The 139823-nt window shown below is 37.1% G+C and overlaps 3 protein-coding genes across 7 annotated transcripts in view; 2 read left to right on the forward strand and 1 right to left on the reverse strand.

Moving 5' to 3' along the window:
- The first annotated feature begins 33093 nt into the window (after positions 1 to 33093).
- LOC306644727 (ubiquitin-conjugating enzyme E2 E3-like) lies at positions 33094 to 34248 on the forward strand. The gene is given in 2 exon segments (XM_079111957.1): positions 33094 to 33567; positions 33569 to 34248. Coding segments are annotated over 2 exon segments (624 nt in total). The 5' UTR covers positions 33094 to 33225; the 3' UTR covers positions 33851 to 34248.
- A 31972-nt stretch (positions 34249 to 66220) lies between these two features.
- On the reverse strand, positions 66221 to 121640 carry PLGRKT (plasminogen receptor with a C-terminal lysine). Of its 2 annotated transcripts, XM_079113864.1 has the most exons (6): positions 121533 to 121551; positions 120430 to 120552; positions 117872 to 117958; positions 73512 to 73642; positions 72639 to 72748; positions 66221 to 66619 (listed from the first exon to the last, which is right to left on the reverse strand). In XM_079113864.1, exons 3-6 carry the CDS (start codon positions 117950 to 117952, stop codon positions 66498 to 66500), a joined length of 444 nt encoding a protein of 147 aa, XP_078969990.1. In that variant the 5' UTR covers positions 117953 to 117958; positions 120430 to 120552; positions 121533 to 121551; the 3' UTR covers positions 66221 to 66497. The 2 variants fall into 2 exon arrangements, with proteins under 2 accessions (XP_078969990.1, XP_078969989.1); XM_079113863.1 differs by lacking the exon at positions 120430 to 120552 and having other exon boundaries at positions 121533 to 121640.
- A 12933-nt stretch (positions 121641 to 134573) lies between these two features.
- CD274 (CD274 molecule) overlaps positions 134574 to 139823 on the forward strand; it is a 16298-nt gene continuing 11048 nt past the window's right edge. The window contains exons 1-4 of one of the 4 annotated variants that reach the window (XM_079113951.1): positions 134574 to 134759; positions 136175 to 136246; positions 138087 to 138152; positions 138974 to 139315. In XM_079113951.1, the coding sequence (XP_078970077.1) occupies positions 138101 to 138152; positions 138974 to 139315 (394 nt within the window). In that variant the 5' untranslated portion in view covers positions 134574 to 134759; positions 136175 to 136246; positions 138087 to 138100. Of the gene's footprint in view, positions 134811 to 135919; positions 136247 to 138086; positions 138153 to 138973; positions 139316 to 139823 lie in introns of those variants that run through there. The other 3 variants (XM_079113953.1, XM_079113950.1, XM_079113952.1) reach the window with 3 other exon arrangements.

Below are 139823 nucleotides of genomic sequence, written 5' to 3' on the forward strand. Positions count from 1 at the left end.
AGAGGACACGGACACAACCCCAAATAAATACAATTTTCTCATACTAGACAAAGGGGCCAAAAATATGCAATGGAGAAAAGGTAGCGTCTTCAACAAATGGTGCTGGGAAAACTGGAAAACCATATGCAACAGAATGAAATTAAACCCCTATCTCTCACCCTGCACAAAACTCAACTCACAATGGTTCAAGGACCTCGGAATCAAACCAGAGACCCTGCATCTTATAGAAGAAAAAGTAGGTCCAAACCTTCAACTTGTTGGCTTAGGAGCAGACTTACTTAACAGGACTCCCATAGCCCAAGAAATAAAAGCAAGAATCAACAACTGGGATAGATTCAAACTAAAAAGCTTTTTCTCAGCAAAGGAAACTATCAGTAATGTGAAGAGAGAGCCTACAGAGTGGGAGAATATCTTTGCCACTCATACTTCAGATAGAGCGCTAATATTCTGAATCTATAGAGAAGTCAAAAAACTCTACACCAAGAATACAAATAATCCAATCAACAAATGGGCTTAGGAAATGAACAGACACTTCACAGAAGAAGCTGTACAAGCAATCAACAGATATATGAAAAAATGTTCAACATCTCTAGTAATAAGAGAAATGCAAATCAAAACTACCCTAAGATTTCACCTCACCCCTATTAGAATGGCAATTATCAAGAACATAAGCAACAATAGGTGTTGGCGAGGATGTGGGGAAAAAGGTACACTCATACATTGCTGGTGGGGCTGCAAACTAGTACAGCCACTCTGGAAAGCAGTATGGAGATTCCTCAGAAAGCTTGGAATGGAACCACCATTTGACCCAGCTATCCCACTCCTTGGCCTATACCCAAAGGACTTAAAATCAGCATACTACAGAGATACAGCCACATCAATGTTCATAGCTGCTCAATTCACAATAGCCAGATTGTGGAACCAACCCAGATGCCCTTCAGTTGATGAATGGATAAAGAAACTGTGGCATATATATACAATGGAATATTACTCCGCCATAAGGAATGACAAAATTATGGCATTTGCAGGCAAATGGATGAAATTGGAGGATATCATGCTAAGTGAGATAAGCCAATCTCAAAAAACTAAAGGACAAATGATCTTGCTGATAAGCGGATGAGGACATTTGGGGGGGGGGGATAGGAGGGGTTAGTGTTAAGGTTAGGGTTAGGTTTAGGGTTAGGGATAAGGAGGGTGGTAAGAATGGAGGAAGAAAGGAATGTATAGAGGGAAAAGAGGGGTGGGAGGGGAGAGGGGAAGGGAAAAAAATAACAGAATGAATCAAACAACATTGCCCTATGTAAATTTATGATTTTTAATTAAAATAAAAAAAAGACTTAACCCATAGTCACATTTCTTAAAATGATGCACAATTAACACAGTCTTGCTGTAACAATATTATGGGAAAAGCCAGGTAGTACAAGAAAGGAGTGAGTACAGAGACTGAAGTTTATATCAAAAGAGTTTTCTTTTTTATTGCACATTTATTCTACATATTTACTATGTTTCACTTTTATTTAACACTGTAATAAACACTATCCCTTAAAATAAAAAAAAAAACATTATATTAATACAAAAGTCAACATGCTATCTAGACCAATTTGCTTATCTACTCTCTTGGCAGATTGGCCTCTCCTGGGTCAGGTATTATCACACAGTCTCTGCCGTCAATTTGGGGGAATTAGGTGGTAACAAAAAAAAAAAAAAAAAATGAAGTTAAAAATAAATCCCTTTTAATGATGCTACTTGAAACCTCTAGGAAAGTTTGCAATATAAGTGTCCAAGTCTACTCCTTCCTCACCCACTATACTACCACACTAGACTACTCCCTCCACTACCTCTCATTTTCTTCTAAATAAAAAGTGGGCAGTTTGGTCCAGGAAATCCAAAAAACAAGGTTTAAAAACACCAAGAAAGTAACACCTTATTGGACAGTGGACTTTTCCAGGGCTGCTCATTATGCTCTGGTACAACAGAGATTTTGAAGGCTTCCTGATTAGCCTGGTGGGATACCAAGCACAGTGTCTCTGGAAAGCATGGCTAGAGAGTATGTCAGTCTCCCAAAGTGCTACTGTAATCACCCCAACCCCATGCTTTTTAGTGCTAAATAATAAGCCAAAAATTAAAGTGTCATTCACTTCTGTTGACACTTTGTAGTCCTGCCATATCCAGCCACATCTGTCAGGAAAAACATTTTCCAGTCTCTCTGACTTTTCTGTTTCCTTTGTTTTTTTTGGTGTTTTTTTTTTTTTTTTGTTTGTTTGTTTGTTTTGTTTGTTTGTTTGTTTGTTTTTTGGTCCTGGGGTTGAATCCAAGGCCATGCACATGCATGCTAAGCACATACTCTAACTCTGATCTTCAACTTCTCCCTGCCAATCTGTCTTTGCAGCTCAAGCAAAGATGTAAAAATGCATTTGGGAGTTGCCAGGTGCTGCTTAAGAGCTCTAGCATTTCCCTACTTCTATGTGTGGTAGTGAATATCCTTTCCTCCACTGTTTCCTTAAGATTTAGTGTTAAAGCGAGGAGCAGATGCTACCTAGGCTCTGTCCCCCTACAGGTGATGGAGACAAAGTGACACTTTATGGTCTGCAATAACAAGCACAGTCCTCTTTTCCAGAGTAGTGAAAGGGAAGGAGGACCCAGTCACTGAACTAACTTCATTTTGACTCCATGTTGTCCTAGTGACTATTTTTCCCTCTCCTGAGTTCTCCTGATCACTCTCTTCTAGAGTCATGTTGAATTCCAGGGACAAAATGTCTAATAAACATCTTGTGACATAAGTCAAAACTGTCCAAAAATAACAGCAACTTTCTTGTGATTACAAGGCCCCACGTGACAAGACTCCTGACAAACCCTGAGATAATGATGAACAAGACCACACCTAACAAAGATCACACCTAACAAAGATCACCTGCTTTGGTAGCTCTGCAAACCATCCAGCTATGCAAACCCCAACCATTTTCCTCAATCCACTTTCTCAAAGTTATTGTCATCCCCTTGAACTTATGGTTTAGATCTTATGGTCCCCCTTATCATCACAGTGTAGCTATTCTGGTTCAAATTTCTTTTCTTTTTTCCGCCATTACTTTTCCATTTACTTTTGTTTTAAGGCAAGTGGCAAGACCTGATTTATTGAATCCCCAGAGTCAATCCTCTAGTCTATGACTTAGTTACAAAGGTCTTGCTCAGCAAAGAAGCTGCTCTCCACAGTGGACCAGGGAACCAGGGCATAACTGGAAATCTTCCCAGAGGAGCAGTCCTCAGTCACTCACCCAGCTGTGTTGCTGCTAGCTCTTAAGGCTTGGACTTAGCCATTCCAGACTTGTAGGCATCACCACTAATAGGAAATAAACAGATGTGAACAGGGGGAACATGAGGTTAAGGGGATAATTCTATAAACTGGGCCTACTGGGCTAATCCCACATGCTTTTTTTTTAAAAAAAGCAGTTTACCTGCAGCCCTACCTGGCTTAAATCAATAGAATGTTACATTTCTAAGCAATAAACCTGCTATCTACAGACATGAAATGCTACTTCTTGACAATAAGCACTGCACAGTTTATCCTGAAGAAGAGCATCCGATGAGACTTTAATGACCCTTAGATAGACCAGATTACAGAATTCAGGAGGACATGAAAATTAGAACTTATCAGTATGGGCCAAAGTGACCTGCCCAGAATGTTCAGAGAGCCATTCATCACCTCTTCACTGCTAAAAGCATCACTACCTAGGGGGTCTCAAGTTGCCCAAAAAGTACCAAATCCCTTGGGAACTCTAAGCAATGAATAAATGTCAAAGTCTCCACACGGCCAAAGGGCAAGGGGATGGAAAGAAACAGAAGGTGGAGGAAAAGGTCTTTGCTTTTAAGAAGTATCATCTAGTCCTCTGGTTTTCAGCTCAGCATTTGATTTGCATGGCTAGTCCATGGTGTCCCAGAACAGGGGCTAGACAACACTCAAGAGAGGTCTTTTAGACAGATCACCAGCCTAAAAGTCTTCCATCAATTACCAACTCTCCTCATCCAACAAAGGGAGATGTTCTAGGTGCGACCCTGCCTGTACATCATTCCAGAGGTGGTCTTTGCTAACGTACCTCTCAAATGCTTCAGTGTTCCTGACACAGCCTAAGCAAATATAGTGAAAGAGAATTCCAAAAGCATAGGCATCCATAGAATTATCATACTTCCCTTTCCACCTTCCCTAACAAAGTACACCATTTCCTATGCACTCAAGTTTGAAACTTCAGAGTCATCTTTCTTCCTCTAAATTGATCTCAAATCTGTCACATATTTGGTTGAATTGCTCCATCCATACCAACCTAAACCTGGAGATAATCATAAGCTCCTTGTGTTGTTTTTTTCCAGTGTAAATCCCCTCTATTGATTGCTGCTAAGGTAATAGTCCATAAACATTTTCTTTGCATCTGTCCCTTCTGAAAAGCTCCTTACATTATGTACAGTCAAACTGCTCTACAAGAATTTCAAACTCAACAAATTTATCACCAACCTAGTTTTCCGCTATTTCCCAAAAGACTTTCTTTCCAGTTTTTAGTATTTCTCCTCTGCAATTTTCCTAGTATTTTACCTTTTCCAGCCCCAAATGAATTTCTCTTTCATGGCATATGGTTAGAATCTGGAGACAAAGAGACCTCAATTCAAATCTTAGGTCCATTCCTTTCCTGCTCGATGTTTGGGGTGGGTTACTTTGTCAATCTGTTCTTAACTTTATCCACGAAATAGGCATTACAATGAATCAACATCATCACAGAATTGTTGTCAGGATCAAATAAAATATATACAAATATGACCTCACTGACTACCTCAAACTTCGTAAATATAAGGTTTCCTTCCACCTACCAATTTTTGCAAATCTGACTCATCTTACCTAAAATCTCACTTCTCACACTAAACCTTCAAACACTTCAACCTTCCTTTATCCCTTCACTGAACACCAACATACAGACCTGACTTAGCATTAAATCATGTGCTGCCTTATATTGTTTCCAAATTACTTTACCTCTCTCAATGTATCCCTTTGTTTAATTGTAAGTTCTTTAATGACAGAGGACAACGTAAATAACATGAGAGTCGCTCAATCAATTCTTTATGATCAAATAAATGTATGATTATGTCAATTATGGCACAATAACCCAAAGAGACATCCAAGTACATGGTGACTCTTACTGTACTTTTTTTTCTCACTTTGCCTCTTTATCTTTCCCCTACCTGCCTTAGGTTCCCCTGTTCTGGTTTCTTTCTCTAACCATGACCTTCTACCCACATCTCTAGACATTTCAGTGTAACAGGACTGGACATAGGTGACTATTTTGTTTTATTCATGCTGCTGGGATCAATACCAGGGCCTTGTGCATGATTGGCAAGTGCGCTACCACTTAACTATATCCCAAGACTGTTTTTTAGAATCACTTATCAGGAATAGAGAAGATGATGGATTAGAGGAATTCTGCATTCCTAGTTGCTCCATGGCTTGGAACTCAAGCATCAGGAATACACTTCTCAGTGAGTTAGGAGAAAGAGGTATTTCACTAAAATCCAATACTGGTCAGTCATGCTGTCTTAGAGACTCAAGAATTTGGGTACATTGAATAAAGAAAGAGTCCGTTGGATCCAAGCCAATTTGGCAGCAGCTGTGGTAGAGGTGCTGGTTTGCCACAGGTGGGAGGAAGAACACAAAAAGCAGCATGACAGACAGATTTGGTATGGAGAAACCTGAGATCACAAAGCAGCTGAACTCAGCTGATCCTGAGGATGTGCCATGCACTGGTGTTTGAAAAGTGCTCTGTGTTCCTCAACTGGCCACAGAAAGCTGAGACAGCAGCCATCTTGAGGCACCCACACTGTAGCTTGCTCTGCAAGAGCTGGGAAATCATGGCAAATATTTCCATGCCTCCCCAGTGAGGACCTACTGTGTGCCCTAGGGTATAACTAGCAGAATTTGAGTTAAATAGGGGGAAAAAAGAACTGTACCTGGGGCCAGGAGGAGATTAATATCAGAAAAATAAAGGGGAACCCAATTTACTTTTCTTTTGCAATTGGTCACTTACTTCTCCAGCTAAAGTGGGTCATGAATTTGAACAGGGTGATTTGAATACACTCAGCATCTTATCACTGGGAAGGACGCTTTGGGTGGGTAGCAGATTGTGTGAAGGATTGTGTCCTCTGCTCTTTGAGTAGAATTCTTCAGAGGTTCTGGAGATCCAGACTCTCAATAGAGATCAGTATCTTCCTGGCCCTAGGGATTTGTTGATCTAATCTCTGTAGACCAGACACCATCCAACAAAGCCTTTAGGGACTCATTAGAATGAAGACCTGGTCACTGGAACTTCACTCACTAGACTCTGCAGCAGGCCCACCCTAGGAGTGCAATCTGGTCTAAGAAGACAGAACTCCAGTTGATAGTACTACCCACTCCATTCTACCTTATACTGGTGAGAAAGGAAGTTAAGAGCTATTTCAACAAGCTTCAGTTTTAGGCCACTACTATTGGAAGCTCAGCGAGTAACAAAAAGAGGCAGGGGTTAACAACCCATCCATTGTGCGCTCTCTCTCTCTCTCTCTCTCTCTCTCTCTCTCTCTCTCTCTCTCTCTCTCTCTCTCTCTCTCTCTCTCCAATGTGTGGCTCAATTAGAAATGGAAGGAAGAACAACGGAGCATAGGCAGTGAACATTGAGTTTGATTGACTATTTTAACCACCTTAGTGGATACGATTCCCTCATTTTTAGTGAGAATGTTTTCCCTTTTCTTTGTACTTGAATGCGTGGTTTTGGACGAGCATTCCATCTAAGTTGGCCTTGGTCCTAACTCAGTGTTGTGTTGGTCTTTATGGGCTGTGGGCTTAGAGTATGACACAGCTAGATGGTTTTGGTAATCATAGGTGTGACATAGGAGCCTATAGCTGGTCCATCCACAGTGACTTTGCTCAGGGAAGAGCCCAATTATGCACTGACATGCTGGTAACTGTGGTAGAAAGGCATCTGGGCCTACCCTGGCCCCAGGGAAAGGAGTGTGGGGACAGACTACTCTTTCTAGGTGCTCACTTGTTTCTTTCTGAATAATATACCAACAGTATGTACGGGACAAACCCAGGGTTGTATTGTCCTCCAGCACTGAAACAATGAACAACACATTAACAGCACACTCCAGGCAAAGCTGTGCACCACCTAGTGCTGAAATAGTGGAAGTTACTATAGCATCACAGAAAATAAGAAGCTTGCTTACTATTTCTGGAAAGATAGGAAAAATAATGCAAAAGATTAAAGAGTTTATTCAAAGACATAATGAAAGAAAACTTCACAAACCTATAGAGAGGTGTAAGTATCCAGAAAAAGAAAGGTCAAAGTTAAAAAAAAAAAAAAAGTTTTGCAAGACTGCAGCAGAGAAGAAACAAATAATAATAGGGGTGTCTCAGTTCACTTGACAGTAGACTTCTCAGCAGGAAACTTACAGGGCAGGAAAGAGTGATTTGAGATTTTTCTCTAGTATTTTTGTTTTATATTGGTGCATTATAGTTGTACATAATGTTAGGATTTGTTGTTACATATTAGTACATGCACACAATATAACAATGCAATTCAGGCAATATTTTTCCCCAGTGCTTTCCTGCTTCCTCCTCTCTTCCACTCCCTGGTCTATTCCTCTATTCTAATGATCTCACTTTTGCTTTAAATGTAATCACTCCCCACCTTTCTTTTTTATTTTCCTCTCTGACTTTCACATATGAGAGAAAAGATATGACCCTTGGCCTTCTTACTTTGATTTATTTCACTTAACACAATGTTCTCAAGTTCTAGACATTTTCCTACAAATGGCATAATCTCATTGTTCTTTGTGACTGAATAAAACTCCATTGTGTATATATACTGTTTTTTCTTTATCCGTTCATCTATTGGTGGACACCTAGACTGGTTCCATAGTTTGGTTTTTGTGAATTTTACTGCTATAAACATGGGTATGCATATATCACTATAGTATGACGGATTTAATTCTTTAGGATAAATACCTGAGAGTGATATAGCTGAATATAATTATTCATATATGTATTCATATATATCTTCACATAAATCTTCATATATTTCTTCATCTGTATCTTCATATATATCAACATGTATATCTTCACATATATATTTTCATGTATACTATCTTGTTATATAATTTCATATCTATCTTCATATATATATATATTCTTAAAGGCCTAGTTATTTTTAGCAACCTCCATAGTAATTTCCATTATATTATGGACCCAGCAGGTGTACTTGGACCTATAATTAATAATCCCACCAACAATGTAAAAGGGTTCTTTTTCTCCACGTATTCTCCATTATTTATTATTGTTTGCAGTATTGATGGCTGCCATTCTGATTGGTGTGAGATGAAACCTCAATGTAATTTTGATTTGTATTTCCCTAATTGCTAATGATGTTGAATATTTTTTCATATCTTTGTTGGCTGTTTGTACTTCTCTTAGAAGTGTCTATTTTATTGCCCCATTTATTAATTGGGTTATTTGGGGTTCAGGTGTTAAGTGCTTTGAGTTGTTTTAATACATTCTAGGTATTAATATTTTGTAGAATATTGGCTAACAAAAATTTTGTGTAGATTCTCTCTTGACATTCCTAATTGTTTCCTTCACTGTGCAGAAGCTTTTTAATTTGATGTTATTCTATTTATTAACTCCTGGCATTATTTCCCGAGCTTTAGGGATCCTGTTGAGAAAGTTGTTGCCTGTGCCTATATGCTGGAGTGTTGACTGTCCATTTTCTTCAGAGTTGCATAGTTTTGGGTCTAATTCCTAGGACTTTGATCCATCATGAGTTGAGCTTCATTCCATTTTTGTGCAGGGTGAGAGATAAGAGTGTAGTAGTTTCATTCTTCTGCATATGGATACCCTGTTTTAACAGTCCATTTGTTTAAAAGGCAGTGTTTTATTCAATGTATGATTTTGGCACATTTGTCTAGGATCATGAGTGTAGATGTGTGGGTTTATCTATGTGTCTTCTATTCTGTACTTTTGGTCTATGTGTCTGTTTTATGCTGATACAATGCAGATTTTGCAACTATAGCAAGTATAATTTGAAGTCAGGTATTGTGATGTCTTTAGCATTACATTTTTTGTTTTGTTTTGTTTTCTTGCGGTGCTGGGGTTGAACCCAGAGCCTTGTGCTTGTGAGGCAAGCACTCTACCAATTGAACTATATCCCAGCCCCACTAGCATTACTTTTTTGACTTACAGTTGCTTTGGTTATTCTGGGTGTTTTGTTTTTCCAAATGAATTTTAGAACTGTTTTTTCCAGTTCCATGAAGATTGTCATTGGTATTTAATGGAGATTGCATTGAATCTGCATATTGCTTTTGGCAGTGTAGCCATTTTAACAATATTTATTATATCTATCCATGAGCATAGGAGGTCTTTCTATCTTCTGATATCTTCAAGTTTTTTCTTCAATGTTCTGTAGTTCTCATTGTAGAGGTCTTTCACCTCCTTGGCTAGATTCAGTCCTAAGTATTATTTTATGAGGTAGTTTTGAATAGGATTATTCTGCTGATATTTCTCAGCAGATTCATTGTTGGTATATATGAAATGCTTGATTTTTGTACATTGATTTGGTAACTGGTACTTTGCTGAATTTGGTCTAGCAGTCTTCTGTGAAGCTGTTTGGATCCTCTAAGTATAGAATCATATCATCAGTGATAATTTGAATTCTTCCTCTCCTATTTTTATCCCTTTTATTGTCCTTCTTTTGCTTAATTGGTCCATCTAGAATTTCTAGCACTATATTAAATAAGAGTGGTGAGAGTGTACATCCAGGATGCTTTCAGTCTTTTTCCATTTACTGTGAGTTTGGCTTTGAGATTTTTATATGTAGTCTTTATGACGTTGAGGTAGGCTTCTTATATAACTATTTTCTTCAGTTCTTCTATTAGGAATGTGTCCCAAGTTTTGTCAAAGGTTCTCACTGCATTTATTGAGATGACTAATTATTTTTGTCCTTAATTTTATTTATGTGATGAATTACATTTCCTGATTAGTGTATGTTAAACTATCCTTGCGTCTCTGGGATAAAACCAACTTGGTCATGATATATAATAATCTTACTATGTTATTGAATATGATTTCATTAACTAGTATTCAACTAGTATTTCATTAAGGATTTAAGCATCTAGGTTCATCAGGGATATTGGGCTATAGTTTTCTTTCCTTGATGTGTTCTTACCTGGTTTTGGTATTAGTATGATACTGGCTTCATAGAATGAATTTCTATTTAACTCTTGGCATTATTTCCTGAGCTTTAGGGATCCTATATCTCTTTCTATTTTCATAGAATAATTTGAGGAACATTGGCATTAGTTCTTCTTTAAGTATCTAGTAGAATTCAGTTGAGAATTCTTCTGATCCTGGACTTTTATTTGTTGGAAGGCTTTCTATTAATGGTTCTTTCTCATTGTAAGATGGTCTGTTTAGGTTTTCTATGATCTCTTGATTCAATTTTGGCAGATTGTATGTGTCTAGAAATGTATCCATTTCCTCTAGGTTTTCCATTTTATTGAGGTATAAATTTTCAATATAGTCCTGAATCATCTGCTGGGTTTCTGTGATATCTGTGTTGATTTCTCCTTTTTCACCCTAGTTCTATTATATGAGTCTCCTCTCTTTTTCTTTTGGTTAGTTTGGCTAAGGGATTATCGATCTTCTTTATCTTTGCAAAGAACCAATTCTTTGTTTCACTAATCGCTTCTAATTTTTTATTCTCTATTTTATTGATATTGATTCTGATCTTACTTAATTACTTGTACTGATTTTGGAATTGGTTTGTTCTTCCTTTTTCAAGGGCCTTGAGATGCAGCATTAGATTGTTATTTGGTTTCTTTCTGATTTTCTTATGTAGATATTGATAGTTATAAACTGTCCTCTTAGTACTACCTTCATAGTGTCCCAAAGGTTCTGGTATATTGTATCACTTTGAGTCTAAGAGTTGTTAAATTTCTCCCCTGATTTCTTATATCACTCATTCATCATTCAAAAGTGTATCATTCAATCTTCACATGGTTATATAGTTTCTGTAGGTTTTTGGCATGTTGATTTCTAACAATTCCATTATGATCTGATAAGGTACAAGAAATTATATCAATTCATTTTTATAATTGCTGAGTTGCTTTGTGGCTTAAAATATGATCTATTTCAAAGAAGGTTCCCAGAGCAGCTGAGAAGAAAGGATATTCAGGTGTCATTGAATGAAATATTATGTAGATGACTATTAAGTCCATTTGGTTTATAATGTTTTCTAGATCCAAAGGGTCTTTATTGAGTTTATGTCTGAATGACCTATCTAATGATAGGAAAGGTAGGTTGAAATCATCCCATATTATTGAAATGTGTTCTATCTGAGGCTTCAATTTGTGTACTATCTCTTGTATGTGATTAGTTTCACTCAAGCTTGGGGCATAAATATGTAGTATTATCATATCTTCTTCCTGGAACATTCCCTTTACTAGTATAAATTACCTTCATTGTCTCTTCTAAATTATTTTCCTTTTAATTCTGCTTTTTCATATATGTGAGTATCTACTCTTTCCTGTTTCAACTTCATTTGCATGGAATATCAATTTCAAAATTTTACTTTTATTCTGTTGCTATCTTTGCCTATAAGGTGAGTCCCCTATAAACAACATATAGTTTGTCTTGTTTTTGAATCCATTCTGTCAGCATGTCTTTTAATTGGAGAGTTGAGGCCATTTATCTTTAGTGTTATTATATAGAGATGCTTAACTCCTGCTTTTTAAATTTGTTTCTGTTTAAATTGTTTCATTTCTTATTTGCTTAGCTACTCTTCAAATGAGATTTCTACATTTGTAAACTATGTGTTTTTATTCTCCTGTGGTGTATTTCTTTAAGAAAGTTCTGTTGTGCCTGCTTAGTACTTGAAACACATCATTGGAGCCCTCCTGGCTTGTAGCATTTGTGTAGAAAGGAGAAGTAATTCTGGTTTGCCTCTAAATGTGAACTGGTGATTTTCTCTTGGGGCTTTTAAAATTCTATTCTAGTTCTGTATGTTAGGCATTTTAATTATAATGTGACAAGGAGTTCTTTTTTGTGTGTGTGTGTGTCATATTGAAGATTTTTCTTTTTTTTTTTTAATTTTTCTTTTTTTAATTGTAAACAGATGGGATACATGTTGTTTCTCTGTTTGTACATGGCATAAAGGCATACAAGGAGTTCTTTTTTGATCTTATCCATTTGAGATTTGAGTTCTCCTCCATCTTGATGTCCAGCTCATTCTCAAGGTTTGGGGAATTTTCTGTTATTATTTCCCTTAAGAGGTTACCTATTCCATTGGCCTGCATCTCACAACCCTCCTCAATTCCTATAATTCTTAAATTTGGTCTCTTATTGTTATACCAGTGTTCTTATATGTTCATATTATGGTTACTTATTTTTTCTTTTATACTGTCTGAATGTTCAAACTGAAAACTTTGCCCTCTAGCTCTGAGCTTCTGTTTTCAGCATGGACCACAATGTTAGAAAGAATTTCAACTGAACATTTTATATGATTTGTATCTTCTAGTTTCAACATTTTTGTTTGGGTCTTTTCCTAAAACTCTATTTACTTATATAAATTCTTATTTTTATCCTGTATGGACTTCCCTAATTCATTAAGTTGTTTTCTATGGTCTGTTGGAATTCATTGGTCAATTTTATAATCATTCTTTTGGCTTCTTTATCTGGTATTTCTTCCATTTCTAAATCTTTGAGGTGAGTTACTGGTGAATTATAAACTTCAGGAAGTGTCCAGTTACTTTGGTTTTTCATATTTCTTGTCTTCCTGTGTTGGGTTTTATGCATCTGCTGGGATGGATATTTCTTCTACTCCTATGTGTGGGCCTTTTTAGGGCAGAGCTTTCACTTGCACTGAAAAACATCCTAGAATGATCTAGATTGAGACCCACTCATAGTTGTTGTATCCAAAGCCTTCATGTTTATTCTGTTTCTGTTGTAGCAGTGAATGTCCATGAGTGGTATCTGAGGGTCTAATCCCTAGCCATTCCTACTTAAAACTTGGTTATTAGTTTGCATTCTTATCTCTTTTATTATTTGCATTCTTTGTTTTCTATTCTAGTCTATTCCTAAGGGATATCTTGAATGTCATTAATTTGTGAGTGAATCAAGGTGTGCTGTGTTTTGGCTGAATTTAGTGCAGTAGAAAAGTCTCTACCATAGGAACCTGGAATGTTCCTATATGGTCCCAGCAATTTACAGGACAATGAGAAACAAACAATAGCAACAACAAATGCAAACAATATACAGCATTAAAATGAGTACCCATTGCTGCTATGACAGCTCCAACATTAATCACCACAAAAACAGAAATATTGAGGCCAGCATGTGGCAACAGCAAAAACAATAAATAAGCATGTACTAGTTCTGGCTTTAAAGTAAACAGCAGGTTTCTCCTATGTCATTCACAGCAGTAATAATTGTGATGCGATGAGTGATGGAAGTAGAAGTTATATAAACCAGCGAGTTCTAAAAGATGGTATAAACACAGTAAGAGAAATTAAAATGTGATAGGAAGGTAGAAGAGAGTTTACAGTGTACAAATATGAGCAGAGAGAATCAGAGGACAGGTAGTATATGATCTACAAGGAAAGAAGAGAAAAAAATAGGAAAAATCAAGTAAAAGAGAGTGAAAGCGAGAACAAGAGAAACATACGAAAACACACCAAAAAAAAAAAAAATAAAGGAAGAAATCAAAAATTAAAAACTCAAAGATACATACGTATGCATGTCCATGAACCAATTAGCACAGCAAGAACACCAAAACACAAACAAACAAAAAAAAAAACAAAGGGGAAAAGATTCCTAATGAAAAAATGAAGTCATTTTCTCTACTGTGGTGGTCAAGATGGTCAGCAAAAAGGAATATTTACTGTCTATACCCAACTCTCCTTCTTTGCATTTCTAACTGGGCTATGTACTGAGAGAAACAGAAAGACAGGGCGTGGACCAGAGGTTGATAACATCTTCCTTCTTTTGTGTTATTCACTGAGCTGCCGGTAGGGGTGGCCTAAGATTGAAGTTTGTGAAATAACTCTCAACTTGCCTTCTTAGCGTAGGTTGGAACAGGTAGTATGGCCAAAAGGAGTTTTGTCTGTACAGACCAGATCAATGCACTCCTAGGGGAAGACTGTTACGGAGTTTTATAAGGGGAGTCCCAGTGGCTGTGGCTTATGTCTACTAAGGCCCTAGAGGCTTTGTTTGGTGGTTTCTGCTCTGGAGAGATTAGATCAACAAATCCTAGGGCTAGGAAGATACTGATCTCTTTTGAGAGCCTGGATCTCTGGAGACTCCCAGGAATTCTACTTGTGGGGCAGGGGAGCCAGTCCTCTACACTCTATTACCCACAAACACAACCTTCCACGGCTCAATCCCTGAGTGTATTCACAGCTGCCTGTTCAGATTCTCCACTCTCTTCCCCTGGACATTGGTGCTGCCAGACTCAAAGAAAAAGCTATGTTAGGCTCTCCTTCATTTTTCTGACTTGACTCCCCCTGGGTACAATTTTCTCTGTACTTCTTTCATTGACAGGTCAATGGGTACACCCTAGGCCACATGATAGGTGCTTGCCAGGGCAGTACCATCTCTGACCTTCACAACAGCAGTTATAGAGTGGCCACCTCAAGATGGCTCCCATTTCAACTCTCAGCTTGCCAGTTGAGAAATACAGAGCACTTTTCAAACACCAGATTGCAGTGTCACGTCTGGATCAGATAAGTTCAAGCTGCTTTCCTGATCTTAGGTTCTTACATATGAAACCAAATAATTATGTTTCTTTCTGTGTTCTCTCTCCCCTGTGTGGTAGTCTAGTGCTACTGCTGCTGCTGCCACTGGCTTAGATCCAGAGTCCTTCCTTCTTTGTTCAGTTCACCTGAATTTCTGAGTCTCTAAGACACTCTGCCCAAAATTGAATTTAATAAAATCCGTCTTTCACCCACCTCACTTTGAAATAGTAGTTGTACTGCTTAAATTCCAAGCCATGGAGCAATTAGGAATGCAACCTTCCTCTAATTTGCCATCTTCAAATCTTAGAAACTTTCATAGAAGTGAAGGAAAAAAATCTGTCAACCAAGAGAATTGTATCCAGCAAAGTTATCCTTGAGAATGGAAGAGATGACAAAGACATTCCCAAACAACAACAAAAGGAAAGGCTGAGAGAGTATGCATTTATCAGACCTGTTCCACAGGAAATGCTAAAACAAGTTCTTCAAATGGAAAGAAAAAGATGTTAAAAGTAAGAAAACATAGGAAGGTATAAAACTCACTGGCAAGAGTGATTATACAAACTTAAAATTCTGTAATATTACAAGTTGTTCTTTAGTATGAAGACCAAAAATAGAATTAAAAATAATAATTACATTAATATTGTAAGCCATAGACTATGTAGAAAGATGTAAAATGGGATAGCAAAACTTTTAAATGCAGGAAGGAATGGAACACAATGAGAATTTTCTTCATGTTTTTTTCTTTATCCATTTTTTTGTTTCCATTCTTACTTTAATGATTACTTAATTTATGTTAAGTTGCTATTATCTCAAAATAGCTCCTTATAATCAACTGATGTTTTTTTAAACCTCATGATAATCACAAAGCAATAATATACCATAGGAAATCAAAATATAATAAGCAAGGAATCAAAACACTATTAGAATCATTTGTTTACTCAGCAAGGAATATTGCAAGAAGAGAAAGAAAAGGGAGAAAGAAACAAACAAACTATGGCAAAACTAGAAAAAAAGTTATAAAATGGCTTTAATAAGGCATTACCTATAAACATAATCTGAAGGTAGATAGCCTAAATTCTCCAATTAAAAGACATAAAGTAACTGAATGGACAAAATAACAACACCCAACTCTATGTTGCTCACAAGAAACTTGTTTCATATCTAGAACACATAAAGACTAAAGGCAAAGTAATGAAATTATATCCCATGCAAATGGAAACCAAAAGAAAATTGGAATAACCATACTTATGTTATAAAATAGACTTTAATATAAATGCAGTAAAGAGAGACAAAAAGGTCATGATATAATTACAAAGGGATCAATTCAATAAGAGGAAATAACAATTCTAAATCTCTACACCTCTACTATTTAAGTACACAAATACATAAAACAAGTATTAATAGGACTAATGGGAGAGAGCAATCTAATGAATCATAGTTGGAGACTTTAACATGCTACTTTTTGATACAGACAAATCATCCAGGCAGAAAATCAACAATGAAATAGCCCTAGAGCAAATGTACCTAACAGATATCTACAAAACATTCCATCTAACAGTGGCATTCCTTCAACATATAGAACATTCTCCAGAGTAGATCATGTGATGGACCACGAAACACATTTGAACAAACTTAAGAAAACTGAAATCATATTGATTATCTTTTTATCACATGTAATAAAAACAAATCAGTAATGTGAACATTTGTGGAAAATATAAAAATATATGGAAATTAAACAACTTATTTGTGAACAAACAATGGGTAGATGGTGAAATCAAGAAGGAAATTTTAAAATTTCAAAATAAGTGAAAATGGAACACAACAGACCAAAATCAGTGGGATAAAGCAAAAGAAGGACTGAGAGGGAAGTTTATAACAACCAATGACCATAACAAATATTAAAACAATCTCAAATAAACAATTTGTCACTACATCTCAAACAAATAAAAAAACAAAGAAAAACTAAACAAAAAATTAGTAGAATGAAAGAAATTATAAAGATCAGAGGAAAAATAAGTGAAGACTAAAAATAGTACAAAAGATCAATGAAATAAAGAGCTCATTGTACAAAAAGAAAAACCAAATTGCAGACCCTTAGATAGACTAAGAATAGGAGAGAGAAGTCTCAAATAATTATTCACTATTATTTAATAGAAATGGATGTTTTTCTTTTTGACTTTAGCATAAAGTTTTAAATTTTTTATATGTGAATACTTCTTGTATTACATAAGTAAATTATTTTACTATAAATATAGTTGTAGATAAGAAACAATTGAACAAAGTACCAAGAATTATTTGTTCAGGCAAATAATTGGACAGAGTGACAAACCTCTCATATACTTGGATTCTCAGAAGATAAAAGTTAGGCCTCAATTCAAGAGCCATAGATTCTATTTAGACACACATCCTATATCTTGACTATTGATACATGAAAGCCAAATGGATCTTGGAGCACCTCTAAGCAGACCATAACATAGAGAGAAAGAAGGGGAGAAGAGTACACATTCCCTGAGTACTCACTTGCACCAGACACTTTCCATAGACAGTCTTAAATGTGCCTTTACACTGTCTAGTCAAGTGTCCATTTTTCCATTTCAGATAGAAAGGACACATGTTGAAAATGCTCATATGCTTCTTCAGTGCAACAGTGGCGGGTTGTGCATGATATGGGCTTGTCCTTCTGTGAAGACATGTAAGGAGCTTTCAAGTTTTCTTTCCCCTTCTCAGTACAAAATAAGGACTGAGGACCTGAAAAACCAACAACTCTTTAGATTCATCAGAGAATTGAAGTCCAGGAAAAGATAGCTCCTTCAAGTTGGAAAGACAGGAGGATACAGTGGATCTCAGAATACTGGAACAAGAGCCCAGGGACAAAAACATGTGGCTAGAGCCAGCCCAGGGCAGGAAAACTTAAACTTCAGCTGTTACTAAGTGTAACAGCTAAAACCATAAAACTTTAGAGGAACTTTAGAAAGAAACACAGGGGGAAAGCTTTCTGATGTTGAATTTGGTAATGACTTTTGGAAAGACATCAAAAATCCCAGGAGACAGAAAAATCAGATAAATTTGACATCCCAGAAGACAGAAAAAAATAGATAAATTTGACTACATGATCCTGAAAACCATTTGAGCGTTAAAAGACACACAATCAAGAGAGGTAAAATGCAAACCCCAAAATGGAGGAAAGTAGCTGAAAATTACATACCAGACCAAGTACTAACATTAAGAATGCACTCAAAACTACTTATCAACAACATAAAAAAAAAAAAAACCTCAAAAATAGCCAAGTGATTTGAACCGGAATTACTCCAAAGAATGTGACCAGTAAGCACATGAAAACAGGATCAGTAGGGAAATGCAAAATAAATAAATAAATAATAAGTAAATAAAGCAGGAGAGTGATATCATTAAGATGTGAAATATTTCTCCAGTCTCACTAGCACTCCCCACAGAATCAAATTATCAAATGCCCACAGGCAATATCTTTGTTGATGTCCCAGAACTCAGACATGAGGCCAAGACCTCTGTTTAAATAGCAGAATTGACCAAAAAAAAAAAAAAAAAAAAAAAAAAAAAGAAAAGTTTGACTTATAAGAGGAATTGTTTCTTTTAAACTGCATGCCCCTCCCACAAGATGGCAAAGTTCCACACTTGACAGAATCCTCTGGGTCTATGGTTTCTACCTTCCAAAAAGAAAGCTAGATAATGACTTCCAGCTCCCCATAATTCTGGGACCCTTTTGAGTGGGGGTTCACTCCTGGCTCATTCCATAGGGAAACCCTGGAAGTACTGACAGGGCTACACTGCCTGTGATCAGTTAGAAGCAAAGAGCAGAGGCGGGGTTCTTGGTGACTACCATACAGATCTAGGTGGTTGCTCTGCCTTTTAGTTAATGGAAGTTCAACACCAGTAACATCAGTCAATAACCTAATGGTGCATGAAGTATGGTTCATAAATCTGCCAGGTCAAAGTCCCTAGGCAGCTTTCCAGGTAGGTTCAGAATTCTCCTTAAGCCTTCCCTAGGCAGGGAGACAAGTAGAGATCAACATTAACCTGTAGGGGATGCAACTGACCATTTTGAAACCCAGGGGTTGAGAAGTTATTAAACTAATCCTTGGTACTCTCATAAAACTTACCCCAGGCCAAAATATAAGTTCCATTCTGTGTTTGCACATAGAGGGAGCCTGCCCAACCCCAGTAGCTGAGTGGTGAATTTTCAAGCCTCAGCACACTGTTAAAGCTTACCCTGGTGCTCAACTCAAGCCTAGATCTGGAGATATCCATGGAGTATAACATCTGACCCTGGCCACACTGTGGGTTGAAAAAGGACCCCACAGATTTCACACAGCACTTCTCAACTATAGAGCCCAAACATTAGTATTGCCCAGTTAGGGAAGACACATGTAACACTATACAATGAGAGATGATTGAGATTATCACAAAGACCAGTAAGTAGCTCTGCCTGTCCAGAGTCCAGTCAGTGATATCTCCAGACTGCAGGGTAGAACTGCAGGGTAGAACTGTCACTGACAAAAACATCTTCAAAGGCCAGAAGAAATGACCATCTCATCAATGCAATGGCACCAACAGAAGGATTAGGAAAAATCAGGGAAATATGGCATCAATATGGAAACCAACAAAGCTCCAATAATGGACCTGTAAGAAATAGAGATCTATAAATTATGGACAATGGATTCAGAATAATCCTTCAAAAGAATTTAGGTACAACAAAAAGATTATGGATAGAGAGTTAAATGAAAATTGGAAAATAATAAAATATATCATCCTCTTCTCTGCTGACCTGTAGGGTTTCTGCTGAGGAACCTGCTGAAGCCATAATGGAGTTCCCTTGAATGTGATGTTTTCTTCTCGCTTGCAACTTTCAGTTTTCCTTCTTTGTCTTTGTTGGTAATTTGATCATGGAATCTCTGGTGAACTGCTGTGTGGTTAAATTTCATTGGCGATCTCTTGGCTCAATTCACTTGGATGTTGTTTTTCAACAGATTTGTGGTTTTTTCAGTTATTATTTTCTTAAAATTTTTTTGGTAGTTCCCCACCCTAGCCTCCTGGAACTCCAGTTATACAAAATATTTACATGTGCTTGATAATGTCTTATAATTTAATTATTTTTCATTCTTTTTTTGTGTGTGTTTTTGTTTCTTAGGTAGGATAATTTCAGATGTCTAATGTATGAACCCACTGATTCTTTCTTCTACTTGTTCCAGTCTGCTGTTTAAGCTTGCTATTGAATTTTTCTTTTTGGATATTACTTTATCACCAAGACTTCTTTTTTATTGTTTCTATTTCTTTGTCAAACTTCTCATTTTGTTCATGATATATTCAGTGTGCTGAAAGAAATAAACAAACAAAACACTGCAACCCAAGAAACTTTTACCCAGCAAAGCTGTCCTTCAAAAATGAGAAAGTGTAAAAGCTTCCCCAGAAAAACAAAAACTAAGAGAATTCATCATCACTGGGAATGCTTTATAATAATTGATAAAGGAGGATATTTAAACTGAAGTAAAAGGCTGCTAGTTAATAACACAAATCACATGAAAGAAAAGAATCCTTAAAGATATGTCATAATAGTCATATTCAGAAATCTTTCATGATGTAAGTGTAGTGTTCATTGCAATGTTGTCAAATTATGAAGGTTAAAAGACTGTTTACTCAGCTTTTTTGCTGCTGTGACTAAAAGAACCAACCAGCACAATTATGGAGATGGAAAAGTTTATTAGAGAGCTCACAATCTCAGAGGTCTTAGTCCATAGAAGGCTGGTTCCATTCCTTGGGGCTCCAGGTGAGGCAGAACATACTGGCAGAAGAGTGTGGCAGAAGGAAGCAGTTCTCATAGTGATCAGAAAGCAGAAAGACTCCACTCTTCAGTTACAAATATACACCCTAAAGCCACACCCCCAATGAATCACTTCCTCCAGCCACACCCCACCTTCCTCCAGTTACCTCTTAGCTTTTGGGGATCACCACATCTAAACCATAACAAAGAAAAAACTATAAAAAACAGGAACAGCTAAACTAAATTGTTACAGGATACAAATTAGAAAAATTATAAATTTTCATATAAAATCATAAAAATTTGGGGGATGGCAATGAAGATACAGAATTGTATGTGTAAAGTATTTATTAGTTTAAATTGGTTTATTAAAAGGATAATATGTTTTATGTAAAATTTGTGGTAACTATAAACATACGGTAGTTGCACAAAATATAAGGATTTAAAGCATATTACCACAGAAAGCTATTGAGTATAAACAGAAAGCTCAGAGTATAAACCTGAGAAAAGAATAAACTTATGACCTATAAAACATTCAAAGAATAAATTTAAAAATGACAGTATCATGGCCTTACCTACCAATGACCTTGAATGGAAATGTGTTAAAATCTTCAATAAAAAAAATTATAGCATCAGAAGAGATTTAAAAATTAAAAAATCAAGACCCAACCATATGCTTCTACAAAAACCCTAAAACACTTGAAAATAAGTCTTAAGTATAGGAAGACTAAAATTTTATTACATATAGGTTTGATTTCCAGTGGAAACTATAAATCAATAATAGTTGACATTTCGGAAAACATGCAAATGTATGCAAATTAAGCCACATTCTTCCAAATAACTAAAGGGTCAAAAAGGATATTAAAATAAAAAAGATACTAGAGCCAAGTGAAAATGGAAACATAATATGTCAAAATTATGGGATGCAGTAAAAGTATTTCCAAGAGTCATTTATAGCAGCAATAAACACATACATTATAAATGAAGGACATTCTCTAACATTATTTTCCAAGTAACTAGGAAGAAACCTAAGCTGAAAGTGAGCAGAATAAGGAAAAATAAGTATCATAGCTGCAATAAAGAAATAGAGGCTAGAAAACTATAGAAAATTTTTTTAAAAACTAAGAATTGAGGTTTTAAAAAGATAAATAAAGTTGACAAGGCTTCAGTTAAAATAACAGGTGAGAGAAGAAGAGTTACATAAATAAAATCAGGAATGAAAGAAGAGATATTACCACTAGTACCACAGAAATACAAAAGTTCATAAGAGACTACTATGAAGAATTATATATCAACAGATTGAATAATCTATAAGAAATGGACAAATTCCTAGATATATACAATCTACCAAGACTTAATGATGAAGACATAGAAAACATGAATCAAGAAAACATTTAAAGAACTAATGCCAGTCCTTCTCAAACTCAGACAGAAAAATAAAATGGAGGGAGTACTTCCAAACTCTTTGGATGAGGCCAGGATTATTCTGATCCCAAAGCCAGACATGGACATTACAAGAAAATAAAATTATGGGCCACTATTCCTGGTGAACACAAATGCAAAAATCTTCAACAAAATAGTAGCAACTGAAATTCAACATACTTTAGAAGAATTTATCATCATGATCAAGTGGCATCTATCCCCGGGATGCAAGGATATTTGAGCATACACTCATAGTTAAATGTGATATACTGCATTAACAGAATGAAGGATAAAAATCACAGTTATCCCAATACATGTGGCAAATCATTTAAGAGAATTCAACATCCTTTCAAGATACAAACTGTCATCTAATTAGGTATGGAGGTGCTAAGCCTCAATGCAATGAAAGCTGTGCATGACAAACCCATAGCTGAAATTATTCTCAATGTCGAAAATTTGAAAGCTTTTTCAAGAGCAACCTAAGGATGTCCACTCGCATCATTTCTATTCAACATGGTATTGGAAGTCCTCTCCAGAACACTTATGAAAAAGGAAGAAATAAAAGTCACCCTGCCAGGAATGGAAAGGTGAAATTGTGCTGATATGCCAGCTATGCCAGCTATAGAAAACCCTAAGAAAATCAAAAACAAAAAGAAAGAAAGACAGCTGGTAGAAGTGATGAACCAATTCAGTAAAGCTGGAGGACAGAAATGCAAAATACAAAATCAGTACCATTTCTATATACTAATAAGGAGCTCTCTGGAAAGAAAATCTGAAAACGAATTCTATAGTAGCAAGAAAAGTAAAGTGCTTAGGTGTACATGTAACTAAGAAGGAACCACCCGCTGAAATAAAGCACTGATGAAATTGAAGAAAATACAGATCAATGGAAAGACAAGCCATCTTCACAGATTGGAAGAATTAATGCCATACAAATATCTATTTATGCAAATCAAAACTGTGCTGAGATTTGTCTCACTCCAGTCCAAATGGCAGCCATGAAGAACACAAATGATAATAAATTCTGGAGAGTTTATGGAGAAAAAGGAACACTGTAACATTGTTGGTAGGATTGTAACTAGTACAATCCGTACAGAGGTTATTCCAAAACCTAGGCATGGAACCACTATATGACCCATCTATATCACTTCTCAGTATGGTAAAGAACTAAGACCAACATACCATAGCAATACCTCAACACCCAGTGTTTCAGCAGCACAAAGCAGAACTAGGGAACCAGCATTGGTGTTCTTCAATGGATAAATGGATAAAGAAAACGTGATATATATACAGAGTGGAGTTTTATTCGGTCATAAAGAGTGAAATTACTCTTTCACAAATCACATACAAAACATTCTAAAAAGAAACTGCACCATGATCAAGTGGGTTTTGTCCCACAGATGCAGAGCTGGTTCAATATATGGAAATCAATAAATGTAATACATCATGTAAACAGACTTAAATACAAGAACCAAATGATTATCTCAATAGATGCAGAAAAAGCATTTGACAAAATACAGCATCCATTCATGTTCAAAACACTAGAAAAACTAAGGATAGAAGGAACATACCTCAATATTGTAAAAGCCATAGAGGTCAAACCCAAGGCCAACAGCATTCTAAACAGAGAAAATTGAAAGCCTATTTTCACCACTTTAATTCAACCTAGTCCTTGAAAATCTAGCCAAAGTAATTAGGTAAAAGAAAGAAATTAAAGGGATATGAATAGAAAAAAAGAAGAGCTCAAAGTATCCCCACTTTCTGACAACAAAATTCTATATTTAGAAAACCCAAAAAACTCCACCAGTAAACTTCTAGAACTTATACATGAATTCAGAATAGTAGCAGGATGCAAAATTAACACCCATAAATTAATTGCATTCCTATACTCCAATAATGAAAAGCTGAAAGAGAAATTAGGAAAGCCATCCTATTCATAATTGCTTCAAAAAAATAAAGTACATAGAAATCAATCTAAGAAAATAGGTGAAGGTTCACTACAATGAAAACTACAGAACACCGAAGAAAGAAATTGAAGAAGTCCTTAAATGATAGAAAGATCACCCATGTTCTTGGATAGGCAGAATTAATATTATCAAATAGCCATAACACCAAAAGTGCTATACAGATTCAATGCAATTTCCATCAAAATTCCATTGATGTTCTTCATAGAAATAAAAGAAGTTGTCATGATATTTGAAAAAATAAGAAGCCCAGAATAACTAAAGCAATCCTTAGTGAGAAAAGTGAATCAGGGAACATCACAATACCAGACTTAAAATTATACTGGAGAGTTATAGTATCAAAAACAGCATGGTATCGGCACCAAAATAGGCAAGAAGATCAATGGAACAATGTAGGGAACATTCCTCAAACTTATTTGACAGCAGTTGCTGAAACCATGTTTAAATAAACCTACAAGTCTGGGCAGAGAGACTGAGGAAATGGTAGACTTGCCATGGACTGTATGTAAGCTTTTGGTTACTGAGGCTGAGCTAAGAGCTGAGGGGAAGCCTTGCTCAGCAGGCATCACAGCAAGCTGTGATATGAGTTTGCCCACGCTGCCTCGCCTCATGCTGTGTGCTGGAGCTTGCCCTACCCCCAGTCCTTTGTCTCAGACTTGTTGCCTGACAGAATCACTTAGGGATACTTGGTTTGTTTACATTAGTATGATGTATAGCTTGCCTGTAGGTTAGTTCTCTTATGTTTTAACAAGCATCTTAACCTGATTGGATAATGTGCCTATATATGTCCTGCACGGTCATAAGTAAAATTAGATCTGTGCTTTCCAAGCCTGGTCTCTGATGTCTGTTTACTGGGAGGCATCATTTGTCCTCACTCCAGTGGGCCCCCCATCTCCAATAACAAAAGAACAAAATAGAAGACACAGAGACAAACCCACATAAATACAGTTACCTCACACTAGATAAAGGTACCAACACTCACACACACACATGGGAAAGATAGCCTCTTCAAATGGTACTGGGAAAATTGGAGATCCATATGGAATAGAATGATATTTAACCACTATCTCTCACTTTGCACCAAAATCATGTCTAAGTGGATCAAAGACCTGGAATCAGATCAGAAACCCTGAGAATACTAAAAGAAAATGTAGGCCCAGCAGTTAAAAATATAGGCTTAGGAACAGACTTTCTTAAAAAGACTCCTAAAGCACAAAAAATAAAATTTAAAAATCAATAAATGGAATGGTATCACAAAACTTCTTCACAACAAAAGAAACAATCAAGAGTATAAAAAGAAAGATTAAAGAATGGGAGAAAATCTTTGTCACCTGCACCTCAGACAGAGTGTTAATTTCCAGGATATACAAAGAACTCAAAAAACTTAACACACACACCAAAAAAACCCCAAATAACCCAATTGGCAAATGGGCAAAGGCACTGAACAGACCCTTTTCAAAAGAAGAAATATGAATGATCAACATACATATGAGAAAATGTTCACTATCACCAGCAATTAGAGAAATGCACATTAAAACTACACTGAAATTTCATCTCACTCCAGTCACAATGGCACCTGTCAAGAATACAAGTAACAACAAATGTTGGTGAGGATGTGAGGAAAAGGGAACACTCCTACATTGTTGGTGGGACTGCAAATTGGTGCAACCACTATGGAAATCAGTATGGAGATTCCTCAAAAAACTAGGAATGGGACAATTATTTGACACAATTATCATCCTGCTCCTCAGCATGCATCCAAAGAATTTTTAAATCAGCATACTACAGTGACACAGCATATCAATGTTTATAGCAGTACAATTCACAATAGCTAAGTTATGGAACCAACCTAGATTCCCATCAACAAATGAATGGATGGATGAAGAAATTGTGGTGTATATGCAAAATGGAATATTACTCAGCCATAAAGCAGAATGACCTCATGAAATTTCCCAGTAAATGGATGGATCTGGAGACTATCATGCTAAGTGAAATAAGCCAATCCCCAAATAACCAAAGGTTAAATGTTTTCACTGATATGTGGAAGCTAAGCCACAATAAAGGTGGGGAGTGGAAAATGAGAAGTGCAGTAGATTAGACAAAGGGGAACATAGGGAATGATGGGAGGATAAGAATAGGAAAGACAGCAGAATGAATCTAACATAATTTTCCTATGTACACATATGAAAATACCTAGATGAATCCCACCATCACATCCACCAACAATTTGGGGTCCTAATACAATACATTCCATGCTTGTATAATTTTATCAAAGTGGATTCTGCTGTCATGTATAACTAAGAACCAATAAAAGAATAGGAAAAAAAAAAGCAGAACTTCTTAGGAAATCAAAATAATCCACATTAGCCACTAAATTTCTTTTCTTCTAAAATAATGTTATTATTAATCTCTAAATAATTTTAAAATAGCTTTATGGCTATCAAATACTTTGCAGTAATAATCATAATTTTATTTATAATTGAATTTTCCACCAATTAGCAAACAGAAGAGATAACTCTGCCTTCTAGAATAAAACAATAGGGAAATGAAATTTGTTGCTATATACACAAAGCTGAACTTTTTAAACTAAGACATTACTCTCAAATTGTAGCTACATCATTTCATTGCTATATATAATAATTTAATTTTACTAATTTACCTTCTGGAAGAAAGCTAAAGTATCCTATGGAGGAACATAAAAACTAGTACCAATATAATCATTTTAGGATATCTTCATTCAAAAACTTCCTGTGGAGATGGACACCAGAGACCACACCCTCCCACCCCACCCCCTGCCACAGACAGACCTCAGCATGGTCCTGAGAGCACAGCCACCATCATTGGCAGAGAGGGTCCCTTCCTGAGATATGTACAGGAGACTGGAGGCCCTTTGACAGGTACCTCTATTTACTCACTTATATCCTACACCCGTTCCCATCCTCTTCATTCACCACTAGAAATACTGTAAATAATAATCAAACTCATCCTGTTACAATAATGTTAAAGTCTTTATAAGGGCTATCTGGTTCAGGGCTGCATTTTGTTTGTATTGGGTGCTACTAATATTGATCTTCCCCTCAAAGAAGAGGTACTGGAAACCTGCAGGGTCACAATAAGCCTGCAGGGGGGAAACTTCAACCTCAGATCTTCAGTGCTAGAGGAGAATATACAGAAACAATATGAAAAAAACAGGGGAAGAAAGTGACCCTAAAAAAACCAAGATTCTATTTTGATAGAATCCAATGACAGCATGGCAGTAGAAATGACAGAGAAAGAGTTTGAATCTAGATAATTAAAATGATCCATGAAGCAAAAGATGAAATAAGAGAGCAAATGCAGACAATGCATGATCACTCCAATAAACAGTTAAAGGAGCAAAGGCAGGAAGAAAAAGAACACTTCAATGAAGAGAGATTCTGAAAAAAAAAAAAAGCAGAAATACTTGAAATAAAAGAAACAATAAAACAAATTAATAATTCGATAGAAAGCATCACCAACAGAATAGGTTCGTGGAAGATAGAATCTCAGAGAATGAAGACAAAATATTTAATCACAAAAATAAAGTTGAACAAACTGCGAAGATGGTAAGAAATCATGAACAGAACCTCCACAAATTATGGGATACCATGAATAGACCAAATTTAAGAACTATTAGGATTGAGGAAGGCACAAAGATACAAAACAAAGGCATGAACAATCTGTTCAATGAAATAATATTGGAATATTTCCCAAACCTGAAAAATGAAATGGAAAATCAAATACAAGAGGCTTACAGAACACCAGGTGCACGAAATTACAACAGATCCACACCAGGTCACATTATAATGAAAATACCTCACATACAAAATAAAGATAGGATTTTAAAGACCGCAGGAGAAAAGCATCAGATTACAAAAAGGGGAAACCAATACAGATATCAACAGATTTCTCAGCCCAGACCCTAAAAGCAAGAAGGGCCTAGAACAATATATTTCAAGCTCTGAAAGAACATGGATGCCAACCAAGAATCCTATACACAGCAAAACTAAACTTCAGATTTGATGATGAAATAGAATCTTTCCATGATAAACAAAAGTTAAAAGAATCTACAAATAGAAAGCCTACCCTACAGAACATTCTCAGCAAAATTCTCCTTTCATGAGGAGGAAGTGAACAACAACAATACAAGTCAGCAAAGGGAGGAACTACCCTAAAGGAAAAGCCAATCGAAGGAGAAACCAAATCAAGTTAAAAACCAAAAATAAGCCAAAATGACCAGGAATACAAATCATATCACAATAATAACCCTGAATGTCAATGGCCTAAATTCAATAATCAAAAGACATAGACTGGCAGATTGGATTAAAAAAAAGGACCCAACAATATGGTGCCTTCAAGAGACTCATCTCATAGAAAAAGACATCCATAGACTAAAGGTGAAAGGATGGGGAAAAACATACCATGCACATGGACTCAGTAAAAAAGCAGGGGTCGCCATCCTCATATCAGATAAAGTGGACTTCAAACCTAAGTTAGTCAGAAGGGATAAAGAAGGACATTTCATACTGCTCCAGAGAACCATAAACCAGCAAATCAACGATTTTAAATATTTATGCCCCAAACAATGGAGCTTCTATGTGCATCAAACAAACCCCTCTTAATTTTAAGAATCAAATAGACCAAAACACAACAATACTCAGGGACTTTAACATACTGCTCTCAACACTGGATACATCCTCCAAACCAAAACTGAATAAAGAAACTATAGAACTAAATAATACAATCAATGACATAGACTTAATGGACATATACAGAGTATTTCATCCATCAACAAGCAAATACCCTTTCTTCTCAACAGCCATGGATCCTTCTCCAAAATAGACCATATGCTATGCCACAAAAAGTCATTAGTAAAAACAAAAAAATAGAGACACTACCTTGTATCCTATCAGACCATAATGGAATACCATTAGAAATCAACAATAAAATAACAAACAAAAACTACTCATACACCTGGAGACTAAATAGTATGCTATTGCATGATGCAGTAATAACAGAGGACATCAGGGAATAAATTAAAAAAAAATTCTTAGAGGTAAACAAGAACAACACAATATATCAAAATCTCTGGGACACTCTGAAAGCAGTACTAAGAGGAAAGTTCATTGCATTGAGCTCATACATTAAAAAAATAAAAAGTCAACAACTAAGTGACTTAACATTATATCTCAAAGCCATAGAAAAAGAATAGATCAACACCAAAAATAGTAGAATACAGGAAATAATTAAAATCAGAGCTGAAATCAATAAAATTGAAACAAGAGAAACAATTAAAAAAATTGACAAAACGAAATTTTGGTTCTTTGAAAAAGTAAACAAAATTGATAAGCCCCCAGCCACACTAACAAAGAGAATGAGAGAAAACTCAAATTACTAAAATTTGTGATCAAAAAGCAAAGATCACGACAGACACCATTGAAATACATAACATAATTAGAAGCAACTTTGAAAATCTAAACTACAACAAAACAGAAAATATCGAAGACATTGACAAATTTTTAGAGACATATGATCCTCCCAAGCTGAATTGGGAAGACGTACACAATTGAAACAGATTAATATCAAGCACTGAAATAGAAGAAACCATCAAAAGTCTACCAACCAAGAAAATCCCAGGACCAGATGGATTCTCAGCCAAATTCTACAAGACCTTTAAAGAAGAACTAATACCAATACTCAAAGTATTCCAGGAAACAAAAAAGGAGGGAACCCTTCCAAACTCATTCTATGAAGGTAGTATCACTCTGACACCAAAACCAAAAAAAAAAAAAAGACACATCAAGGAAAGAAAATTTTAGAGTGAAATCTCTGATGAATATAGACACAATCCTTAACAAAATTCTGGCAAATCAAATATAAAAACATATTAAGAAGATTGTGCACCATGATCAAGTGGGGTTTATCCCAGGTATGCAAAGTTTGTTCAATATTCAGAAATCAAGAAATGTAATTCATCACATCAATAGACTTAAAGTTAAGAATTATGATTATTTCAATAGATACTGAGAAAGCATTTGATAAAATACAGCACCCCTTCATGCTTAAAACATAGAAAAATAGGAATAGTAGAAACATACCTCAACATTGTAAAGGCTATCTATGCTAAGCCCATGACCAACATCATTCTTAATGGAAAAAAACTGAAAGCATTCCTTTGAAAAGTGAAACAAGACAGGGATGCTGTCTTTCACCACTTATATTCAACATGGTCCTTGAAACACTAGCCAGAGCAATTAGACAGAGCAAAGAAATTGAAGGGATACGAATAGGAAAAGAAGAACTCAACCTGTCACTATTTGCTGATGACATGATTCTATATTTAGAGGATTCAAAAAACTCCACTAGGAAACTTCCAGAACTAATAAATTCAGCAAAGTAGCATGATATAAAATCAATATGTGTAAATCTAATGCATTTCTATTCATAAGTGACAAAATCCTCTGAAAGAGAAATTAGGAAAACCACTCTATTCACAATAGCCTCAATAAAATAAAATAAAATAAAATACTTGGGAATCAATCTAACAAAAGAGGTGAAAGACCTCTACAATGAAAACTACAGAATGCTAAAGAAAGAAATTCAAGAAAATCTTAGAAGACGGAAAGATCTCCCATTGTCTTGGATAGGCAGAATTGATATTGTCAAAATGGTCATTCTACCAAAGGTGCTTTACGGATTCAATGCAATTCCAATTAAAATTCCAATGACATTCCTCATAGAAATAGAGAAAGCAATTATGAACTTCATCTGGAAGAATAAGAAACATTGAATAGCCAAAACAATTCTGAGTAGAAAAAGTGAAGCAGGAGGTATCACAATACCAGACATGAAACTATACTACAGAGCAATAGTAACAAAAACAGCATGGTATTGGCACCAAAATAGACAGGTAGACACAAGGTACAGAATAGAAGACACAGAGACAAACCCACATAAATACAGTTACTTCATATTAGACAAGGGAGCCCAAAACATACAATGGATAAAAGATAGCCCATTCAACAAACGGTGCTGGGAAAACTGGAAATCCATATGCAGTAAAATGAAATTAATGCTCTATCTCTCACCCTGCACAAAAATCAACTCAAAATGGATCAAAGACTTTTAGACCAGAGACCCTGCACGAAATAGAAGATAAAGTAGATCCGAATCTTCATCATGTTGGCTTAGGATCAGACTTCCTTAACGAGACTCCCAAAACACAAGAAATTGAAGCAAGAATCAATAAATGGGATGGACTCAAACTAAAAAGCTTTTTCTCAGCAATGGATACAATCAGTAATGTGAAAGAGAGCCCACAGAGTGGGAGAAAATCTTTTCCTCATGCACTTCAGATAGAACACTTATTTATAAAGAACTTACAAAACTTTACATCAAAAATACAAAGAACCCAATCAATAAATAGGTCAAGGAACTGGACAGACACTTTACAGAAGAAGACATACAGGCAATTAATAAATATATGAAAAAGTGTTAAACATCTCTAGTAATTAGAGAAATGCAAATTAAAACAACTTTAAGATTTCATCTTACTCCAATTAGAATGGCTATTATCAAAAACACAAACAATAATAGATGTTGGTGTGGATGTGGGGAAAAAGGCACACTTTTACATTGCTAATGGAGTTGCAAATTGGTGCAGCCACTCTGGAAAGCAGTGTGGAGATTCCTCAGAAAATTTGGAATGGACCCATCTTTTGACCCAGTTATCCCACTCCTTGGTTTATACCCAAAGAACTTAAAATCAGCATATTATAGTGACACAGCCACATCAATGTTTATAGCAGCTCAATTCACAATAGCTAGATTGCAGAGCCAACCAAGATGACTTTCAACAGATGAATGGATAAAGAAACTGTACTATATATACACAATGGAATATTATTCAGCCATAAAGAATAATAATATTATGGCATTTGCAGATAAATGGATGGAATTGGAGAATATCATGCTAAGTGAAATAAGCCAATCCCAAAATATCAAAAGTCGAATGTTTTCCCTGACAAGTGGATGATGATGTATAATGGGGTCGGGGGAGTGGGGAGTGAGAGAAGAATGGAGGAACTTTAGATTATGTAGAAGGAAATGAGAGGGAGGGTGGTATGAAAAATGGTGGAATGAGACAGACATCATTACCCTATGTACATGTATGATTACATGAATAGTATGAATTTACATTGTGTACAACCATAGAAATGAAATGATGTACCCCATTTGTGTACAATGAATCAAAATGTGGTCTGTAAAAAATAAAAAGAATAAAAAATAATCTTAAAAAATTTCCTGTGTCTCTAAGCTCTTAGTATCTAAATGGAATCCATATATGCACTAAGAAAGGCAAATCTAAATATTGATGTCAAGGAGCATCAGGAAAACTTTAAATGTAACAATAGACAAAAAGAAAGGCATTTCCTCAATATACTTACACATTGACACAGAAGGAGCAAGTGTTCTGATATCTAAGTAACCTACTTTCCTTATAGTTGGGTGGCTTAAAATATTATAATCTTGCCAATGTTTTGCTCTACTCCACTTGGCCCTCTGTCACCTCTCTTCCTCATCATCCCCTCTTTGCTTCTATCATGATACTTTTCACCCTTTGACATTGATCTCTCATCTTTCTGAAGTCATGTTGGTCATTGAAATCATTCATTTTGATGACAGATGGATTTTGTGTTTTTTGCCCGAGTAATTTTTTCATTACTAAAAAATTTTTGAATTATCATAGTAACCCTTGAAAAGGATTGTAATAATTTTAAGCTATCCAATGTTTCATGGTGGCAAGTTACTGCTTCAGAATAAAGTTTAAAAAGAGGGGGAACTTGCTGACTGCGCGGCCGGGAGGAGCTGAGCCGGGCGGCGGCGGCGGGAGGCCACAGCGCGCGGGGGTCTCCCGCGTCCCCTCCGCCTCGCCGGGAGCTCGCGCCCTCGCCCAGCCGAGCTCCCACCCCCGCTTTTTTCCGAAGGCGCTGGGCGGCGCCACCCTCCGGCCGGAGCCCGGCACTGCACAACCCCCTCCGACTTTCAATGTTCCACACTCCCCGGCCAGAGCCTCCTCGGCTTCTTTTTTCCCTCCCCCCTCTTCCCCCCCCCCCCCCCCAGCTGCCTCCATTTCCTTAAGGAAGGGTTTTTTTTCTCTCTCCCTCCCCCACACCGTAGCGGCGCGCGAGCGGGCCCGGCGGGCGGCCGAGTTTTTCAAGAGATAACTTCATCAAGATGTCCAGTGATAGGCAAAGGTCCGATGATGAGAGCCCCAGCACCAGCAGTGGCAGTTCAGATGCGGACCAGAGAGACCCAGCCGCTCCAGAGCCTGAAGAACAAGAAGAAAGAAAACCTGCTGCCACCCAGCAGAAGAAGAACACCAAACTCTCTAGCAAAACCACTGCTAAGTTATCCACTAGTGCTAAAAGAATTCAGAAGAAGCTAGCTGAAATAACCCTTGATCCTCCTCCTAACTGCAGTGCTGGGCCTAAAGGAGATAACATTTATGAGTGGAGATCAACCATACTTGGTCCACCAGGTTCTGTATATGAAGGTGGTGTGTTTTTTCTGGATATCCACATTTTCATCAGATTATCCATTTAAGCCACCAAAGATTACTTTCCGCACGAGAATCTATCACTGCAACATCAACAGTCAGGGAGTCATCTGTCTGGACATCCTTAAAGACAACTGGAGTCCTGCTTTGACTCTTTCAAAGGTTTTGCTGTCTATTTGTTCCCTTTTGACAGACTGCAACCCTGCGGATCCTCTGGTTGGAAGCATAGCCACTCAGTATTTGACCAACAGAGCAGAACATGACAGGATAGCCAGACAGTGGACCAAGAGATACGCAACATAATTCACATAATTTGTATGCAGTGTGAAGGAGCAGAAGGCATCTTCTCACTGTGCTGCAAATCTTTATAGCCTTTACAATACGGACTTCTGTGTATATGTTATACTGATTCTACTCTCTGCTTTCATCCTTTGGAGACTGGGAGACTCCCCAAAAAGGTAAATGCTATCAAGAGTAGAACTTTGTAGCTGTAGATTAGTTATGTTTAAAACGCCTACTTGCAAGTCTTGCTTCTTTGGGATATCAAAATGTATTTTGTGATGTACTAAGGATACTGGTCCTGAAGTCTACCAAATATTATAGTGCATTTTAGCCTAATTCATTATCTGTATGAAGTTATAAAAGTAGCTGTAGATGACTAGGAATTATGTCATTTGTATTAAACCCAGATCTATTTCTGAGTATGTGGTTCATGCTGTTGTGAAAATGTTTTATCTTTTACCTTTGTCAGTTTGTAATGAGAGGATTTCCTTTTACCCTTTGTAGCTCAGAGAGCACTGATGTATCATCTCAAACACAATAAACATGCTCCTGAAAAAAAAAATAAATAAAAAAATAAAAGGAGGAATTCCCAACAGCTCTAATGTAATCAGCAGAGGAGAGATCTCTGGCATCCCTTACACATTTCTTTGGCAATCACTTTATCCCACACTATTTACTCAATGACAAAAGACTTTGATATAAAAGAGAGAAAATGAGTTTAAAAAAGAAAAACACTAACAAAAAGCAAATGGAACGCAATCTAGTATTCCCTGGTTTGAAGTAGTGAATTCTCAGACTCTGGGGTATTCTTTTATACTTTTATATGAGAATCATGTAATGCTTGACGTTAAATGAATTTCTGAAAACAATGTAGAAAAGTAAATAACTTTATAATCATACTTTAAATTCCATAAAGACAAATAATTGTATTTATTGTGCACAAGGATTCTGCTTGAAGATGAGTTATGGACAGAATATGCAAATAACCTATAAAACCTAATTGTGATTTGTTACAATTTTCATATACCATATGAAATGTAAACATTTAATTGTTGGTAATTGAGCTTGCTTTTCCTGAATTTAATATAACCCATTGCACTGATTAGTCTATATGGGTTTCCAGTGCTTCTTTAACTTGACTTCCAGTTTATCTTTCTAAATACTTTATAGCTAACAATGATATTTCACAAAATCATTCCACGTTTGAACTGCATCCAATTCTGAGATCTGGCTTTGAAAGTGTATTCACTGCAATGTCCGAAGCTTGACATCATCGATAAGATCTTCAGCTATCATGGTCTAAAATGCAACTTTCCTTTGTCCCTGGTGCCCTTCAGTTTTTTCTTAACTCATCCAGTCACTTGTTTCTCTTCCATCGCCTCTCTCACAGTTGAACTACAAGATCCAATTCCAAAAGATGGGGAGGCCAGGCTCCCTCCATGAGATGCATTAAAAATGGGTGGAGATTTTCTCCATGGCATAGGCCACTGCCAGCTTCTTGATAAGGAAAATGGTCAGCAAATCTAAGATGCTTCTGTCTCACTTTTCAGGACCCTGACAGAGGCTTCAGGGCACTGCCATGTGCCCTTTTGGCACAGAACCAAGAATGATAACCAGCTCACTGGCTCATTTTTTGGCCCCTTTCCTCTTCATTGGAGATGCTCTGACTAGGTGCCTGGTTACCACTGTGTATGCCTTCTGGCCTGCTCAGCTTTTCCTCTGGGGTCCAGGAGTTTACTTATCTCCTGCTGGAAGTTGGGCACCATCACCTCTTTTGTGGCTTCCCCATGTTCCCACACCATTGACCGGGCTGCCAGGGGAAAAGAACACCAGTTGTCTCTTAGGTGAGGTTTTTTGCTATTCTTTTATTTCCCCCTTTCTCTGGTGAGAGTCTCAGAGAGGCTCTTTAAGTAAAAGCAAGTTACAAAAGAAAGGTCCAAGCTTTGGACAAGAGACACTGAGTTAGGTCTGAGCACTGGTAGCCAATGGGATCGCAGGTTGTGTGGGTCCTTGTTCTGATTGGTCAGCAGCACCAGAGCAACCAATAGGAAGTCAGAACTGCTAGGGAGGTGATGGGAGCTCTCACTGGCAAATCTCCCACCAGGTTGTCTCCTGGACCTGTCCCAGGCCACCTGACTACAAATGTTGATTAGTTCCTAGAGTAATATGTGAATGCACTGCTGAACAACCTGTTCCTACCATCCCGCTGAGGCTGCTGTGGAAGCTTGCTTGGCTCAGCAGCAGCCGGACTCCTAGAAGATGGATCAAGAACAGGTGAGACGTCTGGGCCTCTTCTGTGTTGGCAGTTTGTTCTGGGGTCTGCTGTGGATGTCACCTACAGACCTGAGCCTATGTGGCTTCTCTGGCTTCAGGCTGCTTTCCTACCTAACTCAACCAGGCTTTTATATCCTAAGGGCTCTAGCTTAGCTATTGAGCCAATTGGGTCCTAGCTCCACCCTTTTCCCACCCACTTCCACGGAATTTTTATCCTCAGTACTTGTTCACCCTCCCCATCTTTCCTCCATTACTCCATCTTTATTCCCTGGGCCTGTTTACAATTGAATTTTCTTACCCCCAAACCATTTTGTATACTAACTTTATTCTGTTTTCACAGACTTTCCATTATTGTAGAGCAAGGAATGGACATTACACTGAATTACATTGCCAAAAAATAACATTGAAGTCATCTATCATCTTACAACCCAAAGTTTCCCAACGTGAACATTTGTTACCTTCAAGCCTAAACAAGATTATAGTTAAATTTCATCGTGTAGTGTCTGGCATATCAATTCATAAAACCCATAATGCATGAATGGATAAATTATTGACAGGAGGGAAAAGCTGATGACTGTTACTGTGAAACATGGTTAAAACACACACATGCTAGGCTTGTACAGTAATGTCTTAAATTTATAACACACTTTCTCCATCATACTTGCCTATTCCTCTGGGAGATAGCTGGATTGTAACCAGCTACTTGAATTCTGTCATGTGAGATTATATTCTGTACCTTAAGAGATTGGAGAAAAGAAATAGAGACAGGGATAGAGATAGAGACACAGAGAGACAGAGAGAAAGGGGAGGATGTAAGCACATGGTGCACAAACTACAGAAGCAGGAGACAGGAAGCAAATGGATTGGCAAACTTTCCTTTATTCTGCAGTGAAGTCAATCCATCAGGCACGGAAGGGCTCATTTTCTGGGTATGAAAATGGCCCCCAGTTTACAAAAGGATTCTGGGTTTTATAATTTACAATGAGAGTGAATGAATCATTGGAGACTGTGAATGGGCCCTTTGCAAAGTCAAGGACCTAGATGTTCAGGTTAAAATTTTAACTCAGGAATGCAGTTGTAAAAAGTTTGAAACTCATTGTCACTGGGAAAAGCTCACAACTCGGTGTTCACTGCTTATCTTCTTCCTCTGGGACCCATTATTACCTAGAGCTTCACTATTTGCTTTTCTCCTTCCAGGACTTGTCAGCAATGGGAAAGGAAAGGGGTCCAGGACCCCTCAGTATTCTCCTTCCTTTAGGACCTGTTGTGGTTGGGAATGGGCAAATGTTTGCTTTTGGTGGACATGCTGGAGATGAACCCAGGAAGGGATGAAAATTTGCCTTTTCCCTCAGGGCCCAGTATTACTGAGAAAGGATGTACTGGGAGAGGTTTAATGTTTGGCTATTTTCCCTTCCCTTCTCCCAAGTCACACTGTCTCTCTGTTTTTCCTGGGCTGTCTTGTAGGAATATTATTTTACATAACCTTTCAAAGGGAGCACAAAAGGAAAGAAGCAGCAGTGGAATCCCACAATCTAGATAAAGTATTTTGCTAACATGTTATACCAGAAATTATACGCTTGTTTTACTTTTTTACCATAATTTGTGTTTATTGCATTTGATAAGAGGTGATTTTTGCCACCTTTGATTTAACTTTTAAAAAATTCAAGAGTCTCAGTTAATATGGTCATTAACCATTATGGTGTATAGGGAATTTTTTTTTACTGCAAATAGGTTCATTTTTTCCAACAGTGTATTTGCTCCAATTCATAATCTCCTCAGATTAGCTAAGTAACAAATACAGCTATGGAATAAAATTATTCTAATTCCAACAGGGCCCAGTCAGCATTGCTCGATAATTATCCAAAACATACCACATGAAAACGTTAGGCATTGCTTTTTAAAAATAGTGTCGTACTAAGACAAGCAGTTTGGGAAAGTCTTCTCAAAACTAGTTTTAAAGGTATTAGGTGGGGAAAGGGACTTAAGGGTCCTTGTAAAAATGAACATTTACAAAGTCATCTTCCAAAGTTGTTGTCCATTGCAAAATGTAAACTTCCAGTAAAGTTTCAATTTTTACTTTGCTTGGATGCTTTTGTAGAGTCCTCGCAACTGTCCAGTGAATTGGCCACTTTCCCATTTTACACAGAGAAAAAAATAAATTGAGAGTGGTCACATATTTATACTGTGCAACTTTGGCAAGCATGTGTGTGGGATGTGGGTTTATACTGTTAGAATAACAGAAAAATGTTGGACTCACAATCTTGTTAGGTGCAAATAAAAGACATTTCATGTCTTTATACAACAAAACAAATACACAAACAGAAAAACTTTTTAAGAAGAAAAGGTAAACAATCATGCATACAACTGGCAAGTGGTAGAGCAGGGTTCCAACCCATGTCTACAAGGTTTGAAAGCTCCTGTTCCTTGGTGATGCTGTATCCCTTGAGTCCAGTTCCAGGTGGAGTTAAACATGAGTAGTGAAGGCTAATAGACACAGATCAATGTCTTTGAAAGAATCACTGAAGGTGAAAACCCTTTGACTCTTGAGGCTGTGAAGTGCTGGTCATGATTTCTCAAGATCTCTTGTAGTCATCAGTGTTCATTTGGCACTGTTCTGTCCAATAGAGTGTAAGCACACATGTGGAGGTTTCTGGTAAAGCCAGAAACTAAGTCTTCTTGTTTCCACTTTTTCTTGCCTGAAAAGATGCTGAGAAAAGGAACTGAAGCAGCCGTCTTGAGACCATGAGTTGGGGAGAATCAGGAGAAAATTTTACATGCTAAGCATAGCTGACTGAGAAAGAGGGAGGATTCTGCAGGCATCATTCAGAAACTGAACAGAGGTGGATGTTTATCCTATTGGCACCTATGAGACATTGCTTTAGTGGTTTCTGCTATTTACAGAGAACATAATCTATTCAAGAGGGTGGGGAGAGATTTAAAATTTTTATTAACATATTAATGGGGTACAGTGTAACTTGTCAATTTAGAGTACACTGATCAAATCAGGGTAATATGCATTTCCCTCTCCATGACATTTCCTTATGTTTGGAGTCTTAGAACTCCTCTCCTCTAGATCCTCTAATATATGTGATCTATAGTCACCCCAATGTTATACAAAGAACAGAATTTATTCCTTCTATCTAAATGTGTTTTGCTCCTAGCTATCTAACTTTTCTTTATCCTCCCCCACCATCTTACAAGACTCTATTAGTCAGTATTCTGCATTTGGATAGACATATTTATTTTTAGTTTTCATATATGGGAGAGAACATGTGGTACTTATCTTGCTATGTCTGACTTATTTATTTAACCTATTGTCCTCCAGTCCTATCCAGTTTCCTACAAATTATAGGATTTCATTCATCTTTATGGTGGAAAAACATTTCACTGTGTATCTATTCATCAATCAGTGGCCACATAGGTTACTGTGTTTTGGCTATTGTTAATTGGTCCTCAATAAACATTGAATTAGAAACCTCTCTTTGGTGTCCTGATCTCATTTCCTTTGGATTCTAGATCTACTCCTAGTTTTTTCAGGATCTCCATACTTTTCTGGATATAATTTACATTCCCAAAAACAATGTATAAGAGTTATTTCTCCACATCCTTGCCAGCTTTTTTTTTTTTTTTTTTTTTTTTTTTTTTTTTTTTTTTTTTTTGTCTTTTTGATCAATTCCATTCTGACAGGGGTGAAATGATATCTCATTGTATTTTTTTTTTCCATTTTCCTGATGGCTAATGATATTGGCCATTTTCATATATTTGTTGGTCATTTGCATTTCTTCTTTTGAGAATACCTATCCAGGTCATATGCTCATTTTTAATTGGATGGTTTCACTGGTATTGACTTCTTTGAGTTTTTTTACACCCTGGCCATTAATGCCTCATCATATGAATACTTTGCAAAAATTTTCCCATTCTATTCATTATCTTTTAACTGTACTGAGTATTTCCTTTGCTGAATAGAAGCTTCTTAGTTTGCTGTAATCCCATGTGTTCATTTAGCTTTTGTTTCCTGTGTTTTGAGGTCATATCCAAAAAAAAAAAAATCACTGCTTATACCAGTGTCATAAAGTATTCCCTCCATGTTGTCTTCTAGTAGTTTCTGAATTTCAGGTGTTACTTTTAGGAGTTGGTCCATTCTGATTGGACTTTTGTGGAGAGTGAGAAAATGGTCAAGTTTCAAACTTCTGCTTGTGCCATTTCTCCAGCACCATTTATTGAAGAGACTGAGTTTTTCCCAATGTATATCTTTGACACAGTTATCAAGAATCAATTGTCCATAGTGTGAGCATTTATTTCTGGGAGATTTACTCTATTAAATTGGTCTATATGTCTTTTTTCATGCAAGTACTGTGCTGTTGTGGGTACTGTGGTTCTGTAGTATGTCCTAAATTCAGATACTCCAATGCCTCCAGCTTTGTTCTTTTTGGTTGAGATTGCTTTAGCTATTTGCGCTTTCATGGGATTCTTAGGATTACTTTTTCTAGCTCCGTGAAGTATGCCATTGGTCTTCTGATGGGAATTGCATTGAATATTAAATCACTTAGTGTAGTATGGACAGTTTAACAATATTAATTCCTCCAATCCATGAACATGGAATGACTTTCTACTTTTTGTTTGTTTGTTTGTTTGTTTGGTATCTTCACTTTCGTTCATCAGTATTTTGTAATTTTCATTGTAGCGGACTTTTGCTTCCTTAGATATATTAAGTCCCAGGTTCTTTCAGTTTTGTTTTTATATTTTTGTTGCTGATATAAATGGGGTTGTTTTCATGATTTCTCATCAAATTTGTTACCAGTGTATAAAAATACTGCTGATTTTTGCATGTTGATTTGTATCCTTTACTGAAATTGTTTATCACTTCTTGTAATCTTTTAGTGGGGTCTTCAGGTTTTTATATACCTAGAATCATCATCTACAAACAGATCATTTAACTCCTGCCCTCCTAATCCTATTCCTTTTCTTTCTTTCTGCAATCCAATTGCTCTGGCTAAATCTTCCAGTACTCTGTTGATTAAGAGTAGTGAGAGTGGACATCCTTGTATTTTTCCAGCTCTTAGAGTAAAGGCTTTGAGTTTTTCCCATTCACTATGTAGCTGTCTATGATTTTGTCATATATAGCCCTCCTTTTGTTGTTGTGCATTCTTTCTGCACTTAATTTGTTCAGGGATGTTATCATGAAGAGATGTTGAATTTTGTCTAATGCATTTTTTGCCTCTGTTGAGATAAAGTCTCACTAACCTGCTCGGGCTGGTCTTGAACTTGTAATCCTCCTGCCTCAGCCTCCCAAGAAACTGGGATTACAGGCATGTGCCACCACATCTGGTTAACCAAATTTTATGAATGAATGCCCATTCTTCTCAAACTGTTGCAAAGAATTAAAACAAAGGGAAACCTTCCAAACTCATTATACTAGACCAGCATCCCCCTGATACCCATAAGAGACAAGAGCACAACAAGCAAAAAAAGAACTATAGGCCAATATCCCTGATGCCCTTCCTTATTGCAACAAAATGCTAGAAAATAAAATCAAGTCTACAAGCCTATACAAAAAATTGTTCACAGATTCAAGATGGTTTAATATACATAAATTAGTGTTAAATCACAAAAATGAAATGAAGGACAAAAATTTTGTGGTCAACTTTCACAAACCTCCCTTAGCACATTTCAATCTATCAATATCTCTAAGCCATTGACTTGCACATATATTCCACAGAATGTTGTTGACCACAAATGAAGTCCTCTAAGGAAAAAACAAATTAACTGAAATTAGTAATCCATCATTCAACCCCATGACACTTTTCAACTGGGTCAAAAGGTTTTCAGCTGTTAGTTCTCATTTTAGGTATGGGAGATTGTGGGAATGGAAAGGACAACTGAAACCTTTATAAACTCTTTTACAAATTTTTTTTGTTTGTAGATGAGTTATTGGTGTTAATGAAGTAGAGGTTAAGTTCTGTCCTACCTGAAGGAAACCAGGAAACTTGGTAATCTCAAAACAATAAAAACATTGATATGCATTCTAACCTTGCATAAATAATTTTTAACAACAAAGCCATGACCTTCCACTTAAAAGCATGTTTAACTGGAAGTTGAGCCTGCTTGGTATGTCAAGAAACTGCATAATCATGGTGTGAACAGATGTAATTACAATCGAAGTCAGACATTTTGCCAAGTTTCCTCTGTAGAGAATTCACCTTTTTCTTGAAATTTTACAATTCAGGCTTCAGCCTTTGCACTCAGGAGAGTTTTGCGCCAGGATGAGCTCTTGTACTCTACATAGACCTAATTTATACCATGAGCCAAAAAGTAGAATAAACGCACCCACACAGAAAAAAAAAAAAAGATTGTTTTAATTAGTTATATGTGACAGTAGAATGCACTTTATACATCATATATAATGAATTATAATTTCTCATTCTTCTGGTTATACATGAGGTAGAATTCCACCAGTCAGTTAGTTATATATGTACATGGGATAATTAAGTCTGATTCATTACACTATCCTTCCTACCCCCTACCCCCCCTTCATTCCCCTCTACCTAATCTAAATTAGTTAGATTAGATAATTAGTTAGAATAGATAATTAATTCTATTCTTCCCTAGTCCCCCTCATTATAAATTAGCATCCACATATCAAAGAAATCATTTGACTTTTGGTTTTTTGGGATTGGCTCACTTCACTTAGCTGATATTCTCCAGCTCCATCCATTTACCAGCAAATGCCATGATTTCATTCTTCTTTCAGGCTGAGTAATATTCCATTATATACATAATATATAATTCCATTATATATATATAATATTATATATATATATATTTGTGAGTGTGTGTGTGTGTGTGTATCACATATACATATATCACATTTTTTATCTATTTATCTGTTGAAGAACACCTAGGTTGGTTCCATAATTTAGCTATTATGAATTGAGTTACTATAAACTCAAAACTGTCTGAATCATGAATTACAGGGAATAGAAATTCTGATTTTCATCAATAACTTGATGTTACCACACTTCTGAATCTGAAAATTAAGTTGGATGTTTAAAGGGTTCTGAATATACTTTATACATTCAGAAGCATTTTTCTTGGATAGCACCAAACATTTTTAAAACTGTATATATTAATTTATTACCAGGATAAATTGTATTAGAATGCTAAATAAAATCTGATAATTTCAGTTAAAAAAAAAAAAAAAAAAGTCTTGCTCAATGAAAGAGCTGCTCTCTGCACAGGATCTGGGAACCAGGGCATGTGGAAACCACCCCCAGAAGTAACAGTCCTCAGTCACTCACCCAACTGTGTTGCTGCTAGCTCTTGAAGTTTGAATTTAACTGTTCCAGATTTGTAGGCATCATCACCAATAGGAAACAGACAGATGTGAACTGTGGCAAGATGAGGTTAAGGGGATAATTCTATGAACTGGGTCTACTCTGCAATTCCCACATACTTTCTTTTAAAAAGCAATTTACCTGTAGCTTTCCTGGCTTAAGTCAATAGAATATGTTAAATTCCTCAGCAATAAACCTGCTATCTACAAACCCAAAACATTTCTTCTGCCAATAAGAAGAGTATCAGTTACCCTAAAGTGGAGGGTGGATGTTACTTTTGTGTCCCTTATGTAGACCAGATTCCAGAATTCAAGGAAATATGATACTCGAAATTTGTCAGTATGGACCAAAGTGACAGATTTCCCTTGAATCTGTACCATGTTCAGTGGAAACTTGCAAGTCTGATGCAATCCTGATGTCAATCAAAAGTCAAGAGGTGGACCTGGGTAGAACTCTCCAGAAACATGCCTGAGACCCCCAATAAATTTGGATGACAGTAGGGGCATGTCCTCTCCTCTCTGAGAGGACCATTTCCCATTTATAATAAATTCATGCCTGCTACTTTGAGTGACATCTCAAATCTTTCTGGCATGATTGCAAGAACTGGTAAGCAAGGACTGCTGTGACTCTCTGGCCTGATAGCAGCTACTTGCTTCTAACATCCATCACTAACCTCTTCTGCTTTCTCTGCAGGAAATGCTCTCATTGGGTTTGCAAGCAAAATGATTGATCAGGTTTTAAACTCATTAAAAATGCTCAGGTGAACATTTTGGGCCCTCATTAAGTTCTTTAGAAGGATTACACACAGGAAGAATAATTATTCATACCATCCTACTTTCTCCTTCAGCCACAATATCACCTCACCATTTGAGAACATGAACAACCAATGTTAGGAGGTAAAGTCATCAGGACTTCAGCCATGCTGAACCCTGTATGGTCCAAGTGCCAACAAAATTCCCTGAATTCCCAGTGTATTACAAACCAATATACAGTAGAGTGCATTTCATGTCATACAATTGCTTTAATGAATATGGGTGCCAAGGAATAAAGGATCTCCAATTAGCTATCAATGGTATAACCAAAAGTAGAGCACACCCACATTATACACACACACCCCTACATTCAACCTCCTGAATATTTAAATAACACCCCAAATAACCACATGCAAACTTTGACTGACCTGTGCTGTGACTCTCTCATCTCTCTCAGTCTAGCCATTAACTCAGGGAAACACCAGATGAGAGGCAATGGGTGATGAAGAAAAGACAGACACATAGAGAGAGAAAAAGCTGGGGCCAAGGTGAGTAGCCAACCCCTGATGGAGACTGACTGACCTAGAACTAGCTCAGCACATTTATCGTATAGATTTTATCAAAAGATTATTTGTGGGAAATTTTCAGCAAAGCAGGCAATCTGAAGGACACAGGACTGGCAAGAAATTGGAGTTATCATGTTGTGTTCATAATTCTCTATCCCCATGAGCTGGTGCCTATGCCAAGTTCCTGACTGAGTTTCAAGCCAGCATCACTATAGCAACTGGGCCATCTTGACCTGCACCTTCATAGAGGAAGTTCCCACTGCAAATGCAGCCACAAAGTAATCAGAAAGACCATGATTCAAATAACTGCTCCCCACAGGCCTGGAGAATTTCAGGAATATCTTGCTCCTTTTCTTAGAATATTCTTTTCAATTAATAGTAAGACAAGTACTTGTCTCTGTATGTAATATTTGTTCTTTCCTCCCACACATGACCCATTATTTTCCAGCTCAATGTTTTTGGGTGGGTTACTTTATCGATCTGGTCTTAACTTTATCCATGAAATAGGCACAAACATCATCAACATCATCACAGAATTATTGTCAAGATCAAATAAAGCAAAATATATACAAATATGACCACACCGACTACTTCAAAATATATGCTTAGTAAATATGAGGTTTCCTTCTACCTTCTAATATTTGCAGATCTGACTGATCTTACCTAAAATCTCACAAAACCATCAAACATTTCAACCTTCCTTTATCCCTTCACTGAACACCAGCAGTACATTATACAGGCCTAACTTAGCATTAAATCATGTGCTGCCTTATACTGTTTCCAAATTACTTTACCTCTCTCAATGTATCCCTTTGTTTAATTGTAAGTTCTTTAATGACAGAGGACAACTTAAATAATATAGGAGTTGCTCAATCAATTCTTTATGATCAAATAATGGTATGAATGTCAATTATGGCACAATAACCATAGTAAGAGACATCCAAAGCAATACATGGTGATTCTTACTGCACTTTTATTTCTCACTCCTTTACCTCTTCACCTTTTCCCGACCTGACTTATGTTCCCCTGTTCTGATTTCTTTCTCCATCCATGACCTTCCACCCATATCTCTATGGTAACAGGGCTGGATATAGGTGACTATTTTATTTATTTATTTAGGCCCTGGATCAATACCAGGGCCTTGTGCATGATAGGCAAGTGTGCTACCACTTAACTATATCCCAAGACTGTTCTTTAGAATCATTTATCAGGAATAGAGAAGATGATGGATTAGAGGAATTCTGCATTCCTAGTTGCTCTATGGCTTGGGACTCAAGCATCAGGAATACACTTCTCAGTGAGTTAGGAGAAAGAGGTATTTCACTAAAATCCAATACTGGTCAGTCATGGTGTCTTAGAGACTCAAGAATTTGGGTACATTGAATAAAGAAAGAGTCCGTTGGATCCAAGCCAGTTGTGGCAGCAAATGTGGTAGTGGTGCTGGTTTGCCGCAGGTGAGAGGAAGAACACATGACAGCAGATTTGGTATGGAGAAACCTGAGATCACAAAGCAGCCTGAACTTAGCTGATCCCGAGGATGCACCATGCACTGATGCTTGAAAAATGCTCTGTGTTCCTCAACTGGCCACAGAAAGCTGAGACAGCAGCCATCTTGAGGCACCCACACTGAAGCTTGCTGCTGCAGGAGCTGGAAAATCATGGCAAATATTTCCATGCCTCCCCAGTGAGGACCTACTGTGTGCCCTAGGGTATGACTAGCAGAATTTGAATGAAATAGGGAAAAAAGAGGATTGTACCCAGGGGTGAGGGGCGTTAATGTCAGGAAAACTACAGAGGAGCCCAATTCATTTTTCATTTGAGTCTGGTGACTCACATGACATTCTGTGAGGGGATTATCAAAGTGAACAAGTAGGTGTTAATACATTCAGGGACTAAGCTTGGGAATGCTGTGTTCATGAGCAGTCTGTGTGTAGTCCCCGTAAGTAGAATTCTTGGGAAACTCTATACTACAGAGATAAGCAACTGCAGGGCCCTAGGTGTTTATTGATCTAATCTCTCCACAGCAGATACCACCCAACAAACCCCTAGGTCCTGATTAGAACTAAGCCCCACCTGCCAGAACTCTGAACTCTACAAAAGCCCTACCCTAGGAGTGTGATGACCTAGTCCATGCAGGCAGAACTCCAACTGACAGTACTTCCCTTTTCCTACTGTATTCTATTTTTCCCCACCCCTTATTGTGTGTTGGTATCTATATATCAGAGAGAACATTCGGGCTTTACTTTTCTGGGGATTGACTTCTTTCACCTAGTATGACAGTCTCCAGTTCCGTCATTTGCCAGTAAATGCCACAATATCATCCTTCATTAGGGCTAAGTAGAATTCCATTGGGTATATATACCACAATTTCTTTATCCATTCATCTGATGAAGGGCACTTAACTTGATTCCATAGCTTAGCTACTGTGAAGTGAGCAGCTATAAATATTAATTTGGCTGTGTCACTATTGTATGATGGTTTTAAGTCCTTTGGGTCTATAACACAGAGTGGGAAAACTGGGTCAAGTGGTGGCTCCATTCCAAGTGTTTTGAGGAATCTCCATATTGATTTCCAGAGTAGTCACACCAGTTTGGAGTTCCACCGGCAATGTATTAGCAAACCTTTTCCCCACAGCAACACCAACATTTATTGATACTTTTATTCTTGATAATTGCCATTCTGACTGGAATCTCAGTGTAGTTTTAATATGAATTTCTGTAATAGTTAGTGATGTTGAAATTTTTTTAATATATTTGTTGACCATTTGTACTTCTACTGAGATGTGCCTGTTCAGTTCTTTGGCCCATTTATTGATTGACTTATTTGTCTTTCTCTCTCTCTCTCTCTCTCTCTCTCTCTCTCTCTCTCTCTCTCTCTCTCTCTCTCTCTCTCTGTCTCCCTGTGTGTGTGTATGTGTGTGTGTGTGTGTGTTAAGTTTTTTGAGTTCTTTATATATCCTAGAGATAAATGCTTTATCTGAGATGCAGGTGGCAAAGATTTTCTCCCATTCTGTAGGCTCTTTATTCACATTCTTCATTGTGTCCTTTGCTGTGAAGAAGATTTTAGTGTGGTGCCCTTCCATTTATTGATTTTTTATTTTACTTCTTGTGCTTCAGAGGTCTTGTTGAGGAAGTCATTTCCTAAGCCAACATGATGGAGCTGGGCCTACATTTTCTTCTACTATGCACAGGGTCTCTGTTTTAATGTCTATGTCCTTAATGCACTTTGAGTTGTGCTTTGAGCAGGGTAAGATATAGGGGTTAAATTTCATTCTACTATATATAGATTTCCAGTTTTCCCAGCACCATTTGTTGAAGAGGCTATCTTTTCTACAATGTATGTTTATGGTGCCTTTGTCTGGTATAAGACAACTGTATTTATGTGGGTGAGTCTCTGTGTCTTCTATTCTGTTCCATTTGTCTTCATGTCTGTTTTGGTGACAACACCATGTCATTTTTGTTACTATAGCTTGGTACTAAAAAGTCTAATGTTGTGATGCCCCCTGCTTCATTTTTCTCACTAAGGATTGCTTTAGTTTTTCTGGGACTCTTATTTTTCCAAATGAATTTCTTGACTACCTTTTCTATTTCTATGAAGAACTTCATTGGAATTTTAATAGGAATTGCATTAAATCTGTATAACACTTTTGGTAGTATGGTCATTTTCACATTATTAATTTTGCCAATCCATGCATATGAGAAATCTTTTGATCTTCTAAAGTCTTCTTCAATTCCTTTCTTTAGTGTTATGTATTTTTTATTGTAGAGGTCCTCCAATTTTTTATTTTTCTTTAATTCATTGTACACAAATGGGGTACAACTTTTGATTTCTCTGCTTGTGCATGAAGCAGAGTCACATGGTTTGTAAAATCATACATATATATAGGGTAATAATATCTGTCTCCACCATCTTTCTTTTCCCTCCTCCCCACTCCTCATTTCCTTCTACAAAATCCAAACTTTCTCCATTCTTCCCTTACCCCTTCCCCACCATTATGTATCATCATCCACTTATCAGAGAAAACATTAAGCATTTGGTTTTTTGGAACTGGCTTATTTCACTTAGCATGATATTCTCCAACTCCACCCATTTACCTGCAAGTGACATAATTTTATTCTTCTTTATGGATGAGTAATATTCTGTTGTGTATATATACCACAGTTTCTTTATCCATTCATCAATTGAAGGGCATCTGTTGAAGGTTGGTTCCACAATCTAGCTATTGTGAATTGAGCTGCTATAAACATTGATGTGGTTACATCACTGATTTTAAGTCCTTTGGGTACATGCCAAGGAGTGGGATAGTTGCGTCAAATGGTGGCTCTATTCCATGTTTTCTGAGGAATCTCCATACTGCTATACTGCTTTCCAGAGTGGCTGCACCAATTTGCAGCCCCACCAGCAATGTATGAGTGTTCCTTTTTCCCCACACCCTCTCCAACACCTATTTTTGCTTGTATTCTTGATAATAGCCATTCTAATTGGGGTGAGATGAAATCTTAGGGTAGTTTTGATTTGCATTTCTCTTCTTACTAGAGATGTTGAACATTTCTTCATGTATCAGTTGATTGCTTGTAATCTGTACACTTCTGTAAAGTGTCTGCTCATTTCCTTAGCCCATTTATTAATTGGGTTCTGCATTTTTCATTGTAGAGGTCCTCCAAATTTTTTGTTAGATTGATTTGCAAGGGTTTTTTTTTTAGGCTAATTTCTCTTTCAGATGATTCATAATTGGAGTTATGGTTGTTAATTTTATATCCTGCTACTTTGTTGAGTTCTAGATCTTTTATGGTGGAGTTTTTTTTTTTTGGTTTTTTTTTTTTTTTTTTGAGATCTTATATATAGAATCATGTCATGGAAAATAGGAAGAGTTTGAGCTCTTCTTTTCCTATTTGTATCCCCTTAATTTCTTTCTTCTACCTATTTGCTCTGGCAAATAGGACTATTTAAGGACTATGTTGAACAGAAGGGCTGAAAGAGGACCTCTATGTCTTTTTCCAGTGTTTAGAAGGAATGCTTTTAATTTTTCTCAATTCAGAATGATGTTGGCCTTGGGTTTGTCATATATATATATCTTTTACAATGTTGAGGTATGTGTCTACTATTCTACTATAATTTTGTAGTGTTTTGAATATGAACAATGCTATATTTTGTCAAATGCTTTTTCTGCATCTATTGAGATAATCATGTGATTCTTGTCTTTAAGTCTATTAATGTAATAAATTACATTCATTGATGTCTGTTGAACCAACCTTGCATCCCTACAATGAACCCCACTTGATCATGGTGCACTATCTTTTTGATATGTTTTTGTATGTGATTTGCCAGTATTTTATTAAGAATTTTTACACTATGTCCACTTAGGGATATTGGTCTGAAGTTTTCTTTCCTTAATGTATCTTTGTCTGCTTTTAGTATCATGGTGATACTAGCTTCATGGAATGAATTTGGAAGGGTTCTCTTCCTTTATATTTAACAGAATAATTTGAAGATGATTGGTGTTAGTTCTCCTTTGAAGTTCTGGAGAACTTGGTTGAGAATCTCTCTGGTCCTGGGATTTTCTTTGTTGGTAGGATTTTGATGGTATTTTCAATTTCATAAATTAAAATTGATCTGTTTAAAAAATTTTATGTCCTGATTCAATGTGGGTAGGTCATATGTCTCTAGAAAATTGTCAATATCTTCAAGATTTTCTATTTTATTGAAGTATAGATTTTCAAAATAGTTTCTTATTATCATCTTTATTTCAGTAGTGTCCATAGTGCAATTTCCATTTCATTATGAATTTAAGTAATTTGAATGTTTCCTCTCTTCGTTAGTTTGGTTAAGTGTTTTAATTTTATTAATTTTTTATTAATAAAAATTTATTAATTTTTTATTAATAAATTTTATTAATTTTTTTGAAGAACCAACTTTACGTTTCATTGATTTTTAAATTTTTTTTGTTTTTATTTCAATTCCATTGATTTCAGTTCTGATGTTAATTTATTTCCTGTCTTCTACTGCTTTTGGTGTTTTTTCCCTTAGGGCTTTAAGATGTAATATTAAGTTATATATTTAGTGACTTTCTGTTCTTTTAATGAATGAGCTCAATGCAATGAACTTTCCTCTTATCATTGCCTTCATAGTGTCCCAAAGATTTTGATATGCTGTGTCACTATACTCATCTACCTCTAAGTACTTTTTATTTCTTCCCTGATTCTTCAGCTATTGATTGTTCATTCAGTAGGGTGTTCTTTATTCTCTGAGTCTTACAATAACTTCTATTTTTTATGTTATCATTGACTTCTAAAATTTCCATTTCATTATGATCTGATAGGATGCAAGGTAGTACCTCTCTTTATATTGACCAAGAGTTACTTTGTGGCCTAAGATATGGTCTCTTTTAAAGAAGGTTCCAGATGCTGCTGAGAAGAAAGTGTATTCAGTTATTGAGAGATTAAATATTCTATATATGTCTGTTAAGTCTAAATTATTAATTGTATTTTTAAATTCTATATCTTCTTTTTTTTTTAGTTTTTGTTTGGAGAATCTGTTCAGTGATGAGAGAGAGGTGTTAAAATCATCCAGTATTGTTGTATTGTGGTCTATTTGATTCTTGAAATTGAGAAGGATTTGTTAGATATATGTAGATGCCAAAGAGTTTGGGGCAAAAATATACACTATTGTTATGTCTTGTTGATGCTTAATTCCCTTAAGCAGTATGTTTCATGTTGTTTCTGTGTCTACCCACCAAATGGTATGGATTTGAAGCAGTAGAGTTTCTACCCTGTGGACTTGGAGCATCCTTGAAAGTTTCTAGTATCTCACAGTTTAGGAGAGAAAAAAAAAAAAAAACTATTGCAAACAATTATTGTACTAAACCAAATAGTCTCTGCTATGGAATCTACAATGCTAATTGTAAGAATAAACAGAAATTAGATAGTCAGTTTTTGACCATTGTAAAAGCAGTAAGTTTAAAAAAGGGTTTACAATTGCAAGCAGGTAACAGGAGTAGAAAAGAAGTGATGTAAGATGTGGTGATTTTGAGGGAGGAGGAGAGAAAATAGTAAAAACCTGAGAGAAGTGTGAAAGACAGAACAATAGAGATTGGTTGCTGGCAGTTGAAAAGAGAAAAAGAGATTTGAGGAAAACAGATAAGTGAGAAAAATGTATAAAATACATTTGTTTTAAATAAAAATAAAAGAATGTAAGAACAAAACTGAAACATACTAATCAAACATCCTACTCCTCAAAATACTGATCTATGAAAAATAACTGCCATCAAATATGCTAGAAATTAGAAAACAAAAGCAGATATGAATACCTGTAAGTCTCCATGAACCATTCAGGTCACAATCGAACAGAGAAAAGAAAAAATATATAAAATATAAAAATAAAAAAAATCTAAATGAAAAGATGAGGAGTTGTTTCCATTGCAGTTCAAGAGATTCTTGGCTTCCCTTTTTAGCTATGTTAGGTGGGGTTGCAGGAATGTGATAGGAAATTCCATAGGCAATTCCTGAAGGCTATGGTAGGCTGCAGATTCCTCTTTTTTTTTTTCCCTCAAATTCAATATTTTATTCCCACCATAATGCTTGGTATTTTCTTTTCTTTTCTTTTCTTTTTTTTAGTATTTTTTAAAATTTATTTTTATTGTACACAGATGGGATGCATACTGTTTCTCTATTTGTACATGAAGTAGAGGCATACCATTTGTGTAGTCATACTTTTACATAGGATAATAGTGTTTGATTCATTCTGTTATTTTTTCCTTCCTCCAACCCCCCCACCCCTCTTTTCCCTCTATACAGTTCCTCTTTCCTCCATTCTTACCTCCTTCCCACCCCCCACGATGTGTCATCACCCCCAACTATGTGTCATCAGATTCCTCATTGAATGACAATTATTCTGAAGATTTTAAATCAGTGCTATGGAAATAATTATGAGGGCTGCTCAATAGCCTAGGCATCTAGCAAAATATAACCCAGCTATACAAGTTGCCAATATTTATCCTGAGGAATTAAATTCAACATACTACAGTGATACATGCATACCCATGATGATAGCAATACAATTTACAATAGCCAAACTATGGAACCAAGTTAGATGTTTATCAACAGATGTATGGATAAAGAAAATGTGTTTTTATTCAGTCCTAAAGAAAAATGAAATTGTGTCATTTGCAGGAAAATGACTGGAACAATCATGTTTTCTCTCATACATGGAAACTAGAGATGAAAAAGAAAAAAGGGAGGCAGAAATCTTTTAATTTAGTATTTTCTATTCAGTTATACATGAGAGCAGATTGCATTCTTATTCATTGTACACAAATGAAGTACAACTTTCATTCCTCTGGTTGTAAACAATGTAGAGTCACACCATTTATGTAATCATACATGTACATAGGGTAATTCCACCATCTTTCCTTCCCCCTGCCCCCTCCTTCACCTCATTTCTCTCTACACAATCCAAAATTCTCCATTGCTCCCTTCCTCCTCCCCATTATTTATCAGGATCCACTTATCAGGGAAAATATTTGTTCTTTGGTTTTTGTGGAATTGGCTTATTTCACTTAGCATGATATTCTCCAACCCCAACCATTTATCTGCAAATGACACAATTTTATTCTTCTTTATGGCTGAATAATATTCCATTGTGTATATATTCCACAGTTTATTTATCCATTCATCTTCTGAAGAGCATCTAGGTTGGTTCCACATCTAGCTATTGTGAATTGAGCTGCTGATTTTAAGTCCTTTGGGTATAGGCCAAGGAGTGGGATAGCTGGGTCAAAGGGTGGTTCCATTCCAAGTTTCCTAAGGAATCTCCATACTGCTTTCCAGAGTGGCTGAACCAATTTGCAGCTCCACCAGCAATGTATGAGTGTACCTTTTCCCCCACATCCTCACAACACCTATTGTTGCTTATATTCTTGGTAAGTGCCATTTTGACTAGAGTGAGATGAAATTATAGTTTTGATTTGCGTTTCTCTACTTGCAAGAGGTGTTGAACATTTTTTCATGTCTGTTGATAGACTGTATATCTTCTTCTGTAAAGTGTCTGCTAAGTTTCTTGGCCCATTTATTGATTGGGTTATTTGAATTTTGGGTGTTAGGTTCTTTTAGTTCTTTATAAATTCTGGAGATTAGTGCTCTATCCAAAGTGCATGTGGTAAAGATTTCTTTCAGTCTGTAGGCTCTCTTCACATAATTGATTGTTTGCTGAGATAAAGCTTTTTAGTTTGAATCCATGCCATTTATTAATTCTTGCTTTTATTCCTTGAGCTTTAGGAATCTTGTTAAGGAGGTCTGGTCCTAAGGTGACATAATAAAAATTTGGGCCTACTTTTTCTTCTATTTGGTGAAGGATCTCTAATCTAATTCCTAGGTCCTTGATCCATGTTGAGTTGAGTTTTATGCAAGTTGAGAGATAGGGGTTTAGTTTCATTATGCTGCATATGAATTTCCAGTTTTCCCAGCATCATTTGTTGAACAGGCTATCTTTTCTCCATTGTATGTTGTTGGCACCTTTGTCTAATATGAGAAAACTGTATTTATTTGGGTTTGTGTCTGTGTCCTCTATTCTGTACCATGGATCTACCTGTCTATTTTGGTGCCAATACCATGCCATTTTTGTTACCATTGCTCTATAGAGTAGTTTAAGTTCTGGTATTGTGATACCTCCTGCTTCACTCTTCCTTCTAAGGATTGCTTTGGTTATTCTGTATCTCTTATTTTTCCAACTGAATTTCATGACAGCTTTCTCTAGTTCCATGAGATACATCATTGGGATTTGAACTGGAATTGTGCTTTTAATTGTATGTACTTTTGTTAGTATAGCTATTTTGAAAATCCAAGAACATGGGAGATCTTTCCATCTTCTAAGGTTTTTTTTTTAATTTCCTTATTTAGTGTTCTGTAGTTTTTATTGTAGAGGTCTTTCACCTCATTTGTTAGATTGATTCCAAAGGTTTTTTGTTTTTGTTTTTGTTTTTTTTTTTTTGTTTGTGTGTTTTTGTTTTTGAGACTATTGTGAATGGGGTAGTTTTCCTAATTTCTCTTTCAGTGGATTCATTGCATATGTATAGAAATGCTTTTGATTTGTGGGTATTGATTTTATATCCTGATACACTGCTGAATTCATTTATTAGTTCTAGAAGTTTTCTGGTGGAATTTTTTGGATCTTCTAAATATAGAATAATGTCATTGGTAAATAGTGATAGTTTGAGTTCTCCTTTCCCTATTCATATCCCTTTAATTTCTGTCTTCTGTCTAATTGCTCTGGCTAGTTTTAAGGATGATGTTGAATAAAAGTGGTGAAAGAGGGCATCTTTTTCTTTAGTTCTTGGAGGAAATGCTTTTAATTTTTCTCCATTTAGAATGATGTTGGCCTTGGGTTTAACATATGTAGCTTTTACAATGTTGATGTACGTTCCTACTATCCCTGGTTTTTCTGGTGTTTTGAACATGAATGGGTGCTCTATTTTGTCAAATGCTTATTCAACATTTATTGAGATGATCATATGATTCTTATCTTTATGTCTATTGATGTGACAAGTTACATTTATTGATTTGAACCAACCTTGTATCCCTGGGATGAACCCCACTCAACTATGGTGCACTATCTTTTAATACGTTTTTGTATGTGATTTGCCAGAATTTTGTTAAGGATTTTTGCATCTATGTTCATCAGGGATATTGATCCAAAGTTTTCTTTCCTTGATGTGTCTTTGTCTGGTTTTGGTATCAGGGTGATACTAGCTTCATAGAATGTGTTTGGAAGGGTTCCTTCCTTTTCTAGTCATGGAATAATTTGAGGAGTATTGGTATTAGTTCTTCTTTGAAGTTCTTGTAGAACTCTCAGCTGAGAATCTATTTGGTCCTGGACTTTTTTTGGATGGTAGAGTCTTGATGCCTTCTATTTAATTGCTTTAAATTGCTTTGTTTAAATTGTGCATGTCCTCCTGATTCAGTTTGGGTTTATTATATGTCTCCAGAAACTTGTTGATGTCTTCAAAGGGGCAGAACTCTTATTAAAATCAAAGAAAGTTCACTAGAGGAATAGGACTAAGGGTGGGAGGAGGGGAAGCAAGGGAGCAAGTGCTAAAGAGTGATATTGGCTAAATTATATTATTATATTGTGTGAATGTACCAATATGAAATAACAAATTCCATCATCATGTACAACTATAATGAAATGAACCATCAAAAAATGGGAAAAGAAAAAAAAATCACTTTTTTATTTGACTTTGCAACTATTTACTCAAAGTCAGGCAATGTATTGCATTGAAAAGAATCCTGCCCCAAATGCCAAACACCAAGGATTTAATACAAATTACTACTTCCAGATACAGAAATTTTAGTGAATCATGGAAGGCCTCCATTTCCTCAACTGTAAAATGGAAGATTGGACTAGAATATACCTAAGGTTTTTCCTTTGATCCTTAGCATTCTTGACTATAAGTTCAGTAACGGTAAATTAAAACTGTCTTGAGTACTATGTGGATACTACCATGGTCTTTATATAGGATCATGAGTACCACACTTAAAGGAAACTTCAACATTATCTCCAAACCCAAACTGAGATGGGAGACCACCATAAAAGTTTAGCTTATTTTTAATTTTAAATCATACTACTTTTGATATAATGTGGAGCAGAGTTCTATCGTTTGAATGAAGATTACAAATATTCGAAACTTAGTGTAGTACTTAAGTACTACACTATTATAAACTACTTTGTTACTTTTTAAAATTTTTTTTATTGTAAACAAATGGGATACATCTTGTTTCTCTGTTTGTACTTCTACAAAATGATTTCTGAGAAGGCATTTTCTGCTACAAAAAAAAGTCTCTGGACCTATATTTATGCCCTTCAACCATGACTGAGATGACTCGTACATGCAGGGGGAGTCTCTGCATTGCTTCGTCTGTATTCGCACTGTGGTGAGAAGGAGACAGTCATGCATGGTAGGAGTAAGATTTCCCCCCACAACTTTGGTTTTGATAATTGACAAGGACATTGAGAGAGATTACCACTTTTTAATTTCTAAATATATGTTCATAATTAGACCTTAGTTTCTTAACCTTCTCCTAGCATACTGTCTCATGTTTTCTCGTTCTTCTGGGAACAACAAACCAATTTACAAAGATTATAAACTAGGTGAGTGAAAACCATGTAAATTTTAGTATTTGGAAATATTGGAGTTTAGTAAGTAATTAGGGTTTGAGAACAATAAGTAATAAGTACATATATTTAATTCACATAACCAAGAAGTAGCTTGAGTGTCACAGCTAAAATATTTGTCCTTACAATAAAAGGTTAATGTAATAATAAGACAGGAAATGCTCTGGATATCAGCAATACTACAGAAAATTGAACTGTGTTCTAGTATCCTGGCATCATTGGAATAATGATGGTTGTTGTAAATTAGGAGCAAAAAAAAAAAAAAAAAAGAGCATAAGTGCATGTGTGAGTGTGCTTATCAACAGTGCTTCTCTTGAGATACAATTAAAAATGAACTCAGTTTTGATGCCAACATAAGAAGTTAATACAAGTGAATGGCCTAGTGGTCCCAGGGGACCCAGGGTCTATTTATGTTGCACAGCAGTGCAAATCCCATGCAAGGTCTTTAGCCAGGTCACCACTTGTATGTGCCTCAAAACTATACTTGGTGAGCCCTGTCTAGAGTATGTCAGGAAAATTTGCATAGCATAATTGAACTTAAGGGGGATAAAATACAATTCCAGATTTTGACATGGTCTCCAAATCATTTTAGGCATCCATTATCCCCCAGTATACCTTCCTATCACTTCTTTGTTCCATGTTCTCCATGGGCCCCAGTTAACCCAAGATTGAATGAAGGGAAATCACTTTCTCCTCCCTCTATGATTTCAAATTAGTTTCCTAGTCCTGTTAGTCTTTCCTTCCTCTAAAAGCATCCTCAAGACCACAACCATATCAGGACCTGGTCAGTGCTCAATTGGACCACTCCATCTTACATCTGAACTCTAGGATCATTCCCTTCCAATCCACTAATCCTGGTAAAATCCCAAATTGGATTATTTCACTCACATCACCCTAATAAGAGTCCAGGAGTTCTTGATGTTACATCCAAGGACCTCCAAGAGTTGAATTGTGTCACTAGGTTCATTTCTTTCTTTTTTTTTTTTTTTTAAAGTTATATCTTTTTATTTTTAAGAGGTTGCTATTTATTTATTTATTTTTATTGTAAACAAATGGGATACATGTTGTTTCTCTCTTTGTACATGGAGTAAAGGCATACCATTTGTGTAATCATAAATTTACATACGGTAAAGTTGTTTGATTCACTGTTATTTTTCCCTTTCCCCCACCCCTCCCACCCCTCTTTTCCCTCTATACAGTCCTTCCTCCATTCTTGCCCGCTCCCTAACCCTAACTCTAACCCTAACACTAACCCCTCCCACCCCCCATTATGTGTCATCATCCACTTATCAGCGAGATCATTCATCCTTTGTTTTTTTTTGAGATTGGCTTATCTTACTTAGCATGATATTCTCCAATTTCATCCATTTGCCTGCAAATGCCATAATTTTATCATTCTTTATGGCCGAGTAATATTCCGTTGTGTGTGTGTGTGTGTGTTGTGTGTTGTGTGTGTGTGTGTGTGTGTGTGTGTGTGTATATATATATATATATCACAGTTTCTTTATCCATTCATCAATTGAAGGGCATCTAGGTTGGTTCCACAGTCTGGCTATTGTGAATTGAGCAGCTATGAACATTGATGTGGCTATATCTCTGTAGTATGCTGATTTTAAGTCCTTTGGGTATAGGCCAAGGAGTGGGATAGCTGGGTCAAATGGTGGTTCCATTCCAAGTTTTCTAAGGAATCTCCACACTGCTTTCCAGAGTGGCTACACTCATTTGCAGCCCCACCAGCAATGTATGAGTGTACCTTTCTCCCCACATCCTCTCCAACACTTGTTGTTGCTTGATAATCACCATTCTAATTGGGATGAGATGGAATCTTAGGGTAGTTTTGATTTGCATTTCTCTTCTTACTAGAGATGTTGAACATTTTTCCATATGTTTGTTCTTCTTCTGTGAAGTGTCTGTTCATTTTCTTAGCCCATTTGTCGATTGGGTTATTTGTATTCTTGGTGTAGAGGTTCTTGAGTTCTTTATAGATTGTGGAGATTAGTGCTCTATCTGAAGTATGATTGGCAAAGATATTCTCCCACTCTGTAGGCTCTCTCTTCGCATTGCTGATAGTTTCCTTTGCTGAGAGAAAGCTTTTTAGTTTGAATCTATCCCACTTATTGATTCTTGCTTTTATTTCTTGTGCTACGGGAGGCCTGTTGAGGAAGTCTGGTCCTAAGCTGACATGTTGAAGATCTGGACCTACTTTTTCTTCTATAAGATGCAGGGTCTCTGGTCTGATTCCAAGGTCCTTAATCCACTTTGAGTTTAGTTTCGTGCATGGTGAGAGATATGGGTTTAGTTTCATTCTGTTGCATATGGATTTCCAATTCTCCCAGCACCATTTGTTGAAGAGGCTATCTTTTCTCCATTGCATATTTTTGGCACCTTTGTCTCGTATGAGAAAATTGTATTTATTAGGGTTTGTGTCTGTGTCCTCTATTTTGTAACATTGATCTACCTTTCTGTTTTGGTACCAATACCATGCCGTTTTTGTTACTATTGCTTTGTAGTAGTTGAAGATCTGGTATTGCGATACCCCCTGCTTCGCTCTTTCTGCTAAGGATTGCTTTAGCTATTCTGGGTTTCTTATTCTTCCAGATGAATTTCATAATTGCTTGCTCTATTTCTGTAAGGTACGTCATTGGGATTTTAATTGGAATTGCATTGAATCTGTATAGCACTTTTGGTAGTATGGCCATTTTGACAATATTAATTCTTCCTATCCAAGAACATGGGAGATCTTTTCATCTTCTAAGGTGTTCTTTAATTTCTTTCTTTAGTGTTCTGTAGTTCTCATTGTAGATGTCTTTCACCTCTTTTGTGAGATTGATTCCCAAGTATTTTATTTTTTTTCAAGGCTATTGTGAATGGGGTAGTTTTCCTAATTATTCTTTCTAAAGATTCATCACTTATGTATAAAAATGCATTAGATTTATGTGCATTGATCTTATATCCTGCTACTTTACTGAATTCACTTATGAGTTCTAAAAGTTTTCTGGTGGAATTTCCTGGTTCCTCTAAGTATATAATCATATCATCAGCAAATATGGATAGTTTGAGTTCTTCGTTTCCTATTCGTATCCCTTTAATTTCTTTGGTCTGTCTAATTGCTCTGGCTAGAATTTCAAGGATGATATTGAATAGAAATGGTGAAAGAGGGCATCCCTGCCTTGTTCCAGTTTTTAGGGGGAATGCTTTCAGTTTTTCACCATTTAGAATGATATTAGCCATGGGCTTAGCGTAGATGGCCTTTACAATGTTAAGGAATGTTCCCACTATCCCTATTTTTTCTAGTGTTTTGAGCATGAAGTGGTGCTATATTTTATCAAATGCTTTTTCTGCATCTATTGAAATAATCGTGTGATTCTTGACTTAAATCTATTGATATGGTGAATTAAATTTATTGATTTCCTGATGTGAACCAACCTTGCATCCCTGGGATGAAACCCACTTGATCATGGTGCACTATCTTTTTAATATATTTTTGTATGCGATTTGCTAAAATTTTGTTGAGAATTTTTGCGTCAATGTTCATTAAGGATATTGGTCTGAAATTTTCTTTCCTTGATGTGTCTCTGTCTGGTTTAGGTATCAGGGTAATATTGGCTTCATAGAATGAGTTTAGGAGGGGTTCCCTCCTCTTCTATTTCATGGAATACTTTGAGAAGGATTGGCATGAGCTCTTCTTTAAAGGTTTTGTAGAACTCGGCTGAGAACCATTCTGGTCCTGGACTTTTCTTTGTTGGTAGGCTTTTGATGACTTCCATTTCATTACTTGAAATTGGTCTATTTAAATTGTGTATGTCCTCCTGGTTCATACACAATTCATATGTCTCACAATTCATATGTTTAGGCAATTCATATGTCTCTAGAAATCTGTTGATGTCTTCAAAATTTTCTACTTAGTTGGAATATAGATTTTCAAAATAGCTTCTAATTATGTTTTGTATTTCAATCGTGTCTATTATGATATTTCCTTGTTCATTCCGAATTTTAGTGATTTGGGTTTTCTCTTGTCTTCTCTTTGTTAGTGTGGCTAAAGGTTTATCAATTTTGTTTACTTTTTCAAAGAACCAACTATTTATTTTGTCAATTTTTTGTATTGTTTCTTTTGTTTCAATTTCATTGATTTCAGCTCTGAGTTTAACTATTTCCTGTCTTCTATTACTTTTAGTGTTGGTCTGTTCTTCTTTTTCTAGGGCTTTGAGCTGTAGTGTTAGGTTGTTTATTTGTTGAGTTTTACTTCTTTTATTGAATGTGCTCCATGAAATAAATTTTCCTCTAAGTACTGCTTTCATAGTATCCCAGAGATTTTGATATGATGTTTCTTTGTTCTCATTTACCTCTAAGAATTTTTTAATTTCCTTCCTAATATCTTCTGTTATACATTCATCATATAATAGCATATTGTTTAATCTCCAGGTGTTGGAGTAGTTTGTGTTTTTTAACTCTTTCATTTATTTCTAATTTCAATCAGTTATGATCTGATAGAATACAAGGTAGTGTCTCTATCTTCCTGTATTTGCTAAATAGACCATATATGGTCTATTTTAGAGAAGGATCCATGTGCTGCTGAGAAGAAAGTGTATTCGCTCTTGGTTGGATGGTATATTCTATAAATGTCTGTTAAGTCTAAATTATTGATTGTGTTATTGAGATCTATGGTTTCTTTGTTCAATTTTTGTTTGGAAGATCTGTCCAGTGGTGAGAGAGGCGTGTTAAAATCACCTAGTATTATTGTGTTATGGTCTATTTGGTTTCTGAAATTGAGAAGGATTTGTTTGACATACATGGATGAGCCACTGTTTGGGGCATAGATGTTCATGATTGTTATGTCTTGCTGATTTATGCTTCCCTTAAGCAGTATGAAATGTCCTTCTTTATCCCTTCTGACTAGTTTTGACTTGAAGTCCACATTATCTGAAATGAGGATGGATACCCCAGCTTTTTTGCTGAGTCCATGTGCATGGTATGTTTTCCCCCATCCTTTCACCTTTAGTCTATGGGTATCTTTTTCTATGAGGTGAGTCTCTTGCAGGCAACATATTGTTGGATCTTTCTTTTTAATCCAATCTTCCAGTCTATGTCTTTTGACTGATGAGTTCAGGCCATTAACATTCAGGGTAATTCTTCAGATATGATTTGTATTCCCGGTCATTTGGCTCATTTTATTTATTTATTTATTTATTTATTGACACGACTTGGTTCCTCCTTTATTTGACAATTCCTTTAGGATAATTCCTCCCTTTGCTGATTTGCTTCTTTGTTTTTCATCTCTTCCTCATGGAATATTTTGCTGAGAATGTTCTGTAATGCTGGCTTTCTTTTTGTAAATTCTTTTAGCTTTTGTTTATCATGGAAGGATTTTATTTCATTGTCAAATATGAAGGTAAGTTTTGCTGGGTATGATTCTTGGTTGGCATCCATTTTCTTTAAGGGCTTGAAAAATGTTGTTCCAGGCCCTTCTAGCTTTTAGGGTCTGGATTGAAAAATCTTCTGATATCCGTATTGGTTACCCCCTGAATGAAATTTGGTTCTTTTCTCTCTCAGCCTCTAAAATTCTGTCTTTATTTTGTATGTTAGGTATTTTCATTATAATGTGCCTTGGTGTGGGTCTATTGTAATTTTGTGTATTTGGAGTCCTATAAGCCTCTTGAACTTGATTTTCCATTTCATTCTTCAGATTTGGGAAATTTTCTGATATTATTTCATGGAATAGATTGTTCATTCCTTTAATTTGTTTCTCTAAGCCTTCCTCAATCCCAATAATTCTTAAATTTGGCCTTTTCATGATATCCCATAGTTCTTGTAGATTCTGTTCATGATTTCTTACCATCTTCTCTGTTTGTTCAACTTTGTTTTCAAGGTTAAATATTTTGTCTTCAATGTCTGAGGTTCTGTCTTCCAGGTGTTCTATCCTATTGGATATGCTTTCTATGGAGTTCTTAATTTGGTTTATTGTTTCCTTCATGTCAAGGATTTCTGTTTGGTTTTTTTTTCAGTATCTCTAACTCTTTACTGAAATGATCTTTTGCTTCCTGTATTTGCTCTTTTAACTGTCGATTGGTGCGATCATTCAATGCCTGCATTTTCTCTTTCATCTCATTGTTTGCTTCCCTGATCATTTTAATTATTTACATTCTGAACTCCCTTTCTGTCATTTCTTCTGCCATGCTGTCACTGGATTTTATTGATGTAACATCTAGATTTGTTTGGGGCATTTTCTTCCCTTGTTTTCTCATATTGTTCAGGTATCAGTGGACCACTGAGATATTGCAAATTTCCTCTATTGACTTACAATGTCCCTGAAGATTTCTAGTATATCCCCTCTTAGCCTTCAGTAGGCTGAAGTCTTGAAGGAAGTTGATAATGCTGTGCTCCACAAGGAAGCTGCCTCTCTAGGGGTGGTGGCCTCCAGGTGGGGTATATTCCCTGGTAGTGGGCAGAGGTGCCTCCACTTGTTGACCAGTGGTCATCCAAAGGGGAACTAGGCTGCGGCCTGAGGCAAGACCTGTTTGGACCTGTGTCTCTGGTTTTACTGTCTTTGTGGGAAAACCTCACCTGGCGGGGAAGACTCACCTGGTGGGGAGGTCTCGCTGGTCAGTTCCCCTCCTAGAGGTTCCCCTCAATCTACAGCTACCACCTGGGCTGGGCTGCCTTCCTCTGCAGTGTTCCCCGGGACCTGGACCTACCTCCTGGGCCTGGGAGCCTCACCGTTCGCAGATGAGTCTCCTTAGGCTGCCCCTCCTCAGAGAATCTGCCCGTAGTCCTGGAACCTTCGCTCCGCCCCTCAGCTTGTCTCTGTGCGGCTCTTCCACCAAAAAGCCTCCTAGGTCCTGGGACCCTGCTCTGCACCTAATCGCCTGGCTATGCGGCCCCTCCTCTGAGCAGCCACCTGGAGCCCCGTACAATCACTCCGAGTCCCAGAGACCCATCGCACTCCTCTTCCCCCAGGCAGCCGCCCGGTGTTCCGGTGCAGTCGCTAGGAGTCTAAGCAACTCACTGCGCACCTCCTCCTCCTGACAACCGCCCGTAGCCCTGATGCAGTCACTCTGAGTCCAAGTGACCCCCCCCACACTCCTCCTCCTCCTCCCAGCAGCCCCCTGGTGTTCAGAGTGGTCGCTCTGAGTCCAATCAGCTCACTGCACTGCTCCTCCTCTGGGCAGCCGCCCGTAGCCCTGATGCGATCACTCTGAGTCCAAGCGACCCACCGCACTCCTCCTCCTCCTCTGGGCAGTTCCCCGGTGTTCAGAGTGGTCCCTATGAGTCCAAACAGCTCGCCGCACACCTCCTCCTCTGGGCAATGGCCCAGCGCTCTGGTGCAGCTGCTCCAAGTCCAAGCAACCCACCGCGCTCCTCCTCCTCCTCCTCCTCCTCCTCCTCCTCCTCCTCCTCCGGGCAGCCCCCGGGTGTTCAGGAGCGGTCGTTCTGAGTCCAAACAGCTCACCACGCAGCTCCTCCTCTGGGCTGCCGCCTGGAGCCCCAGTGGGTTGTTCCGAGTCCAAGTGCTGTGCTGAGTGGCCTCCTCTACAATGCTCCCATTTGTCCGAGTTCACTGCTCCAGGGGGGAGGGGTGTCTCATTGGGCAACTCTACATCACAAAGTTCCCTGCGTTCAGGGACTACCGCCCCATCCGGGACGCCTCCCCAGTGGGAGTTTGAGTTGGTCCCAAGTCTCTCAATATCTCCTCTTCTTGAATCCTGAGTCCTGGAGCAGCATGAAATGCAGCCACCCTCTAGTCCGCCATCTTGAAACGCCCCTAGGTTCATTTCTTTGAACATGCCTAGGTGCCAGGCATGGTATCAGTTGTCTGTATTTCTAGCTAGGTAGGAGACAGAGGCAGGAGAATCACAAGACAAGGCCACACTAGGCAATTTAGCAAGATCTTGCCTCAAAATATAAGATTAAATGAACTGACAATATTGTTCAGTGCTGAGTTTCACTGGGTTCAATTCCCAATACACACACACACACAAACACATACACACACACAAACACATACACACACACAAACACATACACACACACAAACACATACACACACACACACACACACACACACACACACACACACATCCCCCAGCTGAAGAATCCCTTGCTCCAGGCGGCAGAATGACCCTTTGAGCTTGGCACACATGGTCCAGCCTTTGTTCAAGCTCCTTTTTCTCTCTGAGATACCATTCCTCCTTTTCTTTTCTTTGAGTCTTGACCTACGGGTTCTCTATAACTGTAATTGTATCAACATCACAGTTGATATGTCATCAGCTCCTTAAAGATAGGGTACCCAGCACATTCATGCTTTCTCCCACCCTCAGATTTCATCACTTGCTACTCTCCCTGACTTTCTTTCATTCTTTGGCCATATGAGTCTCAGAGCCTTTCCTCTGGCTCCTCCCTTGACCTAGAGATGCCTTCCTGTCCCCGCACCCTGTTCTGCTCTTCACAGAGTGACTTAGTCATCATTCAGGTCACAGCTCAAATGTCACGTCTGCAGAGTCACAGTGTCTGCAGCTCCAGATCTGAAGAAGCCACCCACTACCCCCAATCATTCTCTCTTAGCATCTGGTTCTATTCCTTTGAAGCATTCATCACCATATAAAATAACCTTGTTTCTTCTCATGTTGGTTTTTCTGACCTCCCTGTGCTCACCAGAACCTACTCATCTAACCAGGTTGTGGGGTTCTCTACTCTTCACTGATGTAGCTCTATTGCATACAACAGTGCCTGTCACGCAGTGGCCTAAAATAAATACCACTGGAATGAGAGTGTTATATGCAGGGTATGCACCTGAAAAACTAGTATAAATAGGAGTATAGGTTTCCCAGTGAATCAAAATTAAAAACGCAAGCATCCCAATCAACCTCCTTCTGCCTCTCTCACAACTGTGTTTTCAGTCCTTATTTGAATATTGCTACATTTTGTTTCATTAGCAATTGTTTGCATGTTCCCTGCAAGACCTATGTAAGAAGGATCTCAAGGCTTTTTTTGAATACAGTGTAGCCAAACCGTCCAGGTTCAGATCCAAACTCTGCCCACCTATGGCCTTGAAACCTGCCCCTGTTTTCACATTCATAAAATGACACCTCATGGGCCCACTGGGATGATTACAAGAACACAAACGCAACAGTCCAAACAGTCTCTACATAGCAAGTTCAGTACACATTAGTCATTGATATTGGTTGTTTGCTATTATGTGAGGAGAGGGCACTGTTAATAAATCCAAACATAAACACCTGTGACAGCTAAATGTAATACAAAACATCTGTGTGCCAAAAAACTACAAGCAGCAGGATATTTGCTTCCAGGCACCATAATTTATTAATTTTATATTTAGACAATTATAAAAACACACATATATACAGGAAATGTAAAAGTATTTTGGAGTACCCCATGATTTTGTGTTGAATGTTATAAACTTTATTTTAAAATAGTGCAACAAAACTCATCTTGCATTTTATTATTTCAAAATAAGATCCATGATATCAAAATCTTGAATATTTTTTTTTTAAAAAATCATGAAAAACCATGATTCAAGTCAAAATTTCTGTGCTTTGAGAGTTAGTGGGTAAACTTGGTTTCATTTGTCCATGAAGAATTTACTCTGTTCCCTTCTGGCTTTTTCAAGGCTTTCAAAAGTGATCATTCCTTTTGGCAGCTGCAACTTACTCTTTTCTGTTTCCAGTATGTCCTCAGCTTCACCTTAAACAAAGCATAGACATATTCAAGGTGACAAAGTGGTCATCGATATATTGTTAGAAGGCCTGATTGCTGTGTTCCTGTGACAAGCTGTAAAACCATATGGGGTCATCTCCCCATATGCCATAGTTTAACTTTTCACCCATTTTTCTCAGAAGTAATGTACCAATGCACCTACCAGAGGAAACACAATGATGAATTCTGAAACTTGTAGACCAATTAGAGGCCAGAAGTTTTTTGACACAAGACAGCATTTGAAAATGTAGAGGAGAAAGAAGACAAACATAAGTAATATTTCTTTCCTTGCACCAAAGTCAGGATCATTAGTATTAATTGTGTTTGAACTCTATGTAATTTCTCCATCTCACAATGGAATGAGATGGAGAAACTACATACACTATTCCCATTGTCCCTTAGTATAAACGAAGTATTAGGAGAGAAAGTCTACTAAAAATTGTAATTTTTCAGGAAAGCTATTCTTTGACCTGAAATCATTCACAAATACCCAAAATAATATTAAATATTCCTTAGTCTGTAAGCATGCATACACACACATGTATATATTATTTTTATATATCACCAGTCATTTTCATATTTTTATTTTGAGTCAGGTATTGCTAAGTTGCTTAAGACCTTGCTAAGTTTCTGAAGCTGGCTTTGAACTTGTGATCCTCCTGCTTCAGTCTCCCAAGTTGGTAGGATTATAGACATGTGCCACTGTGCCTAGCATATATACATTTTTAATAAATAATTCCTCTTTCAAATAAGAACTAAACAAAGTAGTAATTTCTTGGGCCCAGTGACATTTGCTTTTATTACTGAAAACAAATTTAAAAAACTTTTAAGAATTATATTATAATACAAGTTGTTGATATTTCATAACCCTGCTTATGAATGAAGGCAACTGTTTGCTAAAACCACACCTCTTATAATACACTATTTAATTAATCAATTTCTATTGGCAATTTATAAGTACATACCTTTGGTGTAATGTTGATGTTTGTATTCATTTATACTTTGTGTATTTATCAAATCATGATACTTAGCATATCCATAACCTTATTCATTTATCATTTCTTAATCATACTCCAAAAACCCGTGAAGCAGGCTACAATTTTCAAATTATAAGAACATTTTAACCATCTGCAAACACCTTTTTTGCCTCAATCTTAAATAGTAAGTAAAAATTAATAAAATTATACATAAATATTTGGTCTTTAAGACAAACCAGATGTTTTCCATGAAGATTCAATCAACAGGAATTATATTTTAGAATTATCACTATTAGCAGGGGAAGAAACAATGTCAGCTTTCTATTATGATAAGTTTCCTGATGGATTCTAAAGCTACAATATTTTTAAAGAACATTCACATAACATGCCTTGAAATTTAAAATTTTTGATTGATAAAATTAATTTCCAAATAGATAATCAAACTTTCCTAGAAAATAAATATAGCATTCAAGTGAATGCTATGTAATGGAATTGATATTTCTTAATATTACATGTCAACTTTTATGAGGCACTAAGAATTCCACTCTCCATATAAATATGAGGCATATTTGAGCTTAGACTAATGAATTCTTAAGCAGATGAGTAATATGAAACTGAACAGGCAAAGGACATGAGATTTAATATTCGTAAACCAGTTGTGTACAGTTAATTTCCATCTTAAAATGAGTTTATATTCCAAAAGTTCATTTATAAATTAGTGTTTTAGAACTCAGAATACAACATAGTAATAATGGTATAAATCAATTTCAAGGCTATTCACAAAAACTCTTTATCCCATAATATAGTTAAACCATGATACCAATAATATCTGAATGTAAATGACATTTTAGCATAGTTTCGGTGTGGAAAATGCATTTCCATTTTAAAATGGGAATTTGTAAGAACATATAACCCCTCCATTTCCCTAGGCCTGGGAATGAAATGTTCTGCTCCTTACTCCCAATACCTGGAGAGGAGTCTACAACTCTTCCTTTGCCATACCAAACCAGTATAATAGAACAATGATAGGCTCATGGCCCAGGACAAGACAGGTTGGTAAAGATGAAATTTGTGAAAACACAATTTTCAATGTGCTCTGGATTGAAGGGTTAAGAAGAAAGTACACAGGGATCTTTATGAGAAAGTGGTAGGAATTTGGAAGACATGGATATCCTAGACTAATGGGCAACCCTATCTCCCTGGGACAGGAATGGCTACTGTGTCAGCACCACCATCTTCTAAAGTAGTAAGATCCAGGATCCTGTGAGAACAGTGTTATTGCAGTGAATATTTAACAACCAGCTCTCTAAATAAATAAATAAATAAACCTAAGTTTATTATAAAGTTCACATATATATAGCATACAATAAAACATATAATATACTCTTGATCATAAATTTCATGTAACAAATTGATCCTTACTGAAAGGTTTCACTAATTTTTGCTGAACTCTTGAATCCATAACTAAGCTACAGTTACAGTTATGAGAAAGTATAATTTCAATATGAATGATGATTGATGTTTTTATTTACATTAAGGAGTAGGACAAAAGTGAAACAATGATGACTGTACTGGAACTTCACTCATTTGAGAATGTGGTGAACAACTTCTTTGCTAAATCAGATAATAGTTTTTAAATACCTGAAGAATATTTTCTCACATTTTTACACTATTCACAATATAATGGTGTTTTAGTCAGCTTTTTTTGCTGCTGTGACTGAGAGACCCCAAAAGAACAATTTAAGAGGAGGAAAAGTTTATTTGGGGGCTCACAGTTTCAGAGGTCTTAATCCATAGACAGCAGACTCCATTCCTTGGGGCTGGAGGTGAAGATGAACATCATGGCAGAAGAGTGTGGCAGAGAGAAGCAGCTCACATGATGATCAGAAAGCAGAGCAAGAGACTCCATTCCCCAAATACAAAATATATACCCCAAAACCATTCCCCTAATACCTACCTCAAACTCTGAGGAATGGTTCTGCTATGTATAAATTGAGACCTCTGAAACTGAGTCCCCAAATAAACTTTTCTTTCTCTAAAATTGTTGTTGTTCAATCTTTCAGTCAGAGTAGCAAAAAAACTAACTAAAACAGAAATTGGTACCAAGAGTAGGGTCATTTCTGTGACAAACCTGACCATGTGGTTCATCAGCATTTGGAGTCTTTTAGAATTTGTGGGAGGAATTTTGAGATACTTAGCAGTGCAAGCTGGAAATGCTTTAGATTCTTGTAAGACAAGCTTAGAGGATGATTTTGGTGGGAGCTCAGAAGACCAGAAAGCCAATAGGGCTGTGAACAGTGAAGACAGGGCTCAAGAGGAAGGGAGGACACTATTGGAATTTGGAGTAGAAGCCATTCATGTTATGTTCTGCTGAGAAGTTGGCTGCATTTTGCCTGTATCCAGAGACTTTCTGTGAAGCTGATTTTAAAAGTGATAGATTTCTTAATCTGATGGAAGTAATTTCTAGACAGCATAACACTCAGGCAGTGGCATGGATACTGATGGCAGTTTTTAGTCAAATTTATTGTGGTAATCAGGAACAGAAAGCAGAGCAGAAATATTTGAAAAACTTGGGTTTGAAAGGCAGGAGTAAAACAGGGGCTAGTGAAAGTTACAGACATTACTACCACTAACAAAATACTACAGACTTTGCCCAGAGACAATAAGAAAGATGGCTTGAGGGCATCTCAGAGCTGGCAAGACCACAACCATCTCAAGCTCAAAGGAGTAAAAATAAATATTCTCTTGAGATGAGACCAATGGGATATCCTTCATGCAAAAGGAGGCCTAGGAAGTTTTTTCTACATGCTCACCAACCCAGGAACTCAAAGGCTACTGCATCAAGGGTTCCTGGAGGCTTGGCTACTGCTCAAGGTGGTGGCAGACCTTGGTGTCAACCCATGATGCTGGTTCTGCAGGAATGCAGGGTGCTGGAGTTAGGGGTTCATGGAGGCTTCCACCAAGATTTCAGAGAAAGGCCTGGGAGGCCAGGCAAAGTGTAGCAGGGCCAGAGTCCCTGCAGGCACCCCTGAGAGGGTGATGTGTGGAGATTTAAGGAGGAACTGAAAACTGCAATAGAGATTCCCAAGATTAAAAAATGCCAGTAATGTGGGACATAATCCTAGGTAAGCTGCAGGAATCAAGCTGAAACATGCCAACTGAAAGGCCTCTTGTGCTGCAACAAACAGGGCCACAGTGGAGGATCTACAGAAGCCCTTTGGAGAAAACATCATAATGCCATGACTCCAGATGCTAGACACAGATTTATAGGTCTTGTTTGCCCAGCTGGATTTCAGTATTGCTTTGGTCTTACCCTTTCTTCCTAGGCCCCTATTTTTCTGAATATAAATGTTTACTCTGTGCCATTATATATTAACTACTTGTAATTGCTTCTTATTTTTATAGGAATTCATAATGCAAGTTTGCCCTGAATCTCAGAGAAGGCTTTGACCTTGAACTTTGAGCAATCTTGGAACTGTTGAGACTAGGGGGACTCTTGGGAATAAATTAAATGTATTTTGCATTGTTAGATGAGTGTGAGCTTTTGGAGGTCAGGGGAAGAATGTTTATATGTGAGATGTCTCCCAAAAGCTCACATGTGAGACAATGCAAGAAATTCAGAGAAGAAATGATTGAGTTATGAGAGTCTTAACCCAATCTGTGAATTAATCACCTGATGGTATTGAGTGGTAACTGAAGGCAGGTGGGTTGTGGCTGGAGAAGGTGGGAGCTGGGGCATGGCTTCAGTGCATGTATTTGTATTTGGCAAGTGGAAATTTCACTCTTTCTGCTTTCTGGTCATCATGTGAGTTTCTTCCCTATGCCACACTCTTCTGCCAGGATGCTCTGCTTCACTTTGAGCCCTAAGGAATGGAGCCAGCCTTCTATGGACTAAGACCTCTGAAACCATGTGTTCATCCTCTACAATTGTTCTGGTCAGATATTTTAGTCACAGCAGCAAAAAAGATGACTAAAACTAATGGCTACAGATACAACACATTTAGTTTAATCACTACTATTAGCATTTTTTTTTTCATCAATTTCTAAAGTCTAGACTATGGGTTGGCAAACTTTCTTAAAGGGCAAAATATATAGGCTTATGAGGTCTTATGTCTCCATTTCAATCACTCAGCTGTTTCATGGTCATGGGAAAATAACCACAGATAATACAAAAATAAATGGACATAGATTTATTCCAATAAAACTTTACTGTCAAAAACAGTGAGCTAGGCCAACTCCTGATACAGAAAATCAACAAAATAAAAATTTAAGTCTTGACTTGGCATTTGAAGATTTCCATGGTTTAAATATCCCCACTATGACCTACCTTATGCTACCACTGGGATTTCACTTAAATGAAAGTGTTTATACGTGTGTGTGTGTGTGTGTGTGTGTGTGTGTGTGTGTGTGTAGACACACTGGGGATTGAAGGTTGAACCCAGGGGTGATTTACCATTGATCTACATCCCCAGTCTTTTTTTTTTTTTTTTTTTTGAGACAGGGCCTTAATAAGTCTCTTAGGGCCTCACTGAATTGCTGCGGTTAACCTCGATCTTGTGATTCTCCTATCTCAGCTTTCTGAGTTGCTGGGATTACAGGTGTCACTGCACAAGGTATGTAGCTATATTATGTTATGTTTGTATATTGTATCTTCATTTCTATCATACAGATATAATCGATACAAATAATGTAAGGGTATAATAATAATTGTAAAAATAAAAATGTTTTAAGTATAATTTAATATTTGTTTATTATAATTTGTTTAAATATAATTCTATATAATCTAATTTTTAATAAATTAAATGTTTAATATCCAGTTTATAAAATTACTGAAAAATTAACAATCAGTTCTTGTGAGCTAGTAAAACTGACTCCAGTGCTAGTGTATGAGAGGAAGCATAAATGTTGGTCATTAGAAGCTTGGAGAATTGTTCTTGTTTAAAGTCTCCATAAGTCAAGGATTCATAAGGAGGAGATTCTTGAACCAGAAAATGAATCAAAAAATAGAAACTCTGGTATATTAGACTTACCTTTCATTCGTTGTAGAAGAGTACCATAGCCCAAGTCATACTGATAGATGAAGATAAAGCTTAATGGAAATATAGGGATGAGGAAGGCTGGCTTCTTTTGTTTTATTGCTCTGTTTTTCAAGAAAGAAAAAATTATCAAGAAATAACCCGTATATACATATAGTTACACTTGAAGAAAAGAAAGATACCTGCTTTCTGAAAGAATGCCCTCCATGGCAGAAGTTATTTAATTCTTTAAATCTTCTAGGGAAATAAGAATTTCCTTACCCAATACCCTTCATCAGACTCTGCAGTTCTCAAAGTTAGTTTTTATTACCTGCATTTATTTATTTATTTATTTAGATACCAAGGTTTGAACCCAGGGGCAATTAACCACTGAACCACATCTCCTTCCTATTTTATTTTATTTTTATTTTTGAGACAGGATCTTGCTAGATTGCTTAGGGCCTCACTAAGTTGCTGAGGCTATCTTTGGACTTGCAATCCTCCTGCCTCAGCCTCCTGCAGCACTGGAATTACAGGGGTGCATCACCAGCTGCTCATTTTTATTTGACTTTGACACTTAGGTTCCTGTTTTAAAACAGATGAAGATTAAGGACTACCATTCAGGGACTATGGAAATAGTCCAGTCTATCTTGGTGTCAAGTCAGTCCTCTCCCTAATTTACAGAGTGAATAAAAGGACAGATAAAAATCTAAAAACCTGAAGGCAGAATTCACTATTACTATGCTGGTTCTACAGAGTTGCCACCAAGGACAAGAGATTTCTTTGTTTACATGTACACTCTTTGGACCAAAGTCCTATCTTTGCCAACTTCATATGATTGTAGTAAGACAAAAAGAAGTAAATTATAAAAGTTTTAAAGAAACATACCCAGTTGTTAAAGAGATGGTTGTAATGCCATAAAATGTTCCAAAATATTTGAGGAATTCCCGAGACCAAGCAACCTGCATGGCCATTTGTCTTTCCCTCATTTCATTCTGCAATGTTAACTGCCTCTCCAGCTGAGGACAAAATGAAAGACATTATGTGGTTATTTATCTTTCGGACCTGAATACAGAGTTAGTAATATGATTTTCCAGTGGATTCTCATTCTTCATTGCTTTGATTCCTTTTCTTTTCTTTTCTTTTCTTTTCTTTTTTTTTTTAAATCTCAATAGACTTTGACTAAAGTCCTTCTGGACAGTAATCCCCAACTGTCACTTTGTGAAATCTTGGAATAGATACAGAATAGATATTGATGTTTGATGTTTGATTTTTGCTTTCTGAGGTCTTGATTGCATTTGGTGTGGAGCTTCTATCCAAGCCTCAAATATGTGTCCAATTTTTTCTATTACATGTGAGAAAAGATCTATGGATTTTTAAACACAGATACATCTTAACTAGCTTTTATTGTTGCATGAAACTAATTTTGCCTTCTAAATCCATGCAACTACAGATTGAGATTCACTTTGCGCATCAGATCACACTGTGATGTGAAGATGAGGAGGTGCTATTTTGAGACATCAGTGGAAATTTTCCTTTGCCACATTTTTTCTTGTGTCAAGTCCTTTGCCAATTAAGTCAATGCCTTTTGCTGCTTCGTAACAGAAGGCAGATAACAGCTAAGAACACAGAAGACTGAATATCTAAATGGGTTTTTAGGAAATACACAGAAAAGTAACAGACTGAAAGCCCAAGCCTATTATTTGAAGAGAATCAGATTCTGGAGAGAGAAAAGTATCGTTTTCTTTTTGGATTTTTAATTCTAAAATCTTGGGACTGCATATCATTAGTAAATCTAGAGGACAGCAAGTCTAGTGTTCATAATGAAGGAGTAACAACATGATTCAGTTTCCTCACCATTCCCTCTTTCTATGGTAGACAGGAATTGGGAGAGGAGCATGAGAGTTTCCATGTAAGAACAGTGTCAGCTATCTGACCTTTCTTAGGGGTTAAAGTACCAGGAAATGTAAATCAAACCTTAGACGGGCGTGGGGATTCCCAAAAAAAAAAAGAGGATTCGTGGCCCTGCCTCCTACTGAGAATTCTCAGAGGGGACAGTTACGGTAGGGTAGAAATGGTTGTGGGGCACATCCAGGCATAGTCTCTCTCAGCTACCAAGGGGCATGGAGAAAGTCTGCAAGATTCCTATGTCACCTGGACAGGAGCACAGGAGAAAGACAAAAATTAAGGCAGGTGACACACCAGAGTATGTAAAACCTAGAGCCAGGGGACCCCAAAACAGACATGTGGGTAGTGATCATAAGCTAGAGACTGGGTGGAGAAGGCAGATGGATCTCAAGGGATCCACAGCACCCAAATATGTACAGGTGATGGCTAATCCAGCCTGGACCATGACTAAATGCCTTCAGAGAAAATCACCTGGTACTGCCCAGGTTGATCAAACAGAAAAGAGCAGCATAAAGGCCTTCTTCAACCAAATATGCATCCCCTGATGTATGAACCCAAACGTATATTGTTCCAAGGAAAAGATAAACAGAGAAGGAAAGAGGGCAAAACTGAATTCAATCGCAGAATACGTGAGTTTTAAATTGAAGTCATTATATCACTTTGACTTGTCAAATTTCAGTTTGTCCTTATCGCTAGAAATAGAGGTTCATTTTGAGATCAGAGTAAAGAATAATGTATTTCATGTATATGATTATTTAGTTGTGGAACGCACCCTTGCTATGTTAGCTATTCACAAAGCTTGGATAATAATTCATACCATTTCCCAAAGTGATGTAAATGTAGCAATCATTGGTATTTTTGATCAAAAGGCATCTGGATCTAACAACATATGGAAGAGCCCAAGGTTAGTGGTTCTAAACCTTAGCTCACCACTGTGGGAAGCCATCCTTATTTAGCAGAATCAGACTAGGTTGAGCCATGGGACACAGAGGCCTGGCTTCTAGGAAGTGCCAGGAAGCATGTGGCACTGCATGGGAGTGGTTCCCGGTCTCCTTCTGGAATTTTCCCCTAAGAGGATGGCTCCCCTAACTCCACCCTATCCTGCTAATCACAGAAGCTCCTCCCAGTCCTTGCCCCCTATACCTGTATATTATAAATAAAGGAGAGTTGGGCCTGGCTTCTAGGTATGGCCAGACCCGTCACGCCCCCTCTCATGAGTATTGGCTCTTGTGTGTTTATTGAGTAGATAAGTTTTTTGGGTAATAGATAGAAAAATCTTCATCTTTCTCCAGCAGTTAACCCTTTTCTCCTCCACACAGGACATGGAAGAGAGGACCCTAATACACCACATGAGCATCTGGGGAGGTTTTCAAAGACCAAATGCCCAGACTCACACCCCAAACCAATTAAACCAGGTGGAACTAATTAAATCAGGATCTGGAGATAGAATCAGGTCTAAGTATTTTTTTAAAAATGTCCAGGAATTCCATGGGGCACCCAGAATTGAGAAGCACTTCCTAAAAAGAACTCAGAGACTTTACTCTTCTTTTTTTTTAACCCTCTTTCTTACACCTCCACCATCTTTGAATCCAAATATTTTTCATGCATCAATTTATTGAGGAATGGGATGTCTGAAGAGTATATTACAGTTTTGTTATATATTCTTATAGTTTTACATTTTTTAAAATCTGTATATATTTTTTTCTCTCACCTACCTGTCTCCCTGGATTCTCTTTCTTACTTCTCTCATATTAACAGCCAACCTCTATTAATTCCTCCCTCTTACTATAAATTTTTACCTATATCATCTCTTCTTCTCCCTCATAAACATCACATCTTATACTACTTTTGTTCCTTCATTGTCCATCATTTGAAATGACAAACCCTTTTAGCAAATTTACTGTTTATGTTGTAGACAATAATTGAACACTTCATTTCTGTTAATTGTGACAAAACTGTAAATTCCTTAATAGGAGCCATTTTAAGGTGGTTTAAGGTGGTATATTGTTTGCATTGGATGTTATTAATATTGGTCTCCCCCTTAAAAGTGAGGTACTGGAAACCTTCAGAGACACTATAAGACTGCAGGGTAGAATCTGTACTACCTCAGCTCCATATTGCTAGATGAGAAGACACACAAACAACATTGAAAAACAAGGGAACAAAGCAGCCCAAACAAACAAGATGTTAAAACAATAGGATCAACAGAAAACACAATTGAAGAAATATCAGAGAAGGAGTTTAGAAAATATATAGTTAGATTGGTCTGCAAAATAAAGGATGGTATTGGAGAGAAAATACAGGAAGTGAAAGATCACATCAATAAAGAGGCAGAGATTATAAAAGGAATCAATGAAAGTCCTTAAAATGAAGTGAACAATAAACCAAATTAAAAATTCAATGGAAAGTGTCACCAACAGACTAGACCACTTGAAAAACAGAACCTCAGACAATGAAAGCAAAATATATACTCTTGAAAATTAAGCCGACTGCACAGAGAAGATGGTAAGAAACCATGAATAGAACTTCCAAGAAATATGGGATAACATGAAAAGATGAAATTTAAGATTTATCAGAATAGACAAAGGTGTGGAGATACAAACCAAAGGAATGTACAATCTTTTCAATGACATAATATCAGAAAACTTCCCAAACCTAAAGAATAAAATGGAAAATCAACTATGAGAGGCTTATAGGACCCCAAATGTACAAAATTATAGCAGACTCACACCAAGGCACATTATAATGAGAATGACCAACATACAGAATAAAGATAGAATTTTAAAGACTGCAAGAGAAAAAAAAATCAAATTACATATAGGGGGAAAACAATTTGGAACTCAGCTGATTCTCAGTCCAGATCTTCAATGTCAGAAGATCTTGGAATAATATATATCAAGCTCTGAAAGAAAATGAATGCCAAACGAGAATTTTATATCCAGCAAAATTAAGCTGCAGATATGAGGATGAAATAAAAACCTTCCATGATAAACAAAAGCTAAAAGAATTCGCAACCAGAGGGCCGGCACTACAGAACATTCTCAGCAAAATATTCCATGAGGAGGATATAAGAAAAAAAAGTGAAAATTAGCAAAGGGAGGAACTATACTAAAAGAAAGGTCAATCAAAGGAGAAACTATGTCAAGTTAAAAACCAAAAATAAACCAAAATGACTGGGAATACAAATCACATCTCAAAGATAACCCTGAATGTTAATAGCCTAATCTCATCAATCAAAAGACATAGACTGGCAGACTAGATTTAAAAAAGACCCAACAATATGCCATCTCCAAGAGACTCACCTCCTAGGAAAAGAAATCCACAAACTTAGTTAAAGGAGGGAAAAAAGCATATAACTCACATGGACTGTGTAAAGAAGTAGGGGTTTCCATCCTCATATCAGATAAACTGGACTTCAAACCAAAATAATTCAGAAGGTTTTAAAAAGGACATTTCATACTGCTTAAGGGAACTATACACCAAGACATAACAATCATAAATATATTTATGCCCCAAACAATGGTGGACTGATGTACATCAGACAAACCCTTCTCAATTTCCAGAATCAAATATCACAACAAAATAATACTGGGTGACTTTAATACACCTCTTTCACCACTGGATAGATCTTCCAAACAAAAACTAAACAAAGAAACTATAGAATTAAATAAGACAATCAATGATTTAGACTTAATAGTCATATATAGAGTATTTCATCCATTATCCAGTGAATACACTTTCTTCTCAGCAGCACATGAATCCTTCTCTAAAATAAACCATATGGTTTGCCACAAAGCAGCTCACAACAAATTTAAAAAAAATTAGAAATACTATGCTGCATTCTATCAGATCAAATGGAATGAAACCAGAAATCAATGATAAAATAAAAAATAGAAGCTTCTGCAACACCTGGAGACTAAATAGCATACTATTGAATGACAAATGGGTAAAAGAAGAAATCAAGAAGGAAATAAAAAATACTTAGAGGTAAATGAGAACACCAATACAATATATCAAAATCTTGGGCTGGATTTGTAGCTCAGTGGTAGAGCGCTTGCCTAGCACATGTGAGGCACTGGGTTCAATATGGGAAGGGGTCTAGCTAAAGGCTTACAGTTTATGATTAATCTGTGAAAATTAATTGAGCCATATACTACAACACTGTAGAAGGCATATGTAATAAGTCAAAAAGATACATTGGAGGAGAAGGGAGAAGGGATGGGAATGAGAAGGACAGTAGAATGAATCGGAATTAAGTTTCCTATGTTCATATATGAATACATGTCTAGCATAACTCTACATCATACACAACCACAGAATGGGAAGTTATACTCCACGTATGTATGATATAACAGTATACTGTCATGTGTATATAACTAAAAGAAAATTTAAAACTTTTTAAAAAACAAATAAAAAGATACTTAGTAGAGAACTTTAAGACATTAGACAGTGTAGCTTTAGAATATATAAAGCAAAACTGTTGGGAAAACAAGAAAAAATTTACAAGTTACTAATAATAATGGTAGGATTTAACTACCCCCTTTTTTAAATGTAGTAATATTGAGGGTTTAAGCAATTAAATTAACAAGCTTAATCATGTGTATTTGTTATGCTCAATAAACAGAAAATTACCCTTTACAAATACTAAGAAAACATTGCAATATATAACAATAAAATATCCCAATAAGATATCCAAAGTAGAACTCAGGCCTTTATTTTTAATTGTAGTGCAGTAAGAATAAAAATTAAAACAACTGGATAATTATTGTCTAGCTATAAAAATTCAAGAAAATTAACTAAAATCTATTAGAATCAATAAGATAATTTAATGGGATGGATGAATGTAAGACCAACAGACAAAAGTTAAACTATTTTTTATGTGCCAAAACCTATTAAAAACCAATCAATATTACAAATACTATATAACACTCACAAAAAAAATTCTAATCAGAATTCTGTCAGGAATTACCTTAATAAACATGACAAGATCACTGTAAAATATACCTGGAGGAAAAAATATGCAAGAAGAGAAAAGGCAATTTTGAAAATTGTCCCACCTTCCAGACATCCAAAGTTATTAAAGAAATGTGTTCAATATGGTAAACATTAGCTATATCTGGGTATTTATATTAAAATTAAAAATTCAGTTTTTCAGTGGCCCTAGCCATATTTCAAGCACTTAATAGCCACATGCGTATGCATGTGCATATATGTAAATAAAAACTCATATATATACATAAAATGCATACGTTCAGCCTGTCAGATATATGTGTATACATATATATACACACATATATACAAATATATGAGAAACAAAAGAAGCTTAGCAAATAATAAAAGAAATCTACAAATCAAAAAGATGAAGTAAACCCAGTAGAAAAAAGGTCAAAGTTATAGACATTTCACAGAAGAAAAAATACAAAATAAATACATGAATATGTTCAACACAATTAGTAGTCAGAAAAATAAAATTTAAACAACACACATATTGTATTTTTATTATCATAAAGATAAGAATTGGCATTACCCTGTCTTGTAAAAGAATGGGAAAGGGGCACTCAGATACTGTGAGTGGGACACAGGGGAGCATGGCAGTTTTGAGGACAATTTGGTAGCAGCAGAAGACAAAATAGGCTTTCTTCCCCTGTAGGCTTTCTTCCCCCATAGTTTTAGGTCAGGAAGCTATTTGTATACCAAACTATTTGTATATCTGATCAAAGATATCTGTATGAGACTTTTCAATAAAAGCATTATTTGTAATATGGGGTCCTTCTAAATACCTACCAATAAGGGAATAGTTAAATAAATTCTAATACATTCTGACTGTAGGTGTGGGATTTAAAACAATACAAACAAAAATAATTGCTAATATTTATAGAATATTATAGTCATTTTATGCCAGGTACTATTCTATTAACTCATTTAATAGAATAAAACTCTATGGTTTGGGCGGTAGTATTATCATCAAATATCATTTTCTCATGAGGGCTTTTCTGATCCTACTTTCAGGTGCCCCACGACCACACACACTGTTCCTTTCTCTGCCTTATTAAAATTTCACCTTCAGATATAGTACATAATTCACATTTTAAATTTGGTTCATTTTCTCTGGCTTCTAGAAAGCAAGTTCTGTGAGGGCAAGGCTTATTTTTCTCTTTTGTTGATTTGCTATATCCTTGGTATCTAGAACAATGCTTAGAATAAGTACATAATAAATACTTTGAATAGAATGAATCATCCCCAATTCACATGACTTTCTCATGGCCACACATCTGCTAAGGAGCAGAGGTGGAATTTGAACCCAGAAAGACTGACTCAAAATCACGTTCTTAACCACTACATCATACATACCTACCCCATCACTACTACCATCATGTTGTCTCAGGTCCACCACCTGGTATAAAGTACATACAGGCATACTGTTTCCTGCATGGAATATTTGATCTATACGTGATTCCATGGAATACAGTGATATAAATATATCTGACATACTTACTGTTAGGTGAAAAATTTTTTTAAAAAAAATCAGCTGGGCATGGTGGTGCACACCTGAAATCCCAGAGATTCAGGAGGCTGAGGAAAGAGGATTGCAAGTTCAAACCCAGCCTCAGCAATGTAGTAATGCCCTAAGTAACTTAGCGAGATCCTGTCTCAAAATAAAAATTAAAAGGACTGGTGGCTCAGTGCTCCTGAATTTAATCCCCAGTGCCAAAAATAAAAGAAAAAAAAAAAAAAAGAAAAATCAGTTGTAAAACAGGTTTTTATATGATTTCATTTACATAAAAATAAAATATGCCCTTCACAACTTGCTATAAAATACACAGAATCAGAGAGCCCCATAGACTAAGTAGTAGATGATTTAAGCACCAGCAAAGGATGCATCCCAAAAGAAGAAAAGCAAATACCTGGAAAGTAGTTTAATATTTTTTTTTAAATCTCCGTAATCACCATGGAAATATTTAAATGTATTATACTTTCTTACACCAAGGCTATAGTCAATATTGCTCTGATTTTTAGTTTCTCCTTGGGGCTGTGGAGATATCTTAAGTTTGGAGTCTCTAATAATCTGAATCCAACCCAGATCTGCAGATTTGCAAAAACAAAGAAGATCAGGGGCTCTAAAGGAGTCACGTCTGGGAAGAGGATGAGATTAGGGCCAAGAGGGTGAGCCAGCCCTTCACTTGCTTTTCCTGTGTACAAGGACTTTGTAGTTTGGAAGTTGATCTAAAAACATGCAGAGCAATTGGAAGTTGATCTAAAAACATGCAGAGTAAAGAAAAACAATAAATTTAAGTAACGAATTTTCCTAACAGATTAATGAATTGTGCCAAATCACAGAGGGACAATATCATGAAGCAACAGTTTCATCCAACAGGGCCACTTTCCCAAGTCAGCTCTCAGAACCAAGGCACTCCTCCCTTGGCCTATTTGCCTTGTCAACAGACTCAGCAGTTGTTCCATGATAATGGAAATGAGCAACCTGGAAAAAGGTTGTGTTAACCTCACAATTTTCCTGCTTTATTCCCAAAGTAGAGAAATTTAAATTTCTTCACGACATATCATTGGAAAATAAACTGGTTCATGAAGACTTTATTCATTGACTTATTTGCCATGTATTCACAGAGAGCCCAGCACAAGCCAGCACTCCCTGGTGTTATGGATAGAAGACAGCTTTTGCTTTCATATAGCCTATGGTGTAGTGGAGGGAGATGGACATTCAAAAATAATTTTAAAAGAAGGAGGAGAATGAGGAGGAGGAGGAGCAGGGGGAGGAGAAAGAAGGGAAGGAGATGAGGAAAATTCAATGGTGGCAATCATAGAGTTGTGACAGATACATTTCAGAGCATTAAGAGAGTGTGTGACAGGGATGCCAGAGCCAGTTAAGGGGTCCTGGGAGGGCTCCATAAGGAAAGAAGTTGACACTGTGGGAGTCAGTGTAATGGGAGTCAGTTAGGCGAAGGGAAACAGGTACGAGGAATGAGAATTAGGGAAGACTTCAGACGGAGGGAGCAGCATGGGCCCAAGTCTTAAGTGAAGAGCAAACACTAGTGAATTTGATGAAACTCAAAAAATCCTATATTGGTTACTGAAGAAAAAAGAGAGACAAGGGAGGTGACAAAGGAGGGCAGGGCTGGATGCTTGAGAGATTTGCAAAGCCATGCTGACGATATTGGACTTCATGGAGAGCCACCAAAGAGAACAGTGACATGATCAGATTTTCATTTTAAAATGGTCCCTGGCTACACTGTGTGGAATAGAATGGAGGGGAACAGGATTGGGTGCAGGCAGACCACCAGGAAGTTCTCCGCAGTAGGATGGTATAAATGGGGGGGAAAAAATGAGTGGGCTCCAAAGGGCATAGAATAGTAGGAACTGGTGAGAAACTGGATTTAGGGAAAGAAGGAAAGAAGATTAAGAATCACCCCCCTCTGTTGGGTTGAATGATGCCCCCCAGGAAAAAATTAAAAGATATGTGCACATCCTAATCTCTGGAATCCAAGAATGTGACCTTATGTAGGAAAAAAAAATCTTTGCAGATGTAATTAAGAATACTGGGACAAAGCATCCTGGATTATCTCATTGGGCTCTAAAGCCTTTGACAAGTATCCTTATAAAAGACACATGGAGGAGGAGAAGAAGGTCATGTGAAAACAGAGGCAGAGATTGGAGTAAAGCAACCACAAGCCAAAGAACACCTGGAGCCACCAGAAGCGGGAAGAAGCAAAGAACGACTCTCCCTAGAGCCCGCGTAGGGATATAGTCCTGAAGACGCACCTTCATATTGACCTTCTGGCCTCCAAAACTGTGAAAAATTAAACTTTGCTGTTTAAAGTTTCCACGTTTGTTAAAGTAGCCCTAGAAGTGAAGGCTCTAGGACAGTACTCCAAGGAATGGCAAAAAAGCAAAACACTGGAAAAGGAAACTGAAGGACATAAAAAATGTACAGGTGATCAGATCATAGCTAGGTAGGAAAAATGTTTAATTATATCTGAGTAAAACAATGATTTTTATGATGTTTCCAGTAAAATTGAAAACATAGTTCATACTCCCCATTATTTAGATGTTCTGTTAGCAAGGAAGGAGGAAGTCAACAGTGCATCCTATCCCAGAGTTGATGAGAATTGGCTGGATGAGAAGAAGAATGAAATCTCACCAGGACAATGATGTTTTTGGATAGTGACTTGTAATCACCACTAAAGAAGGAGATTGATTTTCATATTAATACTTTCACTATGGAGACAGCATACTGGTTTAGTCTAAATCATCTATGAAAGGAAAACCAAACTGTACAGATGTAAGATGAAGGAAGACTGACCATGTGAAAGCACATCATGAAAAAGACCTAAGATCACGATGGACTGAATTGAGACATGAGTTAGAAATTCATAGTTACTCTTAACTTACACAGAATATAATCATCACCACCCACACAAAAAACAAGGTATAAGATTCTAGTACAAGAACTCAGTATACCTCCTGTCACACGGAAGTTAACTAATTAATTTGAATTGCTTCTCCATCCCCCCAAGGTATAATACTGAAATGTATAAATAAAATATAATAATTTTGATATATGAATTAATTTTCCTCAGATATTTGGCATTGCTCATAACTTTACTTAAGAAGAACAACAATGAAAAACTGAGGGAAGACAAGGTCAAAGATGGGGAGACAGGTGAGATAAGGTCAAATGGGGGGTTGACTAGGAAGAGCAGGTCATATGGGATCTTATAGGTTGTTGTAAATGTCTCAGGTTTCATTCCCAATGATATGGAAGCTTGTGGAAGGCTTTGAGAAAAGAAAGTAACACTGTGATTATTATTTCTATGACAGTATATAGTTATAACTCAATAAATACTTCTTTAGCCTATAAAATTTAAGATATCAAATAAATATTGTAAGAACTTTTTGAATTGTTATAACCTTTATAACTCTTCTAATGTATGTTATTCTTGTGACCTCCCATCTGCTTTATGGGTTGAAAAAGACCCTAATTGATCCTAATTGATGTCTTAATAGTACCTGTGTGTTTGTTCTGTGTAAAAAAAAAAAAAAAAAAGAAGAAAAAAATCTTATGGGGAAGGAGAAAACCCAAAGACAGAAGACAGAGAAGGTGGTCAAAAGGAAGACAGCCAAACTCTGTGGTCTACAGTTAGAAAGACATTGTTGAGAGGCAATTCTCAAAGGGTCTCTCACATTTCTGTATGCCTTGTGAGCAAAGGGACACAAGAAAGTTCTTTATTCCAGATTCAAGGATGCCTCTTTAGAAAAAGACTTGGAAAACAAAGAATGTCTATTTCAGGAGAAAAATATGGGAGAGATTATTGTCAATTATAAAACACTTGAGTTCCTTTAGCTCAGACATCATCTGCTGTAATAGAGCCCACTGCATATTCACATATCTCCTGGCCCTGTCTACATCACCCCCATGGGATGTAAGGGCAAAGGGAACTGAAGCAAGGAAATGCTAGCACACTCAATACTACTGCTAACACATATAATAAAGTCCTTTTTCTGACCCAAGACTTCTGTCTCTTCTGCTGGCATTCATAAAATTATGCTGGACTAACTTGCTAACCTTTAAATAGGATACAGTCTTGAAGATCTTGGAGAGTTCCCTCTACAGTTCTTGGATACTGGTTGATGTTAGCAGTGGAAGAAGCATGGGGAAGCCTTCCAGGGGTTGAAATGATCTATCTATTGATCTGGGTGATAATTTTATAGGTATGAATATGAATAGAAATGTATCAAATTGTACATTTGATATTTGTGTACGTCATTGTGTCTACGTTTTTTTTTTTAGAAACCATAGCTTTATTCCAAAACAAAAGGTTCTTTTTGTCACCCTAACTCTTGAGTAATAATATCAGTTGTATACAGAATTTTCTCATCATCTTCAAAACATTATTTTGTCTTTCAGCTTATTTTTGTGGAACTTGATCTCAAGCAAACCATTTCTCCTTTCAAAAGTGATAGATCTTTTATTTTTGGTTGTTTTTAAAGATCTTCTAATCACCTTTGATAATGTATAGTTGCATAGCAAGAGAAGAATTTTTATGGTGGATTTTTTTCATCCTATCTGCTGTAATTCTTTAATCTGAGAAATTATGTCTGACCAGTCAGTGTTTCTGTAAGTAAAGAAGACAACACGACAAAGGAATTAACATTTTAAAATATAACAATAGAACTTCTAGATAGAAATATAGTGATTGGAAAAGAATATTTCATTTATTAAAATTCAGACACAGTTAATGAAAGAATTGATAAGTTGAGAAAATTACCAAAGATGCTGCACAATGAAATAGGGTTCAAAAATATGGTTAAGAGATATGAGAGCAGGGGCTCAGTGGTAGAGTGCTTGTGTGAGGCACTGGGTTTGATCCTCAGCACCACATAATAATAAGTGAATAAAATAAAGGCATTATGTCCATCTACAACTAAAAATATTTGAAAAACAAAGAGATACTGAGAACAGAAGTAAAAGAGTCAGCATTCAACTAATAACAGTGCTTGAAGAAATGAGAAAGAGATTTGTGTCTGTGTTATACCTAAGCATAAGAAGAAAAGAAGAACTTGCAGAGTAGCAAAGAAAAAAACAAGGAGAGCAGTTGGGAGGCTATAGAACTAATCCAGGCAAGACACTGGGGAATGAAGCAGAGCCACAGCAGTAGAGGTGGTGAGAAGTAGTTAGATTCTGGATATGTTTGGAATTTAGTACTGAAACTGATTTTCTGATGGACTGGATAAAGGAATGGGAGAGAAAGAGAATAGGCAAGAATTGACTTTCCCATGTACAACCTGAGCATAGCATATAGTGTAATTTTTGGAACTGGGGAAGACCACAGAATTAGCAGATTCAGTTCAGTGAGAATGAGGAATTGTTTCAGACATGTTAGTTTGAGACATTCATGGACATCCAGGTAGAAGTGTCAACTAGGCAGTCTGATAGATTAGTCTATAGTTATGGTCAAAGTTTGGGTGAGAAATATTAATCTGAATGCATTAGTTATATAGGTGGTATTTGAAATTATGAGACTGAAAAAGATTACCTAGACTGGAAAATACTTGACTGAGAAGACAATGGCAAACTGAACCAGGGCCACTCCAGGAAGTCACAATGGTCAGGGAGAAGTGGAGGTAAAGGAGAATGAGATGGATGGCATGGGGTGGTGGCGGGGGAGAGAGTGGGCTTCCAGAAACTACTGATGGGTGTTTTTTAAGGAAGGAGTAATTAATGATCAGCTGTATCAAAAGGTGCTAAGAAATTAGGTAAGATGACCTCTGAGACATTACAAGCATATTATTGATTAGTAAACATCTAAATTGTGCCTATGTCAGAGAAAGCCCCCAATAGTCACAGGACATATAAAGAAGATGCATAAAAATATAAAAATCTGTACACAAACTGATTGTTCTAAAAAAAAAAAAGATCATTTTTTTGCATTGAAGAAAATAAAAGTTCACAAACTGGTCCACTATCTTTCTCCTTCCTCCGTCCTTGAGGTTTTGATTAAGAATGAGCAATTAGAGAAGATCTTCGCCTCATTTAGAGCAGCCTTAGGGAATGAGCCCTTAGTCATCCTGGTCCTGAAGATGATAGAGCAATGAAATGTTCTTGGCCTATTCTATACTTTACAGACTGCCCAAACTTTTGAGGAAATATCTCTCTTTGGGGAAACAGGACTTCAATTTAACGTCTCTTTTTCAGTCTCCTCATCTACAAAATAAGAATAGCAAGAATGCCAATCTCAAAATTTGTTACAAGGATAACAGATGTCAATATATGCACAAAGAATTCACAACAGTGCCTAGCATATAGGAAGTGCTAAATAAGTATTAGATATTTACTATAGCATCATTGTACATTGCCAGTATCCTCCAGCTAAAGACACCAGGAACATACCTGTAGTAGGAAAAGCAGGTCAATGCAATAAACAGTAAAGATATAGCATATTAGCCAGAATGGGGATTCTTGGTCACCACTGTGGTTTGGACAACATTCATGTTGTCCTCTATATTTTATTATGGTTACAAAGTGCTCTTGTTTTTGTCTTACTCCATCATGGTCACAGCACAGACTTATCTGATGATGACCTGTGACATTTCTATCCTACAGGAGAACACCATGGCCTTGCTGACCACTCCAGAGAAGATCCCAGCTATGAGGGGAATGTTTTCTTTATCAGTATAAAATGTCATGTGAGGAGAAAGAACTTTCATAGTTTACTGTGACACCATCTGAGTAATGGATCATGAGACAGAACCTGGGAGTGGCCTCGGGTCTGAAATGTAAAACGTGCAGGAAGGTTATAGTACGGCCAGAAGTACTAGAAAGATGTCTTTGGGATCAGATGTTCATTCCGGAGACCCATCAGAGTCAGAGGAACCAGTGCAGGCTGTCCAGGAGGCTCTGAAGCCAAGGTGCCAGCCTTTGTCTGCCTCAGGCTAGGGTGTTATTGTATAAAATCCCAGCAATTTCCAACTCTGTGTCTAATTCAGATCTTTATTATATATTGTTTGCCTTTCTCCATGTAAAAGTAGCCCTGCAAAACCGTGGGCCTGGCAGGGTAAGACCTGGACATGTTGACACTATTATTGAATAGATCAAGGCAACCTGATGCTGGACAAGTTTCAGAATCTAAAATATCACAGGAAGGGCCAGAGAACCCTCAGGCAGAAGAAGTCAAAGGTAGGCTGTGAGGGCCTGGAGATGCTTCCCACCAGGGTTCCATACCCACCATATTTAAAAGCAGAAGGGTAGCACCATGGCATCATTCTTGCCTGTCCTCTACAATTTTTATTTTCTCCTCAGCATGCCATAAATCACTGTTATTTGGATCTGGAATATCCCCTGAAGACTCATATATTGAAGGCCTGGTCCCCAGCTGGTGGCACAACTGGAAGGTAGTGGAAACTTTGGGAGGTGAAACTTCACTGGGGGAAGCAGGTCACTTGAGCTGTGCCTCTGAAGGTTTATTTTGTCTTTGGCCTCTTCCTCTCTCTATCTCTCTCTGCTTCCCAGCCATCATGAGCCTTGCTCCACCATGTCTCTCTGTCATGATGTTCAGCCTCACCTCAAACCCAAAGTCAGAAGGGGCTAAGTGACCATGGAAAGAAACCCCTGAAACCAGGAGCCAAGATAAATCTTTCCTCCTGTAATTTGATTTTCTTAGGTATTTGACACAGTGATGGAAAGCTGACTTACACAATCACTGAATCAAATTGGGGTCTATGGCTTTGGAACCAGAGAGACCCCAATCTTCAACTCAGGCTCCTTTGGGTATGAGTCACCTGATCTTATCCATGTTTCTCCTTTAAGATGCAGCTCTTCCACTATAAAATGTATCTGCTAACATATTCCTTAAAAAATGGTTATGAGGCTTCAGGATAATACATGAAAAAGGCAACCCCTCATGTCACCAATAATAGGGGATGAGGCCAAGTCAAATCTACAGGAATGTTGCTTTTCATGTTTCACATCAAGTAGGGACACATGAAGTGGGAAAGGAAGGAATTTTTAAATATCTTCAAAATATAAAATAATTAAATGTTTTCTAAAAAGTTCCACTTACTGGGCTGGGGATGTAGCTTAGTTGGTAGAATGCTTGCCTTGCAAGCACAAGGCCCTGGGTTCAATTCCCAGCACCGCAAAAAAAAAAAAAAAAAAAAAAAAAAAAAAAAAAAGTTCTACTTACTAACATACTACTCAACTGTCAGAAAATTGTAACATTGGGGATATTTTTTCTTTTGTCCTGTTGGGTCTCACCATCTTAAATAACAAAACAGCACATATTCTAAGAACAACAATTAAAGATGCTTAGAATAACCCAATAGCTGAAAAAATACTTTGAGGAATTTATGTTAGCCACAGAAGACCTTAAAACCTTAACAAGAATAGTTAAGTATTTGTGTGTGCTTACAGCATCATTAACTTTATCTAAAGTCATTGATTTGAGGCTGTCTTGGATAATGTAAAATAGTTTTGATTTGTGCTAAATCTGAATAAGATTAGTTTTCTTTGAAACAACTGCAGTTTATGGCAATTGGCTTGTCAGGTGAAACAGAAAAGAGCCAAGATAGCAAAGAACTATGCCAAGGGTAAAATGAAGATAAGAGAAGGAAGTCATAAACTGCTGCAATACTAGTTTCATCTAGTTTATCACAATTCTCTTAATGGTAGCATATTTTGATTTTAGATCAGAAGATTACACAAAACTCATTTGTCACATATAATGAGTTTTGCACCTGTATACAACAATGTTGCCACATTAACTCTTTCTTAGAATCTTTGATCAGAAGCAGTGATAAACTGGAGAAATTCTAGCTCTGCTTTCTCCTCATTGTTCTGTTATCAGGGACATAGATATTGGAAACTATCCTTCAGGTTTTGTGACCTTGAAGCAAGAGTAAATTTGACCTTTCATCATGGAAGAACCAAGAAACAAAGCAGACAGCCCCAGAGGTGTCCTGATGTGTTCAATCACAAGGATGCTTTGTCAAGTTTAACTGTCCTCTAACTTTTAGTAAGCCAAGATACACTGGAGCCAGTAACTTATTAGGAATATTGGTTGAAAAAGCCCCACAGGTAATTTGAATGAAACTTTCCTCCCCCACCGCTACTATACAAAGTGAGGGGAGGGCATGTTCCTCTGTGTTGGACGATTCTAGGCTCATCTCCCAGGCCCTTACCTCTTAGAGTTCTAACATTTGTACTGAGGTCTAGAAGAAGAAAGTAGATGAGGCAACAAATCTCTTAGAACAATGCTGGGAAATTGGTGTTTAAACAAATCAAGGCTCAAGCATGGTAAGCATGCATGGCACAACTCTTGACTTTTCTGTGCCTTTGGGCTTATTCCATTTACATTTTAGACAATATAGTAATAGTTATATCATCTGATCTCTTTAGGATTACTCCTGGGATGTGCTATTAGGATAAACTAAGTGACACTTGTCAGGTTATAATAGATGCTCACAATAACATACTATCATAATTCTGAGTAGTTGCTTAGGGTTAATATATTTATGTAAACCAATTGACAAACTGATGGATGGGTTAATGAGCTGCTAGCACTAGCTTGTCTGTTTTCCACTGTTTCTGTTTTATGTCACTTCCTCTGTGCCTTACTTCCTAAATAATTAACCCATAACGTCAACTTTGCCTGTAAAGATGAATAAGGGAAAACATCAAAGAACAATACCAATAATACGATCTCATAATCAGTCATTTTTCTTTTTGAATTTACAGAAACTAGGAATGTCTGGAACACCTAGTGACCTGTGGACAACATCCAAACCACATCAAGAGAACTAATTACTTCCATGAGTTAATGACCATGCCAGTGCCTGTCTCTCTATGGCTAAAATTAGACTCCCCAGAGACCCCATAGAAGCTTTTGCACCTGTGATGCCTAGCAAGCTGGGATTTGGATCATAGTTCTTCATCTTCTACCTACCAGGTTATTACCAACAAATTGTTTCTTCTCCCATCACCTTCTCTCCAGTCGTTGACTTCACTGGGCAGCAGCAGAATATATACACATACATATGTGAATATGTGTATGTATATGCACACATATATATACATATGCATACATACATATACACATATATATTAAAAACTGAATCATGATAATCACATACAGATGTTTAATTATTTAATAAGAAAAGCATCTTACATTTTACTGGGATGCATTTTCCTTTGATTGGTAAATCTATAGAAATTAACATCTCCATAGCCCAGCCTTCTATCTGGCACTGCTATTTTTATTATAAACATAAATTTCATACATCCATTTCCTAAGGAACTATGAACACATTAGTTTTTAAGTTACCTTTGGTAAGTGAAATGTTCAAATGTCTAGCAATCTAGACTTTCTGATACAATAACAGATTTTTTTTAACTACTAAGAAATAAAAGCAGAAAGCCTGTATGACATGCTGATAAAATGAGGGCAGGGGGAGGAAAGCAACTCAGGATGTGACAGCCAGGAAGTGGGGAAGGGGGAGTCATAGCCAGGGAAGGGGCCACAGGAAAAAAAAAACATACCCCCAGTGACCCACCTCCTCCAGCCATGCCCACGTACCTACAGTTACCAACCACTCAGTCAGTCCATTCAAACTAGGATGGACTGTTTAGGTTATAGCTCTCATAATGCAATCATTTTAACTCTGAATATTCCTACACTAACAGGAGCTTTGGGGGACACTTCATATTAAAACTATACAAAAACTGAAAGGTATTTGTCTCAGCCTTGTTACCCCAACTCCACTCTGGGTCACCTCTTTCTCCAACTTATTTTCTTTTATTTTTTAAAGACTAGAACTGGGAGGCATAAAACTCAGAGGACATAATTGAGATGTGTGTGAATAAAAACTGTTCTTATCAGTAGTCCTGTGTTAGTGTTGGTTAAGCTTTAATTGTCTCTTTAGAAAATCAGATGTTAAAGACTATGGAGATCTTTTTCTTTGTTCCTTTTTTAACTTGTCATTGTGCATCTATTAAATATTGATCAGGGTTTCAAGAACTGCAGTAGGTTTGAAAACAGACTTGTTAATATTGATTTGGGGTTTCCCAGAGATAGAGTTCACAGTTAATTGTTCAACTCTAATACAACTGGCCATTTAAAATTGAACAACAGTTTATTGTTTGTAACAATGTCAGTTGTTAAACCTTGACATTTCAATTAAAACATGAATTGTAGTTATGACTCAATGTTATAATTCAACAGTTGTATTTGGAGTTAAATTATTTTAACAAATAAGTTTATTTACTGAAAAAAAAAAAACCGTAGCAGGGAAATTAGGATATATAGTGGGTGGACAGCAAGAAATGCAAGCAGACCATGAATAACGTTCCTTTCAGGTGTGAGGTTCTCTGACTGTGGGTGAGCGGACAGGGCAGCAGCAGCATCCTCACCTTCCTCTGACCTCCCCCAAGAGGGACTATCGGGGTCATACTTCAAAAATGCTTTTTTGCTCTCTGAAGCCCTGAAAATGGCACAAGTCATCCCTAAAGAAGTCCACAGAAAATTTAGTCTCTGAGTTTTTCATATTAAGATGCAGTAAGTTTTCAGTTTGATAAAGCTATGAACATGCTGGCATTTCTCATCCACTGCACCCAACCCCACAATAGACTATGAGTGATGTAAAGCAATAGCTGTGCTTTGGGATCCTCTCACAGAGAGATCTGCATCTGAAATATCTCATTTTTATCATAAAGCTTTGTGGAAATTATGTAGTGTTTAAATATCTTTTTAAAACAGCATTGTTATACCACCAAGTAGTAATGAGGTTCAAAATGTTTAGGTAGAAAACTAGAGCTGCAACTTTCATTGTGTTTTTTATTGTTGTTGTTGTTTATTTGTTCATATGCCTAAAAAGAAAACATACTTGCAAAAAAGATTTCCCAAGAAAAAAATATCACTCATAATTTCCTCACTAAATATAACTTTTAACTTTGAAGTCTTAATGTTCAAAATTCCCTCAAAATGAATATGACTTTGAATTTCCAGGTGCATAACTGAAAATAATTATTTACACTGTAAGTTTACATTCAAATTATGTACAATAATTTTAAAAATCAAATGATGTGCCCTTCTATAACAAAAATGTAAATACTAAGTGACACAATTTTATTATCATAATGAAATAAATCCCTAATCTGAGGGCCCCCCATATTTCTAATTTGTTTATGTTAAATATACTAGAACTGAACCAAATCAAACCTCCAACATCACTGGGATTACAGGTCTGCATCACCAGGCCTTGCTAAAATTTTTGTTTATTAAGCATGATCTAAATCTTTTTCCAATGAAAGTATTATGTGTAATAACTTGAATCACGAGAACATATGAATAAATATTATAAAAATATTTAATCTTGTCTTTTCATCTTTATATCCTTATTGACCAGTAGAGGGACTGACATATAGTGAACATTTAATAAACACTGAATACATAAATCACTATTAGAACATTCTCTTTGAGGTTCTATCCTTAAACATCAGTGTGAAGAGACAAATGAAAATATCAACATATTTAATGGCCTATAATACGTTTAATGACTAGTAGTCACTAATATAATGCAATTCTAACATTTATTTCCAGAAATATTCTGAGGTATTGCTTTGCAAATTTAAGCCAAATGTAAGAACAAAGATAGGAGAAATGGGGGTCTTGGGAGACTTTACCCTCAAAACCCCAGAAACCAAATTAGATAATATTATAAAATAATGGTCTTAGAAATAATCAAATAATGTTTTCTCTTAAATATTTTTTAAGCAAGGAAAAACTTCTATTGCTGGCCTTAATTATTATTGTTAATTTGTGGGGAAGGTGACTGATGTTTGCATTTAAGGCTGTCCATTTTCAGATATTCAAGTTTAGTGTTCCATTACTCAATCTGTACAACAGACCTCCTGTTGTGCTCAAGTTGTGAAAATTAATAGAATCCCCACAGGCCACAAATAATAAAGATAATAAGTTTAAATAGAGGAGCCTGAAAACAGTTATCGATACAATTATGCTTCTCTAGAAAACTCCATTAATTTGTTCCCACTGAAACTTTGTCCAATGATGTCATGTGTGGCATGTCATTTAGAATAAGGTAAACATCCTATAGAACAAAGAAACTTAATAAAGCAATAGAGTTAATAATTAAGATGGTGTACTTCCAGTACAGTTCTATGGCCTATATGCCATACAAAGATTAGAATAGATGTCAAATCTCATGATAAGAAAAATTGAAAACAGGAAATATACAAGGAACATTAAAAATAGTATAGAAATTTATAGGAGAGACAAAAACCTAACAAAAATAGTTTTCCCATCTGGGTAAACTGTGCTGGAAGGCTGGATAGAAATAAGTATGATTCTGTTACATCTCCATTACTGTTGGTCCCATTCCAGAATATAGAAGCCAACATTGGATTATTCTAAATGAATAACAAAGATTAGAATGATTTATCTTACCAAAATTAGGCACTTTATCTAAGAGTGTATTGAGGGAACACAAGAAAATTCTTATTCTTTGTGTTGTAAATTTTGAAATAGTTCATACTTCACAATTAAAATAAAGGGAAAAATAGAAATGTTTCTACTGAATCAAAATAAAACAAAATCACAGTTTTAACTGGACATTTAAATTTTAATATCATTCTCACATCTGTTTCAAGTTAACCTCTATCCTAGATACAAATAGATCAGTGCTAAGTATGAATGTGAGGATAGGACACAAAATTATGAATTCACTATTAGTGATAACAGAAGGACCAATCCATCACTAAATGAACTCATGTACTTTCACGTAAGAAGATGAAAGGAAATGCTATTTCTGTTGCCTCCATCTGGTTCATAGCTTCCCCTTCACTTGACTCAAGTCTCTGCCCAAATACTTCTTCCTCAGAGAATGGTCTTCCTTGAATTCCACATCCCAGTCTAGTGTTTATCACATCACTTAACTGTACCCAATAGTTTACATGTCTCTGTTTATTCATATCTTTCATATTTAAAAAGCAGACTCTATTTAAGCAGTGACTTAGTTCAATTCTGTATTTTACCACTTTAGATGAATATCCAGTAAGTATTTGCTGAATGAATAAATAAATGAAAAAAGAAAAGAATGAAGCAGTGGTCAGCATGGAAGGGGTTGAGGTATTTCCCCTAAGGAAAAAAAAAATTTAAAGCCACTCTTGCTGGAGCCTTGGGAGAAGGTGTACCTACTACAGGCACCTATCACAGGTGCTGCTCTGAGATCTGTGGAGAGCGGTGACAGAGAATGGGAGAGCAGTGACTGCGATTGGAGGTCTCTGATGACCTCATAGCTGTGGAGTGCCTGTGCCTGGGAATATTTCTGTGCAAGGGCACAGGATGCCTAGCTGCTGTGGTAAAGCCCTGTCTGAGGAAGCTCTGTGCAAGAGTCCTATCAGCTTTGACTTTGCTCTCAGGCACATAACTCCTGGGAATAGAGGAATTCTCATGCTAGACAACCACAATGTTTCACCAGCTCTGCTACTCCTAAGCCTACCTGCTTAACAATGACTTTAAACAATGGACCTTCTTGAGCTACACAAAGCTCCTGACTTTGCGCATTGTGAATGTGGATTGCAACTGTGGAAAAGTTGCATAGATGTTTCTAGTCTTGTAACTTTCTGAGTACAAAGAATAATGCTTGCATAGTCTTTAACTGATAATGAGACATATATAAATAAAGATTGCTGGCATAACTCTTCAGATCTGCTTCTCCATCAGAGAGCAGCACTACACCTGATCCCAGCTATTTGTCTTCAAAATCTGTGTTTGTGAGTGTTTGTTTTTCTAATCCCCCATTACTCCTCACCAGAACCACAAGTTTAGCTGTGCTGGTTGCTGAATTCATGGGAAATAAAGGCACAGAAGTGTTGGCTGGCTGTGGTGCCAGCTGTATCCAGCAAACCTGCTGAGGTTTATGAGCTTCTTCCTATTTGAATGGGGTCCCTTCAACTGAGGTTCAATGATGCTGGGCCAACTGATAGGGCAGCAAGTCGTATCCTCAACTTTCAACCCCTCTACCCTACAAAAAGGGAACATCAAAGGTTATGCTCCAGAAATGCTTTGCTGCTTAGATTAAGAAAAAATGAGAAACCTAAGTCTAGTCTTGGAACTTCAGCAAGAGCATGTCAGGAACTCTCCAGAAGTAAGGCACTTTTAATTGCAGAAAGTTGTAAATACTGAAGTTTCCAAAAACCAGGTAAAGTGATCCACAGGGAAAAGTTAATTCTGTTAAGCCAAGAAAGTAACACAACATTTCACCTGGAAGAAGAAAAACTGAGAGAAGTGAGTAATGATCTTCCCTCCTTAAGCAACTGCTTTGAGTGCCCTGGTAAAGAAAGTCTATAGACAACAATTTCATCTCTAAGTTTTAATATTAAGAAGTGCTAAGTTTTCAGTTTGATAAAGCTATAAACATGCTGGCATTTCTCCTCCACTGCACCCAACCTCACAATAGAATATATGCATGGCACAAAGCAAATGGATGGGCTTCATAGGTCCTCTCATGGAGGAACATATCTGAAATACCTCATTTTACACCCTAAAACTTCTGGGAAATTATATTATGTTTAAACACTTTTATTTATTTATTTATTTTTTTTAGAAGGAAGCACCATATGGTGATATGATGCCAGGTAGCACTTTACCACTAGATAGCTTTTCCTCCAACAAAATACATGAAGAGGACAAAACCATGGTCATTTACTTTCACCCCATGTTTCTTAGGATTACTTGTTCTTCCCTCTATCATTCACAATAGGCAGATTGTTGGGGATTTTTTCTTCATATATTTTGTGTATTTGGGTATCTAGTTATTGTGAATGACAGCTCTCAAATATGGAATTTATAACTGGTGTATTTATTAAAGGGTAAAAGAAACAGAATATTACTTAGGAATGAATTAATTTTGAGAGGTTTTAAAAAAAATCTAACCTAATATAGATTCCTTTGTTCTGAAGTGTCCTAAAGTTTAAATATACAACCATTTTAAAAGTAAAAAATATAAACAAAAATTGAATTAAAATATATATTCTCAATCAGCAAATTAGTTGTTATTGTTAAGGTATAAGGTCTAGAACTACAACTCACTGTGTTGTTCACTTGTTTGTGTAAATAGTAAGATAAATTTAGTTTTTCAAGAGAAGAAAATAACATAATTTCTACTCTCTCATAGCATTTAAAACTTTGAGATCTTCATGCTCAAAATTTCCTTAAAGCAAATATGGTTTAAAATTAATATATTTTGCTGGCATGGTGGCACACACCTGTAATCCCAGTGGCTCAGGAGGCTGAGGCAAGAGAGTCACAAGTTCAAAGCCAGCCTCAGCAAGAGCGAGGCCAAACACAGAACAGTCCCCTGACTTAACATGAAATAATGATTTGATTCAGCTTGAGAGAATGTTTTCAGAATTCTGGTTTGGATTAGATCTAATACTTGGATAACAAATTTTAAATTTTTAAGTATTTTTTTTGTTTTCATGAGAAATTATGGTTATATACAAATCAGAATTAATTGCAAAGTAAATGCTAAGTACTGGGGAGATTCCAAATCATTTGACAGAAAAAAAATGAACAAAGAAAATATCCAGATGGTACTAAAAATATTAAATAAATAAATATTTAGAAAGAACACACTGAGGAAAAAATATTTTTGCCCTCTGAGAATCAGTGCTGAAATAATACTTAAGCATTATTTTGTTGCATTCCTATCATTATTCTTCTCAATGTACAGATGGAAAGCCAGCTATGTATAATTCTACAGCGACACATTGAAACACACATTGAAACAATTCGTGTCATTAAAATCAGGCACTTTGTTATTAAAGAGTTGAGGGAATCACACAATGATTTTCATTTTTAAAGTTGTAAATTGGAAATGAGTCTCATTTCATAATAAAAATAAAGTCAAAAATGATGATTTTTTCTTCTGAATAAACCAAAATCACCATTTTAGCTAAAATTTCAATTTAAATTTTATTCTTATTTTCTATTGAGTATACTTGCCTAGAAGCAAATATTTAGTCATAAGTATGAATGTGTGGACTACAAAACAAAATTATGGGCTTCCAATTAGCGGCAACAAGCAACATGAATGAAGCAATCATGCTGGCTATTCCCTCACCTGACACAAGGCTTTACTCAGGTAAAACCTCAGGTTATACCTCTCCTAGATATCTCCCCCTCAGAGACAGATTTTTCACTTATATGTATATATCTGTTTGTCATCGTTGCATCCCCATCACCTTAAATAGATGTTCAGTAAATATCTGTGAAATGAATGAATCAGAGAATGAATGAAAAGTGGGATGAAGGAATGGTCAGGCAGTTAGAGGGCTTGGTTAGGGCTTTCTGTAACCAAGTCCAGCCTGGCTGGTGCATGAGGAATGCAGTCACTATAGGTAATTGTCTAAAGTGCTGCCTTCAGTTCACTGAATTCATGGGGCACAAAAAAGCAGCAAGTGTTAGCTGGTCCTGGTGTTTGGTTGCACTCAGCATAACCTCTAAGGTTTGTGAGCTTTTTCACCATTTCTAAATGTGGCTCTGAGGCAGTTCTTTGGAGCTCTGGACACTTCCTTCTCTACCTTGTATCCATTTATTTAAAAACTAGAACTGGGAGACATAAAACTTGAAAGAAGGCATAGTTGAGACTGTGTAAATAAGAACTCTGCAGCAGAGGAATAAAAATATGAATATGGGTTAAAGCTGAGTTTGAACCACACCTTCTGAAGACATGTAGCAAGATTAGATTATCTGGCAGATGGACAGCAAAATGGGGCAAAAAATAAATAAGGTCTCTTCCAAGACTGAGATTCTCTTTGTGACTCCAGACAACCTGATAGGGCAGTAGCTACATCCTTGCCCATTCCCCAATCCCACCCTTGCAAAAGGGAAACACCAGGGATAGTGATGATCCAGAAATGCTCTGCTGCTCAAATTTAGAAAGAATGAGAAAACTACCACCCAGTTGTGGAACTTCAGCATGTCAGAGACTCTCCAGAAGAAATGTAAGCTTTAATCACAGAAGAGATATAGAAACTGAACAGCCTTAAGAGACCACATCAAGAGATTCAGGGAGAAAAAACTAATTCTGTTAACCTGCAAAATTGGCACAAGCCTTCTACTGAAGGAAGGAAAACTGAAAGAAGTGGGCATTGATCTTCCCTCCATCTAGCAACTGCTTTGAATCTTCTTGGGGAAGGAAGTCCACATAAAACAATTTGATTTCTGAGTGATTAATATTTAGGTGCTCTGACTTTTCATAAAAGTTTTGGTGACTCTATGAGCATGCGGGCATTTCTTCCACATTGTAATGAATAACATTACATTACTGAGTAAGGTGATATTAAGATTACAAGTTTGGTTTAACATTAATAAATCTCACTATAAAATATGAAGAACATAAAGCAAAGAGTTGTGCCTTTGAGATTCTCTTGCTGCAGAGGTCCACATCTGAAATACCCTATTATATACCATAAAGTTTTAGAGAAATTATATCATGTTTAAACATACTTTAAAAAAGGAAGGAAAGCATTTGCAAATGACAGTTTTTGAAAATGAAAGCTCTAATTGCTCCATTTAAAGGGGCAAATAACAAAGTACTATGTAAACGGGAAATAATATTAAAAGATTTTTAAAACTAACTGAATAAAATTGCCTTTGCTTTTTAGCATCCTAAAATATTTGCATATGCAAATATCTAAATACTACAAACATGAACAAAATATCAAATCAAAATATTCATTGCTAAATAGGACTTCTGATGGTTTGGACTTTTATTATAATATGTGCAAAGACTGGTTCACCCAAAGCCTGTGGGTGAACAGGCTTCTTAACAATAAGAGCTGCTACTGTTAAGGTCTTTATAAATATAACACATAATCAGAGTTTTTCAAGAGAGGAAAATCACTCATAACCCCACTACAATATAGCTTTTAAAACTTTGAGGTCTTCATGTTCAAGGTTTCTTCAAAATAAATATGACTTCAAATTAATATTTTTATTTTGGGGTACATAGCTAAAAATAATTATTTTTGATATAACTTGGCATCTAAGTCATCAACAATAATTTTAAAATCAAGTGGATATTTCCACATATAACAAAAATTCAGATTCCCAAATGATATATCCATATTACTATAATAAAATAAATCCCTTATATAATGGGCCACATGTTTCTAATTATCTTCAATAAATAACCAGAAAATCTAAAACTAACATCATTCATTTACCAAATAGATTTGAAGAGAACACAAAATTTTTGCTTACTGAAGATGATCCAACTATTTCTTCTTCCAAGAAAAATACCACGTAAAGTAATTTGAACTATTTCAGAACACATAAGTACCATAAAACTTCTAAACCTTGTCTTTTCATCTTTATATTCTCATTAGTACAGGGCCTGACATACAGCAGCCTTAATAAGAATTGAATAAACAATAACTCTGTTTTGTAATACTCTTTTGGGGGTTCTATCTTTAACATAAACATTAATAAGAAAATTTAAATGAAAATGCCAACATGCTCCATCACACTGTCAGGCAGAAGTATAAGGTAATTCCGACATATTTTTCAGAAACATCCTGAGGCATTGCTTTACAAATTCTTGTTTAAGTTTAAGGATAAGTATAGATTTGGAGAGATTTTACCCTCTAAAATCCAGAAACCAAGCTCATAGGACAACAAAATAAATGATAAAATTAGATTTGGGCTTAGAAATTTATTTTTAAAAGCAAGAAAAAATTATATCTGACTTTAATTGTACCTGTTAATTTTTATTTATTTATTCATGATTATTATTTTTGGCAACAGAAGTAAGCATCTAAGTCTGTCATTTTCAAGTGTAAATGATTATACTTCATTACCCAATCTATGCAACCAACATTGCTATCAGCTTAAGACAGAAATTAGCAGACGCCATCAAACACATAAAAGTCGTTCTGCTGTCATGTATAAACTAATTAGATCAAATTTTAAAAATTGTAATTAAGGCAATAACTAGTTCTAGTAGCAAAGGGACTGGATTAATTATTGTAGGTTATGCTTCTCTAGAAAAATACACTGAAGCTTTTGTTCACACTAAAACTTTGTCTAACATTGGGGTCTGTTGCAAAGCATTTGGATAAGACAGATCCACAGTATGGCCTGGATCCCAGAGAAAGGCAAGAAATGGCACGTATCTTTTAAATTTCAGATAATGGCTTATACAAGAACATGAACATGCCATTATCCTCCTTAAGTGGTATCAACAGGAAATAGAGAGTGCACGCCCTCTTAGACTTGAAACAGTTTAACTAAAAAGAATTTAATTAAGGGACAGTGTGCTGACTGTGATGGGGTTTAGGTAACCACAGGGATGGGAAGGCATCAGAGGCTGGCAACAACAGGAAGTCACTTGGTCTTCTAGTGCAGAAGGAGAAAGGGAATGGAGTTGGGTAAGTGTAAAGGGTAAGGGTGGAGTCAAACAAAATAACCAACACAGTGGTCACCTGGTTGACATGAAATAATGATTTGAAACAGCATGAGAGAATATGTTCAGAATTCTGGTTTGTATCCAATTCAAAAGTCTTAGAAACTATTAAAGGTAGGTAACGAATTTTAAATTATCAACTTTTTAAAATTTTCAGTTAAAAATATGGTTACATGCAGATTGGAAATATTTGTAAAGTGAATGCTATGTATGGTAATAGGTGTCAAATCTCTGGATAAAAAAAAAATTGAAAACAGGAAATATCCGTATGCAATCAATCAGCTTCAAATACATGATTCAGTAAAATCTCCACTCAGTAACTTCCTAACTTTATGCTGGTTTCTTTTCAATATTCCACATAGAACACAAGTCAAGTTGCCATTTGCTGAACTCATTTTAAACTAGGAATGTTTTGTTCTGAAGTTTCCTAAACAAAGAAAAAAGAAGAAAAAATCATTAGGTCAGGTCACAGGAAACTTTTAGAATGACTCTGGTTCTTCCATGTCTCTGGAGAAGATACTCAAAAATGTTTTCTAGTGTTTCAGAGCTAAGCATGCCCATTGGGATCCAGCAATCCTATGAAAGGCTGTGGGCACACAGATAAATTGGCCTCTCAGCCATTTGCCAGAATTGATTGTTTAAAGTGCTAAATATCCTACATGGCAGTGGTGAGGGGAAACTGGAAGAGCATATGCTTACTCCAAAACTGAATGTATAGGGATAAGGAAGAATAAAAAAGATGGCAAATTTCATTTCCTGCATATGGATTTTGTTTTCCCAGCACCATTTGTTGAAAAGGCAATCTGTTCTCCATTGTATGTTTTTGGCACCTTTGTCTAGTATGAGATAACTGTACCTATGTGGGTCTGTCTCTGTGTCTTCTATTCTGTACCATTGGTCTACCTGTCTATTTTGGTGCCAATACCATGCCGCTTTTGTTACTATTGCTCTGTAGTATAGTTTAAGGTCTGGTATTGTGATACCTCCTGCTCACCCTGTACAAAACTCAAAATGAATCAAGCACTTAGGAACTAGACCAGAAGAAAAAATAGGTCCAAATTTTCATCATGCCAGCCTAGAATCTGACTTCCTTAACAAGACTCCCAAAGCACAAGAAATAAAAGCAGGAATCAATAAATGGGATAGATTAAAACTAAAAAGTTTTTCTCAGCAAAGGAAACAATCAACAATGTTAAGAGAGAGCCTACAGAGTGAGAGAAAATCTTTGCCACATGCACTTCAGATAGAACACTAATCTCCAGAATTTATAAAGAACTCAAAAAACTTTACACCAAGAATACAAATAACCCAATCAATAAATGGGATAAGGAAATGAGCAGACACTTCGCAGAAGATATACAAGAAATCAACTGATATATGAAAAAATGTTCAACATCTCTAGTAAGAAGAGAAATGCAAATCAAAACTACCCTAAGATTCCATCTCACCCCAATTAAAATGGCGATTATCAAGAATAAAAGCAACAATAGGTATTGGCAAGGATGTGGGGAAAAAGGTATACTCAAACATTGCTGGTGGGGCTGCAAATTGGTACAACCACTCTGGAAAGCAGTGTGGAGATTCTTTAGAAAACATGAAATGGAACCACCATTTGACTCAGCTATCCCACTCCTTGGCATATACCCCAAGGACTTAAAATCAGCATACTGCAGTGATGCAGCCACATCAATGTTCATAGCTGCTCAATTCACAATAGCCAGATTGTGGAACCAACCTAGATGCCCCTCAATTGATGAATGGATAAAGAAACTGTGGTATATATACACAATGGACTATTATTCATCCATAAAGAAGAATAAAATTATGGCATTTGCAGGTAAATGGATGGAGTTGGAGAATATCATGCTAAGTGAAATAAGCCAATCCCAAAAATCCAAAGGCTGAATGATTTCTCTGATAAGTGGATGGTGATACATAATGGGGGTCAGGAGGTAAGGCAAGAATGGAGAAAGGATAGATTGTGCAGAGGAAAATGAGGAGTGGGGAGGGAATGGGGGGAAGGAAAGATAATAGAATGAGACAAATATCATTATTCTATATACATGTATGATCACACAAATGGTGTGACTCTACTTCATATACAACCAGAGAAATGAAATTTGTACCCCTATTTGTGTATAATGAATCAAAAAATAATATTAATTTTTTAAAAAATATGGCAAAGAGTGAAAATAGAAGAATGAAATTAGAGATAGAAGAATAAAATAGTGATTGTGAGCAAACAGAGAGGAAAGTAGACAAGAAAAAAAAAGGAACATTATTCAGCATATTCTGCCACATGACCTAGTACTTGGATATCATCCCATCTTAGAGATGAAGAAGCCTATGTTATTTAAACAGGATCATTTTCATGTCCCCCAGGAGCTCATGTGTCAAAGTTGGCTCTACAATGTACCAGTGTTCAGAAGTGGGGTCTTTGGAGGTGGTTGGATCATGTGGGATCATGAATGGATTAATCCATTTATGGATTCATAGCTTAATGGGATTCAGGGAAATGGCTTTGTTAAAAAAACGAGCCCTCTTGCTTTGCTTCCTGGCCACCATGAGATGGGCAGCTTTGCTCCTCCACATGCTCCACACCATAATAATCTGCCTCACTGCAGCCCTAAAATGATGGAGCCAAGTGACCATAAACTGAAACCTTAAGAAAAATCTTACCTCCTTTTAAATTGTTCATCTCAGTAACAGAAAGCTGCCTAACACAGTCACTCAACCAGTAAGTGATGAAGGCAAGGTTGGACCCAGATGTGTCTGACTCCAGTGCCTGTGAACTTCCAGTTACACACAAAGGAGAATGAATCCATAGTCCTTGGCAGTCATACCTTGGCCTTAAATCCTGTAAGCAACAACCTGGGGCTCAATTTTCCTTTCTAGGTTTCCTCTTATGCCTTGCCAACCTGCCTGAAAGTTCAGTCATTCTCTCCTTTCATAATCTTCAGTCTCAAACAATATTTCAGAGTAAGACTGATTCCTTCTTGCTCAAGCAATAAAGGACTAAAAAAATAATTACATTTCACTCTGATCAGAAAATAAAATTATAGCTTGAGGAAGGAAAAGAAAAAGAAGAGCCTTTTGATTTTCTATAACTGGATTCACTGGTCTCACTTAAGTTTGTGAACAAACCTAGAATCAGTGAAGTAAGTGTAGAAAGTGTCTGGTCCCACTGTCTGGATGGAAAGCATAGGTAGCAAAGGATCAGTTTGGTGACTTGACCTTTATTTGCCATTTGTCTACCTTTGTAGACATGCATTTATGGCACCAACGATATTCATAAATTGTTTCACTTTCACTCCCTACCATTCCTAGACAAAGACCACTAATAAGTCAAGATGTCCTCTTCATGGAGACTGTGTGGATAGGACCTTCATCTGAGGCTGTTATAGACTTAGTCTGCTACCCCAAATCTTTGCTGTACAGTGGCTAACTTCATAAACAAAGGACCTCATCAGGAGGATTGCAAGTTTGAAACCAGCCTCAGCAACTTAGCAAGGTCCTAAGCAACTTGGAAAGAACATCTCAAAATAAAAAATAAATGAATTAGTTAATTAAAAGGGCTGAGGATGTGGCTGAGTTGTTAAGTGCCCCTGGGTTCAACCCCTGGTAAAAGAAAAAGAGAGAAAAGAAAGAAGGAAAGAATTTTTTTAAAAAAAGAATGGATCTCAGGCTAGGACAACTGGACATCCACGTGCAGTATGTGTATATATCACATACCATATAAAAAATTAACTAAAAAATGGGTCAAAGAGCAAAATAAGAGCTAATACCTTAAAACTCTCAGAAGAAAACATAGGAGCAAATCCTTATGACCCTGAATTTAGTAATAGTTTTTCAGATATGACACCAAAAGTACAAGCAACAAAAGAAAAATTGGATTTCACAAAAATTAAAAATGTGCGCTTCAAAGGACAGCATTGAATAAAGACAACCCACAAATTAGGAGAATACTTTTGCAAATTGTGTATCTGACAAAGATCTAGTACCCATAATTTATATAAAGAATTATTACAACTCAACCATGAAAAGACAAATAATCCAATTTTAAAATGGTCAAAGGACCAAAACAGACATCTCTCCAAAGAAGATATCCAAATGGTCAACAAGCACATGAAAAAATGTTCAATGTTGTCAGTCATTATGGAAATTCTAATCAAAACTATGATTAGATACCCTACTAGATAGCAAGAAGAAGGAAGAGGAAAGAAAGATAAAGAATGGAGAGAAAACAAGTATTGGTAGGGACTGGAAAAATCAGAAGCCTTCCACATATGGTGAGAATGTAAAAAGTGCAGCCACTGTGGAAAACAATTTGGTGGTTCCTCAGTGCGTTAAACATAAAATTTCCACATGACTTAGCAATTCCATTCCTAGTATTTACCCCAAGATAATTAAAAACAAGTGTTCAAAAAGAAATCCTTGAACAAGAATGTTCATAACAGCATTATTCACAATAGCAAGTGGTAGAAACAACCCAAATATCCACCAAGAGATGAAAGGATAAACAAAATGTGAAATATCCATAATGGAATGTTATTCAGTCTATTAAAAAAAAAAAAAAAAAGAACAAAGCACTGATACATGCTACAACATGGCTGAATCTCAGAAAGACATTTGATAAGTAAAAGAAGCTAGACACAAAAGACAATGTGTTGTAGAATTCCATTTATATGAAATGTCCATAGATACAAATCCATAGAGACAGAAAACAGATTCATGGTTGCCAAGAGCGGGAGTGGGGATGTAGGGATGAGTGACTGCTTTACAGGTGTAGGCTTCCCTTTTGGAGTAATCCAAATGTCATAAAATTAAATAGAGGTAATGATTGCACAACATTGTAGATTTACTAAAGGCCACTGAATTCTAAGTTTTAGAATGGTGATTTGTATATGATGTATATTTTACCACAATTTAAAAAAAAAAAAAAAAACCTCAGAAAAATGATTATCGGTAAATGACATGGGGAGAGAAGGACTAGATAGAGGGTGTGGGGGACATAGGCATAAAGGGGTCCCAGAAGGATAAGTTGAGGACAGTTGGAGACCCAAGCATAGGAATTTGATCACACTTCCTCACAGCCGCACAGGGTCCTGGTGAACTTGTGATCAGGTTGCCCCTTTTATTCAAGGCACTTCCTAGCTAAATCCCCTGACACTTCCAGGCCCTGTGCCACATGCCACCTACTCCCTCATGTCTCCACCTGCAGAAGATCTGGCTACTCTCCCCAACTTCTCACCACCTACTCTACATTTTGGGTTCCTTGTCACCACAAGTCTACAAAGTACATACTGTGCTGTTTTGCTTTTCTGAGAACACAGAGCCCTTTCTAGTTCAAGATGCTGGCAAAGTTTCCACCCAAAGCAAATAGAAAAACAGATGGGAGGGCACAAGAAGAACAGACTTTGGAGTTATGAAGGCTTAGGCAATTTTAAAGTGTTCTTTCTGATGAAAGTTATTTGCTTGTTTAAATTTTTGTGTATCTGAAAAAGCACATTGAGCACACAATATATTTCATGTCATAAAAAGCATCAGGTCATGCCATTCCTCTACACCAGACCCTTTCATGACTTCCCAGGTCAGAATAGTCATGATGGGTGCTGGGCCATCAGAGTCTCTCCCCAACCCTTCCAGAACTCAGGCCACACCGGACTTTTTGGTGCTCCTCCAACTCAACACAGGTCCTCCCCCTCCAAGTCTCTGCCCTCACTTTCCTTCGGCCTGAAACCATCTTTTCTACACTTTCTTTTGGCTTACATTTTCAGTTCCCTCGAGGCTCCACTCAAATGTCACCTTTCTGAGAGGTCTTTGCCATCTATTCTACTGAAAATGGCATCTCCCCACCAATCCACATTCTTTGAAAATTATGCCCTAACCCTGCTATTTTCCCTCACAGAACTCAACACCAGCAACACACCCTGGCTAGTTGGCTTGGTGCCGGCACCCCTGCCGGCATGTAAGGTCCATGAGGGAGGGACTTTGCCAGCATTGTGCATTGTTGTATCTCCCCTTCCAAATTATTGCCTGGAGTAGAGCAGGGCTCCACAAATATATGGTAAGTGAATGCACGACAACACTGCTAGTAATAAAAGTTTAGCTCACATTACTGACCTTGCTGAGTGTTAGATGGGGTCATGGTCTGTGCTAAATTCCTGCACATGTATCACCTCATTCAAACCTCAGAGCAACTACACAAAGCATAATAATCCTTATTACTAAACTATATACTTAAACGTGGGAGACGAAACCTGCTCACAACAAGGATTGATTGGTTCTTATTCGAAGGACACAGATGTCAGGTTGAACGAGCTCCCCCTAGCCAAAAATGGGACAATTTGAGCATCAAAAACAAGAATGAATTAATATTGTCAAAATGGCCATACTACCAAAAGTGCTATACAGATTCAATGCAATTCTAATTAAAATCCCAATGATGCACCTTACAGAAATAGAGCAAGCAATTATGAAATTCATCTGGAAGAATAAGAAACCCAGAATAGCTAAAGCAATCCTTCGCAGGAAAAATAAAGCAGGGGGTATTGCAATACCAGAACTTCAACTATACTACAAAGCAATAGTAATAAAAATGGCATGGTATTGGTACCAAAATAGACAGGTAGATCAATGGTACAGAATAGAGGACACGGACACAAACCCAAATAAATACAATTTTCTCATACTAGACAAAGGTGCCAAAAATATGCAATGGAGAAAAGATAGTCTCTTCAACAAATGATGCTAGGAAAACTGGAAATCCATATGCAACAGAATGAAACTAAACCCATATCTCTCACCGTGCACAAAACCAAACTCAAAATGGATTAAGGACCTCGGAATCAGACCAGAGACCCTGCATCTTATAGAAGAAAAAGTAGGTCCCGATCTTCAACATGTCAGCTTAGGATCAGACTTCCTCAACAAGACTCCCATAGCACAGGAAATAAAAGCAAGAATCAACAACTGAGATAGATTCAAACTAAAAAGCTTTCTCTCAGCAAAGGAAACTATCAGCAATGCAAAGAAAGAGCCTACAGAGTGGGAGAAAATCCTTGCCAATCATACTTCAGATAGAGCACTAATCTCCAGAATCTATAAAGAACTCAAAAAACTCTACACCAAGAATACAAATAACCCAATCAACAAATGGGCTAAGGAAATGAACAGACACTTCACAGAAGAAGATCTGCAAGCAATCAACAAACATATGGAAAAATGTTCAACATCTCTAGTAAGAAGAGAAATGCAAATCAAAACCACCCTAAGATTCCATCTCACCCCAATTAGAATGGCGATTATCAAGAATACGAGCAACAACAGGTGTTGGAGAGGATGTGGGGAGAAAGGTACACTCATACATTGCTAGTGGGGCTGCAAATGAGTGCAGCCACTCTGGAAAGCAGTATGGAGATTCCTTAGAAAACTTGGAATGGAACCACCATTTGACCCAGCTATCCCACTCCTTGGCCTATACCCCAAGGACTTAAAATCAGCATACTACAGAGGTATAGCCACATCAATGTTCATAGCTGCTCAATTCACAATAGCCAGATTGTGGAACCAACCTAGATGCCCCTCAATTGATGAATGGATAAAGAAACTGTGGTATATATACACAATGGACTATTATTCATCCATAAAGAAGAATAAAATTATGGCATTTGCAGGTAAATGGATGGAGTTGGAGAATATCATGCTAAGTGAGATAAGCCAATCTCAAAAAACCAAAGGACGAATGATCTCGCTGATAAGCGGATGATGACACATGATGGGGGGTGGGAGGGGTTAGGGTTAGAGTTAGGGTTAGGGAGGGGGGCAAGAATGGAGGAAGGAAGGACTGTATAGAGGAAAAGAGGGGTGGGAGGGGTGGGGGGAAGGGAAAAAATAACAGAATGAATCAAACAACATTGCCCTATGTAAATTTATGATTACAAAAGTGGTACACCTTTACTCCATGTACAAACAGAGAAACAACATGTATCCCATTTGTTTACAATAAAAAAAGAAAAAAGAAAACAAAAAGAATGACTGCAACTGATTAAAATACATCAAGAGTTTACAGTCATAGTATACAAATAAAAATCATTTTGTTAAATATGTAGATTGCTCTGGTATCAGTTCACTATTATGAAAATGGCTAAATTAAAAGAAAGGGTCAAGCATTCATTTTGTGCTTCCTGTACCAACTGTACTTGAGATAACCAATAGTTAGTAAAGGAAAGTTCTTAATAAGCTTCCAGCTAATAAATGCAGAAAGAAAGAATCTTTTTAAATCACCATTTCTCAGCCCGAATGAAGTAATCTATCTATGCAATGATCACAAATGGATAGTAAAGTCACACAATGACAGGGGGTGGGGAACGTTATAAGGGATAGGTCAGGTTGACATCACTGAAAATAAGACAACCATGTCTTATATGCTTGTGGTGTGATGTACAAACTCTACTCCTAAGGGATTCTTGAAAAAAAAAAAAACTGAACCTGAGTCTCAGCAAAGCCCTGGATTATGTCAGCATCTAGGAAGGATGAAGGACAGAAGGACAGAAGGATATGTTCAATAATTTGACGAGGAAGCAATCAGGGGACAGCCATAAGACAGATGACCTGGTTTCTTCAGTAAACAAATGCATGGCAGGTCAAAAGGAAGGGATATTGTCACAAATTAAGAAAGACTTGGGAGCCCTACTAACCAAGTATAATGCAAAAACTTGGATTCGGATTTCAAACAATTATAAAAAAAAATGTATGAAGCAATGAGATAAGGTATCACGAAAGGAAAGAATTATTGTTAATTTAGTTAAATATGGTTATAACTATGTTTAGTTGCTGCACAACTAATCTTTAGCCCTATCTGATTTGTCTATATAGCATTGTAGTATAGCATACAATCTGTCAGAGATTCATACTGAAGTACGTACAGTTAAGTTGAAATTTGCTATAAAGTACATTCCAGCCAAAAACAAAAAAATAATAATAATAAAGGTAAAGGAAGATAGGGTAGAAGAAACAAGATTGCCAAAATGTTGGCTTAAAATGTTGGCTCTATATGCATATTAGCAAGTTAGATTTTGCTGGTAGCTCTTAATATGTCTTTATTCATTGGCAAGATTATATATCTTCAGTTAATTTTTTCAATGACACCTAGATGACTCATTTTCTGAATATCTGCATGTCTGAATTTCTCTTTTCATCTGCAAGTATGTACAATTTTGCTAAATATAGAGTTTGGGGGTTTTCCTCTCAAACTGGAAGATTTTGCTTCATAATCTTCTAGCACTTTGAAGACATTTGACACCAACTCAATTTTGGTTCACAAACATTACAGAATTTTCAGTTCTGAACACAGTATTGAAACTGCTGGTTGCCACTGCCCCTGGGCAAGAGCAAGAATTGCTTGGAAGAAGAAATTCATTTAGCAAAGTATCTTAGCTCCTGATTCAGCTGGCACATGTTAGGCATTCCATAGAAATTTATAGAGATGGAAAAATGAATATTGAAATGGCTAAGAAAACCCTCACAGGATGTGTCTGGAACTGTTTTCTTTTTATTAGTACATTTAGAATACTATCTTTCATATGCTTTCAAGGAAAATGAAAGGAGTCTATAAATTCTGCCTTCATTTTTTTCACTGTACAGGTTAAAGTCTGTTTTCATGGTTTTTGCTCTGTTTTGGTTTGAGTTTTTTGACTTTTCTTTTTCTTGTTTTGTTTTTTGTTTTGGTTCTGTTTTGTTTTGTTTTTTAATCTTTGGTTTGTTGTCCAAACATAGCAAACAATGAAAAAAATTTATTCATTGCACAACTAATCTATAACCACAATAGCATTGTCGCATAGCATGGACCTATGAAATCCGTTCTCCCATTCTTTCTGTTTTAGATTTCCTGTTTCCATCCTAGTTCATAACAGCAAGGTGCTTTTCTGGACATTCAAGTGAAATAAAATTAGTTTAGGTGTGCCACCTAGTGGCATTTTAAGAAAGTATTCATTTTCATAGGAGTAAAAGCTTGCTGACTACCTATCCATCACCCTCAGTAAGATGTTAGAAAAGGCAATTTCTAGTGGGAAATTGAAGATTGCTCATGATTTGAAAATATCATTATAACTCATAGTATGAATTTCCTCCATCTTTCAATAGAAGAAAACATTTCAGTTTCAGGACTTAACAAATTTTGATTGACCAGACCCCAATGATTAATTTCATTTCATGATTAACTTACTATGAAGTGAAAACTTATTTGGTTCCATCTCCTACATAAATTTCATCGAATCACTTTCAATCACTAATTATGGTTATGTAGCATCACAAGAGAAAAAAGGAAAGGACAAAGTTTCTCATGCCAGACAGTGTACTATAACCCTCTGGAAAGCTTAAAATAACAATGACATCCACACACAGCCATGAGAGATCTGATTGGTCTGGGACAGGACCTAAATATTCAAGAGCCCATTAATGAACCAAATGTACATCCAAGATTGAGAACCTGTCCACTGGTATAGGAGTTGTTGCTAAATTTCTAATTTTAGTCCTTTTCCATGAAAGAAAAAATGATAATAAGAAATTATTGAGTTGTGATTTTCCTTTTTTTCTTTTACAAAGTAAAGTAGAAATAAAACCCACTAGAATAAGGATTCAAGTCATTATATTTTTCTCTAATAAAAATTTTGCTTATTTATTCTATTATTTATCATTTTCATTAAAAAAAATAGTCAACACATACACACAACACATAATCACAAGCTCAATATATTATTTAAGCATGGTATTTCAATCAGGATTTTTTTGTAATTTCTCCTCTGAAGATCTTATAAATTCATGTCACCCTCCATTCCAGGGGCCCATGTCATCACAATTGCCAGGTCTTCCTCTGTCCTAGGGACTTCTAGACAGGAGGTCACGTATAGCCTAGCTTTCAGTTTGGAGTCACTCAACGAGTAGGGAGGAACCTACACGTAGCTCCCGAGTATTGTGATAACATAATTCTCAAGTTTAGTTGTGGGCTGGCTGATGTTCATTTTACTATGCTTCATAACTTAAACATTTATTGTAATATATTCTGTTGTATATGTCAAATACTCCATGATGCTTTTTTAGAAAGAAAGAATAGCCCCAAACCCAAGAATGATTCTGGAAGTTTAATTATTTTAAATAGAGAACATTTAAGGACCAACCTGCTCTCCCAAAACTACTACAGATGAGAATGTTTCTCTTTAGGCTGCCCCCATTAGGATCAGAACTCAAGTAGCTTCAGGGTTCCAAGACTTGTTCAACTGTGTAATCTATATTCTCCTGGCTATCCTTCCTTGAAATTAACAGATAAATAATAATCAACAAGGAAATAACAATCAATAGAAAAACCAGTCTTCTTAACCAGCACATGTGTTACAAAAATTAATCCCCCATAGTCCCTGGGTCTGCCTGCACGTTCTTGCGGTGTAGGCCAGGGATGCAGCTCTCTCTTTGGGCACTTTCACAGAGTTGTGGTTAGCAGCCTTGAGGGATGATAGCATCTCCTCCTCATTAAAATGCAGGTTTGCTTGCCACTCACAATAAAAGTGGTAGATTTTACAAACCCACTGTACGCAACTCAACCTCCAACTAGGCTCGCCTACATCCCCTCCATGGGAAATGGAGTACACAGAAGACTGATGCCAACATGCAGCATGCTGTGCGGTGAGAATAAGGTCTTCCACCAGCATCTGTGAAATCATAACAAGCTAACTTGTTAATTTGCAAGTCGGGCAAAAACCAATTTGGGCAACAAGGATGAGACGATGATAGACACATGGCTTTCTGGAAAAGACAAAGCTCTCATTGTTTGAGTTAGAGGACATGAGTAAAATCCCTAAGATCTCATAATACATGCTCTCTCCTGCATGGTGAGGGTGGGAGGGTAAAGCAACACACTGTCCTGTATGATGAGTGAGACTGAGCACCAAAAAGTAGGGTTGAGAGCTGGGGATGCAGCTCAGTGGTAGAGTGCTTGCCCCGCTTGCGTGAGGCCCTGGGCTCCATCACCAGTACTGCAAAAAAATAAAAATAAACATAAAGGGTTGAAACAAGCTGCCCAAATAGTGCTTTAGTTATGGCAATACTCTCCTCTGGGGTGGGAGACAGGAAGAATGCTCTGATGACAACAGGGCAGCAGGTTCCATATTCCAGCCAAAGGCAATATAACGTGTCTGTGGCTGCTGAAGCAAGGGGTCCCTGAAGCCTAAAAAATAGTGTCAAGGATGAGTATATAGAACTTTGGGTCAGCTGAAACCATTAGACATTTAATTTGTTGAGCCGTGGCAGGAAGCCACTTGAAACTGAAAGTAAATACAAAAGCTTGCTTTCTGGCACCAAGCTGCTTTCCCCGCTCCTTGCCCTCAGGAAAGACTTGAGGTCTTTCAGGAAGAAGTCTGGGTGTGCTGGGGAACTTTGAAGAGGGACCCAACTTTTTATGGCTCTGTTGGAGGCAGGTACCAGAGTCTACTTGGTCCCATGGAGAGAGGTGTGCTAAGCACTAAGGTGGCCCAGGTTATCAAGGGCCACAGGGCAGCACTGTGGCACCAGTGAAGGCAAAAAAAGTAATTCCCCTGGACAGCAGTGCTCTCCACAGCCAGGGGCACACAGGAGTGTCCATTCTGTGATGAGGAGTCAAAGAACAAAACGTCCTTCCTACCCTTTGTACTCCTGATCACGCCTACCCACGTGCTCTCCTGAACCTATATGATAACCCCTGAAGTACTTACGTCATATTATTTGGTTTGTGTCAAACTGAGAGGGTAGGAGGAAGCATCTGAACTCAACTGGTAGAGTGAGCAAAGTTTATAGTGAAGAAGGGAAATTAGAGGGACCTTGAACCAATTCAAGATACTGCACTGTGTCCACACTTTCCCACTGCATATAAATGTTTCATGAAATTGCTGTGCTACATGTTTGTATTATAAAACCCATAGTGACCAGAGGATCTGAATACCCTAATACCCTCCCAGGTGCTCTTATACAAACATGGTAAAGTCCCTGGGAAAAATAGGGGAAATGACAGGTGACGTGAAGAGAGGCCCATTGCCTTGTACTGCAGCGCCACCTGCTGGAAACAGCACCAAATACTCTTTGTAGTTATTTGCCAGGCTGCAGTAATGAGGGAAAGGCCATAAACTGGCCTGTTTAAGCAAAGGAAGTTCCTAGTCTAGGTCCTAGGCATTAGACCAGAGACACTGCCCCTACTAGAAGAAAATGTAGGACCAATTTTCCATCATGTCAGCTCAGGAACTAACTTCCTCAACAAGACTCCTAAAGCACAAGAAGTAAAATCAAGAATGACAGCAAAGGAAATAATCAAAAACATGAAGAGCCTACAGAATGGTAGAAAATCTTTACCACTTGCACCTCAGATAAGCATTAATCTCCAGATATATAAAGAACTCAAAAACTTAACATCAAATAAACAAATAACCCAATAAATAAATGGGCAAAGGAACTGAACAGACACTTCACAGAAGAAATACAATTGATCAACAAATATGAAAAAATGTTTATCATCTCTTGCAATTAGAGAAATGCAAATTAAAACTACACTGAGATTCCATCTCATTCCAGTCAGAATGGCAATTATCAAGAATACAAGTAACAATAAACATTGGCAATGTTTAAACAATGTTCACTTATACATTGCTGGTGGAACTGCAAAGTGATGCAACCACTCTGGATAGCAGTATGAAGATTCCTCAGATAACTTGGAACGGAGCCACCATTTCACCCAGTTAACCCACTCCTTAGTATATATCCAAAGGACTTAAAATCAGCATAAGCCACATCAATGTTTATAACAGCTCAATTCACAATACCCACGGAACCAACTGTGGTGCCCTTTGACAGATGAATGGATAAAGAAAATGTGGCATATATACACAATGGAATATTACTCAACCATAAAAATAAATGACTTTATGACTTTTGCCAGTAAATGGATGGATCTGGAGACTACCATGCTGAGTGAAATGTCAATCCCAAAAAAACAAAGGCTGACTGTTCTCTCTGACATGAAGATACTAATGCACAATAAGGGGGAGGAAAAAATAGAAGTTTAGTGGATTAGCCAAAGGGGAATGAAGGGAAGGGAGGGAGAATGGGAATAGGAAAGACAGTAGAATGAATCTGACATTACTATCCTATGTTCATATATGAATACACCACCAGTGAACTGCCACACCATGTACAACCATAAGAATGGGATTCTAATTAGAATAAGTTAAACTCCATATATATAATATATCAAAATACACTCTGCTATCATGTATATCTAAAAAGAACAAATAAAAAATTTGTTTAAAGAAAATGATGTGTTTGAGAGTATGGCTAGCCTGTTCATATCCAAGTATCATCTCAGTTATGCATAAGAGAGCAATAGCCAGCCTCTGGGGAAAACTTTATTCCCCCTGACTCTTCCACTTGAGATAAAACTGCTGGCTCAATAGGACCCTGGACTCACAGATATTCCCCTAAATGCCTGGGTTCACCTTTGGTTCAGCTAAGCAATGGCTAAATTGCTGCCATTTGACCTGTCCCAGCTATGTAAAACCTGATCACTGGGATGGGTGGAAAAAACCTCAAAGCTATTCTCAGAATCTGATAAATCAGGATATTATCATGAGCCCAGAATGTCCCTGCACATTCTTGCAGGTTAGGTCAAGAATGAAGGCCCTAACTGCTCTTTACATGAGCCATTTCTTGCTTGTGCTTCAGTGAGCAACCTTGAGGAATGAGATAAAGCAACTCCCTTTCTTCTTCCCCTCACCCCTCCCTCGTTCATGGCTCATTATAAACACAGAAGATTTCCCAAGCTAAGCATTCCTCAAATGTGATATAAATCCACCGAACAGCACCCAACTAGTCCATGCCCACCTTTGTCACCTCCATGAGTCTTAGAGGGCATTGGGAATTGACACAAAAATTATATTTATGCTGCTTGTTATGCTGTGAGTAATAAAGTCCTCCATCTCTGCTGTAGGTGTCTCAGGGCTTCTATAACAGACTAATTAAAGAGTTTTCCATTAGGCTAAAATCCCCAATCCTTCACAGACACTGATGGTCATGGGGACTATAGTTTCCAAAGATCTTTGACAAGGATGTTCTAAGTATCTGAAATAATTGACTGGTTTCAAATATCTAATATTTGGTCTCTTGTAGGTCACTTTGCTCTGTAACAATAATTCAATTGTCCATTCTTTCAATTGTTTCATTCCCCCAAAAGAAATATTTATCCTGCACAGGACACTATTATCAGTCTTTAATATCAATAACAACAGCAATACCTAATACACCTTAATGTCTAGAGGCATTTTTCTAACTACTGGAGGTGTGGTTCTATGTAACATATATTGACTTTACTCCTTAAAACATCTCTCTGAGGGGGATGTTATTACCTCTAGAGTACAGATCAGGAGACTGAGGCACAAATCATATAGTTAGTCAGGGGTGCAGCTGGGATTCAAATCCACGCAGTCTGGCTTTGGTCCTCATTTTAACCACTAGCTCTGCTGCCTAACAGTAGAACCGTCTACTCCCAGCATCATAAAGGACAACCAAGACCTAGAAATCTTTATCTAAAATCTTAAGAAAACAATTTGGGTCAAACTTTCAACCCTTGATTTTGAATTCCAACATTTCAATGTGCTTTTTGACAACTTTTATTAGGCAACTAGACAACACTCTACTGTGCTTGATCTTTTTTATCTACTCATTGTATAATCTGGTATAAAGGTGTAAATTATAAGAACTTAATGGTTTAAAAGAATAGAAATCTATCATTTTACAGTTGTGAGGTTTATAGTACAAAATGACTGACAGGACTTAGTCCCTATGGAGGGTATAGTGGAGAACCTATAATCTGTTTGTCTTTTTTACATTCTAGAGACTGCCTGTATCCTTTGGCTCTCAATCCTGACTGACTCCATCTCAAAGCCAGAAGTAGAGTAGTTCAGTACCTTAAAACTCTCTCTCTCTGTCTCTCTCTCTGTCTCTCTCTCTCTCTGAATATATATATTTATATATATATAATTATATATATATATATATGTGGCATTATTCCACCTATCATACTCAATAAGTAGTTATCTCTTTCTACAGAAAGGAAATTTTGAAACAAGTATCTGGATTGGAGACAAACAAGGGCATTTGCCAGATTATTAGCAATTCATTTCATCTTGTCTTTGAGAAAGAGGCCCCAAGATCATTTTATTTTTTTTTATTTAATTTTTTTGGAGGGGGAAGGTCGAAGAGAACAGCTGAAGTACAAGTGGCAGAACTTAACCATTGTAACAACATGACAGCTTAATTATTTCTAAACATACCTGAAGTTGGGCATTCGTAAGCATGAACTCCTGCTGATTTTTCATGTTTTCATTCATAGATTTTGAAAATATAAACCCCATCTTGATCTAAAGTGTAAAAAATAAAAGGAGACTTAAAATAATATACTACATACATCCTTGCACACTCTGCTTTGGGCTACCATGACCTTATGACAAAGTTAAAAAAAAAAAAAAATTCTGGCTTAGACTCTAGTCTTTGCTCCTAACTAGCCACCTAGCTTAACCAGCTTGGCCGTCATTTACTTACCTAAGTCTAGATGACTGGAATAGATCATTTCCAAAATCTCTCCCTACTCTATAAGTATATGGCTCCATATTTCCTGGTTTTTCTTCCTGCTGTAAATCTTGAGAGGAGGGTGGACAACACTCATCCTCTTACCCTCTGTACAGGTGGACAATAAAACCTTGCATTTCAGGAGAAGTGATTCAGAAGATGCTTTGAGTATCTTGAGAACAGATTTTTGTGTGCTCACTGCCCTTGTGTTTTAAGAAGATTTAGGTGTCTCAGGGTCAGTACATCAATCCTGTCATAACTCCTGTCCCTCTTCAACATGCCACTTATTTCCATCCACACATTTCTGACATCACTTAGCCATCTTCCTCCAGTTTCTCCTTTGTCCTCTCCAAGTTAGTACTGAAGTTCCCAAAGGACAGAAAACATACCTATGTTTAAATATCCTCGGGAATGCACTTTTTTGTGTGATTTTTGAATCATTATTTTTTTATTTTTACAGACTGCATTTTGATTCATTGTACACAAATGGGGTACATCATTTTGTTTCTGTGGTTGTGCACAATGTAGATTCATACCATTCTTGTAATCATACATGGCATAGGGTAATGATGTATGTCTCATTCCACCATTTTTGTACCCCCCCATCTCATTTCTTGCTATGTAATCTAAAGTTCCTCTATTCTTCTCTCACTCCTCACCCACCTCACCCTCATTATATATCATCATCCATTTTTCAGGGAAAACATTCGGCCTTTGGTTTTTTGGGATTGGCTTATTTCACTTAGCAGGATATTCTCCAATTCCATCCATTTGACATTGTGTACTTGCTCCTCCACTTACAATGGAGGAGGTTTCATCCCAATGAACTCATCATAAGTTGAAACTATCGTTGTCAATAATGCATTTAATATCCCTAACCTATCCAACATCATAGCTTAGCCTAAACTACCTTAACCATACTCAAAACACTTACATTAACCTGCAGTTGGGCAAAATCATCTAACTCAAAGCTTATTTTACAAAGTGCTGGATATCTCACATAATTGATTAAACACTATACCGAAAGTGAAAAATAGAATGGTTGTTGTATATGGTAGCTCAGGAAAAGACTGAAATTCAAAATTTGAAATATGGCTTCTCGTGAATACATATTGCATTTGCACCATCATAAAGTCAAAAATCCCAAGTCAAACTATCGTGGAGGTCAGAGATCATCTCTATCCTCTATTATATAATCTTACTTGAGAAGTACTTAAATGGGCTGGCAATTCTAGGTGGTTCAGAATTCCAAATTTTGTTCTTTACCCATTCAGTAAGAGAAGACACTTAGTTCTTGATTTTACATTTAAAACATGGCAAAACTCAGAGAAAGTTACGACTTCTCTACCTTGCTCAACAATGTTGCTGATATAATTTCTTTCTAATAGGTTATTGCATAGTGTGGTGGAACTTCTGTCAGGGTGGCCAGACTTAATGCTTTATATCTAGGATTCACAGATATCCTGTGGAGGCCCAGAAAGCTCCTATTTTCCATATCCTTCCACATCAGGAAATCTTGGGTTCTTGCTAACTTAGGAGATGATGGGAGGGGGTCAGTATTTAATGTCAAGCAGAATGAGTTACTCCTGCCAATGGTGCTCCAGGTGAGTGGGAGCTACAAGCCAGACTTCAGTGGCTTCCCTGTGTTCTGACCAAGGAACACAACCTAGAATTATAGTGACCGCTGAGCCAGAATCAGCGTTAAAATTGGGCAAGAGAGAAGAGGCAGGGTGCAGAAAAGACCTGGGTAGTCATAAGGTTTTTCTCTCCCTCTGTCCCACTCCAACAACCTGTGGCCAAAGATAGAGGCCACCCAGCGAGGGTAAGGAGATCTAGCAATTCTCTTCTTTCTCTAAGTTTTAGCACCCCACGTACAGACCTGACAGCAGACCAGCAGAACTTGCCTAAAAGGCCTGAGCAATACATTATCCATCTTGACAGTCTCCATGGTGTCTACTTCCCACAAATGTTTGCACAAAGCAGATGATGCAGTACAAGAAGAATTTAGGCTCAAGTCATTGCCATTCCTTATTATTTTTTCTTCTGCACATAATACAGAATGATTGAATTTTTACATCTGCTGAAAACATAAAGAAAACGTTTGTCCACTAGTCTCCATGCGCACATTCTGTATGTCACAGTTCTGTGTCCCTTAGAACGCTCCTGTTTGTAAGCGGGGTGGGATCTCCCCTGAAGAGGGACAGTCCTCATGTCAATTATCTAGAGAAGAGAGACACTCCAGAAGTTTAGGATTTAGATTTACCTCTTTCTGGGCCTTGCTCTCTTGGGACTGAGCTTATAGTTTGGGACACTCCCAGGTAGAAGGGTTAAAGGTGGAAGCTGGGCAGAAAAAAAAAAAAAAAAGCTTTCCTTCAGGAGTCCACACCTGAAAAACACGTGTGCCACACCTTGTAAACTTTACCCTCAATGGATTCAGTATTTTAACCTCCACCCCTTCCCTACTGGTAACAAATCGATTTTCCAAAATCTGGGAGTGTTCAGAATATTCTCAATTTTCTTTCTTCCACTTACAAAAATATTAATCAGAAAAAAAGCAAGTGTGATCTTGCAAATAGGAATAACTGATTTCACTGATTTGTATAAGGTAAGTCTAAAAAAATCCAACACTATCATGGATTACAAATGTGTTACTACTTTTACAACTTGTGACACTAGCATGTCTCAGAGGGCTAAGAAAATTGACTTGGGTCCCTTCTGCCTTCATTTTTCCTTTAATTACTTATGAGTCCTTGGAAGAGTCTGTAATGCTCTAGCCCTATCTTGGCTATCCTATAGATTACTGAGGGAAGGTGTATTTTGAGGGAGGAGAATTGCAAATTCCAGACAATCTTTCTGGAAATCCAAATTTGATTTTCAGGGAGAGACTATGAATTCCATGACTTCTAACATCCAAATACCTGCATTTATTTCCTGATCAAAAAACACAATGTCTGAATTTATGACTGGTCGCATAATCACGATCATCTTCAATAAATGTTTTTGTGATCCAAACTAGGTCATTCCCACCTGCAAATTTCAACCCGGTGACAGGAGGCTTTCTGTAATTGTCTCCATTGTCCATCTTTGGAAAAAATTGCTGTAATTTAGACATCCCCATCAAGTGGTATGCTGATTTCCTCCGCTGACTTGTCCCAATTCCATTATAACCATACAAAGAGATCTCAAGTCAATGTGAACAGAAGCAGTTTTTCTGAAATGTGTTTGGCAATACCTATCAGCTCTAGAGGCAGTGGGAGAGCCCAAGAGTGGGCCCAGCTCAAGAGGAGAGCAGCCTCTCCAGCCCGGGCCGGGAGCAGCGCCGGCCGACCCTCCCTCCCCACACGCCCGCGGCAGGCGCTCACTCACCGGCAATGGGTAACGGGGCGCAGGGACCAGGTGACGGCTGCAGAGGCCTGCAGGACAGGGCTCCCTTGTATCGCGGCTGGGACCGCCCTGCCCCGCAGCGCCTCGGGATTGGCTGGCCATGACAGTTGTTACGAGCCCCAGCCAATCAGTGAGGCCCTTGGCTTCCTTAAAGGGCCCGCGTTCCTAACAGAACCCTGGGGTATCCGTCCGATCGAGGCGGGAGTAGAAGTGGAACAGGAAGGTCAAAGAGGCAAGTTCAAAACCATAACAACTCAACAGTAGTTTGTGAAGCAATTCAGAAGAAATAGAATGGAAATCTCAAATAAATGCCTCAGTTTCCTCCGCTGTAAAGCTGCCAACATTAAAGTAGCAAAAGGGTAAGACGGGAAACAAAAGAACAAAAGATCAGAATTACTTGTTCTTTTTTGAATAGAGCCATGTTCATCCCCTATGCTCTGAGAAATGTTCATGTTTTCATTCCGACTAGCAATTTCCAGCTTGAGTAAACCAAGTTTCTCAGCTTCCTTGAGAGAATATTTGAGGAGTTATCTTCTGTTACCAAATGGCTAGGGAAAATAGCATGGATTTCATCCGTCTCTGGCCTTGAGGAAGGTCCAGCCTTGAGTATTCTTCAGCTGTCAAACACTATTTGTTCAATGGCTGAATGGGAAAATGGCAACGACATCCCCACTCCCAGATGTGGGAGCAGGAGTGTGTTGCCAGGAGCAAAACCATGAGGAGACATTAAAACTGATCCATGAAGTAGGAAGTAACATTTGAGAGCATGGAATAGTGCTTGACTGCACAGACTGCCATAAACACACCTAGATCCAATGTCCAGCTCTGTCACTGTCACCCTGTCACATTATTGCCTCTATCTACAATAAGATTAAAAACATCTAAGTAATTAAGCTGTGAGGACTAAATGAGATAATATATTTAGACACTTAAAGTGTCTGGCATATAGGATTTAATAAACAGTAGTAACCAGCAACAATGAGAACTGTTACTAATAAGTCTGAAGGGACAGGAAGAGGAGTCAGTTACTATAACCAGGTGAGATTTGAAGTTGCAACTAGAGGAGAAATTACCCAATAGAAGCCATATTATTTATAGCAGTCAATGCCAACCTTTGGCAGGGCAGGATGAGATTCTATAGGTGTAGCCATTGCTGGGACCTCAGTTCAAAGTGGAAACAAAGTGAAGAAGGAAGGCCCACGTCTCTGTCCTCCCATGTTCTGATATCCTGCTGGCGTCCTCCATTGGCTAGATCCACATGGCAGTCAGAAGACAAGGAATTCAGGTTGATGAAATCTATGGTAGTCAGGCTCCTAGACACAATGCCTAGAGGGAAAACAAGAAAACATTTGGCACACCATTTCTCTGACCTTGGGTTTATCATGTTTCAAAGTCCTAATTCAAAAGAAAGAAATGCTTCCATTGGAGAACCCAGACGTGGTTCTACTAAATTGGAAGTTGAAACTGCCCTCTGGTAATTTTGGTTCATCATAGTGATAAAACTGAAATGCTTTATCCCAATTACTAAAAGGAAATTGGGTTGTACCCAATTTTTCTTGTATGCAAGAAGAACAAGAACTATGTGTGACAATCAGAGATTCACTGGATAGCTCTTAATTCTCTCCTGAGCAATAATAATGATCATTAGTTAGCTGCAGTAAGCCAATAAAGTTGGAACCAATTAAATTTCAAATTATGCAAAAGTTGAAGTGTTATATCACTACTCCAAGTTAAACATTATGATCTATCAAGTAACTGGCAGAGGGCAGGGAAAACATGAGTAAATGAATAGGAAGCTATGATTATCAACTTTAGCTCAGCAAGAAGCTGTAAAGTTAGGAATTATATGATAGCTCCACATACAAAATGTTAATTGACTATTTCTTCCCTGCTCCTCTTTTCTCCTGCTAACTTGCATAAAGAGTACTGGTGAAGACAAATGTAATTTAGTGTTTAGATGAGAGTACACCTGAATTGACCTCATCTCAAGGCAATATGGTAGCTGATGGGACTTACAAAAAATCAGAGCCAGACAGTAGTTAAAGGGATAAAAATAACTTTTATTCGGGAACTATTGAAATAGGAGGGGAAAGGAGCTCTGTAGAGAACTGGGTTCAATTTCAAATATAGTAAGAAGAAGTGGAGGTTTATAGCTAAGAAGCAAGGTGATAGAAGCAGTGAGTAGATTAAAAAGTACTAAGTGGAGACATGAAAGATAGAGGGAATTCTTACTAAACTAACTTAAGAGTTCTTGCCAAAAACAGGTCAGAATGATCAGATATCACCTGAGAGATGGTGGGGAATAAGGAATTTGATATCTGGTCTAAGTGAGAACAGGGCATTGAGAAGCCTTACAGAAATTTGGTTGAGGACAACATGATTTCTATGAGTAGGGGATCAGTTTCTCTACATCTGAGCCAAGGGCAAGAATAAGGCTGGATATCAAAGTTCGCAGACTCTCTGGCTCTTCTGTCTGCCTTCCCTTATATACATTTTCCTCCCTCTTTGTACTTAGTGAACCACAGAAGATGGCCTCTTAGGAAAGCATCATCTGGGCTCTCCCCAGCTGATTTCCATTTGGGGCTTCCATAGGAGCGAAAGGAATTCTTTCTCTGGTGGCGGCTGTGTTCCTTCACAAATGCAGTTCCTGAAAAGTGTTCCCTCTTCTATAGTTCCAGCTTACTAGACTCTGGACACTGTTCTGCCCTTATTCTATAGCCTAAACATGGCACAGGCTTCCCACTGATGCTCTGGATGCTTCAGCTTGATGGCTCTCTTAACCCACCCCAAGCCTTTTAAATATTGTCTTTATTGATACGTCCTTAGTTGAGACAACTGAGTAAAATTCCAATTCCTGATTGGAAACCCAATAGATACACTGTAAGCTATATATACAATTATAAATATATTACATATATGATATTGTTCATAATTTTAAAATATAAGTGAAAAAGATGATTGTGAGAATATGTCTAGGGCACTGAGGAAAATCTTTGGTATAGATACTGGACACATTTTATGAAATCTGGACTAAAATGATTAAAGGAAATGTTTTGATACCAGTGACATAATTTTAACTGATATGTAGATTACATCCAGTTTTATGAATTTGTGAACATATGTGTGTATATTTTCACACACATACAAATGTATGTGTCATGCATTACAGATGAAAATTTTCATGTTATTATATAGCATTCATATTGCTAGTTTTAACAGCTATATGATTTTCATCAAGTGTGTGTACAGCAACTTCCATTTCGAACATTTCTGATTTTTTATTGTGAATAACATTATAATAATCATCTTCATGTATATGTAGCTTGTTCTATTTTGATCAGAAATGCTGGATTAAATTAAATTAGAGAAAATTAATGTAAAATCCTCAATTCAGTGGAAACTCCTTACATCAGGACAGTAAAATTGTCAAATAGTTCCCTTTACCTCTAAAAAGTATGTTTTTTTTCCTTAAAAAAATATTGATTTTGAAAACTCAAAGTGGACTTAGAGCACACCTTCCAGCAGCACCTCTGCCTGTTCACCCATCCTACTGGGCATTGACTCACTTCAACTTGAAATAGACTCCAACTGTGCCTGTGCCAAGGTGGTTCCTGCAAATGTAAAGAGAGCAGATGCACCTTATGCAAGAAACACTACTGCTCCTGCTGCACCACAGGCTATGCCAAGTGTGCCCAGGAATGTGCCTACAAAGGGGCATCAGACAAGTGCAGCTGATGCCCCAACAGGGGGAGAGCCCTGCTCCCAGTGTACACAGAGTGATGTGTACAAACTGCATTACTTGTCAGAGTCTCCTGATATATTTGAAGCATTTTTTTCTATGAAATATGTGTATGATAATAAAAACTGTTGCCTTAAAAAAGGGGGAGGAGGGGTGTGGGGGTGGTGATGCATGCCTATAATCCCAGCAGCTCAGGAGACTGAGACAGTAGGATCAGGAAAGAGTTCAAAGCCATCCTCAGCCAATTTAGCAAGGCCCTAAGCAACCCAGAGAAACCCTGTCTCTAAATAAAACATTAAAAGGGGCTGGAGAGGTGGCTCATTGGTTAAGCAACCCTGGGTTCAACTCCTGGTACAAAAAAAAAAAAAAAAAAAAAAAAAAAAACAGGGCTTTGAGATGTTTTCTGTGAGATGCTTTCACAGAAATGTGAAACTTCTGCCATTAATCTGAGAACTAATTAGCCAAGAGCCTTAGTCTGTGAAGAATTTAAAGTAGTTGCAAAGTGTAGGACTGAGGCTAGATGCTCTTTAATGTTAAACCATTCTGGAATGGGGTTCCCTAAATTCCAAATTTTAACTTTTCACTCCAATTCTGGGACACGCCTGTAGCCTGGGCACAATCTGGACCAGCAAATCACCCCAGAACTCTATAGGAGCCTTGTTTGGACTTTGTGCATTCCTCAATAGTGATACTGTGTGGCAATGTGTTACACAGCAGCAGAGAACTCATCAGATCCTGTATTTTTCCTACCTAAAGATTTTTTTTTAATTGAAGAAAAATTTCCATACCGTAAAATTCACCACTACTTAATTCCGTAATGTTTTCATCACCCCCCAAAGAAAACTCAAGAGTAGGCCCTGGGAGGTGGTGCATGCCTGTAATCCCAGTGATTTGAGAAGGCTCAGGCAGGAGGATCATAAGTTCAAAGACAGCTAAGCAACTTAGTGAGGTCCTAAGCAATTTAGTGAGACTCTGTCTCAAAAAGAAAGAAAACAGACTCGTTAGCAGTCACTTCTCATTCTTCCCTTTCCCTACACCCTGGCAATCCCTAATCTAATTTCTGTTTTCATAGATTTGCCTATGCTGGAAATTTCATAAAAATGGAATGATCTTCTGTGTCTGGTTTCTTTTATTTAGCCTACAGTTTTCCAGGTTCATCCATGTTTGTAGCATGTATCAGTTCTTCATTTTATGGCTGAGTAATGTTTCAGTGTGTAGATGTGCCACATTTTGTTTTATCTATTCAAAATTGATGAATATTCAGATTGTTCCCACTTTTTTGCTGTTATGAATAATACTGCTAAGTTTTTGTGAACATAATTCAGTTCTCTGGGATATATATGTAGGAGTAGAATTCCTGTAACATATGATAACTCTGGGTTTAACTTTTAAGGGTTGAAAAATATATACACTTCGTAGGTGTTAAGAGCAGACACTGGAGACATAATATCTGGGTTTGAATACTAGTTGTGCCATTGTTCTAGCTGTGTAAGCTTAGATTAGATTACTAACACTATATGTCTCAATTTCCAATCTCTAAAATAGAGCCAATAATAGTAACGTACTCATGGGATTGTTAAAACATTTTAATAAGCTAACATATATGAATCACTAAAATAGTGTCTGACATTTTTAAAAATGCTCTTTTAGTATTACAGCTCCTTTTAATCTTTATTGTTATGATTATGGCTTTTTTTTTTTTTTTTTTTTTTTTGCGGTGCTGGGGATCGAACCCAGGGCCCTGTGCTTGTAAGGCAAGCACTTTACCAACTGAGCTATCTCCCCAGCCCCTGCATGTAAGGGGGCAAGAAGGTCAAGGAAAGCTTTTTTGAGCAGGGGAGATTATATTTCAGAGTATAACCTGAATCAAACCAAAGGTTCATATGGTTCAGTCCAAGCATGCATTAGCATTCTCAGAAAACTATGAAGTATTACAGAATATTCAAATGTTCTGTACAGCATAATCAACAGGAACTTCTTAAAACTTCTTTAGATATTTATCTTTCCAGATTATTTCCATTCACAATAGCTGCTTGTGTCTCTCTTCCTTCTCAACTGTGATGCCACCAAACCACTTGACTAAGCCCCTGTTAACTTCCTTCTGAAACTTATGCAACTCATATGACCAGTCTGTGAACTCACATGTTCTCAGTCTGTGAAACTCAACCTCCTGTAACCCTGAGAAATTCAGACTGCTCTTCTACCTGAAAGCTTCTGTTTTTACAGAAAACATTCCCCGAGCTAATGAGTCAAATATCTACTTTATTTTTTGTGGTATTGTGGACACCCTTGGTCTCCATCCCCATTTTCTGGCACATGACTCCTAAAGGCTTTGTAATTTCTTGAGGGATAGTGGTAGTAGGTACAACTTTTGTTCTGATATCTCATCTTTAACCTAGTTCCTGACACAGAGCTCCTGATGCCATTGGAATTTCCTGTCACAAGACTGTCTTTCATTCTAGAGAAGTGACTGTGAGCTCCTTGGTAGAAGATGGTCATCAGAGAACAAGCCATGATCAGAAGTTTGGAATTTTCAACCCAACACCCATCCTCCACAAAGGCGAGAAGACTGAAGATTGAGTTAACAGTTACTGATGTGTATGTAATGAAGTCTCCATAAAGATTTAGAGGGTTCATAGGGCTTCTGGATTGCCAAACACCAGGAGGTTCTCAGACGGTTTGGAAGCTCCCAGCGCCTTCCCCCCATACATCACCCTGTGTACCTCTTTATCTGGCTGTTCATCTGCATCCTTTGTAATTTCCATTGCTATAAAGTGGTAAAGGGAAGTATACTGTTTCCCTAGGTTCTGAGAGCCACTCTAGCAAATTAATCAAACCTGAGGGGAGAGTTATGGGAAACCACAATATGTAGCTGCTCTGTTTGAGATTCCAGGGGCCTGGACTTGAGATTGACATCCGAAGTGAGAGACTACCTGTGCGACTGGGCCTTTAAATTGTGATATTTTTCTATAACTCCCCATAGTGTCAGAATTGAATTGAATTCTAGAATACCTAATTGGTATCTGTTGGAGAATTACTTGGTGTGTAGGGAAACTCCATGCACACTTTGGAGACCATAAGTGTTCTGTGCTGTGTTGCATATCACAGTAGGGAAAAGTTTTAGTTTTTCCTATCTTATATAATCCCCCTTTTTTGTAGTTATTCACAAGAAAGACACCAAAAAATTATATCTGGACCTCATCTTCTTTCTTTTTCTCCTCTTTCTATGGTAATCATCATTGAAAGTACTGTCCCTCAAAGTTCTTCCAAGCCAACCTGTGACTAAACATGTCACTGTTAGAACTTGTTCATCCCTATACTAATTCTCCATCTTCCTCTTGCCCTCCAAAAACATGTGGAAAAGAGGACTTAACCATGTTAAAATTTTTGCAGTTACAACAGGCATTAACCAAAACCAAGCAAATTAGGGTTATTGTCATAACTATTGGAGTCTCAAATATAGGGAAATGGATACCAAATGATTTTACTTGAGACCAACCTTATGACCAGAAGTAAAATAGGGCTACATTTTCCTAACCCAAACCTAAGCTAGGCCTCACTGTGTTGGGGGAAATTGCTTATCTGCATTCTTGGGGACTTGCCCAGGAAAGGTTGGACTTCATGGGTTAGAGGTACGTCTGCTTTGCTCTCACTTCCCAGGAATCTCATTATTCTGTCTTACTCTGAAAACACTATCATAATTCCCCCCACCTTCTCTACTCCCACAGCCTTTGCTTTGGCATATCTTATTAGCACAAAAACAACAAAAACTTCTGGATTAAGAGCATTCCCTCAATATTATGAGTCTATAACTGTAGTCTGTAATTTACACGTTTTTATTTGGCTTGATGGGCAAATCTATGCTTTCCACTTAGTCTCCTCCCTGCTCTATTCTGTAAGGCAGTACATACGATTCATCCTGAGTTCACACACACCTGCCTTCATGCCAATGCCCAGGCTGATGGCACTGTTCAGCCAATTAGTCTTTCCCTGTGTGTACTTTGTCCAAAAAACAAAAGCTCTAACCACTCTCAGAACATTTTGCTCTCATACCTGACCTGGCACTCCCCATCAATTTCTTCTTCTGATGGAAAGTGACCCAAAACAGTCATTTCCCAGACTGGTTTACAGCAAGTTCCAGGAGTAGGGTTAAGGCCCTGAACCACTCCCAGCAACCTTCACCAACTTCCTTTCTGTTTCCAGAAAGGATTACAAGTTTGTCTTCAGAAATTATTTGTCTCTTCATTGTCTTAACTGATTTCCCAGTTGTCAGTATAAAAGGAGAGTTTTGTTTTTGTTTTCAGATTTTTTAGAGAACTCACATAATTCTGGTAAAAGACACTGGTATAGGTTAGCTGGTTGTGGTAATTTGCTCTGGAACAGCATAGTAAAATAAATATAATTCTTGATTTCCTGTTTCCATTATCACTAGTATCTATCAACAGGTTCTAATGATTCTACTTCCAAATTGTCATTTGAATTTGTCTACAGCAATCACTCCTAACGGCCTCCCAGCTTCCGTGAATTTAAGGCCCCTCTCTACTCCAATCTTCAGAATGTCCATCAGGTAATTCTTGTGTTTTAAACTATCAAGTGGCTTTCCATTGCAGTTAGAATCCAGTCTCTCCCCTCAGTCCTCAGGGCCATTCAATATGTGATCTGTTCTCTCATCACTTTCTTGCTTCTCTACTTGGGGCACCATGATTGTTCCATCCTTGAAAGTTACCCAGTTCTCCCCTGGCTCTTACAGTCTTTGCACCTGTTCTTTCCTAAAATTATAATCTTCCTAGAGATCTTTCATGATAATCTTCATAATTTATAATCTCAAAACCCACCTCTCATGTATTCCCTGAGCACTGAGGGAACAGGACACTTGCACACTCTGCTGTATTTTCCTTCCTGCTTTCTAATTCTTTTTTCTTTTTAATAGAACTCTTTAGTGTCTGGATTTTTTACTCATTAATTTACATTTGGAATGTACTTCTCACAGAACACAATAGTCTTGCTGCCCTTTCAGGAAAAGGTGGGGAAAGGAAAAAAACTACTTCTAATTCTTTTATGATGAGCCTACATCATAACAGATTACTTAGTTTCTCAGTCCAGTTCGCCGGGAGGTAACCATAATTGGTCTTTGAATAAATACGTACTCATACGAAAACAAAATAAAACTAAAAATAGTTGTTCCCTTTAAAGTAGAAGTGTTGTAGGATATTAGGTTTGTGAGTCATATTTAGTGGCTTACAACCAAGGGTCAGTATAAAATAATGCTTCTGGAGATTATTCTATAAGACACATTTAAACCAAGTCATGTCCTTACATCAAGTAAATGACCCATGGGGTAGCTGTTTCATTCGTATGACATTCGCTTAGGTTATTTAGGATATTAAATCAACAAAATATTTCCCAGTATCTCCTAAAAGCTCACCTCGCTATTGCAAACTATTATTTAATGGTTTTCTGTTGATTTATCACGATTCCCTGGAATGAAAACATTGACCACAAAGTGCTCACAAACTCCCACAACATTTGTTCAGTTCGTAATTATTTATGAATGGTTTTGTGTACTTGACAAGGACAGGGATTATTTTTGGAGGCTTTATCTTTGTTTTTAAGTTCCTGTGGTGTGGGAGCTCCTTGGTAAAGGCCTGAGCTTCCACGCGAGAGGACAGGAGTAGATAAATACAGCCCTAGGAAGGGAAGCATCTGAGTGTCGGGTGAGGACAGCTTCTACTCTCTGGTACCCACGTATTAATTACTTCTGTCATCTAAGCATTGTTTTGTGTAACCAGAATAAAGTATTCTGTTCAGGAGTCTTTATGCATCAATCTATAGCAAAGATGGGGCAACCAAGGTCAGGGGTTGGAATGGGAACAGTGAGAAAGAAAAGGGCTTTGCAGAGGGCCGTGGTTTACCACCATGCACAAAGCAAATAGAAAATGGGGATAAATCTGAATATGGTCTTTTTACTTAATAAAACTGACTTTTAAATATTCAAAGCAAACAAAGCGATTTGCCAATTTTGTTGTTGCTGCTTTGTTTTGTATTGAGTATCTTTTCAGTACTTCCTGCTTTTGAAGATCAAGAAAGTTCACTGGAAATTGCTCCTTCACTGGAAAATGATTCACATCATTTCAGGCCCAGCTGGAAGACTCTGGAATCTATCCTGCTTCTGAGATCAGTACAAACAAGGCTGATCTCTCTTGTTTAAGGGGCAATAGGGGCAAATGGAGTAGGCAGAGGCAGAGTGAAAGGTGGAATTGATCTAAATCAGCCAAATTAGGTATATGAAGAGGAGTTGTCACTGTACTTACAAAGAATTCTTGGTTCAATTTTTTTTGTCCCCTTTAAACATTAAGCCATCTTTTTCAAATCTTCAATCTGAACATGACTCAAATGGAGAGAGTATCAAAATGTCAACTCCCAAGACTTCCCCGCTCCAGCAAAGTTTGGATCCAACAGGTCTATAGCAGAGCTCTAGAATCTATATCTTAAACACCTACCCCAAGTCAACTGTGATGTAAGTGACCCTAGATAGGCATGGTACCACACACCTGTAATCCCAGTGACTCAAGAGACTGAGGGATGAGGATCACAAGCTCAAGCCCAGCCTGGGTAATTTAGCAAGATTCAGAGTCAAAATAAAAAATAAAAAGGGCTGGGGATATAGCAAGGTGGTAAAGCGCTACTGGGTCAAATTCCTAGTAACAAGAAGGAGGAGAAGGAGAAAAGGAAGAGAAGGAGGAGGGAAGGAGGAGGAGACCTTAATAGTGATGACTGCACTAGCAGATCATGAAGTCTACTTCCTGGATCTTGACTATCATTTTTTAGAAAAAATAAACATTAAAAAGGAAATGTCATAGAGTATTAATTGCACACACAGCTACTGTTGCATGAAACATGGTTGTAAATGTGTGTACAATCACACCCTTACAAATATCTGTGCAAACGGGATTAACACATAAAGAAGTCTATGTTTTATCACAAGTTAAACACTAAAGTTGGGAAACCTCCTGTTCTATTCCACTATATGGTCTCAAAAGAGATTTGAAAGAAAGGGCACTGAAATTGAGTCTCCAAAGTCTATTACAATTTTACTGATGCCAGAGAGAGTCCCACATCCCTACCGGATATCTACGGAAGTATGGTTTTCAATATTATCCAAGTTAAATATTAAATTTTTCTAGTCATGGTGGCACAGACCTATAACCCAGTGACTCCAGAGACTAAGGCAGCATGATTGCAGATTCAAAGCCAGCCTCAGCAACTTAGTGAGGCTCTGTCTCAAATTAAATTTTATTTTTAAAAAGGGGGGACTGGGATGTGGTTCAGTGGTAAAGTGCCCATAAGTTAAATCTCTAGTACCAACAAAAACAAAAACAAAGTAAAAATCTGTAATACCTGTGTGAAATTTTGTACTTGGGAAGCAAATCCCACAGTCATACCAAATGGTATCTCAATATTCATTCATCATGCAGTATTTTGAATTGTAGTTGAAATGAATAAGCAGGAAAGGCAAATTATAATAAATTCAATTTGTGGACAGGAGGAAGGAAAGCAGGAAGGACCTAGAAGTCTAACAGTGGGGATGTTTAAGTAACTTAAGACACCATATTCTATTATAGTCACATGATTTCAGTTTGGAGACACCCTCTGATTCACAGTTTCCAGAAGGGTGGTATTCATCATCCAGAATATGCTTCCCTAGCCTAGATCCCAAAGATGGTAGTATAGCAAGGATTTCTTAAAAGGTATAGCTCAGCTTGTGATGGGAAGTTCATTTAATGACAAACCAATTGAAGTTTCATTATGTCGAGGAACTTTGAGGAACTCACAAAATCCACAATTTAAAAATATATTTCCTATTATACACACATAACTACTTTCTAGAATAAAAACCAAAGCCATATTAGTCTGTTGTGTACAGTCTATATGTTGTACCAAGGTGTATCAAGTAATGTCAAGATGTTCAGTCATCTTCCAAAGGTACTTATTAGAATGGGGCAGAACCTGACAGTAGAATTTACTAAGATGTTCTGGAGGAAGAATGGAAGAACCTAAAATTGAAGATTGAAATCTTTGTGATTTCAGATGTTGGTTTATTTAAAACTTTTGTTTAAAACATAATTGATATAAGCTCATTTTAATATTGAGCACTGTTTTTTAAGAATGGTTAGATTAGATTTTTTTTCTACATTTTTAATTGGTACATTATAGTTGTATGTGAGATTTTTGTTACATATTCATACATGCACACAATATAATAATATAGTTTGGCCAATATCATTCCCCAGTATTCCCCTTTCCCTCTTCTTCCTCCCCCATTTCTTTTCTCTATTCCACTGATCTCCCTTCGATTTCCATGAGATTTTTCCCTTCACACCTTTCTTTTCCTTTTTTCTCTCTACTTTCCACATATGAGGGAAAACATACAACCCTTGACCTTCTGAGTTTGACTTATTTCATTTAATATAATATTCTCAAGTTCCATCCATTTTCCTTCAAATGACATCATTTCATTGTTCTTTATGACTGAATAAAACTTCATTGTTTATAAATACTACATTTTCTTTATCCATTCATCTGGTGATAGTCACCTAGCCTGGTTCTCTAGTTTTACTGTTGTGAATCCTGCTGCTTATAAACATGGGCGTGCACATATCACTCTAGTATGATGACTTTAATTTTTTAGGATAAATACTGAGGAGTGATATAGCTAGGTCACAAGGTGGTTCCATGCCTGGTCTTTTGAGGAACTGCCATGCTGATTTCCATAGTGGTTGTTACTCATTTACAATCCCACCAAAGTGTCAAAGTGTTCCTTTTTCTCTACAACCTGTCTAGCATTATTGTGTTCTTGATGACTCCGATTCTGATTGGTATGAGATGAAATCTCAACCACAGTTTTGATTTGCCCTAATTGCTAACGATGTTAAACTTTCTCTCTCTCTCTCTCTCTCTCTCTCTCTCTCTCTCTCTCTCTCTCTCTCTCTCTCTCTCTCTCTCTCTCTCCTCTCTCTCTCTCTCTCTCTCTCTTCTCTCTCTCTCTCTCTCTCTCTCTCTCTCTCTCTCTCTCTCTCTCTCTCTCTCTCTCTCTCTCTCTCTTCCCCATTTATTTGTTGGCTTTGTATTTTTTCTTTTGAAAGGTGTCCGTTTAATTCACTTGAGCACTGTTCTTGATGAAAACCTGATTTACAGGAAAGCGGGACTGGAAAGTTTCACTTTCGTTTCGTTTTCATAAGTATTTATTCCAAGAACCCAAAATCCGCTAACTTCCAGAACTGAAGCTCCGCGGCAGGGAAAAGCCCTGTTCACCTAGTGGAATTGCCCTGGGCGGGGCTTTGGAGCAGAGGCGGGCGGGGACGCTGCAGCGGGCGAGGTCTTTAGAGTGCAATTGCTGCATCCTCTGAGGCCTGGTCTTGGGCACAGGCTCCGGACTCTGTGCCGCCAGCGGAGATTCTCCCAGCCAGCAGGTAGGGAGCGTCCTTCTCCCGCCCAGCACCCACTCCCAGGAGTCACCGGTGGTGTGTAGGGCACTTTAAAGACAGAGGTTCTCTAGACGCTTTCTTTGGGAAGGAGAGAGGAGGAGGGAAATGGGAAGTGCGATAGTTTGTGGGGCATCAGAACCGATTGTATGGTAGCGTTAAGACCTAAGAACGGGCAATATATCTGGCCTTTTGACAGTTGCGATTGTTTTGCTCTAATGTCAGTCTTTTATGTGAGTGCATGTGCATGGATATGGTCCTGAGAGAGAGCTGAGCTGGGTCTAGAGAGAAATTCCTAGATTGAAAGCCAGGACACCTGGGTCCTAGTCCAGCCTTAAGTGACCACTGGTAATGTGACTCAGGGTAAGTCATCCCACCTGCGGCATCTTCTAAGGTCCCTTCCTGTCTTAAGATCCAGGACGCCAAAACCTGTTTCTTGCTGTATCTGCTTGAAAGACCTAAGGGAATCCTGAAGGAAGCATGGAAGAGCCTAAGAATAAAAATGTTAAGACATTTCTTAGACCCATTGACTTTGGCGTATGTCTAAGTTCAACTTGGAATTGTTTTAAAACACAAGGAGTAAAAGTACAATTGTTCTAGCTAGTTGTTTTACTGTATATTTAACTGTGAATGCTTTTCTATGAATTAAGTAGCCTTCTAAATTTTTTTTTAATTGTTGCACTTCATGGTGCTGGATAACCAATATGATGAGGTTAATCTCCCATTGCTGAACTTAATGATTATTTATAGGGGCCATTATTCACCCTGGCCATTCACCAAACAATTGCATGTAAATCTCTAGAAAATTGCCATTTTTTGCCTTCAGATAAACTGTTAGAAGTGTAAACTAGTCAGTGTCTTGAATATTTGAAAGCCTTTTCATGAAAATTGCCTTCCAGAAAGGATGTACCAGTTGACAATGGCAGTGGCCAACAGTGTATAAGGAGAACTATGATACTCTTAAAAAAAAAAAAAAAAAAAAAAAAAAAAAAAAAAAAAGGCTTTTTCAGTGGAAGATGGTAGGCAGAAGCTACACGACAATAGAGTGTGGTCTTCCAGAAAGCCTGAGAAGTAGTCTGGGGGTTTGAAGCCACATGTGGAAAGTGCATTAGTATTTCTGTATTTCTTATAAGAGTGATTCATTGTCACAGGGGTGGGGGTGGGAGGATGACATTTAATACAGTTTAATAGAGCTTGAAAATTTTAGTAAAGATTTCATAGATCAACTCTCTTAGTCCTTGCTCCTACTTTTGAGAAAGAAAACTTGCATCGTTGCATCTTCCTCCTAGCCATATACCCTGGGAAGATAGAGACATGGTTATCACTTCCTTGGTGTTATACTAGACTTCTCCCATGGGCAAACCTACTTCCCCATCCTGAATGAGCCCTTGTTTCTTCCCCAGGTCACATTTCATTGCTCTGTGAAAGTCTCAGAATTGTCTGGGAATTCACTCTTGTCTGGGAATTCACACAAGGTCAGTTTCTTACGTGAAGAAGATGTCAGTGTTCTCTTGGACCAACTAATCTCAAGTGGGTTTTAAAGATCAAAGACCATGTTTATTTATATGGTCTCTTTCCTCCCCCTTTCTTCTCCCACTAATAATAGTTGTACCCCAAGGGAAGAAGTCTTAGAGGAGAAGGGATGATGAAGAATTAGGTAGCTATCAAAGTAATCCAGACAGACACACACACACACTTTTTGTTTAACAAAAGTGGATTTCTGCTTCATATACTGTTCTGAAGTTTACTTTCTATGTTCCCTTTTGTAAAATCAATACATACACATGTACTGAATTCTATCCCTAATGGTATTACATCAACAGAATAAAATTTATTTAATCATTCAGACCATCTAGGATATTTCTGATTTGGAGCTATTATTAACAATGTCATGTCTTTACATATATTATTGTATGTATGTGTTTGTGGGTTTGTATGATAGATTTCTAGGAGAGGGAGTAAAAGGTGCTAGGATATGTACATTTAAAAATTTTTTAAAGATTACCAAACTGCCTTCCAAAAAAAATTTCTCATCCCATCATTGATGGGCAAGAAAACCTATTTGTATATATCCTCATAAACACCAGACATTAGTAATCTTTGAATTTTGGTCAAGATAATAAGTGAAAATTGTATCTTATATCCTAAATATACTTTTTATTAGTGGCAACCTTTCCTTTGTTTACTGGTTATTAGTATTTCTTAGTCTCTGAGCTGTATGTTAGAAATCATTACTTATTTTCCTCTTGGGTTAATGTGGTTTTCTCATTGATATTTAGGAGCTATTTATATATTAGGAACATTAATCTTCTGCTTTATATATATATATATATATAAAGCATTGATTAATTGTATATGTGTTTAGAGTTTGGAGAGATACTATTTTCTTATCAAATTGTGTAAGTATAACACAAAAGAAAAAAATCTGTTAATAAATAAACAGCATGACTGAAATACTACAAATTTCTTTTCCTCCCTTACTTGAATATAAACTCCAAGAGAAGAACGACTTTTCTTTCCTGCTCACAACCATATCTCCAGTTTCTAAAATACTGTCAATCATAGAAGAAGTGCTTGATCAATGTTTGCTGAATAAAAAAAAAAATCAGGAAAAATTTAAGGAAGATGACAAAAAGAAAAAAAGAATAAAGATAGATAACTCTGGGAAGAGTGATCATGAGGAATTCATATCAACATAAATTGGCCAAATCTCTCTCTTCTTCCCATTTCTTGTTTCTAAGAGACTCAGTTTATTTAAAGAATATGATTTGTCATTTGGAATAAGTGAGGTGCATAAAAGAATTTGAGGGATGAATCCAGCCTACTTGGTATAGAGAAGTGGAAGTCTTGAATAGTCAAAGGTTAAAATGAAAATATTTAGTCGTAAAAGGAAAAAAATGTTGAGAAGTAGAAGTCAGATTTTCCTTACTTTGAAATTTTTGCATAGGGCACATTTGGGTTTCTAGATATGTTACAGTGTAGAAAACATGAAATTGCTGAAAGAATTTGGATAAAATATTTTCTTCTTGGTTTTTTTTTTTTGAGTGTACATTCCAATTTACAATTTTTTTCAGGCCTGTAACCAAATTTAAAAATTCTCATCATAGTAACTCTATTCACTTGACTCTATGTGATTCTGTGTTATTAAATAAAGGCATTTAACTTCCAAATTCCCCTGTTATATTTCCACACTTAGAGATCAGTCATCACCTGGTTATCAGGACTGTTTCACTTAGAACTACCAAGTGCTATACCATTGTGCTATGTGTTGAACTGTTGAATAAAGCAGTCTTTTTTTGTGTTTTCCATAACCAGGTCATTCCAAAAAGATGAGGATATTTAATGTCTGTATATTCATATCCTTCTGTCATTTGCTGAACGGTAAGACACCAAATCCTTTCATTAGGTTCTGTATTTTAACTATTTTAACTTCAATAATGATTTTAAATGGATATAATTTGTATAGTGAGAACAGTCTATTCATTTCATTAAAAAGTTGCCTGTGTCATTGTATAAAGACAGAGAATGTAGACAAACTGAAAGAAATAAAATTCACCCATTTTCCAGAGATAACCTACTGAAAATTTCTAGAGAAATGGCCTATAGGTACATTATTTGCTTGTATTAAACAAAGCCAGTATCATTGTTGATATTGCTTGTGACCTGCTTTTCCTGATGAAAATATTCTAAGGAAGAATTTTAGTGTGCATGGAAATTTCCAGGGTAGCCCTGAACTGGTAACATATTGAGGCCCTATCTAAATTTCCATACCCACATTCCTCTGACCAGAGAATGGATCAAAAATGCAGGGGAGTAAGAAGACTGTTGGAATCTACCATTCAGACTGTGTTGAAAGCAAGCATGTATCCAGTCAAAGGACATTCTGGGGATGTCCATGTGAAAACAAGTCTCTGTGGTTATAAGTATTCTAATCACCATATAATATTTTTATAATAATGTATGTTTACAAATTATGGGGCAACTTCGTTTAGCTAATTTTATAATTCTGATGCAGGGATCAGAAATAGCATCCCAAAATATGTTTCAAGCCCACAGGTTAAAACATGTATTTTAAGGACCTAAGTCATTAAGTATAATTATCACATAACTCACCAGATAAAGTGAGTATAAGCCCTCCACCCATTTTGTAAATGTTTTAAGGAATTTTCCATGTTCTGAAGATTTGTCATCTTTCTTTTCAGCCTTTAGTATCACTGTCCCCAAGGACCTGTATGTAGTTGAGTATGGCAGCAATGTGACAATTGAATGCAGATTCCCAGTAGAAAACCAGTTAGACCTGCGTTCATTAGTTGTCTACTGGGGAAAGGAGAATGAGCAAATTATTCAATTTGTGGAAGGGAAGGAAGACCCGAAGGTTCAGCACAGTAGCTACAGGCAGAGGGCCTGGCTGTTGAAAGACCAACTCTACCAGGGAAATGCTGCCCTTCAGATCACAAATGTGAAATTGCAGGATGCTGGGGTATACTGCTGCATGATCAGCTATGGTGGTGCAGACTACAAGCGGATTACCTTGAAAGTCAATGGTAAGAATTATTGTAGATAAAGAAGGCTTGACCTTAATTAAAAAAAAAAAAACATATCCCAAGTGTTAAGAGCTTATCATGCTTGGAAGTCTAGACTTAATTTCCAACAGAATAGCAGGAGCCTGTTCACTCATTCATTCATTCATTCACTCATATACTCATCTAGTGAGTACTTTATTGAGCACCTTTTATTTGGCAGTCACTGGTGATCCAGAGTCAAATAACACAGAGCCATGTTTTGTAGTATGTTCAGTTTTCCACATAACAAATTCCAGTTTTTACTTTTTTTATTATAAAAGCAATATACGTACCTGCAAATAATTTGGATGCTATGGAAAGGACTAAAATAAATTGCAAAACTTCCCTCCTCCATTCACCAGTATTTTCCACGACATGCAAATATAGTTAACACTATTTGTATATCCCTTAGGAAGTATTTTTTTTATTCAATTGCTATTTTTTTATTCCATTAGGTCTACTGCATTTTTCTTCCTTTGAATCTCTGTAT

Source organism: Sciurus vulgaris, assembly GCF_902686455.1.
Source record: "Sciurus vulgaris genome assembly, chromosome: 15".
Lineage (NCBI taxonomy): Eukaryota > Metazoa > Chordata > Mammalia > Rodentia > Sciuridae > Sciurus > Sciurus vulgaris.

What these genes read in the sequence shown, in the direction of transcription:
- PLGRKT (XM_079113863.1), bottom strand. Translation starts at nt 117,952, where the DNA reads ATGGGGTTTATATTTTCAAAATCTATGAATGAAAACATGAAAAATCAG. An exon ending in TTACGAATGCCCAACTTCAG is followed by an intron (nt 73,643 to 117,871) that starts GTATGTTTAGAA and finishes TTTTGTCCTCAG; the next exon opens with CTGGAGAGGCAGTTAACATT. An exon ending in TCTTCTACAACGAATGAAAG is followed by an intron (nt 66,620 to 72,638) that starts GTAAGTCTAATA and finishes GCTTTGTTTAAG; the next exon opens with GTGAAGCTGAGGACATACTG.